The sequence below is a fragment of the Sinohyriopsis cumingii genome, chromosome 19 (genome assembly GCF_028554795.1).
Source record: "Sinohyriopsis cumingii isolate HCF-2022 chromosome 19, ASM2855479v2, whole genome shotgun sequence".
Taxonomy (NCBI): domain Eukaryota; kingdom Metazoa; phylum Mollusca; class Bivalvia; order Unionida; family Unionidae; genus Sinohyriopsis; species Sinohyriopsis cumingii.
Window position 1 is genome coordinate 38,456,486 of NC_142979.1, and position 144,179 is coordinate 38,600,664.

Below are 144,179 nucleotides of genomic sequence, written 5' to 3' on the forward strand. Positions count from 1 at the left end.
CAGTGTTTTTACACATACAGATAAGAAATAATATTAACAGGGCGCTAGAGAAAATGTTTCTACTTATGTAGACAAAGTTGTAATTTACCATAGTTCTGGACAAACTGTTTTTACTTCTGTGGGTAAACCTGTAACCTATCATAACTCTAGACAGTGTTCTTACTTATGTCGATAACGAATGTAATTACCAGAGCTCTTGAGCAAAATGAACCAAAAATTCATAAGTAACTTGTACATGTGTTTTAAGTACAATGAACTGTTTAATTTTAAATACTAAGTCCAAAGTTTTCAGATGATGCCACATTAGCTTAGTTGGTAGAGTGTAGGACATGTAATCCAAATTTAGTGGGTTTGATATCCACCCAGATCAGCTTGGATTGGATGAGTCTGACTTTGGGGAAAGCTACATAGGTCAAATTTCCTAAAAATGATATAGCTAATAACATTTTAAAAACTCTATTACAAACCAACCAACAAATGCATATTAGTCCTGCTCTAAGCACAGCCAGTATTTATTATGGTGCATTTGAACCATATAAAATATTCAATCTGGCCAAGCACAGCAAATGTTTATTATGGTGCATTTGAACCATATAAAATATTCAATATGGCCAAGCACAGCCAGTGTTTATTATGGACCATTTGAACCATATAAAATATTCAATCTGGCCAAGCACAGCCAGTGTCTATTATGGTGCATTTGAACCATATAAAATATTCAATCTGGCCAAGCACAGCCAGTGTTTATTATTTGAACCATATAAAATATTCAATCTGGCCAAGCATAGCCAATGTTAATTATGGTGCATTTGAACCATATAAAATATTCAATCTGACCAAGCACAGCCAATGTTAATTATGGTGCATTTGAACCAAATAAAATATTCAATATGGCCAAGCACAGCTAGTGTTAATTATGGTTCATTTGAACCATATAAAATATTCAATATGGCCAAGCACAGCCAGTGTTTATTATGGTGCATTTGAACCATATAAAATATTCAATCTGGCCAAGCACAGCAAATGTTTATTATGGTGCATTTGAACCATATAAAATATTCAATATGGCCAAGCACAGCCAGTGTTTATTATAGACCATTTGAACCATATAAAATATTCAATCTGGCCAAGCACAGCCAATGTTAATTATGGTGCATTTGAACCAAATAAAATATTCAATCTGGCCAAGCACAGCGAGTGTTAATTATGGTTCATTTGAACCAAATAAAATATTCAATCTGGCCAAGCACAGTGAGTGTTAATTATGGTTCATTTGAACCATATAAAATATTCAATCTGGCTAAGCACAGCAAATGTTTATTATGGTGCATTTGAACCATATAAAATATTCAATATGGCCAAGCACAGCCAGTGTTTATTATGGACCATTTGAACCATATAAAATATTCAATCTGGCCAAGCACAGCCAGTGTCTATTATGGTGCATTTGAACCATATAAAATATTCAATCTGGCCAAGCACAGCCAGTGTTTATTATTTGAACCATATAAAATATTCAATCTGGCCAAGCACAGCGAGTGTTAATTATGGTTCATTTGAACCATATAAAATATTCAATCTGGCCAAGCACAGCCAGTGTTTATTATGGACCATTTGAACCATATAAAATATTCAATCTGGCCAAGCACAGCCGATGTTAATTATGGTGCATTTGAACCATATAAAATATTCAATCTGGCCAAGCACAGCCAGCATTTATTATGGATCATTTGAACCATATAAAATATTCAATCTGGCCAAGCACAGCCAGTGTCTATTATGGTGCATTTGAACCATATAAAATATTCAATCTGGCCAAGCACAGCCAGTGTTTATTATTTGAACCATATAAAATATTCAATCTGGCCAAGCACAGCCAATGTTAATTATAGTGCATTTGAACCAAATAAAATATTCAATCTGGCTAAGCACAGCCAATGTTAATTATGGTGCATTTGAACCAAATAAAATATTCAATTTGGCCAAGCATAGCCAGTGTTAACTATGGTGCATTTGAACCATATAAAATATTCAATCTGGCCAAGCACAGCCAATGTTAATTATGGTGCATTTGAACCAAATAAAATATTCAATCTGGCAAAGCACAGCCAGTGTTAATTATGGTTCATTTGAACCATATAAAATATACAATCTGGCCAAGCACAGCCAGTGTTTATTATGGTACATTTGAACCATATAAAATATTCAATCTGGCCAAGCACAGCCGATGTTAATTATGGTGCATTTGAACCAAACAAAATATTCAATCTGGCCAAGCACAGCCAGTGTTTATTATGGACCATTTGAACCATATAAAATATTCAATCTGGCCAAGCACAGCCAATGTTAATTATAGTGCATCTGAACCATATAAAATATTCAATCTGGCCAAGCACAGCCAATGTTAATTATGGTGCATTTGAACCAAATAAAATATTCAATCTGGCCAAGCACAGCCAGTGTTTATTATGGACCATTTAAACCATATAAAATATTCAATCTGGCCAAGCACAGCCAATGTTAATTATAGTGCATTTGAACCATATAAAATATTCAATCTGGCCAAGCACAGCCAGTGTTTATTATGGACCATTTGAACCATATAAAATATTCAATCTGGCCAAGCACAGCCAGTGTTTATTATGGACCATTTGAACCATATAAAATATTCAATCCGGCCAAGCACAGCAAATGTTTATTATGGTGCATTTGAAACATATAAAATATTCAATATGGCCAAGCACAGCCAGTGTTTATTATGGTGCATCTGAACCAAATAAAATATTCAATCTGGCCAATCACAGCCAGTGTTTATTATGGTGCATTTGAACCATATAAAATATTCAATCTGGCCAAGCACAGCCAATGTTAATTATGGTGCATTTGAACCATATAAAATATTCAATTTGGCCAAGTACAGCCAGTGTTTATTATAGACAATTTGAACCACATAAAATATTCAATTTGGCCAAGCACAGCCAATGTTAATTATGGTGCATTTGAACCATATAAAATATTCAATTTGGCCAAGCACAGCCAGTGATTATTATGGTGCATCTGAACCATATAAAATATTCAATCTGGCCAAGCACAGCCAATGTTTATTATGGTGCATCTGAACCATATAAAATATTCAATCTGGCCAAGCACAGCCAATGTTTATTATGGTGCATTTGAACCATATAAAATATTTAATCTGGCCAAGCACAGCCAGTGTTTATTATGGTGCATTTGAACCATATAAAATATTCAATCTGGCCATGCACAGCCAGTGTTTATTATGGTGCATTTGAACCACATAAAACTTTCAATCTGGCCTAGCACAGCCAGTGATTATTATGGTGCATTTGAACCGTATAAAATATTCAATCCGGCCAAGCACAGCCAGTGTTTATCATTGTGCATTTGAACCAAATAAAATGTTCAATCTGGCCAAGCACAGCCAACGTTAATTATGGTGCATTTGAACCATATAAAATATTCAATATGGCCAAGCACAGCCAATTTTTATTATTGTGCATTTGAACCATATAAAATATTCAATCTGGGCAAGATTGAAATGATTATTACGTTGCTTAAGAACCATTTAAAATGTGTGATCTGGACAAGTTCTAAATGTTAATTATAATGAATCCAAGTTCTAAATGTGTGATCTGGACAAGTTCTAAATGTTAATTATAATGAATCCAAGTTCTAAATGTGTGACCTGGACAAGTTCTAAATGTTAATTATAATGAATCCAAGTTCTAAATGTGTGACCTGGACAAGTTCTGAATGTTAATTATAATGAATCCAAGTTCTAAATGTGTGATCTGGACAAGTTCTAAATGTTAATTATAATGAATCCAAGTTCTAAATGTGTGATCTGGACAAGTTCTAAGTGTTTACTATAGTGCATCTGAACCATGTAAAATAGGCACTCTGGAGAAGTTCTATTTATTATGATATATTCAAACCATATAAAATATGTGACCAGGACAAGTTCTAAATGTTTATAATGCTGTATTTCAACCATATTAAAAGTATGCAATCTGGACAAATTCTAAATATTTGTTACACTGCATTTGAACCATAATATTTTATCTGGAAAAGTTCTAAATGTTTATCATGGTGCATTTAAACCATATAAAATGTGATAGGGACAAGTTCTCAATGTTCCATGTTTATTATGGTGCATTTGATTCATATAAAATTGCTATCTGGACAAGTTCTAAATGTACCATATTTGTTTAAAATTATAGCTTCTGATCGGGTGAGAGCAATCATCATATAAAGCCCTATCTCTGTGCACCCTCTGTTAGTCAATAGTGTACACTCTTTGTTAGTCAATAATGTACACCCTTTGTTAGTCAATACTGTACACTGTTAGTTAATACTGTACATCCTGTTAGTCAATACTGTACACCTTTTGTTAGTCAATACTGTACACCTTTTGTTAGTCAATACTGTACACTCTTTGTTAGTTAATACTGTACACCCTTTGTTAGTTAAAACTGTATACCCTTTGTTAGTCAATACTGTACACCCTTTGTTAGTCAATACTGTACACTCTTTGTTAGTTAATACTGTACATCCTTTGTTAGTTAATAATGTACACCCTTTATTAGTCAATACTGTACACCCTTTATTAGTCAAAAATGCTTAGCTTTTGTTAGTTAACTGTACACCCTTTTTTAGTCAATAGTGCGTACTCTTTTGTTAGTCAATGCTGTATGCCCTTTGTTAGTCAATACTGTTGATTCTTTGTTAGTCAATAGTGCATTCCCCTTAGTTAGTCAATACTGTATACCCTTTTGTTAGTCAATACTGAATACCTTTTGTTAGTCAATACTGAATACCTTTTGTTAGTCAATACTGAATACCCTTTGTTAGTCAATACTGTACACCCTTTGTTAGTCAATAATGTATACCCTTTTGTTAGTCAATTCTGTATACCCTTTGTTAGTCAATACTGTATACCCTTTTGTTAGTCAATACTGTACACCCTTTGTTAGTCAATAATGTACACTCTTTGACACGTTTTAAAATGTGTGGAAAATGTCTTGATAAAAAAATCATAAGTTGTCTTGTTTGATATTCACAAAACACTATATTTATATTTTATCTTTAAAAAAACAACCCAAAACTAAATTAGTTCAAACCCAAGGAGTAAAATATCCAACAATATAAAACTGTATCGACAGTTATGACTTGCTGTTTCCAGTAGCAACCTATATGCTTTTTCGTTCTATCAATGAATAAAGTTCACCATAAAATAACTTAATCTGAGTAAATGACCTGCTGATTACAGAGTTTTACAGCAGATGGAGTTTAGCTTGTTTTTGGTGTGTTATGGCACACCAACATAAATACTAGAAAATGCGCTATAGTAACTTGGCAGTGGACATGCCAATGTAGCCAACCTAGCCAGTATACATAAAGAAAAGCATGGTTAAATTGTCTTGGAGAATTTATAGACATCTTAAAAGATGCAAACCTCCACTTAAACTTTTATTGTACTTGATGATACAAATACATAAACAAAATGCCTTAAAAACTTAAGTAGATTTAATATGAAAACAAGTCAGAATTATTACAGCCGAGTTTCACTTAAAAACTATACTTTTGTAGGTATACATATTTATATACTGATATTAAATGTGAACAAATGTGACTCCTAAAGTTCTCGATTTCATAAAAAAACGTATTCAGATATAATTTCTTAATGTCATAAACTGTTTGAAAAAGTCTAAAAACAGAGAATCCATCTCATCAGCATACTTGTTTGCAATCCATGCATCAATTCTGTACAACCAACGCAGTCCACCAGAAGAAAACACATTCATTAATAATAACACTATCCAATCATACTGTTGTTTGTATTAGCTTATTACAGACATATACATCATCAGAGAAAATGAAGATCCACTGAAATATCCATTCCCTGATTCCAGAACTCTTAATTCTCCAACATTTTGCAGAAAACAATAACAGAAATATTGTTGACCATAGCAATAACCAAAACCATCAATCCTCATGAATTAATCACAATCATCATTTCTCTTCATCTTTGTTGCCCTTTTTCATCTAATTGGTCTACTCAACTGGTTTCTTTCTAGGTGCTTGGTTTTACACTGAGAAACTACATTCTGTGTACCAGTTTATCATAATTATACCGATACACTCATGGTTCCTTCACAAAGAAAACTCTTCTTTAAAAATTGCATCCCAAAGAAAATTGATTTTCTTTAATTCTGTTCTTCTTTGTCACTATTGTGCAATAATGGAGTCAAGCAGTGTCTACTTTACTGTGTAATTACAGTTGAGGTCAGCACATTTTTAATTCTACTGTGTAATTACAGTTGAATTCAGCACATTTTGACTTTTACTGTGTAATTCCAGTTCAGTTCAGCCCATTTTACTGTGTAATGAGTTCAGCACATTGTACTGTGTAATTACTGTTGAGTTCCTCACATTTTACTGTGTAATTACTGTTGAGTTCAGCACATTTTACTGTGTAATGAGTTCAGCATATTTTACTGTGTAATTACTGTTGAGTTCAGCATATTTTGACTCTTTTACTGATGATCATTCATCTTGCGACAGCTGAAGAGTCTCTATAATTCCAGCTTTTGTCAGTTTTTTCTTTGGAGCATCTGGAAGAAAAACAATAGATGCAGTAAAATGCAAGTTATTTATGACTTTCAATTGTAAACTATTCAACATGATATTTCTCATAAAATGTGAATTTAAAAAATGCCCAACATAAATGTTTTCATAGAGATATATACAAAACATATTTTAGAAAATTGTATAGCATGAGCTACTCTCTTCAGGATTATGAATTTTATTTAATTTAGAATAATACTGGCAATCAAAGGATGCATATGTTAATTAAACAATGGACTCGCTTTGAACAGGACATTTAGTAAAAAAATTCACAAATAAAAGACCATCAAATTAATTTTCAAGAATAATTGCCAGGCAACGGCCAAGAGAATTTCAGGTTCCCTACTCAATACATATAATCAAACTTAAATATTACTAATAAATCAATATTGTTACTAATGAAGACAACTGTTGCACATACCTTCATGATAATGTTCAGCAGTTCTTTTCCTGAGTTCCTCCAAGTCATCAGCTGTCTCAGCCCATTCTAACACCAAGCGTCTCCCATACAAGTGAGTGCTGTGACACAGGACTTCAAAGGCTCTCTGAACACAAGATTTAAATATTATTTAGGTTTTAAAAGCAATAGATAACAAACTTTATTTACTGAGACCCAGGAAAAATTGGAGCTAATTCATATACACAATATACGACATTTTCAAATGACGTTTTTGCACAAAAAGCCTCTTGCCTCACATTTGGCAAATGTCAAATTAAATGCCTGTAGAAATAAATACAACCCTTTTCCCTGTAGCATAATTTTCTATTGTAGGCTGCTTTGATATATCACCTTCCGACCCATATAACAGAGAATCTTACACATATCCTAGTGATCTTATATTGTTGTTGTTGTCGTTGTTGTTGTTGTAGGGTTTAACGCCATTTTTCAGCACATGATAGACTATACATGGCAGCCATTATTAATGGTAGAGGAAGAACCCAGGAAAACTCCAGAAAGAACCACCGACCCATGACTGGCAAGCTTTCTCACATACCCACATTGGCCGAATCCGAGACTCGAACCCATGCAGACAGAGGTGAGATGGCAGTAATCCGTAACGAAGAGCGCTTTGTATAATTTATCAAAGATATATAATTTCTCAAACAACTGTGCATAATTTATCAGTATTGTATCATCATGTATCATTTATCAATCAAGTATAATTTATCAATAATGTATAATTTATAAACAATGTATCATTTATCAATCACATGTGTATCATTTATCAATCGTGAAAGCTAGACATGAAGCATCAACTAAATCTTTTCTAAAATTGATTTTGGCCAGATGAGTAGGGTAATTGCTGTCTTATCTTTACGGCCAATGTGGATATTTGAAAAAGCTTCCATTAGCTTCCTGTGGAATGGTGGTTCTTCCTCCAACAGTTGTATTGGCTATCATGTGCTGAAAAATGGTGTTTAGCCCAATAAACAGCAACAATAATCAAAATTGCCAATTTTACTTACTAATTTCAGAATCTACTGTTTCGATTCATTATTTACCCCCCCAAATCTTTGAAGATTTACAAAATATAAAGAACCAGTTTTAAACTTATGTGAAAAACTTGCATTGGGGATATGTTAATATGTTGATAAAATCTTCTGCTGCAGCACTGGACTATAAATCTAGTGCATATGCCCTTTGGACTTATCAAATGTAAGTCATTACATGACCTGTGCACACTGTTTATCTTACCTTGGCATCTTGCTTTGTCATGAAGTCAACAAAGCCAAACCCTCTGTGTGAACCAGTGCCACTCAGTTTCTTGGGAAGTCGGACTGTCTTTAACTCGCCAAACACCCTAAATTAAACAACAAACAAGAAATTAACTTGCCAGAACACAGAGAAGCTTACATGCATGTATTTATTCAGAAAAAATATTTTACATTTATCAATATTCATGCAGATCAGACTTGAGTGATGATAACAAACCAAGTGGTTGTTGTACGTCACAGTTACGTTTCATTCAAATGATGATATGTTCTTCTCAGGATGTATCCTTAAATCCTGTTTAATGGCAGTACATGTGCCAGGATCCATCAAGTCACCTGCACATCAAAAGGTGAGCCATATTCAATTAAGTGTAAAAAGGGTATCATAGGAACCTACTTTTGATATGAAGGTGTAGTACTATTTGGAATGCATACATATAACAAGTATCAAGAGTGTACAAGCAAAATGGCTGAAGAATTTATCTAACATGAAAATTATACATTATCACTGGATTGCAAAATAAAAAATGACCACAAGACCTGCTTTTGGTATAGAGGTGCAGCACTCATGATACACATATCTATTTTAATGACTTTTCAAGTAACAGTGTTCCAGAAACTGACCTAAACATGGACAGTGTGTGTGATCACTTGAGCATTTTAGTAGGTCAAAGTGACTTATTTTTGGTATGATGCTCAAGTATTCCTCAGGATTCGTGAACTGGTCTATTTTCATACATGCAAGTGTCATAGAAACTGACATTCAGAATTTTTTTTTTACATGGTCACTTGAACATGATAAGCAGGTAACAATGATCTACATTTTGATATGGTGATGTAGTACTAAGAATGTATGCACACGTACACTTTTATGATTATAAAAAAATTTATGGTATCTGAGCAACTGACCAAATCATAAATAGTCTATACTTGCTAACATCACTACAGACACTGATACAACATATAGAGTATGCTCGCCCCACACAGTAAAGGCAAGCTAATAAAATCATTAAATAAGGTACAAGAACCAAATATTAGATAACACTTTAATTCACGTTTATTTATTTTTAAACACATTGGTAGCAACTTTTACGGTACTCACAGACTTTAATATCATGTAAAAATGTGTACTTTCAAACAGAAGGATTAATATATTTGATCAGCACCCACCCCCAATTCTTGTCATTCCCAATGTAGCAAGAAAAGATAACTATAATTCCTGACATTTCCCATTATAGCAAGACTAAATAACCAGAGGATTTTGGTACTTTATGAAGTTAAGGTCACTCATTTTAATGTGTGAAAGTAAATGACATGCTATGCTTAAAATTAAATTCATTTTCTGATGGCAATTTGACATGACATTTCCCATTATAGCAAGACTAAATAACCAGAGGATTTTGGTACTTTATGAAGTTAAGGTCACTCATTTTAATGTGTGAAAGTAAATGACATGCTATGCTTAAAATTAAATTCATTTTCTGATGGCAATTTGACATGACATGACAGTTTGACCGAAATGACCTGGCATTTCTCTGGGCATAGTTCACTCAAGAAACAGCCATAAGTTTCCATACATTCCACATGTGATATTATCAAGATAATTCATCCACATCACATACAAAGCAATATTTTTGTACTGACCTTTTGGGTCTCTGCCCATTTGTCATATACATACGTACGTACATACATACATACATACATACATACATATATATGAGACGAATAAATTTATCAGCCTTTATCCAAGAGGTCAAATAAATCTCCTAATTGATTTAGCCAGGCATACATCATCATCATTGGCAGCTCTGTCTTGAGAGACCATGCGAACAGCACCCTTGGAGTGTCATCTGTCATTGGGGTGTTGGCATTGTCTGCTGTGGCTGTGCAGGCCTATGCGTGAGTGACAGTCCCCGTTGCAATTGGTGCAGACATACTGGGAAGTCTGAATTACTGGGTTTGCTGCCACGCTCTTCTTTCTCTCATGTTTCTCTGCTGCCAACTGGCCTCTCCTCGCATCAGCAACTGCTATGCCTTTGCTTAACATCAGTTTCCAGGTGCCTCGGTCCTCAGCCAGCACATCCCAGCCATTGGGTGAAATGTTGCATGCCTTCATGTCCCTCTTGCACACATCCTTGAAATGGAGTGAGGGACAGCCGACTCTTCTGGTACCAGTGCCCAGCTGTCCATACAGAATGTCCTTTGGCAGCCTCCCATCCTCCATGCATTGGACTTGTCCCAGCCATCAAAGGTGGTGTTTGCTCAGCAGGGAGTACATGCTGGGGGGACTAGCACACTGCAGTAATTTGCTGTGTGGGATGTGGTCTTGCCAGCTAATTTTCAAGATGCATTTTAGGCACTGCATATGGAAGGACTTCAGCTGGTGCTCCTGCCTCATGTAAGTGCTCCAGGTCTCATTCCATATAGAAGGGTGCTGAGAACGCAGGCCTGGTAGACTTGGATCTTGGTGTGTTCTGTCAGTGCATTGTTTCCCCACACCCTCTTCGTTAGTTGTGCCATGATGGTGTTTGCCTTTCCAATCCTTCTGTCCAGCTCCACATCAAGCGAGAGAGAATTGCTGATGGTTGACCCCAGGTAAGTAAAGTTGCTGACTGCTTCCAGGGTGACACCATCAATTTTGATGGAAGGGGCAATGGTGGTATCTTGCACGCTGACTTTTGTCTTTTCCAGGCTGATGGTGAGCCCAAACTGCTTGCAGGCATCAGCGAAATGGTCTCCCAGTCTCTGAAGGGCATCCTCGGTGTGGGTCACAAGAGCCATGTCATCTGCAGAAAGCATCTACATGATGAGCACCAACCTCACTTTGGTCTTCGAACGTAGTCATGCCAGGTTGAACAGCCTCCCATTGGACCTGGTGTGTAGATATATGCCATCAGTGGATGAGTCAAAGGTCCTGAAAGGGGTTGGCGCCAGCACGCTGCCCTGCTTCATGCTGCTGTTGATTGGGAAGGAGACTGAGGAGGATCCATCATACATAACTGTTGCCTTCATATCAGCATGGAAAGAGATTATCATGCTGTGGAGTTGGGGGGGGGGGGGCAAACAATCTTACTGAGAACTTCAAAAGCCTTGGTGAGGTCGATGAACATCATGTAGAGTGGCTGACCTTGCTCTCTGCTGTTCTCTTGGAGTTGTCGTAGGGAGATCATGTCTGTCGTTGACCTGCCTGCTCTGAAGCCGCACTGGGATTCTGGGTACACATGGTCCGTCAGCAACTGCAGCCTGTTGAGTATGATGCAGGCATACACTTTGCCAATGATGCTCAGGAGCGAGATCTCTCTGTAATTATTAGTCACTGAGGTCGCCCTTGTTTCTGATAGGGTCACAATCATGGTCTCGTGCATGTCTTGGGGGACTACTCCTTCCTACCAGGAGAGGCAAAGTACCTCATGCAGTGGCTGAAGCAATGTTGGTTTCCCAAATTGATAGCTTTGGGCAGGATGTTGTCACTACCTGGTGCTTTGCTGTTTGGGAGGGAGTCGATTGCTTTGCTGAGCTCCTCTAAGGTGGGCACTTTGTTGAGCTCCTCCATGGTGGGCAGTTTCTTTAAGCTGCTAAGGACTGCATCAGTGACTGAGGTTTCTTGGAAATATAGCTCTGAGTAGCGCTCCATCCATCTGGCCATCTGTTGCTCATGGTCAGTAATTTTCTCTCCCATCAGAGATTTCAGGGGGGTGACCCCATTCACTGTAGGGCTTACAGCCTTCATGATGCCACTGTACATACCTTGGATGTTTCTGGACTTGACACTATGCTAGATTCCTTCACACAATTGTAGCCAGTACTCGTTCGCACACTGTCCAGCAATGCATTGGAGCTGTTTTGGGCACTTCTGAGAGCAGTAAGCGTCTGTTCATTAGGACATTTTTTTGTATGCTATGAAGGCTTTTCGTTTGTCTTTGATTACTGTTTCCATCCTTGATAGATGTGCGTTGAAACCAGTCCTGGCTGGGCCGTTCCTTCTTGTCAAATGTGGACATGGATATGCTGTAGATGACACCCTTCATGGTGTTCCACTTGGCTGAGGCATTGTGCTCTGGCAGGTCCTGGAGAGCCTGGTCCAAGGTGGACACATACTCCTCCACCTTGGAGGGGACCAACATCTGTGCAGTGTTTATGCGAGGGCATCCTTTTGGTTTTGAGCGGTGTAGTGTGTGTGTCTGTAGGTGCATCCTGCTGCTCATGAGGGCATGGTTGAAGTCGCAGTTTGCACTCTGGTAGTTTCTGGTGGAGAGGACACTGTTGAGGGCAGAGCGCCTGGTGATGACCAAATCGAGCTGGTGCCAGTGATGAGACCTGGGGTGTTTCCATGACACTTTGTGTCGTGGCTTACACTTTAAGAAGGTGTTTGTGATGCACATGTCACTGTAGGTACACAGCTCCAGCAGTCTCTGACCGTTTTTTTTGGTCCTTTCAGTGCCATGCTGTCCGAAGCAGGTAGGCCATGACTCGTGGTCTGCACCTACTCTGGCATTAAAGTCACCAAGGAGGAATAGTGGTTTGTCTTTGGGGAATCCTCTGATCTGTTCATCCAGCTGCCTATATAACTGATCCTTTGTGTGTTCTGAAGACATACATAAATACCAATAAGATGGACTAGTGATCAGCCTTTATTCATGAGGTCAACTAGATTTGACCCTTATGAATATTCTATTTTGTTTAACCAATTACAATATGTGCATGACTCAGAGCCGCACAGATGTAGATCTGCCATTACAATCTACACTGGCAGATCAGGGTCTATGTTGAACATTCTCTGAGAGATTTTAGTGGAAGAGCAGTGACCCCTGATATACCCATAATAAAATGACAGATACTGTTTGACAATGTATTTTGATAAATATGATAAAATGCCACATCATTCTGCTCTACCTATACCAACTGGCTACACAATAATGACAATGTATTTTGATAAATATGAAAAAATGCCATGTCATTCTGCTCAACATATACCAAATGGCTACACAATAATGACAATGTATTTTGATAAATACAGTAAAATGCCAGGTCATTCTGCTCAACCTATACCAACTGGCTACACAATAATGACAAAGTATTTTGATAAATACAGTAAAATGCCAGGTTATTCTGCTCAACCTATACCAAGTAGCTATACAATAATGACAATATATTTTGATAAATACAGTAAAATGCCAGGTCATTCTGCTCAACATGTACCAACTGGCTACACAACAATGACAATATATTTTGATAAATACAGTAAAATGCCAGGTCATTCTGCTCAACCTATACCAACTGGCTACACAATAATGACAATGTATTTTGATAAATATAGTAAAATGCCAGGTCATTCTGCTCAACCTATACCAAATAGCTATATAACAATGACAATATATTTTGATAAATACAGTAAAATGCCAGGTCATTCTGCTCAACCTATACCAAATAGCTATACAACAATGACAATGTATTTTGATAAATACAGTAAAATGCCAGGTCATTCTGCTCAACCTATACCAACTGGCTATACAACAATGACAATGAACAATGTATATATACTACTGCTGAATGTGCCTGTAGATCGTACAGCAATGTGGAAAATAATAATGGTTCAAAAGCTATAGTTGCAAAAAGTGTATGAATAAGAATAAAGCAAACATTATTTAGATGAAAATCACATCCTTATTCTATTCTTTCTTTAAGCATAACAAAAGAATGCAAGGTACTTGCATGCAACATGGATCAAACTGTAAAATGCACAGATCCAGTCCAGATCTTTCATCACATAATGTCTGGGCAGACTGGATCTATAGTTGTTTTATAACTACTCAAATAAGCTGCACAGATCCAGATCTTTCATCACATAATGTCCAGGCAGACTGGATCTATAGTTGTTTTATAACTACTCAAATAAGCTGCACAGATCCAGATCTTTCATCACATAATGTCCAGGCAGACTGGATCTATACAGTTGTTTTATAACTACTCAAATAAACAACACAGATCCAGATCTGCCATCACATAATGTCCGGGCAGACTGGATCTATACAGTTGTTTTATAACTACTCAAATAAACAACACACATCCTGATCTGCCATCACATAATGTCCAGGCAGACTGGATCTATACAGTTGTTTTATAACTACTCAAATAAACAACACAGATCCTGATCTGCCATCACATAATGTCTGGGCAGACTGGATCTATACAGTTGTTTTAAAACTACTCAAATAAACAACACACATCCTGATCTGCCTCAGCATCATGCAACTGAAGATCAGGCTCTTGCAGTTGGATCAGAATCATGTCAGTGTATATGGAAATGAGAACTTACTTGAACAAATCTTCCACTTCACTTTTCTTGGCCTCAAAAGGAATATTTCTCACTAATATTTTAGTAGACTTCTGTTTTTTGGATGTCTGCTTTTTCTTTTTCTCTCCAGTTTTTGGTTGCCTGAAAGATGGACATCACGTTATGCATCTCAATATGCACAATAATGCAAATAGAAGTTATGGATTAAATCTGTATAATGTGAAAATGTGTCAAATAATGTAGACAATTCATAGCATGCAATTTGAGAGAACACTTAACATTACCACTACCAATGTTATGCAACTGAGCTATTTTCCTCATTGGATGAGCAACCTCCTCATGTAATGAGCAATAGCCCTCATGTAATAAGCTATTACTCTCATGTGATGAGTCACTTCCTTGTGTGATGAGCTACTGCTCTCATGTGATGAACTATTGCCATCAGAGGTTGAGTTATGGCCCTCATTTAAAGAACCACTTCCTCATTTGAGGAGTGTGTGCATGTCTGATTTGGATTTTTAACATAGCTTTAACAATTTATCAGTCATATCACTATGATGTGTATATTGTGGCAGTTTATAGTGATGTCTAGCACTGAGACACCATGCCACAGACATGTAACATGATGTCCCACCCAGTCACATTATCCTGACACCAGGCCGACCTATCCTAACATTAAGCTCTTAATGCTGACAACGTAGCGAGGTGGCTGTTAGTACCATTTTTATAAGTCCTCATTTGAGGACCTTGTTCCAATACAAATAGTATTCTGTAAAACCCCTTTTCCTTTGATTCACAGTAATCTTGACCTTTTACTTTCAAACGCCAGAGCAAGAAGTCTCTTTAATACCTTAAGTACAAGTCCACTACAACCTTTGATAAAGGTAAGTGGTCTTGAGCTAATGAAATTTATTATGCAATTACCGTTTTTCCGTTTCAATTTCAGTGACCATGACCTTTAATCTTTGATCCCAAAATCAATATACTTATTTCTTACCAAGTATATGTCATTCACATGCCTTGGAGGGTACATGGTTGAGAAATAAATTTCTGTGCAAAAAACATTTATAACTGTTCAGCCACAGTAACAATGAATTTTGACACTCTGAACACCACATCAATAGGCCTCAACCGTGCAAGCCATCCACAAAGTTTAATCAAGGTCTATGACATAGAACTAAAGTTATTGTGCAGAAACCATTTTTGCTTCTTTAAATCATTAACCTTGAATAGGCATATACAGTAAAAACTGCTATGAGTGAACCACCTGTCATTTGCTACCATAATCATTATGCACAGATCGATTTTATTATATACATGCTCTTTATGAGCGACCATCTGCTGAACACAACCAGTGACCACAATTTCTTGGTAAAATATCATTTTGACATTGCTATGAACAACTGCGTCGCAAAAACGAGGATAAACTCCACCGACCTTTATTAAATCCCTGTAAGAATGACCACTCATATTGTTTTAAATATATATAAAAATTAAAAACAATAGGCTGGCTATCGATGTCTGAATTTTTGTAGCTATGCTTATAGTGTTTTACAGTTTCTGTCATAAACCAGACTAATGTATAGGTAGATTATTTTATAGTCTGGTTCCCTGCTTCATATGCTCCCTGCGTTGTTTTGCGCTATTCGTATAGGGTATAGGGGTATGCAACACAGAGAACATACAAAGTAGGGAACCAGACTAATTATTCCCACACTTAGCCTGCTTCCCAGCCTTATCATAGGACCCAGCATCCTTATGAACAACTGTCTCATGAAAACAGACAGACACCACTGACCTACATGTAATCAACTTTTAATGATCACTTGATTAGTAACAATTGTTCTGATAAAAAAAACAAACATGAAAGGAATATTTAAAAAAACAGGATTGTTGCTACCAGGATGGATGCTACAGTTTATAAACCAGGCTAATGTACATGTCACGAATTGCCAGTGTAGTCCCAAAGTTGATGTAGTGGTCACGTATATTGTTTGTCTTTAGAGTTAATCCATATTCCCGGGGCTGAATAAGGTCAATGTATATTAAACCAGCAAGAGAGAATCATTTGCGGGATTTGATTGATAGTGTTCAAGACTTGTGATGTTTGTTGCTTTCCCCCTGATGTTAAGTGATTACATCCCAATCACAAAGCTGTCTTCTGTTCAAGTTGGTGTGACCCGGTTACACACTTTGCTTATAGAGTTAATCCCAGTATGTCATCTTTGAATGAACCTGTTGACTTTTGTTTCTGAGTAAATGGTTCCTTTTCTGGATGAGATAATTGTTTCTTTTTATTTCATTAATTGCTAGATATGCAATGCACATGTATAGATTTTTCATATTTTCCCACAGCCCAGTCAAAACGGTCTTTATGTTTGATATTACAACTGAGCACTAATAATTTTAACACCTAGAACCTTAATAACAATGGATGAACCTCCATTTTAAAAAGAGACAAATTTTAAGGCTGGAGAAAACAATTACTGTAAATGAAAGAAGTGAAAAAGAGCAGACCACTCGCAAAAAAGCGGTTTAAACATTGGTAAAACAAATTTAAATTGTTATAAAGGTAAAGGAGTAATTCAGAAATGATTTCATATGCTAAAATATGTGATCTTCCAATGTAAATGTGATTTCATGTTTAATGATAGGATTATATCTTTATTGCTATATAATTTTGTTTTTAGATGAATGCATACAATATTTTAACAAGTACTATTAATAAAGAATAGAATATACGTACAGTGATTGTGGTTATTTTTCTTGAAATTGTTCTGAAACTGGACCTTGGAAACTGGTCTTTTTGTACAATCCTGCTATGAGAGACCACCTGTCTTGAGAGACCGCTTTTTGTTGGCAGAAGGGGCAGTCTCTCATAACAGGTTTTACTGTACCATATTCCGAGTGAAAACCATCCACAAAGTTTAGTCCAGGACTGTGATGTAGAACTAAGGATATTAAGCAGTTACCTTGAACTTTGACATTTTGACCCAGACTCAATATACATCTACTTATCTGCATCCTCAAAGTATGGTCAAGGCTTGTGATGTATAATTAATGTGACTGTGGGAAAACCACCGGTTACCTTGACTGTAAAACTTTTTGATGCTAAAATCAATAGGTTCTTCCAAATACAAGCTATTTACAAGGCTTGGAACTGTTAGATTGAGGAGCACTCAAGTCATGGTATGGAAATGAAATTAGAAACTGGCAGGCAGATGGACATTACAATATGATAAACTCTTCCAGGACTTGCATGTTGAGCCCATGATCAAAGCACTACTGCATGTGTGACCTTGACACCAAGGTCAAAAGGCTGCATGTGTATGTTATAGAGAATAAACTGTTTAATTTCAAAACATTTCATCCAAATTATGAAGAAAATCCATCAAGTATTCTAACTCATATAAGCAAATAAAATAGCTTCAACCAACTAGACATTGCAAGAAGTGTATTGGTAAAGCACAATGTCGACATGACCGGACAGCTAGGAGAAGTAGCAATAACAAGATTTTCAAGATGACCATTGTGGCAAACATATTTGAAGTCAAATCTGTACCATTTTCATCTTGGACCAACTAGACATCATAAAAAGTCTTTCAGCAAAAACCCCATGCTGATAGGAACATTCAGTCAACTGAAGTAGTGATAACAAGATTTTCAAAATGGCCCTTGTGCTAGCAATACTGGATGTCTGAGCACCAAAATTTTCATTTATGCCAGCTAGACATCAGGTCTTTTGGTAAAAACCCCATGATGATATCACCATCCATTTAGGAGGTATGATAACAAGATTTTAAAATGACTGCTGTAGCTTTCATATTTGATGTGGTAGCAGTACCATTTTCATTTAGGACCAGATAAACATCAGGTCTTTTGGTAAAAAACTCATGATGATCTCACCACCCTATTAGAAGTTGTGATAACAAGATTTTAAAATGACTGCTGTGGCTTTCATATTTGATGTGCGATCAGTACCATTTTCATTTAGGACCAACAAGACAGCATAAAAAGTCTTTCAGTGAAAACCTCATGTTGATATGATCATCCATTCAAGAAGATTTTCAAGATGGTCACTGTGACAGAGATACTGAACATCAGACTGGCTACATTTTCATTTAAGAAAAACCAGACATCATAGGAAGTCTTCTGGTAAAACCCCATGTCAACAAGTCTTTTTATTCAGGAGTAGTGACAACACAGCTGCTGTAGCAGCCATATTAGACATAAAACCTACACAATTTGCATTCAGGACCAAAGATATCATAAAAAAATCATTTTGTGAAAACACGTTGATATGACCATCCATTCAGGAAAGTAGTGATAAGAAGATTTTCAATACTGTCACTGTGACAGCCATACTGGATGTATGAACAGCACTATTTTCTTTGGATGAACTATATCATGTGGTGAATGTGTGTGTAAATTTTGATGGCAATCCTCTGGGTAGTTTACAGTGGGTAACAGTAACAAACTTGTGCTCACTGACGTATAAGTGACAGACATCAGACACCATTCGATAAGCTCTTTAAAAAGACCATCCCACGAGTTCTGTTGGTCAAGAAAACTATTATGTGGTTCAGGAAATATATACAACGACAAACTTTATCCAAAACTAAAACAAACCAATAACACTGCTGCCAACAATTTAAAAGCAACTGCTTTGTCTTGCTTGCCACCGCATGAAAATAAAACATTGACAGGCGTATGCTTATGAACAGACAGCAGTTAAACTTAAAGCTCAGTTCCATTATATAAGATATGATCCAAACCTTAACACAAATATTAATCTGCTTTCTACATGCTTGACAGTGATGCTGATGATGCTGGGGTCAGATCATCAGCTTTCCTGTATGAAGTAATAATAAAACCATACGATCAACTAGACTATTCTGCAAAAGTGTGTATGTGTTTTAAAACCAGTCAAGCTGCCTGTATTCAATAAACACAGCAGAATCTAGATAGTTCAAACACCCAAAGGACCTAGAAAATCTGTTGGAGAGGTCTGCAGTTCAAAGGGCTAATATAAATAAAGACTTTCTCTTGCATCTTAAAAATGTTCAAGCCATCTAGGGTGTTTGATCCAAATATGCTTATACCATAGAAATTATACTGCAATTATTTTTCACATACAAAACAGCTATTACAAAAAGTACAGATATTCCATGTGATATATTTTCTTTACCTTTACAAAGGTCAAGTTTGCACACATGGTACCATTACATCAATCTCTTCATGTTGCTGCTCAATAGCAGTTCTATGAAGTAACAAAAACAAAGCTCTGCCTCTGAAGACGTTTTACCTTTATGCTATTTAATATGTTACGTTTTCAGTAAAATCCATATTTTTAAACAAGTCGCTATTACAACATTGTTATAGACCAGACTTACATTGTGACTCTATTGGATATCTTCAGTTCCAGTGTATGTCCATCCAGAACTGTGTGCTGTAGTTCCTTAAGGGTCCTCTGAGCACTCTCTGTATTCTTGTACTCCACGAAACCATAGCCCATAGACAAAAACTGACCTAGTTAATAGAAACTGGCTTGGTTAGGTACATCATTTATAATATTATGACACATTTTTGGTTAAACAAGTATCAAAATCAAAATAAGTACCCAAAACCAGAAGCTCTAGGGTAGAGGAAAAAATAACACAGCAAAGGTTCTGCATATGATCCTCCTTGGGTAAATTTACCAATTATTTGTCTGCCAAGATTTTTTGGCGATTTTATTCTCAAAATCAGTTATATCAGGATTTTCGTCAGAATATTTCTTTTGCTGTGGTAACCAAACTTGTTTTTGCAGACTACATAATTGCTTCACTTACTGTTAACAATAATAGTTTTTTTTACAAGAAGCATATACCGTTATAATACCGTTGGTGCCCACATTTTTTCTGAAAAGTGTTTGCCAAACCTGAATCAGATGAAGATCTTCTGCAAACTTAAATGATTTGATACAAGCAAATTCAGTAGATAAAAATTTGGTAATGGTCCATTTATTGACACTCTGGTCATCTCGTGTGTTGTATGTTCAAATCGCTCAAAATACTTAGAACACTCTCCGATTCCAATAAAACTTCCATGATAACATGCAAATATATGAACCGAGATAACATCTTTATAATTGTATCTATTATTCCATAATCCACCGTGTCCGTATTTGACACAACTCGATATTATATCATCAAGAAAATCAAACCTCATATGCTTCCACGAATTTTTCTCTCTAGCAAAACGAGCCATGATTGATGGAATTGTAAAGCAACTAAGCATCCTTGATAATAGTGGATTATGACATTGCAAATAGACCGGATTAATAGGCTCTTGTCCAATCAAATATCCAGGAGGCACTTGAGGCATAAATGTATACAGAATATATCCTTGCTGAGCCTGATTTGATTTTTCAAGATCGATTTGATAACTGCCATCAACTGCATCAAATACAAGATTAACTGATTGATATTATATTAACAATTCCTAGTGAAATATGATGGCTGCCACTGTACAGATCATTGTTGTGTTTGAGAATACCTGTTGGCGGGGTTATTTTTCTCCATGACTCGACGATATGTGGAAAATATTCATTGATAATATCATTGACCCGTATTTTTAGTTCGTTGGTATTAAATTCTGATAATATAAAATTTAGTAAATCTGCCTCAGTTATTTTATAAAGATTAGTAAATAGTTTCTTCATTGATATTCTCATTCTTCTCTCCCCATCGTCTATTGACACAGCACTAACATTTATACGCTCAATAATAATTCAAGGTCTGATACAATTTGATTTAGATGTTGTATTGTTTCAATGACTTTCCTTTTTAAATCGCTATTAGGATACTCCAAAATATAATTTTTAAATAAATGTACTAATGTTGTGGACATAGTTATATGTTCATCTTCAGTGATCTAAATTATTCTTCATTAACAACAAATCTATCAGAGTTTACTCGATCACGTTTGTGTAGAATAGGATAATCGTAACAAAAATCAGGATTCCATGGCCACACAGTTCGATACTCTAGAAGTTTTATAAATATTTTCTTATCTGTAAGGAAATCATCTAACTTTGGTTCTGGTGGTCCTTGATAAAAAGGTGGTATCTCAGGCCATCCTAACAGGCTTTGGATTGATGATTGATATATATCTACAGCATAATCTAGAGAGTTTATTTCTATTGCAGCTGATAATGTTGGTTTGTAAACAGTTGCAATTTTAGATTATCCTTCCGTCTTAGATTGAATTCTTTGCTGGAATTCATTGTTGATTTGTTCAATTTGATTACTGCCCATGAAAATTCCAACAACCTGCCAATCAGAAGTTCCATGAGGTTTATTTTTATATGTAAATACCAAAGAATTATTTGCTGGTAATCTACCGAAAAAGTTTGATCTATTAATTGGCCACATCTATCTATTATATTCGTAATTGTGCTAGCGCAATTTCATTCGCACTGTGAAACAGAAAGTCCACTAGATGACTCTAATCCACTGAGCATTTGGATTGTCTCAACAAATATATTTATGGCAAGCACCCAAATGATCCATACTGCAACCTCCTAATATTCTGGTTAGAACTCGATAAATTTAACTCATGATCAGTTCAGTTATGACTCAATTATGTAATTGTTTCAGTTGTCAAGTTGTGGAGAGAAATTCCTGGGTTTTTCCCAACTTTCACAAATATTTGCAAAATTCAAGGACTTTCACAGTCGGGAAAAGTTATCATTTCTCCAGACTTTTTCCCTGATTTCCCAGTAGCGTGGAACCCTGAACTCTGTATAACACAGTCCCTGATAAAACAAGGGTGGTGTAATCAGTCCCATTATAAAATAACTCAGTATAACACAGTTCCTGATAAAACAAGGGTATGGTAATGGGTCCTATCATAAAGTACCTCAGTATAACACTGTCCTTGATAAAACAAGGGTATGGTAATGGGTCCTATATAAAGTACCTCAGTTTAACACAGCCCCTAATACAACAAGGGTATGGTAATTGGTCCCATTATAAAATAACTCTGTATAAAACAGTCCCTGATAAAATAAGGGTATGTTAATGAGACCTATCATAAAGTACCTCAATATAACACTGTCCCTGATATAAGAATGGTATGGTAATGGGTTCCATTATACAATTTTTTCATATAATGTACACCAGTACAAGATGGTCTCATCTATGGTACAATTTTATGCCTTCCCTGAACAGTGTTATGATGACAGACCACTGTATATTTGTCTCAAAAAGCACCCCAAAAAATGATAAAAAATACCCCAACAACTACAATTTTTAAAATACCACATGTACAACAATGAATGAACACATAGCAGATTCATCCACTATATGGTACTGACCATTTCACTGGGGGAGGGGGATTTGATTTTCTTTTGAGCTGAGAAACATCATTCTACCTACATATTATGAAGAATAAGGAGCAACTCTTACAGGTTAACTCCCATTTCAACATTTTTGATGGTAACATCACACCAAGTTAAAACAACTTTGTTTTTCTACTTGAGTGAAGCTTTAAAGGAAGCTCACATTCTGGGGAAAGGTGGGAGGGATTATTTGTAATGTGAACAGTTAAGCATTATTGGAGAAACATAACGTACTAAAAACAGGACCAGAGGTTGTTTTTCTTTTCCATCTAATACAGGAACTGTCAATGACTGGTGTCACATCAATGATTTCACACCACTCTGCACCCATTCCCTGATAGGAAACCTCTTTCTCTTTTTCTCTGAAGACACGAAGTTAGTCCCAATCACAAAAAAGGGATGCTATTCCATGACCTCAGCCACCTTCCAACTTCGTATAAGAGAGGATTTTGGTTGCTACAATATGACTTCTGATTTGCAGTCCAATTCTGACATGTGAACCACATTCTCTCACATTATTCCCAAATAGAATTTGACATGGCCTACTAAAGATATCTGGCTTGTGGTCTATCTGTCTGGTGTGGTATGGTTAGTAATGATGTTGTTGTAGGGCTTAACACCATTTTTCAGCACAAGATAGGCTATACATGGTGGCCAGTATCAATGGTGGAGGAAGAACCTGGAAAGAACCACCGACCCACGAGAAGCTACTGGCAAGCTTTCTCACATACCCACAATGGCCAAGCCTGAGACTCGAACCCACACAGAGGTGAGTTGGCAGTGATCCGTAACAGTGAGCGCTTTAGACCATTCGGTCACTCAGGGCCTGGTCAGTAATGACCATACCATATTGGTCAAATGCAAATCTTCATGTCCTGATTATTTTCTTAACATTTTCATGAACAATTGGGGTAAATGATTGCAAGCACTCATGACTCATGGGTGTGGTCCTATTTAATGTGAGCCCTCATACATGGTTGAGGTCTTATTTGATGTGAGTCCTCATGCCTCATGGGTGTGGTCCTATTTGATGTGAGTCCTCATGCCTCATGGGTGTGGTCCTATCTGATGTGAGCCCTCATGCCTCAATGTGAGGCACAAGGCTTATCCACAGTGGGATAACAATATATAAACACCATTTCTACTCATCAACATATCAACAAGAAATCCTTTTGAGTTATATTTATCTGTGATTCCAAGGTATGATTGAAATTGCCTGTTTTCAACTGTATTCATGGATACAGTATAGTTCTGGCACTGTTTCTGCTTCTGCATGAGGGTGGAGAGGGCATCTTGACATCACCCATGAGACTAATGAAAGATTTGGATGTGAGGTGTATATTTAATATCTAAGATGTACATTTTGCGACCCTTGATATGCTTTTTTCAAAACTGGACCCTGTTTTTTGAGCCAAGGTATGAAGAAAGCAAATTTTTAGTAAATTGTGTTCCTCCGAGAATACTTACCCGATCACATTAACGTTAGGGGATATAAGCCTGCTACCTCTCAAATCCAACCCTACTAAAAGATGAAAATTCGTCTTTTCGGTCTATCTCATATAGACCAAAGGGCAATAACTCTTTGCCCCTTACCTCCCCTTGCCACCGCCAGGTGTCACTAGTTTTTTAAGCTGAGCGATATATATTATACGAGGATGCTCGCATAGCGGGGTGGTTGGGAGGGTTTTTAAGTAATGTGATCGGGTAAGTATTCTCAGAGAAACACAATTTACTAAAAATTTGCTTTCACCTTCAAATACGTTCCCCTATCACATTAATGTTTGGAGAATAAGTAATAGGAGGAGGGAATGCTGAGCATCCTACCTCCACCCCGGGTACCTTCTAGGGAATGATGGCTGGATTCCCCATTTGAATGATAACCCGTTCTCCTAATTTCATCAGCAACACAGCCTAGGGTCCCGTGATATGTGTCCCCTATATACGGTTAAGAAGATAGTTATTGAAATCTTCTTACCTACGAAATTTCACTGGTGAATCCAGCGAAGCTGATAGGCTGTGCTGATTGTTTTAAATGGGTCTGGTGGTCATCTGGGCTGCCAACACCGGACCTACCAGATTCAAGGTTTGCCTCTGCGAAGCCAATTCTCTGAGATAAAAACTGGAGAAGGTTGACTCTGCATGCCAGCCAACAGCTTCTATTATATCTTGGATCGAAACATTGCATTCGAATGCCAGGCTCACCAAGATTGCTCTAATCTCATGAGCCGTAATCTTCATGAGGCGACTCTGATCTTCTGAGACCTCAGAGTATGCTGAGCATATAACCCACTTCAGCCATGAAGCAAGGGCTTGAGGGGTGATATCCCATTTACCAGCTTTGATTGGAAGAAAGAGGCGCTTACGTGTGTCCCGACACACCTCTGTGCGTTTTAAATAGTGCTTGAGTGCACGAACAGGATCTTGCATGGCTGCTGCTCTTGACTTATCTATGGAAGAGAGCGAGCGAATGATGATTCTTTGATTGCCAATGGATGGTAACCTATTTTTGGCTACAAAGCCTGGTTGTGTCAGGAGGACCACCGAACCATCTGATCTGAACTGAAGAAAGTTCGGGTCACTGGAAAGGGCATGTAACTCGCTCACCCTGCATGCTGAAGCTAAGGCTATCAAGAAACATGCTTTGTATGATAATAGCTTTGATGAAGTGTGGGCTAAAGGTTCAAATTTGTCTGAATTGAGCCATGTTAAAACCCAGGACAGATTCCATTTTGGAAACAGGGTGAGGGATTTTGGTCGATTGAAATCAAAATTGGCTAAAAGATCTGATAGATCTTTGTTATGCCCAATATCACATCTACCATGATGGCGGAATGTGTCTGATATCATGGAGCGGTAGCCTTTGATAGTAATTGAGGCCAACTGTTTCTCCTCAAAAAGCCAGAGAAAAAAGTCGGCCAGTTGAGGGATTGAGACCCTCAAAGGGACGATGTTATTGATATGGCACCAGTCCCTGAAAACACGCCACTTTCCCTCGTAAGCCTTCAGAGTGGAGGGCCTTCTTGCTTTTGAGATTCTCACCACAATCGAAGGTTTAAATTGTTTGTCTTGCAAGGCTGCCGGGACAAGAGCCAAGCGTGAAGAAGAAGACGGTCCGGGCAGGGGTGGAACACCTGTGACCGTGGTTGTTTAAGAAGATTTGGGCTGGTTGGAATCTTCCTGGGTAGATCTATCGCTAGATTGAGTAGATCGGTGACCCAGGTCTTGTTCCATCTGAGAGGGGCAATCAGAATCATCCGACAGTTCTGACCCCTTAACCTCTGGATTATTTTCGGTACCAAAACCGTGGGAGGGTAGGCGAATGCCCCCAACCCCTTCCAGCTGATTGATAGAGCATCCATGGCCCAAGCCTCTGGGTCTGGAACCGGAGAGACGAAGGTGGGCAACTTGTGATTCCACCTTGTCGCAAAAAGATCAATCATCGGACGCCCCCAAAGTGTGCAAATCTGAAGAAAGACTGATTGATGGAGTGACCATTCCGTGTGAATGACTTGACCTTTCCTTGATAGAGTGTCAGCCAAGACATTGAGTCTGCCGGGAATGTGTCTGATTTGTACGTTGATGTGGAGGTTGTCACACCAACATAGAAACTGCCAGATCAGAATGCACAGGTCTGGTGATTTGGTGCCACCTTGTTTGAGGAGGTAAGTCACCACCACAGAGTTGTCTGACATAATGAGGACAGCTTTTCCTGAGAGCTGATCCTTCCAGAAATGAAAGGCATTGATGACAGCCCTCATTTCTAAAAGGTTGATGTGGAGAGGCCTCTCCCCTGGCTCCCATGTGCCGCTGACTGTAGTGAAGTCCGGCAACAGGTGGGCACCCCAACCGTAGGTACTGGTGTCGGTACATACCGTTATCTCCACTTGGGGCATCTCCAGAGGAATCCCCGTGGACAGCCAACCGGGGTTGTGCCACTGATGCAGGAACTATCGTATCTCGGGCGTGATCATTACTGTCTGATTGAGGGGACTTGAAAAGGGGCGCCATTGTGCCAGTAACGTCATTTGTAAGGGACGCATAAAAAGACGGCCAAGCGGGATCAAGTCCACCGCCGCATTGAATAATCCGAGGAGTTGCAAGAATTCTCTTGCTGAAATCCATGTCCTGTTGGAAATGAACTCGACGAGTTCGATGATCTGGATTACGCGAGTGCAAGGAAGCCGTACCAGATTCCGTCTATCCCTCCCCTTTGCGGCCTTCTGGACTACATCAGCCCACGTTTGCTCTGTCCAAGTATTACACACGCTGCATGGTATAGATGATGTACACTTGGTACATACAATACAAGAGTCATGGTTGTCTTCTTTTGCTTTGAACTTTTTGCATTTCATGCATTTGGTTGACATTTCTACTGAAACGACACAAGAAAAGAAAACAAAGCACAAATTATCAATTCAGCATGTTATTAATTCGCTAATACCACAACCGTTACTAACAGAGTAAGCAAAATTAGTCAGTGTTGCGTTAACTCTTAACTGACAACACGAGTTCCGTGATAGCGTGTGTAACATGGTCTTCAGTAAATGAAATCCGTAAGGGTGACAAAGTCACTCAATTTTGAAAAAAATTGTTAAAATAATGTATACAACCTGTAGAAGAATGATTGTCCAACACAATAAATTCAAATTTAACTTCGGATGGTCCAATTTAACGCTAAGATGGCTTGGATTGTTTGGAGGTATAATGTACGTGTTATCAGTACAAGCGAAGCTTAAAAACTAGTGACACCTGGCGGTGGCAAGGGGAGGTAAGGGGCAAGAGTTATTGCCCTTCAGTCTATATGAGATAGACCGAAAAGACGAAGTTTTGTATTTTAGTAGGGCTGGATTTTGAGAGGTAGCAGGCTTATATCCCCTAACGTTAATGTGTATTTGAAGGAGAAATGTATGCACTGACATGTATCATGTCCATCATTCACAACCTTAATCATTAACAATTGTTGGATTTTCATCTCTGTAATGAAGAGGAGGAACAAATATGTCTGTACAACACACACACGTGTGTGTGTGTGTGTGTGTGTGTGTGTGTGTGTATATATATATATATATATATATATATATATATATATATATATATATATATATATATATATATATATATATATAAAACTAATACTTGAAATAATGTAAACTGATTATTGAAATGATACCATTCAAAATCACATGTGACAATAATGAATGTTGTGATAATCAGAAAAATTTCAATAAATTCACTGAAATTCATATAAATATTGTACACACGATATAAAACAACATTTTGAACACCAAAACTAAATAATGGATGATTTTAGATTTAAGTACAGCATTTAATGGATTATATTGCGGACATCTTTAGAGCATGACAGTGAAAGTAAAAACTGGTTTAAGCTGAGTATAACAGCAGCCAACTAAAGGGTAGGAAGGAAAGTTAACCTGTAAGGCTTGCTTCCTATTTATCAATATTATAGATAGAAAGAGATTTTTCCATATTTTTGGAAGGGCTGGATTCAGAAGTAGAAAAGAGAATGTTATCCTAATGTAAAGTGATTAGGTAATATATCTGACTGATAAATTTTCTACCCCCAAAAAATAAAATTACTTAAGTGGAGGATTGAAAAATGCATTTTCTTGGAAACTAAAAATCCTACCTGGATTTTTCAGATCTTTTTTTCTTGCAACTGTAACAGATTTTAGTTTTCCACATGTCTTGAATATCTGAAATGACATCAATGAAGATATGTAAAAACAAGAATGTATGTATGGGAAGCTTGTCATTCTAAATGTATGATTCTCTTTCAAATTTAACTTTTCTTAAATGTAACACCTTGAAAATCAAAGCTGAGAAATTATGATGGTTTTCTTAGATGCTTATATAGTTGTGCAGTAAGGTATGGCTGCTTCCAATTAAAGATGACTTGAGATCAATTCCTAGAAGGTACAAATTATGTTTTTCTAATGTGCTATTTTGCATTGAATTGGGAAGGAGAATGATGTAACTATTGATATTTTCCTGGTGAATAATCACAATACACAGCAGAACATAGTTGGTAAACTCCTAACATCATGCAGGATTTGGTAAGATATCTACAACTTCAGTATGTTATACATTTTGCTAAGTTTGAGCATAAAATAAAAAGAAAATTTGGTTTCTACAAGTGAATAACAAAATACATTTCATCTTGTGAGTTAAAAACTTAGGTATTTCAACTACTTGATGACATATATATATATATATATATATATATATATATATATATATATATATTGTTTTAAGCAGATATCCTCACTATCATTCAATAGTAAAAGTAAAGCTAAAAGTTATATTGTTTAATAATTCAATCAGCAACTAATGGTCCTTGATGCATTAAGCATGAAAAATATATCTTCAACCACAGAACGTTTTCTAAATATTTGTCAAGTTATTTCCAGGATACTGTTGTGTGTGTGTGTGTGTGTGATTAGGATTTTTAACACAGCTTCAAACTTTTTTCAGTCATATCGCTATGATGTCTGCAGTGTGGCAGTTTATAGTGATGCCTACCAGTCCTAACACTAACCTCTTAATGTTGAGCGCCTTGCGAGGCAGCTGTAAGTACCATTTTTGTTAGTCTTTGGTATGACTCAGCCGGGGTTCGAACCCACGACCTCCCTCTTCTGAGGCGGATGCTCTAACCGCTAGGCTACTGGAGCAGTCCCCAGGATACTGGAGGATGAGGCCTAATTTCCAAAAATTTTTCATATTATTCCTATTTTAAGGCTTCATTTTGAGGAACCAAGTGCAACAATATACACAGACGCCTATGAATTCAAATATTCTGGCTCAAACAATGAAACCAAATAGATGTCACAAAATATGTTAAAGACTTCATGGGCAATCATCCTTAATTCATGAATGTTTTTTTTTGGGGGGGGGGCAAATTATGTTCCTCTGAAAATACTTACCAGATCACATTAACCTTAGGAAATTGCTCTCTGCTACATCCAAATTCAGCCCTCCCTGACAGATGAAAGAATGTCTTTACATCTATATATCATCCAAATGAAAAGTAACTTATAGATTAACTCCCCTTGTTTCTTGCTTGGTGGCCATCTGTATCCTGGATATTTACCTGTTTAAGCTGTAACAGGATGTTTACATTTGCAGAGAAGGGTGTGAGAAATTGATAATAATGTGAGCTGGTAAGCATTTTTAGATAAATATAATTTACTGCAAAATTTCCTTTCTCCATCATATACATTATGGGGTCACATTAACTTTTAGGAGATTAGGGAAGAGGTGGAGGAAATACTTGAGCCCTAATCTGTACCTATGCCATATGGATCATGATGTCTGATTTATTGAAAGGATGAACTTCTATAGTGCAGTAAGCATAACCAAAGATTATGTATTTATACATGTGTGAAGGCAATCCCTGTAGAATCCATCACCTAGCTACTGCCTTAAATTCAAAAGTTTTCCAGGAAAATCTAGCAAAAGTTGAAAGATCATCTCTGAGGTTGTGCTGTTATAAATGGGGCATGCTAATGGTCTGGGCAGCTACCAAAGGCCTGAGAAGATTTGCCTCTCTCCTCTGCAGGGCCATGTCAAGCAAATAAAACCTGGACATTCAAGTAGAAATAGCATGCAAACGAAATGACTCAACTATGTCTCAGATTGACATATTATGTTCAAAGGACAGACTCATGGAAATCACTCATATTTTGTGAGCTGAAATCTTCATGTGTCATACTTGATCCTGTATCAGTTCTTATTACACTCATTTTATAACCCATTAAGCCAAGAGGCAGCACTTGTGTGGTTATGATTTCCTTTCCTATCATCCCTGACAAGAGCCAGGCACAAAGGACTATTTCTCCTGAAATAGACTGAATACTGGCCACCATGGCTGCTTGTACAGCTTTGGGGATCACTATAATTTTCGCAGATGATACGTCAGTAGCAAGATCATTGCCGATCAATTAGGTGATCCAGGAAAGAGGACATAGCAGAACTATTTCCCATGTCCTGCCCATCATTTTTCTAGATCTGTTTTGGTGTCAGAACCACTGGAAGGTAGGCATATACCTATATTCCCTCCCATCTGATTGAAGAGATATGATGGCCCATGCCTCTATATCCAGGAATGGTGACATTAATAGGGTTAGTTGGTGGTTCGAACTCATCATGGTGAGTTCTGGCACTGGTCAGTCCCTTTGGGTGCAGGCTTAGTGGATGATAATGAGTGGATGGAGAGATTACTCCACATGAAGAAGCAGTTGACCTCTCTTTGATAATACATTGGCCAGGACATTAAGACTGGAATGAATTGGATTTGTGTGGCACACCAGTGAAGGTAATAATAATTCCTTAGTAAAAAGGTCTGGTGATTATGTCCAAAAAATTATTTTAAGACAGTTCACTATGACCAAATTGTCCAACAAAGATGTAGTTCACTATGACCAAATTGTCCACCATTATCAGAACCATCTTCCTTTGGATGTGTTCCACCCAAGCATGGGAGGCCGTGAAAATGGCCTTCATGTCTAGGACATTAATGTGACAAGCTTTTGCTTGCATTGTTCACTTGATGCTCATTGACAAAACGTCCAAAGCTACTGTGCCTCCAACTCTGTAGATTGGCATCTGAATCTAACTGTGTTTCTGGTTGTGGGGCTATGAAAGGATATTCAACCACCCATCAATGACACAGAAAATGTTTGATTTTGGTCAAGACTGTAATCTGGGGATCTAAATGGTCCCAAATCAGGCACCACTGTGCCAAATGAGCCTTCTGAAGAGGATACAGGTAAAGGCAGTCAAGATATAACAGGTCTGCTGCCAGAGCAGGCCAAGGTGCTTAAGAAACTCTCTTGTAAAAAGAAACATCTTGGCAAATATCTTCTCTTCTGAATAAATTATACCCCTGAGGTATTTGCTTAGAAGATAAATCTGATTGATACAGACCAGTCCTGGCAATGTGGGGACCAAGAATTAAGCTTGATGGGCTGCCAAATCAGATTAAAACGGTCGTAGTTTTTTGTCAACTTACTCAATTACAATTTGCATGACAGTGCTTGCTAAATGATTCCAATAAAGCTGTAGTGGAATTGTTTGGCATGGCTTTGACTGGATCTGAAGTAAACATTGACATTAGATCTGTTTAAGGTACCATCAGGTGGTGGGGGTGGGACACTATATTAACATCCTCCATAAAAATGGTCAATGATTCCAAATTCTAATGTACATGTAATACTTCGTTTTCAGACACTGCATATGTGCCACATGGGTGTGTGGAAGAACATTTCTGTAAAGATCAGATATACCTCAGGGTTGTCCTCAATGACTTTAAAGCATCTGCACTTCTTGCCCCTGACATTTATGCAGTGAAAGAGATAAGAAAAATCAAACAAGTGGTTAAATAAAAAATTTACAAGTTTTTTAATTGCCCCAAAAGTGCATAATGAACTGAAATTTAAGATCACAGTGCAATTATACCTGTGAAAACTTAAGTGTCACTAGTTCAACATCACATGGTCAATAACCGTAGTGAAAAAGTGCATAACTAAAGAATCAATTCACTAGAAAAAATGCACGTTTTGACATGCTATACCACTGAAAATAAATGTTTGATAGTCAAAAGTGATTTTAAGTTTACAGCTACAAGCAAAAGTTTAAACTGGTAAACATCTGGGTTACTATCATGTGGAAATAAGCTGGATATTTCTGGTAAGAGTCATTTCCTTTCATCTGCATGAAATATATAGATGGAGAGACCTTTGTTTATCATTAAGAAAGGGCTGCATTATGAGATTGCAGAGAATAATTTCCTAATAATAACATGACTGGGTAAAGTATCTGATGGGGAAATTGAATCATTTACAAAATTCATGTATCAAATGATGGATAACAGTAACCTCTTTAATGTTCTCTTCTGTGGTATCAAAGTTCAGATTCTTTACAAAGATCATACTCCCCGGTTCCGTCTCACTTTCACTTTCAGACTCCTCTACATCCATATCCTTTTCCTTCTTCTTCTGGTCCTGTAAAAAAAAAAAAAATGTACATGCACTTAGAAACCTGCCTTATAGCAGATACCTCTATCTAAAGGGCACCTGTTCATTAAGGACATTAATCTTTATCAATTTAAAAATGAATATCAAGGACAAAATGTATGACCCTTTGAGTACCTCTACTAACAAATATCACCTTAGATTAAATAATTATTGGTTAATACTCTAGGCAGGCTAACTCTTTTGGCTTAATGAACTGAAAAGTTGCATCTTTATGATGTGTCTGCCGTGATAATGGCCAATAAATATCCAACAGTGTGTTCAAATCTGTCATGGCTATCAGGTCAACATCATTATGTTTTAGTCCTTCATAAATCTTTGTGACTTTGATGTAAGAAGATCCCATAAATAACAAACTGTAGCTGCACCACAAACTAAACATCTGCATGCATTAATGATGACATAATGTCATCTAGCAATGTGGGAAAACATCTGCATGCAATAATGATGACATAATGTCATCTAGCAATGTGGGAAAATATCTGCATGCATTAATGATGACATATTGTCATCCAGCAATGTGGGAAAACATCTGCATGCATTAATGATGACACAATGTCATCCAGCAATGTGGGAAAATATCTGCATGCATTAATGATGACATAATGTCATCCAGCAATGTGGGAAAACATCTGCATGCATTAATGATGACATATTGTCATCCAGCAACGTGGGAAAACATCTGCATGCATTAATGATGACATAATGTCATCTAGCAATGTGGGAAAATATCTGCATGCATTAATGATGACATAATGTCATCCAGCAATGTGGGAAAACATCTGCATGCATTAATGATGACATATTGTCATCCAGCAATGTGGGAAAACATCTGCATGCATTAATGATGACATAATGTCATCCAGCAATGTGGGAAAATATCTGCATGCATTAATGATGACATAATGTCATCCAGCAATGTGGGAAAATATCTGAATTCTTACTTTCTATGTTAATCATAATCATATTTGTGTAGGATATTATGTCATCTTTTCTGAGTAGCAAATTTACACATTGTTATAACCATGACAACAAAAGATACATTTGTTTTAGATGTTATCGTAAACTGTGACCCCATGAAATTGTATCCATGTTGTAATATGAAATGATGTGACAAGCAAGGGTATGCTGTAATATGATGGTGATATAACTACATGGGACATGCTGTAATATGATGGTCATATAGCCAACTGGGACATGCTGTAATATGATGGTGATATAACTAGCTGGGACATGCTGTTATTTTGATTGTGATAAACTAGCTGGGACATGCTATAATATGATGGTGATGTGACAATCTGTGTCATGTAATATGACAGTGATGTGACAAGCCTGGAATGTTGTAATATGATGGTGATGTACAAGCTGGGGCATGTTGTAAAATATGATGGCAATATGAAATGAAATATTTTATGGATGCCAGTGTAATATGACATTACAATAAATAGCACAGTCATGTGATGGCAACTAAATGTGACCATGAGGATCAGCCTATGGTAACAGTACAATAAATATCAAAGTCATGTGATAGCACTAAATGTGACCACGAGGATCAGCCCATGGTGACAGTACAATAAATATCAAAGTCATGTGATAGCACTAAATGAGACCATGAAGATCAGTCCATGGTGACAGTACAATAAATATCAAAGTCATGTGATAGCACTAAATGTGACCATGAGGGTCATATAAAGTGATCTGATTGGTTGGAAAATTTAAAATGTGTTGGAAAATTTAAAATGTGTTGAATGTCACTCGTTTTAGTCCAGTAAGATTTCAACCAATGACATATCAGACCAAGATATAAAAAATTAGGCTAGAATTAGTGTCCATCTTAAATCTTGTAAATGACTTGATCTTAAACTATATTCCTTACCTTCACCTTGGAAATATCTTTCTCATCAGTTTCTTCTTTCTCCTGGCTCAGATTTGTCTCCTTTTTTAAGACATCCATTGGTGCCCATTCTAGGTACAGGGGAACATGCTTGAACTGCCGGTAAGGAAGAGTGCAGAAACAAATATTTCAGAATGAACATTAAACAAAAGAAACAAAGAGAAACAAGAATAAGCATACATTTTTTATTCTATTACAACAATGCCAAAAATACCTAAAAAGCATATTTGTAACCACCTTTATTTTAAAAGTCTCAATTTGCATCTCAGCACTCTTTTTGTCCTAAATCAATACCTCTCTTTTAATTTAATTTCATTTAAATTCATCTCAGATTACCTAGACTTTTTAAATTTTTTCAACATCCTTCAGGTCCTAACCTGTTTTTGATTAATCACAAAATTATTAAATTCACTTTAATTTACTGCCTTTTTTTAAATTCTTGCTTCTATTTTGAAGTTATGTGTAATGTGCTTTGTGACACTGTATTTATGTTTTATGCTGTGTCTGTACATATTGAAACTATGCTGCTTTAATATTTTTATTATTTTTATGTCATAAATAAATCTTATCTTAATCTAAAAGACTCTTCTTCTGCTCATTTCCCTTGTAACTAAATACCCAACAACGATCCTAATAATTTCAATTTTCTTCCTTTCCATCATCATATCAATGGATTTCATGAACAAAACATTCAAATATAGATTGTAGTTATATTTCATTGCCCTCTTCACAATGCACCAGAATATACAGACCCAACATAGCTAGCCAGGAGTTTTAAACTTTTATACTGCATGTAGGTTGTCAGAGCAGGTCATGACGGTGATCTAAGGAACTTGGTATGGTCACTTCCTGAAATTTGTTTTGGTTGTTGTTTGACCAATTTTCAACATTACACTTGCATATGGCATGTAATGTTTTAGCATTAACTGTTCTTGCTTTCTATGCATTTTGATCTTTCAAAAGCAAAATCTGTGTCCACTTTTAGTGAGATCCCTTTGTTTATATGACCCTGTACTTTAATAGCAGTTGGTGGAACATATTGTCAAAGAAAAATGCAATAATTTCTGAATGTAGATTGGCTTGATTGCCATATGCTTACTTTGGCAAAAGGGCTGAGTGTTGGTGTGCAAAAAGAACTGTGCGATTACACTGAATGGGCAATTTTAACCAGGGGTTAGACATTTATCCAGAAATAACAGGATGGGTGGGTGGGGGTTTGTTGTTATAAATATGGTGTACAGTACTGGCACAAGTAAAACTTTACATAAAATGATCTGGAAACTGGAAACCAAAAAGAAGTCCACAGAATTTACAGATTTGTAAAAAAAATTCTAGATCAGCATCACATGATTATTTATCTCAAATCAGATTGCAGCAAACCTGGTCAGTTGATAATAATTGGAATTATAAAAGCCTGAAAGCCCTTTATTCCAAGATACTCTTTGCATGGTTTGGAAGAAACTCATCTTGCTGTTTTTAAGAAAGTGATAATAACAACTGATGACAGATGATGAATGATACAAAATGGACAAAGGGCCATACCCTAAGCACACTTGGCCTTAGACCAGGTGAACTAGAAACTATGCAGGCACAGCATCCTCTATATATAATTAAAGTGGATAGTTTGTACACAAAAAAATGTTATGTCCATATTAAACAGGTGTCCCTAAAATGAAGTCAATTAAAGAATAGTTACCAGAGATTTTATGACATTTATGTAAATGTTCCTTCCTGTATAAAAGCACTCATTGTAAAGTCTACGAAATCTTGCTAAAATATGGAACCATGTGCAGCGAAACTCCCCAAAACCAAACCCTCAATATACCAAAATCCCAAAGACTGAAATTTTTGTGGAGTCCAGAATATTTTCCATTATTATCTTCATTTCTTCCCTAGTAAACTTAAACCCAACTCCAAACACCAAAATTAATTTTGATCCCAAATTTTAATTGTATATTAAAAAAACAAACATAAAACCGAAACTTAGTTCAAACTTGGAAATGTATTTAAGCTGCTAAATTCCCGACACATGCTGGAACTAATTAATTATGCTTAGCAAGTATTGTAGTAGGCTTAACTGTGAGACAAAGACCCAGAAAATGTCCCATGAGCATGTGAGGTTAAAACAATAATTGACATGTGCACTGACAAAGATTAAGACTAATCTGAATGTTGTAGTAAAATTAGCCAGCTTTTAAGGTGAATTATTAATACCTAAGTGCTTGTAGGTAAGCAATTTAAGAAAGATTTAAGTTTATCTGCTTATTAATAAATTGTAATTGATGCTGTTCATTTGTGTGTATGATTAATAGAACATTGTTTATTTATTAAAATAAATATCAGAGTTTTATTACCCAGGTATGTGGTCTAGTTTTTAGATCTTTTCCAATGGAGACCAACAAAGCAGTATTCTAAAAGTCTGATTCACTCAAATTTCTATGTGGAGCAACTACATTTATTCTTGTGACAGGATGTGATTTTCTGAAGAAATATATGTTGTTCAGATAAATTTTCATTAAATATATATCTTTAAATTTTTGTACATAAACATTTTTAATCTTGTGCACTTTTACATGCACAGACACTGATGTTCTCTCATAATTATATTCTCTCTATCTCTCTCTCTCTCATCACATAAGAACCTCGAGAAAAAAAAGAAAACCTTTAAAAAAAACCTCAATAAGCCAAAAACCTCTTAAGACCAAATATTATCATGGGTTTCAAGGGATTTTTGGTTTTGAGGAGTTTCACTTTATATGTAATGTATATAACAGTTACCTTAGTGTAAGCTAGCTTAGTGAAGCCAGCTTTTGCCTCTGTTGCTTCCAAATATTCCACAATCGCCGTGATACCAGATGGCGGAAGGATTACTTTACCTAAAGTTCCAAACTTGGCAAAAAGTTCCTGTATTTCCTCACTTTTGGTCCCTGAGGGCAAGTTTTTCACAAGAATTACTGACTTGCTTCTAGGTCCAGCAGGCTGTATTGTAGGCAAAATAGTACATTTTTATTGAAAACAAATGTATTGTGTATTGAATAAATAAAATAATGTGACAAAATCATTCATATATAATTAGACACAGAGTATAAGAAAGAAAAAAATAATAATTTTGATGCGATTTCTCAAAATAATCTCAGTTTTAAGTAATTACTAGCCCAATACTTGGGTACGGTGCAGAACTGGAAACTGGGAAAGCATTTCACTTTCTCATAGTTTGGATTACTAAGAATGGTATAAAATTCAAAACATTGCACTGTTCCATTAAATCATGCATGGAACCTGAGGAAAATACTTCTGAATTTTTATGAACTTGTTTTCTTAAAATGATATGAACTGGCGACAAAATCTGAATATTCTTTCATTTGGTTTTAACAGTTATCTCCAAGTAGAATTTATTCAGTAAATATGTTAAGGCCATATGTGTTATATTTCCTATGGAAAAATTAATTTTCTATATTATGTAAGTGTGACAAAATCATCAAATTTTTGTACTTACTTGTAAACAGCAATTTAAGTCAACAATTTATGTTTTGCCTTGATGTTCATCCAAAAGACATAAAAACTTCAAACAGAAGTTATCTGGGTTACATTTTTGTTAACTATAAACTGTTTGTTTTTGACAAGCATTCTTTACTTAAGCATGGGAGAAAAATGAACCCCATATGTAATAATATATGATGACAAATACCATTCTCTGGGTCAAATCATTCAAGCCTCATTCCTAAATGTGAATTCGAATCCAAAAGGATTTTTTTGTCCCATAATTAACGTACAACTGACTCCATTATCCTTCTATTACAACTTGTAACTATTACTTACATTGCTGAAGCTGTCTAAAACAACACCATTTTCCAGCAGGAAGTCTCTGGTCTCTGATACAATTTGGGTCTCACCAAGAGCAAGTCGGACTCCAAGACTCTTTGTCTTCTCCTGAAACATTAAACATCAAGATGTGAGAGAGGTAGAGATGGAAATGCCAGGTACCACAAATTTTCTGATCCCACAACAGACATTTTATAAAAATCTAAAGTCTTTAAAATAATATTTTTTGACATAAGTGAAACTTATTGAATATTACAAGAAAAATATAAATGAAAATGAAAATGTTTCATTTATAAATGTTCCGGAAAAATGTGCAAACCTATGAAATTTTCCATTCCAAACTTGCATGTGTGTTTGGATATTTAATGTAGCTTTAACAATGTTTCTGTCACATTGCTATGATGTCTGCAGTGTGTCAATATGTAGTGATGCCTAGCACAGAAGCATAATGTTGCAGACACGTAGCATGATGTCCCATCCAGTCACATTATCCTGACACCGAGCTGACCAGTCCTAACACTAATCTCTAAATGCTGAGTGCCTAGCAAGGTAGCTGTTGGTGCCATGTTTATAAGTCTTTGGTATGACTCAGCCTGGGTTCAAACCCGCAAACTTCTGCATTTGAGGCAGATGCTCTAACCAGAAGGCCATCATTTTTTGAGCTTTCTCTTTATTTGCAAAATTACAACCATTGACATCAGAAATATGGTAGGCATTGTGGAGTCTCATGAAGTATAAAACTTTTCACTAAAGTGTTTACAAGATCAACCAATCAGATACAAGATCACATCATTAATATGTACTGTTCTTGCTCATAACCAAGTTCAGTCAGGAACATAGTCTCTAAAGTGGTAAGAAGTTAAGCCAATCAGATGCAAGATCACCCCGTTAATGTGTAACCCTCACTCATTACTGAAATCATAAATACTTGATCATATAGTCCTATATTCCATCTTTGATTGAAATCAGATCAGAAATACTGTTTGTTGATTGGTAAGAAGCTCAGCCAGTCAATTGCAAGATCTCCAAAAGTAATTTGGATCTCACATATTATCAAACTCATCCAAGGTCTTGACGATATAAGCCTATAATCCGAGTCTGATCAAAATCATATCAGAAATATGGCTTCCAGAACAGTAACAAACTAAGGGTGTCAGAAACAATATCACCTCATTAAAATGCATGTAGCTCAATTATTATCAAATCTTTCTTGATCATGATTATACATGCAAATTCTCCAAGTCTGATAAAACATGGATCAGAGATTCAGACTCAAGGACTGTAACAGGCTCAGCAAATCAGGTGCATGGTCACCTCATTAATAAACATGGATCTCACTCATTATCAAAATTTCTCAAGATCTTGATAAATTCCAAGTTTGATGAGAATCGGGTCAGAAACATGGCCTCCTGAATGGAAACATGCTCAGCCAAACAGATGCAAAATGATCTAATTAATATGCATCGTTCTCACTATCAAAATTGTCCAAGATTTTGATGATACATAACCTAATTCCATGTTTTATGACACTCAGATCACAACTATGGATTCCAAAGTGGTAAGAAGGAATTGGAAAATGGATGAAACAAGACAGACACAGTGCCATACCATAAACTCACTTGGCCTTACAGCTATTAATGTATGCAGAGAATACCATATGATGTACAACCACCTGCCAATAGCACAGACCCAGATCTGCTATGGTATAATGTGTCAGCATGTCAAGATCTGAACTGATCATTTAAATTCATTAAGATAACACCAAAGACCCTAATATGTAAGTGCATTAGATTGCATTACAGCATATCTGGGTTTATCCTGTTAGAAATTGGGTGGCTCCTTACATGCAAAAAATTGGCTGACAAGGTAACAAAATTAAATAAAAAGAAATAAGTACATGCAAAGATTTAAAAGATTTTAAATTGTTAATGAGTCTAGATATCCTTCATATAGTATTAACTAACAAAACAATTAATTATTAATACCTATTTGCAATTCATTATCCTCTACACTTTGCCACTGACTAAAACAGCCACAATCCACAAGCAAGCCATATTATCATTTCTGCCACAACAATTTGCTTTGTTTAAGAGACATAACTGTATAACAACTGCACAAACATTAAACATTAAATAAATCTTACTGTATTCATTATCTCACTCTTGCTAGCACCAAAAGTATAAAATGAAATAAGCCTTATTGCATCCAGTATCTCACTCTTGCTTGCACCATATTTTTCACATGAAATAAGCCTTCCTTCATCCAGCATCTCACTCTTGCTATCTCACTCTTGCTAGCACCATATTTTTAACACGAAATAAGCCTTCCTTCATCCAGTATCTCACTCTTGCTAGCACCATATTTTTAACATGAAATAAACCTTACTGCATCCAGTATCTCACTTTTGCTTGCACCATATTTTTAACATGAAATAAGCCTTCCTGCATCCAGTATCTCACTCTTGCTACACCATATTTTTAACATGAAATAAGCCTTACTGCATCCAGTATCTCGCTCTTGCTAGCACCATATTTTTCTGCCATGACATCAGCAACAGTGTTGGCCCCCAGAAATAAGGAGTTCCAATTATGTGAACTGAAATTAGAACAATGATACATTTTATCTAAATACTAATAACACAATCATGTAATTGGTTCTGACAAGCTTATATATCAGGTCCAACTATAAATAACAGAGATCCAGACATGCTGTTCAATAATGCATCAGCATATCTGGGTCTGTGTTGTTTGTTTTATTTCTTGATCCATACAAACTGCATTGATCTAGATCTGCCAGTGCATTATACAAAGGTAACTCAGGGTCAATGATGTTTACAGCTGGATCTAACTTACATATATATATATATATATATATATATATATATATATATATATATATATATATATATATATATATATATATAAGTACTGTAGGATGCCAGTGTTCTGATATTATTTGTTCTCATTTTCATTGGTAAATACCAATTTACAATTTCACATTCGACAAAGAAGGTAGCAAAAAATGGCATATAACTGATGACACATGCTGCATCACATTTCATGAATGGTTTTATGTGCATTGGTGCATTTGGCTTAGTGCTGGTTCGTATTTACTAAGAACCAAACGGTCTTCTGACAAATGCAATATAGCTACAGTGAAACCTCTCAAAATTTAAACAACCCCCACCCCGAGGACCAAATACAAATTCAGTTTTGTGGTGTTTCCAGTTTACTGAGGTTCTTTCTTGTAACCTAAGAACAAAATGTGATTAAGTGTTACCTCACATACCAGAAAATATTTGCATGCTTTGGAAAAACATTAGGAGTCTATCAAATTTTTAAGAGATATCTGTGATAATTAACCAGGATTTATTTGCAGCAGCAGGATTATCTATGCTGGGTTTTATATTACTCTTCATGGCATCAGGCTATTAAAAAAAAACTTTGAACTCATGCTCTGATACAATGTTGGTACCAAAAATTTTCTTTTCTAATTTTTTTTATTTCAGTTCATTGTTTCAGTTTTTGGAATTAAAATTTACTGACAGGAATATTTTGAGTAAATTAAGTTTTTCAGAGAATATGAACCTGATCATATTAAAATTAGGGGAAAAAAGTTTATTACTTCCTGAATCCTGCCCTTTTGAAAAGATAAAAAATCATCTTCCCATCTAGATATGGAGGGAAGTAACTCCTAAAAATTACCTACCCCTGCCTGTGCTAGGTGGTCATCCATATCCAGCATATTTACCAGTTTAAGCTTAAGCAAAACCAAGAACAGCATACATATATTTGCTGGGAATGGTGGGAGGAACTGAATGTAATGTGAACAGGTACATGTTCTCAGAAAATGTAATTCATGAACATATTTCATTTCTCTGCCAATTACATTATGCAAACACATTAAGAGAATCAAAAGGAGGTTCCGCTGTCATGGTAACCATACAGGCATCTGACAATTCTGACAAGGTTCAACTCTTGCATTTACAATGCCATATCACATGGATAAAAGCTGGAGAAAGTAAAATGACCATGCCATGCAAATGACTTCACAATGTAGAGGTTGCATCAGAATGCAAGTTTTATTTAAATTTAAAGTATTTTGTGAGCTGTGAACTTCATGAGGCATACCTAATCCTGAAAGAGATCAGAATATGACAATCAACTAACCTACTTTAGACATACTTGGGAGGTTGTATAGCATTAACACCTTAACAGGCAAGAAGTGCTGTTGATGGGCATTGCAGACATTCTCCTAGAAACTCAAATAGCACCTGATCCTGCAGATGCATCTCTCTTGACAGGAAAGAGTGTATGTGAATGATTATCTTCTGATTACCTGCAATGACAACCTATTCTTGGAGACAGTTGATGTCATCAGGATAATTAAACCATTTGATAGAAGCAATTTGTGTCCATGAACTGGGCACACAGAAGCTCGAGCTATCAGGAAGTAAGTTTTATAAGTGGCATCAAGTTTAGATGGCAGAAAAAAAAATATATAAAGACTGTCCACAACCATGGAAAACAAGAAGTAAATTCACCACAAATGCAGAACTAATGTATCCACAGTATATCAACAATGACTCTGATTCAATCACCAAGAAATATATATAGATGGCAGGAAATACTGAATAGGTGTCAATGGATTTAAGAGGCACACTGAACTGGTAAACATCTATTATAGGTGACATAGTCGAAACATGAGGTAATTTCTAAGAGTTATTTCCCTTCATTAATATAATACTGTGGTTTCACTGTTTTTCATGTTATACCAATTTTTGCGGATTGTGTGGTCGCTCTGTCCGAAAAAAAAATGCTCCAACCCAACAAGATATAAACCACATATGATGCAGAAAGCTCCCACCCCTTTATCCTTGCAGATATAATCCCAATGATCAAAAATGCTCTGTTATTTGGTAATTCAACTTCATTATAACAATATAATATTATTTTTTGCAAATGTTGTTTTAATGTTTGAAATCAAGAATTTTAAAGCAGTTTATATTGTTGCTGTGCACATTTATGTACAGTAGTAGGCGGTTATCTTTTAACCTCAATGCCTTAAATCAATATGTATTGTAATGGTAAGGATTGAGAGACAAGAAAAAACTAGTATTACCAAAAAAAGAAAGAAAGACTAATGAACTGATAAACAACATTAGATTTAATACTTATTTAAATCAATCACTCATTCAAATGAAACTGATCTCAAGGATAACTGCATGAAAAAAAGAACACTTAATGCATTCTAAATATTTTTGGAGATTTAAGACACATGTGGCATTGTGAACCTTCTGAATGAACGATGTATATATAGCATACACTAATACATCCACTTCAACTTACAGGTAGCAAACTTTCCTGCTAAAAATGAAATCCTCCTGAAGACACATCTCATTTTACAACAGCATTTGTAATCCAAAGGAACACCAAGACTGCAAGATACTAAACTATTCCTCCAACCACAGGTGCTAACTGAATAATGTGTGTATACACTAATTACAAACATGTACTAAAGCCCACAATTCACAGACTTTTGAACAAAACTGCTAAATAAACCTCCTGTTAGTCAAGACTCATTACACCCACAAATGTTTCTTGCATAAATAATTCAAAAACCACACAATTACAAAATCTTGCATTAAAAAGCCATGAATAATCAGGACCAATCTCTGATATTTTTTTGGAGACATATTCCTCCACTGCACGTCAATTGTTAGTACAGTTTGCCTACGGCATTGAGCAAAGGGAAATTTGTCACCTGTTGGCTGACATATGCCATAATGACATTTTTGACCTAACATGATCGACAGAACACACAGATAGTGTGACTTTATGAACACAGGTACAAGTTAAAGATCATGTACATATTTTCATTAACCACTTGGCTAAGTGTTGTTGGCTGCTGTGTTGGTTCCATATGATGTTAAGGGCACAGATAAAAATATAGTTTAAGGACTGTTCTTGACATGTGATTGATTTGTGCTGATACTGGTGGCAGTATTGTTTTAACCACATATGGACCATAATTTGTTGTCAACATACTTTTGTTCTTTTATTCTTTATTTTCGGTATTTGCAGATATATCCATGTAAGTAAAATACATTTAAAAATGCTATCTTTTGCCAATCCACAAATTTATGTACCGAAGAAAATTTCCTCTTTTTAAATACAAAAACATGAAAATTGATACTGATAAAAATAAATGAAACCACAGTATATATAGGGAAAGATGACTTTAAAAATTTTCAGAAGGGCTGGATTCTGAAGGTAGTGGATTTTTTTTCCAACGTTAATGTATTAGGGTAAGTAATTGGATAGCAAATCAAGGAAGGAAAAGCATTGGTACATGTTGTGCCATAAAATATTTACTTTGAGTCTAAATAGCAATTTATACAAATAGCTTAACACCAGTTAAATTTAGAATTATGTGATAATATACAAAACACATGGGGCACAAAGAAACATTATTAAGACATACCTTGAAGCCATGGTCTTTTGTTTTGCTTCCTTCTTTTTCTTGTATGAAGAACGTTCTAGAAAATAAAATAAAAGTGTACATTTACTAAACACTGGAGAGCACACATTCTGACTTGTACAAAATAGCAGTGAGATTCATAAATATAATGCCTGCCACATAAAAAAAAATCTTGTTGTAGTTCACCTGGGTAACTTGAAAACTTGGAAGCCATCATTATCTTGTAGAATGGGCAAAAAACAGGCTCCTATTTACTTTCCATGAAAATATCTTAACCAAAATTTGTCAATGAAAGCTCAATATATCATTGTTATACTGTCATATATGGCAGCTAGTGTGCATACTTTTGAAATGTGTGTTATCTTTAATTTGGTTTAAGTGAAATGTGTGTTATCTTTTAATTTGGTTTAAGTGAAATGTGTGTTATCTTTCAATTTGGTTTAAGTGAAATATGTGATATCTTTAATTTGGTTTAAGTGAAATGTGTTATCTTTAATTAGGTTTAAGTGAAATGTGTGTTATCTTTTAATTCAGTTTAAGTGAAATGTGTGTTATCTTTAATTCGGTTTAAGTGAAATGTGTATTATCTTTTAACGTGGTTTCAATCAAACAAACATAAATGTCATATGCTCTCTTCTAATCAACTGCAACAAAAGCCAATTTACTGTAACAGTGATACATAGTGCGCTTCTGTGAGGACCAACTTAAGTGCTTATAGTGCAGCCAAGCTGGCTATAAGACATTTGTCGTGAACTTATTATTCCCTTGACACAATGACACAAGATAATTATGAGATTGTCTCCAGCCAAATAAAATCCATAATATGTGATGACATCCTATTAACATTTGGGTGTGGTTCAGCTTAACTTCTTTTTAAAATCACTCACTGTAGACAACTGCAGAGTTTTTTCCTTTGGATGTGGAATGTGCTTTATAATTTGCAGTGATGTATTTAAAAATAACTTGTTAAAGTTTTAATAAAATGTATATATTTTTTCCTTTTTTTCAGTTGATTTTTTTTCTCCATGTGTAATGCTATTGGAGAATTTGCCCACTGTTCTGCAGTACAAACAATAGAGTCAGTTACTGCCATGTGCTATCAATGAAGAAATGTATTTTAACATAAAAAGTCTCTATACTGAAGAATTAACCACTGCAACCATACTGATTGGTTTGGCGGCTGCTGTTTAGGAGATTTATGATAGCTATGAAGATTTAGTTCATTAAAATGTGGGTTTCTTTTTTACAATGGATACACATGCTTGGATACTGGAAGGGAGGCAACTCAAACTTCACCAATACATGAGTTTGTGAGCACTGCATGTAAACCTGCTTTATATTAAAAGCCTGCCATCAATTTAATAACTTTGAGTGACCTATTACAAGCTAACATACATTAATGCAAACACTGATTATAAAAACATCTGTGTATGACAAGGGAGATCATATTTCTCAAGCATCAATGAAAGCTGCAAGCTCTGCTCTTCCAACCAACTGTTGGAGTCTCCCTCCCTTTCTCATTCCCTTGCTTAAGCATTCATCAATGCACTACTCATAAATTGTCAAAGATGAGGTGTATTCAGGCAACAAGGACAACAAATTGAGATATACAGAATTGTAAACTAAATTACTATTATGCCACAAAATGATAGATAAGTTAAGATTAAAGTGGATTATTAAAATTATGCATTACAATGTGATTTCATAATTTTTTATTGCCTATAGTTAACAGACAATATGTCTGATCACATACAAACTACATGTTGTGAACTAATAGCATTAATAAGTACAAATGTTAGGCACATTATTATAGTTTATCAAAGTTTCAACTGAATATGCAGAACATGTAGAAGTATATTTGACTTCCAAACATTTTAGCACATGAAGTCATAACAGTCATAACTAGAAAAGTGGTGCCTAAGATATTGTCATTCACTGGCCAAAGATTTTTTAAAATACAAATTCCAAGAAAACACTCTAACCTGAAATAATCAATTATTAAAGTAAATTTACCTTATCAATGTATGTGACGAGTCCTTCCACTACCTCACAATTCCAGTCCTCCCAAGTGTTAAAGATGTCTTACTGGTTATACATTATGAAGGATGTAACTTGGGAACAGCTTGGTATGGACCACTCACATTACAACTCGTTTTAAGGACCAGTCCATGTTTATGCTGAAGAAGTACCTTGTGACCAAGAGTTTAGTTCCATGCAATTTTTCTGATATTATACAGCTACAGATCTGTATTGCCACTTAGAACCATGATACTATTAGTTTAAAAGGTGGACTTGTTTAACCTCATCAAAACCCATGGCAGGTTTCATTTCAGGCATAGGAACAAAAACCTCTGTCAAGGTCGGAAAGGTCTTAATCCTAGGCACTATCCTTCTTTCCACAATGACAAAACATGTCAGAAATCCTGGAATGGCAGCCCTTGATCGTATGCAGGTCTTACTTTTCTGTTCAAAAGCTAAAGAATGAAGTTGGCAATTTGTGATACAGAGTTTTTATAGGAGTGATGTTCTCTGCCCCATCTCATCAGTCAACCTGATCTTGATGCTGATACAACAGAGGACTGGGTTGAAGGTTGGATATGGCTGAATGGGTTATTCTGTGCGACTTACTTGACTGTACAGCAAGTCCACAAGGTCACCCAGCCTACCTTAGATGTGGAATTTAATGTAGATTTACTGATGATGACACCACTGAGAAAATACCAAACAAGGGGGCAAAGATCTTGGTATTTATTTCTCTTGCCTCTGGAGATAAGTGAAGACAAAGCAATTGCTGGAAAGAATCAGAAAACCTTTTCTGGACAGTGTCTCTGCTGCAATCAAAAGGCATTCACTAAGGCTTTTATCTCCAAGAGGTTGATGTGCATGGACCAATCTTGAAGGAACCAAACCTCATTTACTTCTTGGACTGAGGACAAGAGATGGGCATCTCAGCCAGGTGTACTGGTGTATGTGCAAATCCTTATTTCCAACAGCTGATCTTCAAGTGGAATAACCACTGTTAAGCCATGAAAGGTCCTATATTTTTGCAGAGATGCACCTTGTGTAACCCAGATCTGTGCTCATTTGGTTGCAAAGTTTCACCACTACAATAGAATAACCATCTACAGGAATCTCATAAGCAGGTGCCCTAAAACAAGAGGATCTGTAGCCTAATTGAGAAAACCCATGGGAGAAACAAATTTTCAGGCTGATATCAACTCTTCAAGAGGATGAAAGACACAGTGAAGATGATCTTCAGGACACATTCTTGACAAAGGCAAATGCAACTGAGAGAAGTTCTGAACTCCACATCCAAATTTGTGAAAAGCTGGGGAATGTGATGGTTTTCATGTTGCTCAAATATGTTTTTGGAGAATGTTGTCCACACAAGTGAATATCTGAGATGTGGCATTGATTCCGAAATGTGCACAACTGGTCCACAACTTTAGTGAACAACACTGGATTGAAAACCTGACTGATAGGGAGGTTCTAGAACTGGTGTACAGTGCCAGTGAAAGCAAATGTTGTGAATCTGTTAAGACTTGAGAATGGGAACATGAAGGTATGTAATTTGGAGATGAAAACTAACAACTGAGTGTGTCCCTCCAGGGCTGATCTCTGGGTTTATATTCTAAGCTAGTGGTTGGAGTAATCCTAGTGCATGTGTCACAAATGATTTTTACTGCCCTTAGCTGGGGAGAGATTATATGGTGACATGTGGAAGTCCTCTTCCCATCAGGATGTCTAAAAGGGACTCACGACCAGGGTGATATTTTCTATAAAGAGTCTAATTGGAGAAGAAACTGGACAGAGTCATCTTTTTTCACCTTTTGCACCATTGTGTCTTGCTCGGGGAAACTTGGTCCCTGCCAAAATAAGGTTTGGAGGATGCTTTCTTTATAGGGAGTGCCATAATGGAGCCTTTCTTTTTAGTTGTCTAATTAATTATAACAAAATAATACTGTTTCGGTGGCCTAAGTGGTTAGAGAGCCAGCCTTGAATGCAGAAGGTTGTAGGTACGAACCTCAGCCAAACCATACCAAAGACTTATAAAAATGGTACTGGTGCTTGGCGCTCAGCATTAAAAGGCTAGTGTTAGGTCTGGTCAGCCTAATGTCAGGATAATGTGACTGGGTAGGACATGATGCCCCAGTGTTAGACATCACTATAAACTGCCACACTGCTGACATTGTAGTGATATGTACCTCCCAGTCATGATGTATAATGCTAATGCCATAGTCACATGTAGAATCTTATGCAGTCTGTTTAATGGCAAACCATGTTTTAAATCAGAACTAAAAATTATGTTGAGATTATGTTCAGCTGCTATTTCTCTGGTCTACTTTGGGAACCTGTGGCAGGGACATGTGGATTAAAAGGCATCTCTTTGAGCTAGATGACATTTGACTGCTGTACAGAAGCCATAAGCCATGCACACAAATGACTCAAAGATCTATCTGTCTATCAGAGGTCTCAATCCAGGCATGTTTAAATGAAGAGGTCTCAATCCAGGCATGTCTAAAAGAAGAGGTCTCAATCCATGCATGTCTAAAAGAAGAGGTCTCAATCCAGGCATGTCTAAAAGAAGAGGTCTCAATCCAGGCATGTCTAAAAGAAGAGGTCTCAATCCAGGCATGTCTAAAAGAAGAGGTCTCAATCCATGCATGTCTAAAAGAAGAGGTCTCAATCCAGGCATGTCTAAAAGAAGAGGTCTCAATCCAGGCATGTCTAAAAGAAGAGGTCTCAATCCAGGCATGTCTAAAAGAAGAGGTCTCAATGGTGGTCTCAATGGAGGGATTCAGGTTATGCTCAGCTTGTTGAAAGATCAGCACTGTGACCAAATGAAGCATTGAACCAAAGCTATGACATTGCAGACATTGTTGAGAGTCTATAGGAAACGAGCAAGAAAGTTTTGTTAAAGGTTGGGCTAAATTTTGAAAGCAGTTGTTGTGAGAAGAAAGGACTTTTGTTGTTGGAGTTGCCTCACAATTTAGTACAAGATGTCAGTGACTTGGGCAGATTGTAATAACTGTTTGAAGGCCAGATGGGTCTTTCTGGTGCACATGTCAATGAATGTGAGAACTCTATAGAAGGCCACTGAGAAAACAGAAGGGGGAGAACATAACTCTGAAGCAGTAGCTGTTAACTTTTTATAAGAAGTCACTGAAGAATGAACCTTCCCCAGACAATGTCAGAGGTGAGGAGTAAGAGAAGAATTATGTGGGGGTAGTTAAGAGTGACAGGGGGAAGCAGTTTGTCAAGGATAATAAACTAAGCTGGGAGTCATTTCATGTCAGGAAATAGTGACAGATCACCAGAACCAGAATATGCATGTGGTATGGAGCTCTCCAGGGCTGGTTTATATGGACTTTTGTACTCTGACAGGGAGTCTGTCCAGTGCTAGAATGATATGAAGACAGTGCTGACAATATGGAGTAAGTGAACACTGGAAATGTGTCTGGGTTCAAGGTAGCAAAGAAAGCCAGACTTTCTTCGTCAGCAACTTCTCAGCCTCAATTGTCTGAGAAATTAAGAAATGTGTTACCAAGGTGGCATCAGCTGCAGGGTTGATAGCACCTGTGCTGGTCTTGTCAGACCATTTTCTGGCTTTCTCTTTGGCCTGTGAAAACTGTCTAGAGTGTGGTCTGTCTGGCACCCTGTATATCCAATGCAGACGAGGTGATCATACTCTGAGAGCTTAAACATTCTGCAAGCCATATATCTAACTCTGTCCATTCTAAACTGTAATTAAAGAGAACAGAACACGGGCATATACAGGCAAAATCAACAGAGCATTGTACTAAGGTAACAGTGAAGTTTATACTAATAAATGGAATAAATGTTATAAACAATTTCTATTTGAGGAAATGGACGACTGAGATATAAAATATTTGTCTATGACAAAGATGGAGCTAAATTCAGTGAGTGAATAGATGGAGCATGCTTTCCGTATAACAAGAAAACTTCTTGCAGCACTAAAAGCTGAGAAGAAATATAAACGAGTGCAGACAAGGCACAAGTGGAAGCAGTAAATAACAAATGATGGGATCTGGCACCAAGATTACATTCTTGTCTGACTTAACTTGGGTAGTCAGATTTTTAGTGCTAAACAAGACAAAATGATAAAGTGTATTCTTGCTTGGGAGATTTGCTGGATTTGTTAGGAAGCAGAAGAACTCACAACATGTTATGATTGGGAAATGCACCTCAAAATGAAAGGGACACACACATGTATGGATTCACCTAGTTTTCTTACCTGTAATTTCTAAGTCATCTTCCTTCTTGGCTTTCCCTGACAAAATATGCATCATTCTTCCCTACAAAATACAAAATAAACTAGTTTGAAACAAGGATTCCCTTGAACAAATTGTGGAAAAGAAATGTATTATATTCTTATGAAAAATCTCTGCAATAATAAAAATACAAAACTTAAAGCTGTATATAAAATTAAAAAAACCAAGAGACTGACTCATTTTGTTAATTATGCATTGTAATATACATCTATATTATGTATTAAACTTTTGTTCATTACTGTAGGTTATATTAGTCATTTATAAATGACATATTATATAGATAACTTTAGAGCTGCCAACCCTCCAGACTCGCAATTAGTGAAAAATTATATCATGACTCTAGGTCCATCCACTTCAATGGTCAGAACTGCATCATATGAAAATCCCAAAATAAAACTAATATGTTATTTACACTGATTACAAGAATAAATTTATTTGCAGCCAAATTTACTGATGTACACCAACTTCAAAATTTGTCATCAATAGGATACTGTGGCAGAATGAACTTCCTCAATTGGGCTATCATAAATTTGCTTTCAAAACAGTTCAGGCTTCTTGTCTGCTGTTTCATCTTTGTGACTAAAATTGTTGCGAATTTTTAGCACCTAAGGAAGCGCTAAAGTTTGTCTTATTTTTCCTTACAATAGTAAATACTCTTTCACTGTCACTGTTGTTGATCTCCAACTGAGAAAGACAGGTTATTATATTCAACAAGAAAACTCACAAACAATGCTTCATCATTGGTGGTTTGCTGGACTTGAGTAGGTGGCATTATTTTCAGTAATATTAATACTGCACATTTTTTCTTTCTTTTCTTTATGCTTACTGATCTCATTACACATATCAATTTAAGGCAGTGAGTGAAAAAGATGACCAGCAGATACTGTATACATGTGCACCGAAATGATGTAAACTACTTCATCATTCTTTTCTTCCCATCAAAATGGGTTCAAGTAAAAGAAATATATGTATAAGATAATATTTTATTACAGTCATGATGTTGAATTATCAAACAGCTGAACTTTGTTGATTGCTCCGAATTTATCAGTAAGAAAATGGGGGTAGGTGGGACATTCTGCATCAGGTGTTCATTTTTTTGTTCAGTCAAAGCAAACATTATATCTACAAAAATTTGTTGAACTGAATATATTTTATGAATATTTTAACATTCTTGCTTTCTTTAGCCAGGAAATGTGACAAAAGTAATCCTTCTTTATGCACAGGTGTTGGACAGGATAAGAATTGTGTGGCAATCCTACACCATCGCTTATAAAGGTCAGGTACGTGTGGCAATCCTACACCAATGCTTATAAAGGTCAGAATTGTGTGGCAATCCTACACCAATGCTTATAAAGGATTCTATTAGTCTTTAGTCTCCATATCCTCTAACAATGGAAAACCAACAAAATTGTTTGAATTGCTCAAAAAAGAAAATGCACGCTGGGAACGATTTTGTTAGTTTAGCAGCTTCTTTGAGGACCAATACAGCTTGTAAAATGTGAGGGTCTGAGTGGAACTCATATTTTATATTAAAAAAATGTGGGGTAATTAAGTCTCCAGTTACCCCAGTAAGAAAAGCTTTATAAAGCTTTTGAGACTGACCTGAAACACTGTTCCATCCAGTTCAGCATATGCCTTTACAGCATGCTCGGGGATCATGTATGTTATGAATGCAAAACCTTTCAATTTCTTAGTAAAAGAGTCGATGGGCAAATGCACTTCTGTCAATGGACCTAGAACAGGAATAAACACAAGTTAATGTAATTCTATTATGATAAGCTTTTTGTACAAAGTGTGATCATTTTAAAAATATCACCAACTTCTGTGATGAATGACATTTTAAAGGATGCTATGACACTTGAGAAGTATGCTGTAAATAATTAAAACTTTAATCAGCTCAAATCTTGATGAGCAAGTAATGGGCAAGAATAATTGCCCTTTGTCTATTGATCTAGATAAGGAAAGACGAGTTTTGTCTTTTAGTAGGGCTGGATTTGCAGGCTAATATTCCTTATGTAATGTGATTGGAGAACATACTCAAAAGAGAAATTTAAAGTTCATTAAAGAAACAACACATCTCTAAAGAAAAAAAATTGTACAAAAATATTTAGTATTAAGGTCTTTGGGGGATTCTTAAATATTACTGGTGCATATTTTCAAGCACCTCATCGAAATGGAATTTTGAACAACAACAAAATATGAATAAACATAAGGAAATTATGTAAATGAATGTCAGGTGATAAGCATGTTAGAAAGTATCAAATAAAACACTGAAGTAAATGGAAATGTTCTGAAAATGTACAGCCATGTAAATGGTAATTAATTTGTCATCAACTTGGGTTTATCTTCTAGGAATTACCATATATTCAAAGTTATCAGAAATTATGTATGGCTCTATCAATCTGTAAATAAGGTTAAATCAATATGAACTTTTTACAAACTGATAAATATCATTTTTACTTCAATAAAATCATAGATACATCAAAGCATCAATCACAATAAAAACTAAGAGCTGATGAAATAATGGTGTAATTAAAAGAATGCATTTAAGATTGCAATTAAAATGTAAGAACATATCTGGCAGTATGAATTGTTTTAACAATTCGAAAATAAACTCCAGAAATAGCTTGCATTGAGCAGCATACTGTATTATTTCATATGATTAATAAAATGTTATTTCTGGCAAAAATTAATTCGAGATTGCATTCACTAAACAAATGCAGTAATTTTACATTACTCAATGATATTACAAATAAGACACTGTTTGGCATCATATCATACTGCCACACAACTAATATAACAAATTCAAATGAAAATGTTACGGGATAAAATTACTTACCATATTTTTCAAACAATTTCGACAATTCTTCTTCAGTGCAGCAGTAGGCCAAGTTTCTAACAAACAGCCTTCCCGACTGTAGATAAACAAGGACTGCACATAATGACAACCATTAAAACCAAGAAATATGCTTTTCTTATAACTTGGCAAAAATTGCTGTATTTAACATTTAAAGGTTATTAGTTTTTCTTGTATCATCCCTTTGTTTTCAGATCACTTCAAAGAAGTAAAACTGATAAATGTAATAGAATATTTACATCTATAAATAATTGCATTAGTGAGATCTTTAAAACTGAAAAAAATACTGGATGAACAAAATTAGAAAAATTCAAAAGAAATGGCATAAAATTTGTGATTTACAATCTTAAAATTGTGAATTTTTAAAAACAATCTTAAATATGTATAAGATGCATAAATCTCAATAGATTTTATAACATTTAAAATTCTGTTGTTTTCTTCAGCCTTTTAACTTAAAAAATTCAAATACTGTACAGAAAAGAATTGTGAGAGTACTGTATTACAATGTTATGCACCACAAGTTATAACATTACTGAATACAGTGCATTGAAATACTCATATTAGTACCAAAATTAATTAGACAACCTTTTGTTTGTAATTTCTACACACAAAGCACAAGATATCATCCATGTGATTAAACTGACCTCAGCAATATCTTCATCTTCAATATTTGATTCTTGAAGCTAGAAAATAGAATAAGACAAATCATTTAGAAATAAAATATTTCCCACCAAGTTCCCTGCTTACTTCAAGTTTCTTACTGAAAGTATTATGTGTTCCTTCATTCTCAGCGTAAACAATTCTTATGCCAGTACCCAATGATCTATCACTCTCAATTAATACAACACTTATATTAATACAATACTTATGCTAGTACCCTATGTTCCTTCATTGTCAATTTATACAATACTTATGCTAGTACCCTTTGGTCCATCACTCTCAATTTATACACTACTTTTGCTAGTACCCTTTGGTCCGTCACTTCAATTTGTTCACTACTTAAGCTATTACCTTATGGTCCATCACTCTCAATTCGTACACTACTTATGCTAGTACCCTATGGTCCATTACTCTCAATTTATACAATACTCATGCTAGTACCCTATGGTCCATCACTCTCATTTTATACAATACTTATGCTAGTACCCTATGGTCCATCACTCTCAATTTATACAATACTTATGCTAGTACCCTATGCTCCATCACTCTCAATGTATACAATTCTCATGCTAATACCCTATGATCCATCATTCTCAATTTGTACAATACCTATGCTAGTACCCTATGGGCCATCACACTCAATTTATACAATTCTCATGCTAATACCCTATGGTCCATCATTCTCAATTTATACAATACTTATGCTAGTACCATATGGTCCATCACTTCAATTTGTTCACTACTTAAGCTATTACTTTATGGTCCATCACTCTCAATTCGTACACTACTTATGCAAGTACCATATGTGACAAAATTAAATTCCCTTTCAACATTATCCTGAACTGCTCCTGTGTCTCCTGTTCTTGCTTTAAATGTTTTTTCTTTCAATTTTCTTTTTTTCTATTAAAAAATAATGAGAAATGCTGTGACAAAACAGTTACCTTTTTTTCCCAAGGCTTTGTGGTGTCCTCAACAGTTGCTTCTGCTGTAGAGTCTTCTATCTCAGATTTTTTCAGGTAGATTCTCTTTCCACCTATGGTTAAAGCATATATATATATATATATATATATATATATATATATACACACACACACACACACACATTCAAACACACATGTAAATTGCAAAGAAGTTAAAGTACATTCTGAACAGATGTGGCCTGCTTGCATTTTTTTCTCCTTTGTCCAGGAATTTGAAGATTATTATTCCCCCCTTGCCAGTGTATCCTCCAGGGTGTAAAATGGAGGGCAAAATAAACCCTTGGTGTCAGAACTGGAGGTCAAATAAAAAATGTGGGGGTCAAAAATGTACTGACAAATTTTCATATGACTCATACTTTTTCAGCTTGAAATATGACATTGCAACTTGCACAACATACTCTCTCTCTCTCTAAACATACAAATAAATCAACATGCACAATTAACAAACAAATGCATTGTCCATTCAAAGAATAATTTTATTAGTTCATTTTTCTTTTAAAGTCGTACTTTTAAGAGTCTCCTTATAATCAATATGAAGCAATAGTATAGCCCAACACATTACATACAAGCCAATACAAAAAGCCAAATAAATCTTTTTAACAAAATGGCAATCAAATTACTGCCTTTCATAAAATGTGTACTATCATCGGTTTCATTTTACTTCGTCCTAAAACATAATTATCCAAATATCAAGGAGGATAATGATTCATCTTCTTTCTAATAAGTTACACTTGAACTTTAAGATCTATTTTTTATTGCAGCAAAGTTAAAAACCAACAAAATCTGCAATGACCCACTGACTTTGTAATCCAAATAACGCATTTGTCTCTGCATTTTTACTTATTTTTTTGTTGTGAAAGAATGTCTTGGGTTATAATGTGTTCTCCAGATATCTTGTGATGAACGAGGGCAGATTTTTTAAAATTCTAAAACCCTGTCAAGAAAGGATTATCCACTTTTGCAGTCTTCGCAATCACGCAATCATAAGTCACACCGGTAATCCTAATTTATGAATACTGTATTCAAGTCAAGGGCATTATTTTCTCCATTTTTCATTAAAGTTAGATCCACAGTTACTCTTTTGTGTTCTGCTTCTTTCATTTTCTTCACTAATGATTTTTAGCGCACGACGTTTTAATCTGGAGATCACTTTCTAGTGCAACATGCACTGAGATTAAACATCTAGATGACAGCTTGCTGAGCTCGATGGAAATCTTGTGAGAGCTCGCAAGATTAGGGGAAGCTACTCTGTCATAACATTGCCTATGCTAGTCTGGTTCATTATTTCGAATGTTCCCTGCGTTGCACTCTGCTATAAGAATAGAGGAGCACAAGGCGATGAACAAACAAAGCGGGGAACCAGTCAATGCATATGCTAGAAGTATATACGATGCCGTCCATTGTCCAATGCATTGGGTATTAAATAAAACCTGATCACATTATGAAAATTCTTTGTGTCAAAAAAAATGCACGACAACAAAATATCTGTGTGTCAATTTTCTCCAGCGTGCGTCCCTGACGCACAAATGTGCGTAAAGGGAAACGCTGCCCCTTGCATATGGTTACTATATGGACAAACAGACTAATCTCTATGTGTATGTGTGTGTGATTTGGATTTTTGAAATAGCTTTAGCAATTTTTCAGTCATATCACTATGATGTCTATATTGTGGCAGTTTATAGTGATGTCTAGCACTGGGGCATCATGCCACAGACACGTAGCAAGATGTCCCACCCAGTCACATTATCCTGACACCAGGCCGACCAGTCCTATCACTAACCTCTTGATGCCGAGCACCCAGCGAGGCAGCTGTTAATACCGTTTTTATAAGTTTTGGTATGACTCAGCCGGGGTTTGAACCCGCAATCTTGCATCCATTGTGGACACTCTAACCACTAGGCCACCAGAGCAGTTGCAGACTATTCTATCATCTAAACTGAGTTACATCCACCAGTTTAGGTGATGATACACTTATGGAAAAATGGATGGGTGAAAGAAGACATGGTGGGGATCACACTGGCTCTGAAGCTCTTTAAAGGGCTGTTCCAGTAAAACATAAATGGGACCCAGGGAAGGCACTTTTAATAAGGGGTATTCATCCATGGATGCAATTTAGAATTTTCTTATCATTTTAATATGAACTCTGTGAAATAAATGTACCACGGCATATGTTTTTTTAAAAACTGCCTTCCCTGTATGTTTAAATGGAACAGCCCTAAAAGGATGGAAATAAAAAGGAGGTGGGCTTATTACTCCTCACACTGATGATGCTCTGAGAACACACCATATCATTTATTAGGATCACAACTGTCTAATTTATCAAAGCCAGTACAAAGTCTTCAAAATTAATTTTTATCTCGTTTTCAAATTACAATTGCCCTTCACTATAAAATATCTTAGTGTACCACTGCTGCTCTTATAATATGGGTACTGCAATGGATTCTGTGAAATTTTGTTTTTCATTTCTACTTAATACATTTGACTGCAGCTTCATTCTTTGTTTATAAGAACCAACAATAATGTAATTTCATTTTGATTTTTTAATTAAATTAATTTTGTGTCACAATACACTATGATGTTGGAACATCTTTCAATATAAGACTCCCTCACTTACAATGTGGGTAACTTCCAAGCCTCCCACGAACAGTGTTATGACGAGGGAATAATCTAATTGAACCAACAGTTTGCATTAAATTGCACAAATCGGATGCATGACTCATTGATAGAAAAAGCACCAGCATATGTACTTACCAATGAAGTTCTTGTTTCTTCTCATTGCCTGATCTAAGTCCTTTTCATTAGCAAACTCTACATAGGCAATCCCTGAAACCAATTTCAAAGCAATATATATGTATGTGTGTGTATATATATATATATATATATATATATATATATATATATATATATATATATATATATATATATGTATGTATATATATATATATATATATATATATATATATATATATATATATATATATATATATATATATATATTTATCAACACTTCTCCAGGTGATGACTATTTTTTTCCATAATTGCCAAAGTGCATTTTATTGTAATATATAATAAATCAAAATATTATTGTGTCACTTAAGTTTTGTGAATTTATGTGATCTAGCATATTAGTAACATAAAATTAATGGTAGTTGTTTATTTGCTATCAGTGTCATACAACTTTCTTGCCAAATGCATACATGCCAACCCTGTGAGTGTAATTATTGCTATCATAAGTGGCAAAAAAGAACAATTTGAACATAAACAGTGTAATTTATATATTACATGCTGGAATTACAGTATGTACAAAAAAGATACATATATTTGTGCTACTAACCGTGATCTGCAGCTGGTCAAAATTCTTGTCACAAAGTGCAAAATCCATATGGATTAGAACCAGAATGAAAACACAAAATATACTAAAAATTATTATGTTCAGCATTCACTTTAACATGCCTATGTTTGTAACTTTCCCTGAATGATTGTGACTCTGCAATGAGCATGATCATGTACTCACAGTGATGCATTACATTATCCTCCATTTCATCTCTCAGAGTTTGTAAAGTGGTGTTGATTCTTTTTCTGAACTTATATGTTTTTAAGTGTAAAAATATCGAACTACTCAAAAAAGTTTCTGTCATACAACATCCATAACTCTCAATGTAAACCATTTTGCTAAAAATCTGGTACTATTTTCTTCAAATGTATAGACTGGTAAGCTAACTAACTAGCTTATCAGTGTGGCAAAGTTCGTATTTGAAAAAACCTGTCTATTTTCTTGGAAATGGGTCAGTCCCTATAAATAGCAAATAAGGAACACATTCTTATGCTTTTCTTACACAGCAGTCATCTGTTTCAGAATATTCTAAAATTTACATGAATGGAATTAAAGAGATGATAATAAAAATGACATAAACAACTTTTTATTACTTTATTCTTTTTCAAATGAACCAAATCAGCGTAATCATATACAGGCAAGTGTAAAACATAATTTGGTGAAAAAAGTGTAATGATTACACCAAAAGCATAATGGTTGGCATGTATGAATGCGTATGAAAGTTTAACTAACCTCCCACACATATTATTCTTTTGAACACAACAGCAGTCAAACCCATCTAACTGTAGGATCAAAGAATGAGCTTTTATTCTGGAAATAAATGCCACTATGTACCAATAATTCACTTCTTTTAAACTGAGTTTCAATAAAAGAGGATGAATGCAAAAGATCTGTTATCTGCATGGATTTATTTTACTCTGACTGTCATAGAAGCTCTTTTTATTTCAAATAAAAATTATCAATAATGAAAAACCAGTCATAATATTTCCAATAAATGAATACGTATTTGTTCTTTATTTAATTATTAGTATTGTCAGAATGACAATGATCACAATCACCTGAAGGCTTAGATGTAGCATGGGCCTAACCTTACCTGGCTATTGCAATAAGGTGTACCATGGTCCTAACCATACCTAGTTATTGCAATTAAGTGTAGCATGAGTCTAACCTTACCTGGCTATTGCAGTTAGGTGTCGCATGGGCCTAACCTTACCGGGCTATTGCAGTTAGGTGTAGCATGGGCCTAACATTTCCTGGCTACTGCAGTTAGGAGTAGCATGGGCCTAACCATATCTGGCTATTGCAGTTAGGTGTAGCAGGGGCCTAACCATATCTGGCTATTGCAATAAGGCATGAGTCTAACCATAGCTGGCTATTGCAACATAGTGAGAAAATTTCAGGCAACTATGTAGGAATTAATGGTCTATTTATTGTATACATTCTGTACTTAAAATATTGTATTGGTCTATGAAAGTTAATTAAGTGGAGTGAAAATGTTTGGTCCAAAATAGCAGTAAATATATTAACACTTGCCTATGGGTTTCTTCTTTACATTCCTTGGAATTCTGATGGATGAAGGCTTCAGCGGTTTGAAAAATTCCTTCACTGCTTTCTGAAAAGTCATTACAATTCCACTTCAATGATTTACAGAATGAATTTAATTCCAAAAATTGGAAACTAAATCATGGAAACAAATTCTACCAAGGGTAAGTCTTAAACATAAACAGAACTCAAAATGTTAACACTTTCTGGCATATGTGGAGAATGACGTAGCAACATTTAACATACAGTATTCACTGTATATGATGGGACATGAAAAAAATAAATTATTTTTTTTACCTACATCATGTGTCCCAAGACTTAGGAAATGAAATAAATTGTGTTCAATTTGTTCCACCCCCCAAACTGGCCACACCGCATGTTACAATAAAATAGATACACAAAATGCTTATTTGATAATATAATGAAAGGAACTAACTTTGTACTGTTATCGTTTATTTACTTTTTTGGTCGACATTAGCATTTTATTAAAGGAAAACTATATCCAAGAACTCAGTATAGGTAACGCATACATCCATAGTGTTATCACTTTCATCAGACAACACAACACAATGGTCATTGATGTGAATACTGAGAAAAAATCGTGTTTGGTTGTCCTCAAAGGTTTGAATGTCTTGAGAATGAAAAATGGATCTGGCAAAATCACATATGAATGAGAGAGTGAGAATTATCAACCCCATTGCTTGAAAGCACCTGCCATTCATGTGTGACACAGTGTAAGGTATAAAATAACCAAGAGTGTGTTATATCCAGGGTAACAATGACAATATCTCGCAAACAACAATCATTATTAGAAATACATTTAATGTGAGTACAAATAACAATCATTTTGATTCCATGGGTTACAAAAAGTATTATTAAAGCACGTTAATGTTGTGTATATTATTTCCATGAAGAACTCGATGCCCATTTGTGCTAATTATGACTAAGATGGCAAACAAATGAAAGCCCAGGTGTTGAATAAACACACCTTGTAAGAGCTATAAACTCATTGTCTGAACTTATCAGTAGAATATCAAATACAAAGTTAATTTATTACAAAGCATGCCGACCCCAGAAGCAGACTTTGGATTCCTTTTAGCGTGGAGATTTTAAAAAAAAAATATACATAGTTGGCCAGCATGGGGAAGCCAACTTTGATTTCTTTCTACTGGTTTTCACTGGGATTTTGAAAATAATTAGAAACAATGGAACACTTTGAAAGGATAACTTCTCAGACATTTACGCAAAAAGTGATCCCTTGCAGTCATTGTTATTGCATACATAGCATATATAAATGGGAATAGAAATAAAACAAAATAAAATACATAGATCTCTGCTGTTATGGATAAGTTTGTAGTGCGATACTCAAGTAGTGAAGAGGCCTTGCCTCGTGCATGGAAAGAAAATGCATTGCCTAATGCTTCACCTAAGAGGCCCATAGGTCGACCAAAAAAGCATGCTAGAGAGGAGGAGTGTGATGTAAAAAAACATGAACCAGCTGCAAAAAAACATAAAATTGGAGACTCCAGTCAGGAGACGATGCCTAGGAAAATGATGATGTCAGGCGAGGGCATTACAAGCGTTTTACATTAAAGCAAAAGGAGAAAGTTGTGAATTTCACAAAATTGCATGGAATTCGAGTAACAGCAAGACATTTCAAAATCCTCAAATCAACCATTGCAAATTGGTCAAAAATAGATTTTTCTCAGCAGCTGAATGGATGGGGACATATAGCAAGGAGTGGGAAACCAGAATCATATGGCAATGAGTTAGATGGAAAAAGTGCAAAGTGGGTTCTCGTCCAGTGCGATCTGCAGACACCTGTTAGTGTGGACACTATATGTGCTTTTGCCAAGGAATTGGTGTCAAGTGAACATCCAGAAACTGAGTTTCAAACCAGTAGCAATTGGGCAACAAGTGACACAACCTCATGATTTGTTCACAAACAATAATGGCCCAGTGTCTCCCAGACGATTTGGGGAGAAAATAAAATTATTCCATGAATTGATAAAGGCAAGAAGAGAAGAAGACGATTTTGAAGACAATATGATTACTGACATGGATGAAACTCCTGTTTACTTTGAGCTTATTCCCGAATGAACTGTCAATACGAAAGATGATAAAAGTGTGAGAATTCATATGACTGGTGCGGATAAAAAGCATCTAACCTTAGTACTTGCAGTTTCCGCAGGAGATGTGTTGCCGCCAATAATAATTTTTCATGGTGTGAGGGAGCTAAAAGATATTCAGGCACCAAAAGGATGGTTCATACGTGTGCTGGAGAAGGGTTGGGTTGATGAGGAGATGCTGCTGCAGTGGATTAAAGAGATATATATCAAGTATACAGGAAAGGAAAGGAACGATTTCTTTTAGTGATGGATTCATTCCAGGCACATATTACATGTGCATGCCAGGCAACAGCATCTTTTGTCACAGCTCACATATTTCTTTCAAAAGTGAAACCTCTGATCTCATGGCTGAAATTGTCATGAGGTACACTTTATCTTTTGAGATCCTTAGAGCATGCCAAGCATATTACCAACTTTAGTCATGAGACAAGGGCTTGGGCAGTTGAATCCTCTTTCCCTGGCTTCACTGACTGAATAAGTTGACGTCAGACTCCATAACACTTCTTTGTGCAAGTCCAATAGCATTTGAGCACATAAAATGGTCCTGCATCACCTGCTCCCTAGACCAATCAACTGGAGGAAAAAGTATGGATGAACACTCTTTGAATGACCACTGATGGCGCTGACAATACCTTTATACACAACACTATGCTGGCCTTGTCAATGAATAGCCTATAATACCCTAGATATAAATTAATTTTATCAGAGTTATGGGATAGGATCACATCACATCCAGAGACAGCTGAAACTGAATAAACAACCACAGATGGAGGTAAAGGCAAGAGTTACTACGCTTTGTGTAAATGGTATATTGATCAGATGAAATTTTCATCTTTCCACAAATCACTGGATTAGAGAGATAGTGGAGTACTCTTCTAATGTAAATGTGATTGGGGGACGTATTCAAAACAGGTATTTCTTTGGGCTGTTTCAGAATCAGAATTTTCATCAACACCATGACTTATCCAGTTTGAAAAACCACTTAAACAGTTTCCCCACTGTCCACGAAGGTTATGACAGAACTGACAGCTGCTCTAAAGCTGCCAGCATATAAACAGGTAGATTAAATTAGTTGTAAATATAACAGATGATTCAGTGACATATATCACATGACTGGTCTCAGAGTTTTAAAGCAATGAAATGTACGAAAAGTGGACACATTCAGTGGATAAGCAATACAATGAAAACTTAAATGCAAATTCTTAATATGTAAGGAAAATTACTAGTGAAACCTTTTTCATATATTTTTTAATCCTGTGATTTCACATGTGAAAATAAAATAATTCCATCATGCATTTTAATGCTTGATTGTGGGTGCCATGAGAAGCTATACATGCGGCAAAAGAACACCCTAGCATTACATTTCAGACATGGGAATTAATTTTTACTGACAATAAGTAACTCGACCCTGTTCACATCTATGAAGTTATTTCCTTTTCTAAACCTGCTGTGATGCATTGCTGAACTAGACTTGCATTGTGGTCAGAGAGTTAAAAATGTGACAGATTAGGTCATCCCAGTCCTACTCCTGACCTCACTCAAGTTGCAGGCATTTATATGATCAGCCTATGAAAGTGAGATGAACTTACAAAAGGGGGGTGGGGTAATGTGATGAAGAGTGAGATTCGTCTTCTGAGCTTTGATTCTGGAGCTTGTTTGGTATACAGTAAAGAGAAGTGTTTCATTTCCTGCATATAATACTTTAATAATGGTGACATTTCATCTTGAAGTATCAAATATATTTTAACTACACAATGAAATATATCCAGTATTAAAACTGGAAAAGAAAATATTCTCTCTCTCTCTCTCTCTCTCTCTCTCTCTCTCTCTCTCTCTCTCTCTCTCTCTCTATATATATATATATATATATATATATATATATATATATATATATATATTCAAAGAATTGTAAAATTCAGATATAAAACTGGCATTTAAGTAAATATGTGTGTGGTTCGTGACAAAAGTACAATCTTAAATATCCAATTTTCTAATCTCCTAATCCCACCCACCCACCAAGAGCCATTGTGGCTCAGTGCTTAGCTTACCAGATATGTGCCAGCAAGGATATGGGTTTGAATCCTACAATCTGATCAGACTGGGTAGGTTGCCATAAAGTATCCTTGAGTATGGCAATTTACTGCAGTTCTCTCAGTACTAAATAAGCTGTGTTTCTGTGCTGCAAGACAATAAACCCCTCCCCATCCTTCCATTTACTCACCTCTCCAGCAATAACAGGTAAACCCTTTAGTTTCAAAGCATACTTCTTTTGCGGGACTGTCTAAAAATGGAGAAAAATGGTTCACTTAAAAAATAAAATGCATATACATGTGATAATTCTTTTCTTTTCTTTAGTAAACCATGTTCCCACACATTGAATGCTGTAGAGAAATTTATGAAATGATTGAAATAAAAAGGCAACCAAACTAAAATTGTTATAAATTCTTTTTTTCTTAGAATGTCACATTGTGAAAATATCATCTTTTTATGATCATAAACAAGATATTCTTCTCAACCTAAATATTCATGAAAGATCTGGAATGTGGTGAAATATTTCCAAATGAAGATGGCAGCAAATATGGGAACCAGCTAGGATTTACAAAACGATTTTTAACTACCATAATTTGGTATGTATAACAAGCAATTATTTTACCCAATTTCTTATTTTCGGAGGAGTGAGGTAATTAAATTGTTTTTCAGAAAAACAAAAAGATTTACTTTTTGCAGGTCAGCCTATTGAAAAGATTGAGGCAGTAAAGCCGACTACACATCATATTTCCTCATGGTAAAAAAACCGTTTACTAGCCTTATTAAAGAATTAAATAAATACAAACCTCCATAGTCATATTTTTGACTGCTTATTGTAATAAACTCATTTTATTTCATATCACTGTTTATCTTTCTGCTCGACAACTGGAGCAGAAATACACGTGCAAATGGCTGGTAATTTGTTGTTCTACTGTCACAGTTACATTAAAGCTGTACAAGGTATCACGCTGAAGTGGAATAAATCATTTACTGTACCTGCAAATTTTCAATATTTGATAACTCTAACAAATTTCGACTTCATTGATTAATTTCTTTTTTTCTCTGTTGAAATGAAAATGAATATTTAGAAATTAAACAGTGTTAATATTCCTATTAGCAGCACATTTATGGGACATCCTTTTCCTTAAAGAACCAGCTTAATGTATCATCCATTCAAGTGATGATATTTGAGCAAAAAGCTTGTGTAAATTTTATCTTGACAACAGTTCACGTCTGCAGTCTTAAGCTCTCTAACTACCACACATGCGCCAAGATGAATTCATTCTTCTAGTTTCCACATAAATTTGACAGACATGTGTTACATGTGTGATTACTTCTTTGCTTCATTTAATGATGTTAATTTATGTTAATATATATGGTAGAATGTAATGCCAGGTGTTAACCCATGCAAGTTTTTCTAACCATTGACACCTTTGTACTGGCCAACAAAAATGTGTCAGATCTTTTAATTTAAAGTGTAACAACTATATTAGAAAGAGCAAAGATCAGACGAAATTCATCCCACCTATACGAAATGCAACATGCACTTACTACCAAGGGTAACCTTCTTTGGTTAGAATGGAGATGCTATTTGACTTGCTGAGAAAACAACACAGCCCTCTAAATGATCATTCTTGGGATTTAACTAAGTGGAGTTTATATGGATAAAAATATTGTCAATAACTAAATATAAATTTGCCTATTGCATAAACGTATTGTCAAAGTGCCACTAGGAGGAAGTTCATTATAAGAGAGGGACTGAGGACATAAAGTGACTTTCTGAGCGTGAGAGTGATGAGGTGGAATCTGATGGATTTGATGCAAAAGACTGAGCTCCATCAACAAAGCAAACCTTAAAATGTCCATTTATAAAGCAAAGTGACTAATCTGGCAATGTCATAATCAAGTGACTGGGCTAATCAGTCAATGTCATAATCAAGTGACTGGGCTAATCAGTCAATGTCAACATGACTGGACTAACTGATAATATCATTATTACTGGGATAATCAGGCAATGCCATAATCAAGTGAAAAAGGCTAATCAGTCAATGCCATAATCAAAGTGAAAAAGGCTAATCAGGCAATGCCATAATCAAGTGACTGGGCTAATCAGTCAATGTCATATTCAAGTGACTGGGCTAATCAATGTCAATATGACTGGACTAATTGACAATATCATTATTACTGGGCTAATCAGGCAATGTCATAATCAAGTGACTGGGCTAATCAGGCAATGTCATAATCAAGTGACTACTCAGACAATGTCTATATGACTGGGCTAAATGGCAATATCATTATTACTGGGTGAATCAGTCAATGTCATAATCAAGTGACTGGGATAATCAGGCAATGTCATAATCAAATGGCTGGGCTAATCAGTCAATGTCTATATGACTAAGCCAACTGGAAATATCATTATTACTGGGCTAATCAGGAAGTGTCATAATCAAGTGACTGGGCTAAACAATCAATGTCTATATTACTGGACTAACTGGCAACATCATTATTACTGGGCTAACTGGCAATGTCATAATCAGGTGATGGGGCTAATCAGTCAATGTCTATATGACTAAGCCAACTGGTAATATCATTATTACTGGGCTAATCAGAAAGTGTCATAATCAAGTGACTGGGCTAATCAGGAAGTGTCATAATCAAGTGACTGGGCTAAACAGTCAATGTCTATATTACTAGGCTAACTGGCACTATCATTATTACTAGGATAATCAGGAAATGTCACCATCAAATGAATGAGCTAATAAAGCAAATTTCATTACAGGAATATAGACATGAAAAGGAAGGTTTTTTTTAGTGGGAAAGGGTTCTTAGTCTGCATTTAACAAAGCTTATTCTAGATATTCAATTTAAAAGAGAATACCCCCACCTTTGAAGGGAGAATTTTATGAACACAGTAGGGATTTAATGACAAAATAAACATAGGGATTTAAATAATGATGCGTTATTTTCACACACTTGGTTGATGTTTTTTATATAGCTTAAATGTCTTGTACCCAGAGATGTACTTAGAACCAATGACTAGATGATTCTGACTGAATATAAATTTTTACATTCCAGTTTATGTGTTTATTATTCTATGAAATGTGTTTATTATTCTATGACTAGCATGGTTTAGAAATAAAAAATTTTTAACTTTATGCCAACTTCATGTTGAAAATTTCATCAAAGGGACATAGCTGCCCAACATAGCTAAATTATCTTCTGTTCTAACAGTGAATAATACTGTCTTACTAAATGCAGCCAAGGAAATGTTAATTGCCCAGTATAAACAATGTGACATTGTAGTAATTTCTTTTATTCTGAATAAAGTACTTTATATTTTAATGTTTGCTTAAAGTTTTATTCAAATTTCATGGTACATTTAATAGGATGGTAACTTGCTACTCTACCATTCCTAACTCTCTGTCATATGACTGTTGTGTTGCCTTCTGGGATATTTCCTGTTCTTCCAAGACCATCTTGCCTGTATCAGAATCAGCTTCAACATCTGAGTCACTCAGTAAAGCAGTCTCTCCCATCTTGGACTTCAGGTACTGAAAAGTGACAAGGGAGATAATATCAGACTTGGTTCTAATTAATTTTTTTAAGACATCTCAGTTCCTGTAAATTTGATTGGTCTTTAGAACTAATAACACCTCCAATGCTAAAGATCACAGGCAATTAATTATTTTATTAACAAAATGACAGATCATGTGTGGTGATATATCAAATATCATATTTAAAAGAATAAAGTTTGCTGATTGACTGAAAATAATGACCATAAAAAAGTAATTTTTTTAAAGACACCTGCATATGCAGGGATGGTCCTGGCTTTTAAAAAGCTGTCGCCAAAAAAATCGCCAACCTCAGTATTTCGTCGCCAATTTTCAAAAAGTGTCGCCAGATCAAGTAGTGTACATTTTTTCAAGTGTTAATTTAGTCTATTAATGTAACAGGCAATGAAAATTACAAAAGATGGGTAGTTAATACTCTAATTACAACAAGCGTTAACAAAATGTTACACAGTGTTACATGAAGATCTGTCGCGATTTTAGGGCTGCCCACTTGTTGAATGCAGTTTCAAAGTCTAATTTTTCACACCTGTACATGTTGATTCTCATTAAATTCTCGAGAGATGAGATGCAGAGTTTATTTCTGATGTCAGTTTTTATGAGGTTCATCTAACTGAATCCACGTTCACAGTCTACAGTGCTGACAGGTGACACCAGTAGTCTCTCAGCAGCCCCCTTCCCCTTATGGCTAGCTTCACAAAGCTTGTAGTGAATTGCTTCCTAATTCCCAAGAATGATCACTGAATGCTGTATAAATTTTCTCGACAAGCAAAATATGATCTCCATTCCCACGAATGAAACTTACAGGAGTCAACACCTGGCAATACTGGACCGTATATATAAGCATAAATTCACACCCAATTTAGGGATTCTTTCACTCCTGTATTTTGAGAAATAAATAATTGTTATTAATTATGCAAAACTGTTTTTTTTGTGCTATTTCTTGTTGCGTAGTTTAAGTCTCTGCAGCCGTAACATCGATTGACGGCAAAAGGAAAAGATCAATGAGTAAAATGCTGCACTGGCGACAGATATAATTGTGACTGAGATTTTTTTCCATTTGCTTTGTATTTATATGCAGTAGTCGGTACTTCAAAGGTTATCAGTTTTCTATGAAGGTTCAGCAAAACTATTATATTGGTATATGTAAAAAAAACAAAAACAACAGAAGGATTAGCCATTCAATTAATTGTATCTGTTCTGTTCGCATCTTCAGAAGTCGGTCAGTTGTAGGTATAGTTCGGTAGCATGACTGACAGTATCACAGCATACAGTACTCAGCCCAGATGTCAGCATAGCAGATTATGATGTAACAATACACTGTAAAGATGGGGTTGTCAATACGAACAAAGGATCATTTGTGTAACAGATTGATTTCAATGCATTGCTTAGTCAAGTTTGTGGCTTCCTTTCGTTCTCCCTTTTAATGTATCCAGTCCAAATCCATGATTGTATGTACAAATTAAATAACCAAAAAGTCTGTCGCCAAAAAAATCGCCAGATGGGATATTTTCGTCGCCAACAAGGAAAAAAAATCGCAATTTGCGACATTGGCGAAGCCCAGGACGATCCCTGATATGGGTAAATTGTTCCCATTAGGAGGCTTTATCACTGTCACATGGATACTGGTTGTAAAACAGAACATCTCACTGGTTTAGATATTTATAGTGCATAACTAACTACAAGGGATTAATACTAAACATGAACCATGCAGCACATCAATTTCATTGTTTTAAAACTTTTGTCCTGGATACATCAATGATGTGATGTAAGCGTGATCGCTAGTCTTACCAAAAAAGTGTAACCACTTGACCAAATACTGACATTACAGTCTATGGGAATTTAATTAATTTCCTGTGCCCTATAACCTCAGTCCAGAAACTGTAAAACCTAATAAAGTCTGCAAATATCATTTATATAGTTAAATTAGGTTATCTAACTATCTACACACAAACACACACACATATATATATACATATATCAGGACTTGTTTGCTTAGGTAAACTATCTTATGTATAAGTATGCTAGCAAAGTTTAACCAAAAAAGTTCTAAAGGCCTAATTCTAAAGTGTCAGAAACACTTGAAATGGTCAAAAGACATAAAGACATTTAAATGCACAAAAATCAAACCAGGTCATCAATATACAAGTTAAAAAAGAAACCCTAGTGAAGTTCATTTGTCTACAAGTGGTTTTTTGAAACATTAACTAGGAATGTACCGAAAATGTAAAAGTATAAAAAGTAAACAAGTAAGGACTAGAAAGAATTTTTAAAAAAATCATTCAAATAACATGCAGATCTAATTAAGTAATCTCCATAGAAACATATCAATCCAATTTCGTTGAGTGGTTTTTACATAATCATGCCAACAAGTTTCTGTGGATAGACAAACAAATGCAGAGGACCAGACTAAGATACCCCTGTTGCACTAAAAAAAAATGTTCTGAACTGCTTTTTGGTATATCAGGTTACATTTCCAAGGTAACAAGTCTCATTTTTATACAGAACTTAATTTTCTGATGAAGAAAAAATTCATCTGAATAAACAGCCATACAAGCCACTTATGTAATTTTGTTTATTTCATTTTATAAACAGTTTATCATGTCAATGTGCTTCAACAAACTACGACTGACGAATTAAAGTTCTGACTCACCTCCAAATCTGATAGATTCTTCTTATTTGCCACTTTATTCGGGTCCTCTTTAAGAGTTTTCTTTTTCCCTAAAATGAGAATTTATGATTCAAAGTTGCTGTATCACAACTAATATACTGATTAATTTTATATATATATATATATATATATATATATATATATATATATATATAATATTACATAGTTTATACAAAAGTTTATATTTTGGACATACATATTTGCTCAAAGACAGAGACTGAAAAACCCAACAAAGACTGATTTAAATACAAATTGGAGAGGACATAATCCATCACAGAAATATTCATGACTATAAAATACAGACAAAAAAAAGAGAGGCTTAACCACACAAAAACAATATGCTTGAAAATAAATGAATTCACAGAAATTAAAGCATATTCAAAAACTTCTAACCTCTAGATATTCTCCCAGATACAAATACAAAATAAATTCCACATTAAAATGTAACACATGAATGACAAAGCATATTTTTTTCTTACTCTGCTTGAAAATCCAGCCGCAAGTTATTACTAATAAAATGTTTCTTATTGGAAATCTTATGAACAAATACCAGTTTTCTGGCAATAACTAATACAGTGGTACATTCCATGTAAACAATATTGATCTAGAACCTCACCCACCTTAGCACAATATTTCTGAAAACAAGGATTTGATCCTTGAAGCACATTAGGGAAGTAGTATTTATTTGTAATCATAGTGTGTCAAATATGTGTACATTGTGTGATGCATGCTTCCTCTATCCTAATACTCATGTGTTTTGCAATGGCTTTTACTTGGGTCATAATTAAATTACATGCACAAGGCCATTTTGGAGTGTTAAAGGCATTATTAGTCCAATCAAAAACAATGCCTTCTCATAAAAAGAATTTTGTCCAACTCGGGTTAGCACTGTAGCATGTACGTCATTATAATGCAGTATACCCTATGACTTCCATGGTAAGTGTTATGAGAGCACTGTAGCACGTACTTCATTATAAGGCAATCTTATTAAAAGGCTGTATTCTCTATGACTGCCAATGGCCAGTGTTATAGGGAGGCCTGCAGTATGTACTTCATTATAAGGCAATCTTACTATAAGGCTGTATTCTCTATGACTGCCAATGGCCAGTGTTATAGGAAGGCCTGTAGTATGTACTTCATTATAAGGCAATCTTACTATAAGGCTGTATTCTCTATGACTGCCAATGGCCAGTGTTATTGGGAGGCCTGTAGCATGTACTTTATTATAAGGCAATCTTACTATAAGGCTGTATTCTCTATGACTGCCAATGGCCAGTGTTATAGGGAGGCCTGTAGTATATACTTCATTATAAGGCAATCTTACTATAAGGCTGTATTCTCTATGACTGCCAATGGCCAGTGTTATAGGGAGGCCTGTAGTATGTACTTCATTATAAGGCAATCTTACTATAAGGCTGTATTCTCTATGACTGCCAATGGCCAGTGTTATAGGGAGGCCTGTAGCACGTATTTCATTATAAGGCAATCTTACTCTAAGGCTGTATTCTCTATGACTGCCAATGGCCAGTGTTATAGGGAGGCCTGTAGCATGTACTTTATTATAAGGCAATCTCACAATAAGGCCATATACTCTGGCTGCAATGGACGATGTAATTATGAGCACAGTATCATGTACTTCATTAAAAGTCAGCCTCACTATAAGGAAATATACTCTGGTTGCAATGACAGTCTTAAAGTGAGGGAATATAGTATCATGTACTTCCTTATAAGGCAATACACTCTATAGCCGCTTTGATGAGTGTTATATTGAGAACTGTATCAAGTACTTCATTATAAAGCAGTCTCACTGTAAGGCAGTATACAGTGGCTGCCATGGATAGTGTAATAATGTGTGAGTACTATATTATGTATTTCATTACAAAAGATAGTATTATAATAGGAGAGTACTGTATCAATCACTTCCTTATAAGACAGTCATGCCATAAAGTGATATAATCTGGCTGCAGAAGATATTTGTTATAAGGAAAGAGTACTGTATCATGTGCTTCCTTATATGGCATTGGTCCATAATTTGTAGAAAAAATGTTTTATTACTCATGAGTTGTTGAATCATGTAACGAAAACTGCCTAAACAGACACCTTCATACAGTAAGCACATGCTCTTGAAGGCAACATCCACAGATCTTTTTTCTTAATTCTATCTATATTTTAACCTCAAGATAAAGGACATCTGTCCATGAAGGACAATCTTGTGTCCCTCGTTTTCATTTATTAATCACAGTACTCACTAAAACAGAAATCTTGGCCTACCCAGTATTTAATATACACTCAATGGTCACCTTTAGAGCTAACTGTGTAGCTCAGATAGAACATACAATCTAATTTAGAATAAAATATGTGTATTATTTTATCTTTTTATTTTCAGATCAAAAGTCGCACTCCTGAAACAAATGAAACTGATTTTGGAATTCAAGAGTTACATTTCAGTACTTTATGGTGAAGATGAGAAAAATACCAAAGATAATGGGGCACCAGTTGACTGAATAGTCTAAGCTGCTCTCATTAACTGACCATTGCTATTTCACCTCTGCTTGTGTGGATTTAAGTCACAGACTCAGCCAATGTGGGAATGTGAGAAAGCTTGCCAGTAGCTTCCTGTGGGCTGGTGATTTTTCCTGCGTTCTTCCACCAGATAAACTGGCCACCATGTATACCATATTGTGTGCTCAAAAATGGCATTAAGCCAACAACAACTAAAGATCCATGTTGTTGCTGGCTAAAATGTTTTCAAAACTTTAATTTTTATTTCTTTTGCATTCAGTAAATAAAATGGCTTGCACACTCAATTTCTTCTTCTGTCTCTGCTCAAGAGGGAATTAAAGGCCTTTTCTAAATTATATCTATTTTTCTAAATATTCTAATCCATATGGACAAAACGCTGAATTTGGGTTTAGCATACCCACCCCTCTGCCATCAAAATGTACAAAATATAAAATTATTCTTTTATATGGCAAAGTAAAAACCTTTGGTAGATAATGATTTCTCCCTTTCCTCCTCATTATCATCTGAAGCATCATCAGATGACTTTTCATCATCCAACTCCATTTTATCCTCTCCTTCACTATTTGCCTTCCCCACTGAAGTGGACTTCCTTGGTAAGCTGCTATCATTGGTCCAAACAGGTTTGTTTCCAACATTAGCATGTGCCTCAAGAAATTCTTGAAATCCAGGGTCATCTTTCAACTGCAATAGGAATTTAAAAAAGTACAAATATCAATAATAGTTTGTCTTGTAAGAGGAATAAAAATGGTAGAGATTTCAAGATAACTAAACTTAATATCTGTCTGTGTATCTTAAGATTTATAAGATTGATATATATATATATATATATATATATATATATATATATATATATATATATATATATATATATATACAAGCTCAAAAATCTGTAATTTGGAATCAAAATCAGTTTGTGTGTGTGTGTGTGTGAGATTAGGATTTTTAAAGTAACTTTAAAAAAATTCAGTCATATTGCTATGATGTCTGCAGTGTGGCAGTTTATAGTGATGTCTAGCCACTGGGGCATCATGCCGCAGACATGTATCATGATGTCCCACCCAGTCACATTATCCTGACACCAGGCCGACCAGTCCTAACACTAACCTCTTAATGCTGAGCGCCTAGCGAGGCAGCTGTTAGTACTGTTTTGTAAGTCTTTGGTATGACTTGGCCGGGGTTCGAATCCATAATCTCCTGCTTCCGAGGCGAACACTCTAACCACTAGGCCACCGGATCGATCAAAATCAGTGATGCTCAAGATAAACAACCAAGGTGTGACCTCTAACCCTTAGGAAAGCAAGACAAAGGAGAATTCACTCTGACATGATGGCCAATTTATTTTACGTAAATCTGATATTCCAGTCAAAAACTACTGACCAGAATATCTTCCTACTTCTATTCCATTATCTTATAATGAACAATACTATACTTGTTTGCATTCAGTCACTGATAAAACTGACATATGAATCACCTCTTACTGGTGCTATATTAAACAGCCATTCTTGGGTGTACCCACTTTCGAACTTTTCACGGACTTCTTGCTCAAGTAGACTGACACTTCCAACTTGTGCATTATTTTTGACTGCATGCACAAATTCAAGAAAGAGGATGATATATAAAAGCTAAATTTAAATTTATTTTTTGTAAGGGTTCCACGAATACAATTATATAGTAGATAGCTACCATATACACTCACTTATAAGTTGAGTCAAATTGCAAACAACATAGCTCATGATCCACCACTGTAAAAGTTAACAGAAGACCAGTCTATGTTGTTTGTTCTACTTATTACTTCTAGCAAACTGTATAGATCTTTTGGCAAATCCATGCATCTGCAGTTTGCAGTTGGACTTGACTCATAAGAGAGTATATATAGGATTTAGTGGTGAATGCACATCTCCTTTTAATGAAAATTAAATATACATATATCCAGATATGGTCTATATTTAGATATTTGCAATTACAAACTATATGTCTCGTTCCTTCTACAGTTGACAATTATATTTCTTACAAAGGTCAAAACATTATTTAAAACAATTAAAAAATTAAATTTATTTAAAAAGCATTTTAAAACTAAACTACCATTTAGTTAAATGAACATTAAATTACCTCCCCTAAAAGCTCATCCATGACTTCTTCCCTGGCTTTGTTCTTCTTCTTTGCTTTAACCTACACAGGAACAGGAAAGAAATTTATAAAAAATGTTAATACTATCTAAATTATTTCTCAGCATTTTATTTAAAGTTAAGCAAAATTAAATCTTTCTCAACTGTTAACTACATCTGGTGTTTGAAAAATTTTCACAGCGATTTCAATTATCCATCCAATAGTGAATTATGTATGTGCTTCAAATTGTCTAATAATGCCATAATAGCATCATTTATTTCATCTTTCAAGAATCAGATTTTTTAAAAGAAAATTTCAGGGTTTTTTCCTTCACGATTTCTTGTCTCTTTTCTTTAATATTACCACACACTTGTATTATTTACTTTTCTCTTTACCTACATATGATATCAGTGTATCCCCTAGAGGTGCAAGACTGAAAGTCAAAAATCACCTTAGTGTCAAAACTGAGTTAAAAACAAACTTTGGTATCAAAACTGGGGGTCAAATTAAAAATGTGGGGATCTCTGAAGTGCAAATGAGGGTAAAGGGAATCACTGCATATGTAACACTGATTCAAGATAAATTAATCAGCTGTACGATACTGTATACAATCTTATTTCATAATGACAAGCAAAGTTGTATTAATTTGTGTCTAATCCCTTGGCTAAATACAACAATGAAACATTTCAAATTAAACAGGGTATAGTCCACATCACTTTAAATAACTCTGTCCAAAACAGGATGAATTAGGTATCTGGCAATAAAGTTTGTTTTGGTCTTCAGCAGTTTATTACTGTTTGGAGAAATGTCTGAAATGGTCGCTAGCACTATTATATGATAAAGTAAAATAGAGTACTGCATGTAAATGTGGAACTATGTACAAGTACATGTGAAATTTAGTACTACATATCAATGTGAAATTTAGTACTACATATCGATGTGAAATTGTAGATGTGATAGAGTCTGTACAAGTGAACTGTGTATAAATTATGTTACATCTAAAATTTGTCGAAAATGTCTTAGTTATTATAAGATGCCCATTTACTTAGTTTCAAACACCTGATTAGCAACAAAATAGCTTCATACAAATGGAATTCCAGACATAACTTACTCAAAATTGACATCTTTTAAATTCTAGCCAACAATTTAACTTAAGACACCAATGGGAACTTTATAATTATATATTTATTAAAAAAATATCAAGGGCAGTATCCACCTGAAGATGTGACTGTGTGATAAGTTTATGATAATGTACCATGTCTTACAATCACCAGACAATTTGATGCTGAGCATTCAGATAAAACATGACCTTCACAAACTGCATTATTTGTAAGGTTCAAGAAATAGTTCATTTTAATAAATTCTATTTCTGAAAGAAGACAGTTTTAAAATATCACTACTTCAAAAGTAATTTAAGCAAACCTCATCCTTATTAGATAGTTTTCCTTTGCCTTCCTTTGAAGCGGAACTTTCTTTGGAATATTTACTCCAGGCTTTGGGCTTACTTTCGTCTCCAAAATCACAGGCAATTTCAACCTGCCAAAAAAGTCAACACTATGTTATATAAAATAACTGAAAGTATACTCATATGAAAGCTGCAGAGTTAAAAGTGCCTTATTTTACAGACAAGCATATTACAAAAGTCATCAAACCTGTACACTTTCATAAAACAGAACTTGTGCACATAGATAAATCAGAATCTGTACACTCTGAAAAATCTAAATATGTACACTTTTATAAATCAGAACTCTTTATATTCCTTTCCAAGAAATCTTTTAGCTCTTACACTGAATAAAACAATCTTAAAACATCTTGTAAACATAACTTTATAGGGGGCACCAAGTGGCCAAGTGGTCTAAAGCTGCTTGACAATTAAATATAAGCAAAATTAAAAATTGCTAATATAGTGCAATATGTTGGGGAAAACTGTGCACCAAGACAGCATATTCAAGGAGCAATAATGATAACTCAGACAAAAAGACAACAAAACATAAGAGGTCTAAATAAGGATATCCAAATAACATACACATGGCAGATATGTTTCTTAAATAAAGATATGCAAATACAGTGTGACCCAGCTATAGCGCGCTCTGTTATAATGCAAAAATTTAGATATAACGCAGGTGTGGCGTCACTCCCGAAATTTCATATACATGTATTTTTCTTGTGCACAAAAAAAACCTTAAAAAGTACAACAAAAAAACTGTATCAAGTTGCTTATCATTTTGGGGAAGAGATCGCGTATGAATAATACAAGACGATCGTGGCGTGGCCCCTGAAATTTCATATGCATTTTTCTCATACATGAAAAAGTATTTTCTTCTTCTTAAAAGAAGAAGAAAAAAACTGCATTAAAAGTTTACTCTGGGATCGCATAGGTCTTCGCCAATGTCGCAAACTTGGATTGTTTTTCCTTATTGGCTGCAAAACATACTATGTGGCTTTTTATTTATTGGCAACATTGTTGGCTGTTTAAACTTTTATATATGACCTATGGTTTGGAGTTCAGAAACTCAGAGGCCCCATGAAAGGAAGCCGCAAACTGGATATAAAATGCACTGAAATTTATTTATTGTTACATAAACAAATTCTTTGTCCATACTGACAAACCATCTAAACAGTGCATTGTTTTATCATAATCCGCTTATCTTGACATCTAGCATGAGTTCTGTATGTTGTGAAATATCCGCTTTTTTGTTGTTGACATTTCTGGTAACGGAGATCAACTGGACGAGGCATTGTCTTGTAATCTATCTTTCATCGGATTTTTGGCCGCTCGTTAGTAGTAATTAATATATTTACAAAGACTGACATTTGTATGTGGATGGTAAGTAAAATTCCTCTTCTTTTCACTCAGAATTACATCCTTCAGAACACTCAGGTTTTCTGTAATAATCCCTGTCATCAGAACACCTGCGTCTCTATCATCCGTTGACCCTTTGTTAATTTTCAAACACATGCATGCAAGGCAGCATCAAGCTGCTACCACAAATGCAACCTAAAAAATAATACATCTTACTTACTGGTTTATTCAGTAGGCATGGAGGGACAGTAACTAGAATAGTCTAAAAGATGGAGAATTCCTTTTTAAAAATGTATCCAGATAAAATAGTTTGCTGAAATTTCAAAGAAAACAGATTATCTTTGAAGCACAGACTGTTATGAAAACATACTCAGCAAATGGAAAAAATACCAGTTTCAATCATGCAATACAATTATTTGATGTTGCCGCCACAATAAGAAATGGGCATTCGTTTGGTTCTCCAAAGCTGTCCTTTATCGGTGACTTCAATAGCGCATGCACCCTTCATCAAAGAAAGCCGACTACAATCTTTCAATAGCAGCAAAGAACTTTTCTTCAAAGGAAGTCAGTACAAAACTTAAATAAAAGTGATGGAATCTGATGGATTTTTGCATTTTCCAATGTGACTGGAACACGTTAACTGTGCTGTGAAAAGTTTCCTTTTTGTAGGAAAAAATTTATGCTTATGAACACTGCCAACGGCGGCTTAAAACGCAAACTAACTTTTACTGACTTGGAACATACTGTAAAGTAAATGTGTTTCGTTATTCATTACATGATTGTGCTATGTTTTTCCACAAAATTCAGACCAATATGACCTGTTACAAAATTACTGAATATTTAAAGCTGTGTGTGTGCATATTTTCGATGGAATCACTTGTATCGTGAATTCAATGTATATGATGAGGTTTGCAGGTGAGTACACGGTGTTGATACTCTATTCATGCTATACATTAGACATTTATATATAAACAGGATTCACGTATATGTACCAATTCATGGTTCTCTAAATAAAGTAAACTATTATATTATGTCTTCTCTGTTTTCACTACAGGTGTATATCTCATTTAATATGCATCAATTTAAGATGGTAACTGTGCCGACGAAACATGTATTTTACCACCCACATTTATTAACCCAACCCCCCAATTTTTGGGGGAGTAATTTTTCTTCAGCTGACTTGGTTGCATATAACACGGTTTGGTATATAACGCGGTCGGGTTTTATGGCTCCCAACTACCGTGTTATAGCGGTGTCACACTGTAACATACACATGGCAGGCAAATTTCCTAAATAAGGATATGCAAATAACATACACATGGCATATATATTTCCTAAATGAGAAAAGTAGTTCCAAAAGCAATATTTACACTGTGGCAATAAAACGTGTTAACACCTTGATGAGATTATCTTGCTCCTATTAATATATTTCAATACCTCATTATGACGTATATAATAAAACAGGTTTCGACTCTAAATTGCTCCTTTCATATCAGTCAACCCTACCTCTATCCTTGATGTATCAATGAAGGTTTTGTTCAGCTGTTTCACTGCTGACTGTGCTGCCTCAATTGTCTTGAAACCAATAAAGGCAAACTTGCGAAATTTCCCAGATTTTGTAAGCTTTAAGCTGCAGTCTGTGATTTGACCAATGCCCCCAAACAGGTTATGCAGACGTTCTTCTTTAATCTACAGAACAAAGTAAACAAGAATGGCAGAGTTAAAACATATACTTTTATCACAACTATTTGCAAACAAAAGCTTCAGCATGAGTATTAGGTCGATAAATCAGCCCCACACCTGTACTGATACTGAAGGCAGTTGTGGGGCTGATTTATTGGCCTATATAAGTATACATAAATGGGTCAATGTTGACAATGAACATGCTATTTTTGACACATAGTTTGTGGTGTGTTAAAATCCAATAACTAATAACTCAAGTCTTATTCACATCATAAGATGAAACAGTGATAGATGGCTGGAACAGCTCCATCATGTGTGTGTGTATGTGATTTGGATTTTTAACCTAGCTTTAACAATTTTTCAGTCATATCACTATCATGTCTGCAGTGTGGCAGTTTATAGTGATGTCTAGCTCTGGGGCATCATGCCGCAGATATGTATCATGATGTCCCACCCAGTCACATTATCCTGACACCAGGCCAACCCGTCCTAACACTAACCTCTTAATGCTGAGCGCCAAGGGAGGCAGCTGTTAGTAATATTTTTATAAGTCTTTGGTATGCCTCGGCTGGGGATCGAACCCATGACCTCCTAGATCCAAGGCAGACACTCTAACCACCCACACCACTGGAGCGGCCTTTTATAGTATGCTCAGGATAAGTGTACACCTCAAAATCCAAAATTATTCAAATTCAGAAATAAACAGTACAAATTGTGCTAGTGTTCTTCCCAGGGCCTTTTACCGCAGCTGTCAGTCTACAATGCATTAGAACCCACCAATGTACCAGTGCTAATATGCTTTAATGCTTCCCAATATCTATTAAAAAGGAACCTGTTAACATAAGCATTCTGTCACCTAATTCGAAACAATATCACTCAAGGTAAATCATTGTAACTATAAGTTGCTAAACTTGTGATTGTTTTATTAACAGTACATACATTTACTGACAGGATTTCAGTTTTTTATATGATAATTTAGGTAAAACATCATTATGATTGTTCAGTTGTAATTGTCATGATATTATTTCATACTGCTCAAGATAAAAGAAATCAATAATGCAACTAGGATCCTTTTATAGGACCTATAACAAGAACCTGTAGGAGCTTACAAACTGAAATTGTGTATTTTTTTGAAAACAAAATTGTTTCTCATCAAACGTTCTGTTAATGACGATTTTGTTTAAGGCAATTACCGGTCATTCAAGAACTTTTTGACAGCAAGACCAGCAAATTAATCTGATGGGCAGTGTTGTGCATGGCCAAATAAAAATATATGCATGGTTCTGGTAACACTGAAAACAAAGTTACGGAAGGTAGGTCCATACAAACTTTACTTTTTACCAGACAGATTTAAATGAAGCATAAGTTTTTAAAAAAAACATCATTTGTATCCTGAATTTAACTTTAATCAAAGTTACATACATTTGTTAATTTATTATTCCCCTGAAATTCTGTGAATTTTTCCCAAATGTTTGCTGGTTTTTTCTATGTAGGAAAATAACAGGAAGTCAGGTAGCCAGATCAAATTTTGTGTGTCTGACCTTATTTTCATTGTAGCATGCATTTTAAGGGTGAGTTAATGCATGATGAAATGTGTAAATTGCATTTTATTTTCTTATTCTGCAAAATACATGCAATACACAAACAATTTTAAGAAAGAGCAACAATTTACCATTTTTTAAAGAAAATTTGGATATTTTTGAAAATTTTAGCTGATGCTCCTTGCCTGAAATTGAGTTTTTAATTAAGTGGGTCAGGCATGTAATCCAAACCGGAAGATGTATTTCTAGCAAGACGGAGATAGTACTTATAGTTAGTAACATCATTCTAAAGGCTCAAAAATATGTTACACAACAAATGTATGCGAACTTTGTGACCAAAATTGGCATACCATAAAACAAAATCATAACTTTTCAAACACAAGATATGTAATTTTAATAGATCTGATCACCAGCTTAAGAAGTACTGTTCATTTGATGATAGACAGCATGGACTAATAAGCATGGATTAGCCCCTTCATATTTTTGAGGAGTGTTGTTTAGTATTGATTTGTGAAGTGTTAAGTACAAGAAGGGTGCAACTTAAGTAATGATTAGTAACACAAATTTATATCCTTTAATTTGTTTGGAATATGCTTCTATTTCATTGTGGATGATTTACTGCCATATTATCCAAGATTAAAAAAGCAACGGGATACATATTTTCACTAGTTTTAAACTGCTTGAAGACATCAAAGGGATTTCATATTTACTTAGTGTAAGGTACTATAAAAAATGTTTCCATTTCTGACATGATTACATATTCCCTTTTCATGATGTGAAAACTGATATCTCCAAATTCTGCAAACTGATGGTCTCCAAATTCTGCAAACTCTGAACATGCAAAATCTTAAAATACCACATTTTTATCAGCTTCTAATGTAATACTTTTAATGTAATATATTTTTCAGTTAAAGGGGGAGACAAATATTAATATGTAATAATGAGACCCCGATAAATCCCCAAAAGTTAATAGTTCTCCCTAAAAACGCCAATATCTAGAAAGCTTGAATATAGCTATTAATTGTACATATTGGATGTTTTGGCTATGATTCGAACGAATTCAGACAAGACATTATCAAATATGTCTATTATTATGTACGTAGTGTGTATTACTTAAAAGCCCCATAAAAACATACTATAAAAAGATATAAATTTACAACAGTTTTGCACTGAGCCAACTAAAATTCAATAAGAAAATGATGCATTTTCAGAACGTTAATGATTTTGTTCCAAAGTTATGGTCGGGCAATCTAGATAAAAATGAGTATAGTCTTTAAGTGTAGAAGTCTATACATTATAAACAAACTAAGTCCTTTGACACGGTTAAAATACAGAATCGATCGATACCTCGAAATAAGGTGAAACATTTGTAAATGCACCCATTGAACAGTAATAGGCTGTTCTTTGCCACTTGTGCTACTTACGCCATTCGGTAGATTCTTAACGATTATTCTTGACATTTTAAATTACACAAATGATCTATCTCGAAAACACCAAAGTCTCATAAAAGAACAAGAAATTAATCCAAAGAAAGATCGTTCACACGTGTGGATTACACCGGAAACGAAGGCAAAGCCACTAAAATTAAAGACGAATGTAGACCTGGGGTTACTAGAAACACCGCAATACATTCAGAAACCGAAATACCCTCAGAAACCGAAATACACATATTTTGTGTCCTGATACTGATAAAGATAATGTATTATGATTTAACAAGATAAAATCTGATATTAGTGATTTTTATAGGAATTATTTACATTTTTCTATTAATTGCTTCATTCGTTTAATGAAGTCACTCGGTCGTATTTGATTGGACAACTTTTCTCTCGTTTTGAATGTCTGTTACGAATTTTTATTTACTTTAAAGCACAGACATATATGATATTTCCACCGAAAATACGCAGATATACATTGTTGATTCTCACAATCATAATCTCACTCACCCAAAAGATGTAAATAATTGTGTATTTTGGTGCATTTCGGATTTTGGTGTATTTTGATGTTTCCAGTAACCGCAGTCCTACATGTAAGACCTCGACGCTGATATTTATTTTGAGGGCGTCAATGACTTACAGCATAACTAACAGCGCTGTGTAGCGTATTTAGATGTCGACTAACGTCTTTACGAAAGTCAAATTTTCAGGAATATTTCACACAACTGACAACTAAAATAACGACGCTTTTCTACAAAGTAAAGTCCTAATGTTTTAGTCAGACTTTACTTACTATGATGTCTTTTCTCTAATAAATTCAAATTCTCACAAAAGACATGGACCCGTTTTCAAGTTTCGTTGGCCTATATTTGACTTTATTTTTGTCAAACACGGACGTGAAGAAAATCATCCCCAACACTCACTTCACATATTATCTAACATCCATACACACGGGAAGAAAATAAAACAAACCCCAAATTATATTATCAAAAACCTAATATCTACTATCCGCACAGGAAGAAGCTAAAACAAACCAAAATATACTATCCACACAAGAGAAGGAGAAAAACAAACCCAAAATATACTGTCAAAAACCCAATTATGCTATCCACACACGGGAAGGAGAAAAGAAAAACAACAACCTAATATAAAATCCACACACGGGAAAAAGAAAAAACTAACCCCCAAATTATGTTATAAATTAACCAATATTACTACCACACATGGGAAGGAGAAAAAACAAAACCAAACTATACTATCCACACACGGAAGAAGAAAGAACTAACTACAAATATACTATCCACACAAGGGAAGGAGCAAACAACACATCACACATATACTATCCACACACGAGAAGGAAACCCCACCCCGAAAATATACTATCAATAACCACACTATACCATCCGCACACGGGAAGGAGAAAAAACAAACACAAATGTACCATCCACACAGAAGGGACGGGAAATAACCACACACTCTACTATCCACACAAACGTACGTGATCTCTCTCTGTGTCTCTCTCTCTCTCTCTCTCTCTCTCTCTCTCTCTCTCTCTCTCTCTCACACACACACACACACACACACACAATCAGAACCAGTAAAAGAGTATTTATAATCACACTACTCCACATTCATACTAATTGGTAATTGATCAGTCTCTCTTTTCTAGAGATCTGGTTAGCCCTGAAAAGGGCTGGTTTTTTTTCTTCAACTTCATAAGCACCTCTTAATGTGCGCACCTTCCAGGTCGGACCCCCACGCACATCTCCTACTCTAGTCCTGCTCCCAGTTCAGGCTGACTCTTGGGAGCGCAGATACTGCTTGATTGGCTTCAGCACCCCAATCTTCCGTTTGTGGGATTCTGGAGAGCTCTTTCTACCTCCTTCTCCTATTCCACAGCCGTGGATGATGTGGTATATTTACGTCCTGCTGAAGCAATTCATCCTCCCAGTTTTAGGTCTGGGGGACCGCGGGTCTCTTTGCTGGTGGCAGTGTTTGTGGATGAGGTAGTGGCTCTGTTGGATGTATTAGTGGTGTTATCAGAGGTTTCACCTCACAAACAGACCTAGTCATCAGGTGAGGTAAGATTCTTTCTTCCTTCTCTATCTTCTTTCTCTTCTCCTCTTCCTTAAGTCTGGCTTCCTCCACTATTGCCTCCAGATAGCTCATCCAGGAGCCCCCTTACGTGCTCCAGGTGCATCTGAAGTGCTATCAATTGTGCAATTCTGTTCATGTTAACGAGTGAACGCGTGTTGGCCAGACTGACGATCGCTTCCTTTATACGTGTCAAGCAAGAACGTTAAAGAAAACATCCCTATCACCAAAAACTTACACTGCCCATATCATTACCCAAACAAACATGGATTGCGCGGACTTAAAAGAAAACTAAGTGCTTATAGACACATTTCTAACAAATTTAAAGAAACGAAGTGCTTATAACCACGCTTTTATTTTTTCTAACTTACTAACATACCATTGGCAATTGAACTAGCATCTCTTTCCGAGAGTATTGGGTAGCCCTGAAAAGGGCTGTTTTTGTGGACGAGGAGCTATGGCAGTCTTTTATTGTCTAAGATTGTGTCCCCCTCTGGCGGCAGGGTTTCCCACAGAATAGGGTCTGCTTCTTCGGAAAGAGAAGAAGAACTCTGGTGTCTACACGACAGCCAACAAAACCTCTGTCTGGTTCCTGCTGCTGCTGTTGCTGCAACTGCTCTCTCTCTCTCTCTCTCTCTCTCTCTCTCTCTCTCTCTCTGCTGTTTCTGAAGTCTGTACTTCTCAGTCCATTCTTCTTTGTTCTTCTTGATTTCCTCTCTGAAGAGCTCCTCTATCAGGTCTTCGGTCACTTTCAACATTCTGATATTCTCTGTCTCTGGATGCTTCGGTATCAGGTTTTGCCTGATACGATGTAAATTCACGTAAGCTCCGTTCAGCTTAATCACATCTTCATATGAGGATGAGTCAACAATGGCTGGTCAGACTGGAGACATCCCCACTTTATAGGGTTCAAGCGCGGACGTGATGTATCTCTAGAGTTATCAATGGAGGAGAGGGAAGATCACGCAAGTCTTTATACCACTGATGCAACACAGCTTCATCTGATATGAGATCCAAGCTTCGGCCAGATACTCGTCCAATTTTTCTTACTGACTCAGCGTCAGACATTTATCGTGTTCAAAATTTGACTGGGGTGATCGTTTTGACATCCATAGCAATCTTTCTTGATCAATTTCTAATTTTTTTCCGCGATGTGTTTGGCAAAACATGAGACTAAATGTTGTTCTTTTCCTGGCCATCTGAACTTCATGACTATATCCATTTCGTCTTTGTCTTGGGCTTCTGCTTCCGCGGTCTTCTCCCATTCCAAAGATTCTCCACTATTGAAAGGGGGATAACAGTCTTCCGTAGCTTCTAATAGTCTAGAATGACTTCTCTCAAACTGTTGATTTCTATGGTATTATCGAATTCGACATACAGGATGACGTTCACCGTGTTGATTAAAGGTTACAGTATTAGCTTTGCAAACTGACGTTCCACACGAATCTGGCCGGATTTTGTATGGTGGAAATGTCACTCGTCGCTGTATTGGTCTGGGGTGAAATCAAAGGCCCAAAAAGTGTAACCTTCTGCATAATCCTCGTACGTAATGCCGTGACTAGGTAACACTTCGACACGTCGCACGTAGAGTCTGGCTTCTTGGATGATGGTTTTGTAATAGACAGTATCACTTATCAAATGGAAAGTGGCACTGCTACGATTCAGCCTCAGGCGTACATCCACGCCTTTCAGCAAATACTTCTCTTGCAACCACATGTCCAAATGCAAACTATCCATCAGTTCTAAATATGTGTTGGGGCCTTTGATTTTCTTTCGTCCGGCGTTGAATCCCACATTGTGGTTGGGTTCTTTATCTGTAATCAAATCGGTATCGTCAAACTTGCCCGCTTTGTCTGTTTCCATTCCACGCAATCGTCCAGATGGTTGATCTTGTCTTCTTTTCCGTACGTCAAAAGATTTTACTGAACAAGGATTATTCACATACAAATCCACTCCACTGAACAAGGAATGCACGAAATTGTTGACGGAGACTAATTTATCTTCGTCCCTTATATCTGGACCGACTGTCGATGTGTCGATCACTTTCACTTTCAAGTGCAAGTAACTGCTATTTAGATCGATGTAATCTTCGGGCTGTCCTTTGATTTCATACTCGATGGGAGCTGACCCTGAGTCCTTGACAGATGAGATGGGATGAAACTGGATATATTGGGATTCTTGCATCGTCATCAAAGTGGGCGGCAAGGCAAACATATCCAGTTCCGACTTGTAACAGGCGCAAGACTCTCGGTGCATCAATTTTGTTTCTATGATTTAATAATCAAAAACGTCTAAATCTCGAGTAGTTCTTCTTTTCTTAGTCTTTCTAGCTTTATGAGTGTGAAGACCTCTGAAGGGGTGTTTTCGTTGTTTCTTTCTGCCTTGTCCTTGCTGTAGGGTCAGGAAAGCAGGAATGCCTGACTAGTTAGCGTCCATGGCATTTATAGGAGTTTCTTGCCGACCCAAATTCTCTTTACCCGTTTGAAGCAAAACATTTTTGCCTGCTCTCAAAAAATCTTCTTTAGGGTTTTCTTTGTCATTGATGACGTTTTGGAGAAATTCTTTACCGTGCTTCAATGCGGCATCTTTCAAGGCGTGCAATCCTCGTGTCACCACCAGTTTCAAAACAGGAGCCACCGAACGAAAGGCCGATTTCAACATATCTCCTAAACCATTTCAACGTTGTCCAGCGACTCCTCTGTACACTGGATACATGACTTACAATTCGTTAGAGAATCGTTTTTGAAAATGGAGTTTCACCGTACCTTTCCCTTTGGAGAATGGAATATTTTGTCCCAGATCTCCTTTTATAGTAATGTTGATAGTGTCGAAATACGACTTACTGGGTAAGTAGTGAGGATGTGCAAATTCGCGGTCAACGTGATAGGTATTTCCACTTTCATGGTCATTGGCCGTGGTACTATCCACTTTGAAAGGAATGACACACAGTAACGGTACGGAGGTGGGTCCCACCATGTTGTACTCCACCACATCGGAGACCCAAATAAGATTTAGTAGGCATCCTCAGCAACAGAGAAGCGGAAGAACCTGAGGCTACAGGAGACGCCGTCACCGTCGCTGAAGGTCGTGGTTTGCGAATGTAAGGTAGCGTCCTGATCGAAGTGCCTATCTTGCGGGTAGAAGCTGTTTTCTGAGGGCTTTTCTTTTTCTTTTTGTGTGTGCTTTTCTTTTTCTGGGGTTGTGATCTGGTCTTGACACCGTTGCTCGTTTTCTTCTTTGAGCTTCGTTTGGCTTTTTTGGGAGTGGCTTTCTTCTTGGAGAGAACTGTGGGGACATTAAAATTCCATTATAAGAGGGAACGAATGATAACACCTCCTAGAGAACCGCTCCCTCCAGGTTTCAAAATGATTTGATGTTTGGTTTGAGTGTCGATGCGTGGATCGGCCAGCTGTGTCAAGGCCAAAAAGCGGTTGGTTTGATGAGGAATATGAATGATGCCTTGAAGTAATTTACGTGCTGTCACCATAAACCATCGAACAACTTATTTGTGAGTGGCTTCTAAGTCACGAGCACGTATTTGTGAATTTTTTTCGCGACTGATGCCGTATAAGGCACGAATCGATTTGACGGAAAGATGAGACTAAAGGGACGTCATGTTGGCGGTGTGTGAGACAGACCCAAAGTGTCCGATATTGTTATAGATTTTATTTGTTAAGACGACGACATGGACGTGTTCAGGACAGGTCCTCCGTCTTGACACCGGTGGTGAAACAATTGGGTACGAAATCGCAAATAATCGTGGGTGGGGGTGGGTTTTGTATACACGAGTAAATAAGTGAGTTGGGTTTGAGTGGCATCGTCGTACGCATGATTCAGCCAATGCGTTCCTAACTGTTTGCTAAGACTTGCACTTGCAATTTATCTCAAGGGCTTTTAAACAAGACCACGTAATGAGCAGCGAGACTGATGGTGCGATGGGCTTTACTTTGTTCAAACATATTTTGAGTGATGTAAATGACACTGGCATTATGATGATGCCCTTTGCGCGTTAACCTCTGTTTAATTTCTTCTTCGTCTTCTCCTAACATGTCGAAAATGACCAGATGGATTTGACTGGAGTCAGACACGATTCCGTCGTCTTCGCTAGGAATGCCTTCCAAAACACGATGGGATCGCCTTGACTTTCTCGCAAGAGGCTGTACGCCGATTGCCACTCGTTGTAACACCACACGATCCGTTGAGGTGGACGATCGATCAAATGATGTTCATATTCGATCAAATGTTTAACAAATTCGGTTTTGCCTGAACCGCTAGGTCCAGCAATTAACATGTTAAAGGGATGCGGAGATACAACGCCTCCCAAAATGGCACGATCTAAGTGTTCGTCTATGACTTTGAAAGTGGAGGAAGAGGGAGCAGAGACAGCAGAGGTAGCCATATTGCAAGGAACGTCACTTTTGACACAAAGACAGACAAGACAAGAGTTTTTATACTTTTGCAGGTCACGATTATAGCAAGTTAAAATGGAACAACACGAAAGACCAAAATACATAAAAGCCAAATCGTTAAGTACAACGATAAAATGCACATCAAAACCATCAAATTGGAATATAAAGAAGTCACTTTACAACATGTTTTTAGTAACCAAGGTGTCCTAGGGACAGTGTGTAATGTTCTTAGAGTCTCTACATTGGGTAATGTCACACATGTGTCCTCCCGGAAAGGTCTTTCGGGAATGTTCATGACAGTCCTGTCCTGAAGGGAGTTGTTGTCCTCGGTGACGGATTCTTCTAGCACTGTCACTAACACAGGCTTAAAAGTTACTTTTTGCTTGGACGTTTGAATTGAGGATCACAAATCTTGGGCAGAATTGGCCACTTCTCTGGTCCAAGCCTCAAAATCCCAATTTTGCAAGTCACAATAAGAGTGTAAGTCAAAAGCTACACACACATCGTCATACACATCTTAGGTAGTAAAAGTTGACGAATCATATTTTCCCGTAAAGGCCGACAAGTATCGAAATGAAAGTACAAGGATTTGAACAAAATGAGTATCTTGTGGACATTTAAATGTGTCACTTTCATGCTTTATTTGGTGGTAATTACTGTTCGTAAAGAGTCCACAAGGAATCGGCTGGTAAACGAAACTCCAGAAAGCAAATCACTGAGACACACACCACATGACGATCCCAGTTCAATGAACACAATTCTTGTAATAAGTGTTGTTAATCCTCCACCGTCTAAATAGTGTCACTGATATCCTTCCACGGAATTTGTTGAATCACGAGTGATAAAGGTTGTGGCATGGTAGCCCGTTTTATACCCTCTTTTGAAGGAGGTAATAAGTGTACTTTCTACACAGAGATGATCGTATGCTCAGAGATGATCCAGTGACGAATATAAAGGATTTAGTCATTAACTTGCAAGTCACATTTCCTCCTAAAGTTTCCTCTTGAACTAAATTTACGTTGTGTGAAAGATTTTGGTAACCCTCTAGCTGTTCTTCTGAAATTCTTTACAGTAAGTCTACCTTTTAGCAAACAGAGCCAGCAGTGGCAAACCAGTCATTTGTGCCAGTGGGTAGTTGATCAATGTCTGACCACTGAAACACTTTCTCCTGAATCAGTCCTCTTATAGCATTCAGGTACCAGTGGTTTAAACACCGGGACGTAATGGATGTAATTGTTCTTTGCGTTTCACTTGTATTTTGACCAGCTCTCGGTAAATGTGTTCTCTTAACTCCACAGGCAAAGCACTAATGTTCTCTTGTAAAGTAACCATGATCATGTCACTCAGTATTATTTTTTATTTAAAATTATCTTCTAGAGCGAAAGTAATGAACATAGCAAGCAATTTCTGACAACTGCCATTTAAGCTATTTGTCAAGAATGTCAATAAAATCTTCTGATGTAAACGGTCTAAAGCGAAATAATAGGATGAACGCACACAAAGGTACTACAGTCACCCATTGAGATTTTGCTCTGGCAAGACCCTGCCAAATTTCTTTGTAGATTTTCTCTTGCAGATCGTTTGGTAATCCTTGAATATTATTTTTAAATGGGGCTTAAGTATTTGTCTAGGTGTTGTCCATCGTTTAATTTCTAGCCAAGCTGGTTTCTTAAACGACACGGTACGCCAATTCACTGACTCGGTCTCACTAAAGGTAGGTAGTGACAATCCGGAGACCATCGGGCATGTTCCAGGTAAGCCGAATCTTTCTGCTCCCACTGGTGTAGTGACACGCCGCAGCTGAAACACCTGACTTTATCCCCTTCGCCCAAGTAGAAAAATCCGGATCTGGCTAATCTTTCGGTGGTAGGTCCTCCCAGATATTTGGGCCATCTTCCTTGGAAGGTTTGGAATCGAAATTCAAAGTTGCTGTATTCAGGCAAACGCACATGGAACGAATATTCGTCTTCCACAGGTTCATTTCGATGAGGGTAGGGCGAAATCCGCAGGAGTTTTCTCAGTGTTGGATGAGATCCGTAGGGTGGTAGACGCATGGTCTCGCGGAAAGGTTGCCATCCACAAAAAACCAGTAAAGAGTCCACGATAACGAGTGGCATCGCTTTCGCATCCGTCAGATTTGACATGGACAGCATCCCTTTCCATGGTAGGTATAGTGGTAGTAGTAGTAGTTATAGCAAAGATCCTATGATACTTTCCTGCATCGCTGTCATGACAGCGTACGACATCACTCTCATCGCAAGGCACAGCATCGCACTCCAACTGAGAATCACCGAACTTGAATGATGTCTTTTTAAAAGGATTCATCTTTCTCGCTTGGTCTTGGTAGTTACAATGAACGTTGTCCCTTTTTATATGCTGACCAACATCGACGTGACCGTACGGTAAAGTTAAGTGGTTGGGAAGCCGCACTTGCTTCTGGTACACGATTTGATACAACATTTCAAAGGGTCGACTGACGATATGGTGAGTGGGTAAACGTACAATCTTGTGAGATTCGTAGGTGGTTACTTTAAAGTTTCCATCCTCTCCAGACTGCTATGCTTATTTCAATACGCCAAAGTTCACCACTCGACTGGTGCGATAATTGAGAGTCAATCCTTTCACTTTACACTCTTTGTGCACTTCCTTTTGTTCGTTCCGGTATTCGTAGCTGTAATATAAAAGAAACCGAGTGGGTTTTGGACTAAATGAATAACGCAAACACAATGTGATGGACGATAGAAATTTATAAAATGAATTAATAAAGAAAGAAAAAATATATGGTGTATAAATACAGTGATTCTCTCACACTCTCAACATACGATTGATCCAATCACTCAACACAAACATTCACAAATTGAAAAACGAAAATAAAATTCATGAAATCTTAAGTATGGAAAGTGAGATTCAAATAATCTCAAGGAATTCAAATATGTTTCAAATAATATTATGCGCTGTAAGTGAGATTCACATAATCTCCTATATTATACAATGTAAGTGAGATTTCACATAATCTCCTATATTACAAATAAGATTCAAAATAATCTCATGCATTGAAAATGTACTCAGTTGAAACATCTGTTGGAACAAACATATGACTCTTGCCACTTGTACAGTCGTGTGATTCATAAACTGATGAACCACAAAGTTTCAACGAATCCTTGGGTTGGCCTACAATTTTATCGGCCGCTCGCACCCTTCACGGATCCACCACATGTACAAACATACGTATACACATACGTACAGACAGCATACAGCACCCTTGTATTGGCTACGTCTACATTCGTGGCTCCACCACGTGTACAGACACACGTATACACTTACGTATAGATAGCACGCAGCACTAAACAGCTACAGTCAGACCTAAACAGCTACCGTCAGCCCTACACATCTTCAATCAGCTCTAAACAACTCTGAACAACATCAGTCAGTTCTAAACAGCCCTGAACAACATCAGTCAGCTCTAAACAACCCTGATCAGCTTCAGTCAGCTCTAAACAGCCCTAAACACTACAATAAAACCAAACTGGTCATGATAATGGGTTCTGAAAAATCTTTAGATATATGCTAATAAATTAAACTCTAATAGCAACTTGTAATTCAAAGTTCACGGCGTTTCAAATCTGCGTAGTAGTAAACGCATCATTACACGATATGACTTAAAACCTGAATAAGCTTCACCTATCAAATAGAATATAAATTTAACACTTACCCCTATGGCTGGAGAACACAATGGAGAACGTTCACTCCTTGACAAGATCCAAAACGAGCAGTGTCGGTTAGAAGCGGAATCTACCTTAAATCCATAGGTGAGTGAGTAATAGTCAGAGTAAAATACCCGTGCATATCGTGCTTTTAATGTCTCTCGTCGCAAGTAATTTTCAGCGAGATACATTCTAGTACAGTCGCTTACCTAGAAAAACAATTATTCACCCTAGGTAACGTTGTACGCATGTACAACGAAAAATGGTAAAATCGTTCTAAGGCAAAACCAAGTTATTTCTTGTCTTATTCTGTGACAGTAGCCGTAATTTTTAGAACCGCAACTAGTGAAACTTAAAATCTTATCGTCGGGGTTTTCGTCTGTCCAGACTCCTAAACGGTCTCCTTCGATGTCAGGGTGACATTGACCCGTGCGATAGGTGTAGATGCAGCTGTCCGTGTCAAAGTACAGGACGCTATCACCTAACAGTTCTAATCCTTCGTACAATTTTAAGCGAGCATGGACTGTCACGTAAGCCGCAATGATGACATTTCCAAATTCGTCGGCATCTACAAAGTCCTGTTCTTCTTCGTAATTGACTAAGATCAAATCCTCACGAACGACGTGCACGTGTTTCATATATTTGGTTTTGTCGTCAATCATCTGGAAGTACCTGGAAAGTTCTGTCAAATACTCCGTCTTAGGTAAACACGGTCGTTGTGCCATTTTACCTCACAAGCAATTTAACATCACTTTGGCAAACGATTTCCTGCCTTCGTTTTTTCTCTACGTAGTCGAAATTGATGCCTTCCTGCTCCCAGTATTTTTCTTTATATTTTATTTGGTCTTCGTGAATGTGGCACCAGGAAGGTTAGCCGCTGACTTCTTGTTTCAGTTTCAAAAAGTCATCGGCGTATTCTGCGAAAATGCCTTTCTGAGGTTGGTTACCCTTGTGGTACTGATCTGTCTTGGGAAAGTGGTAAATTTCGTACACTTCTAACAGTTGGTATCCCATGTCCAGAGCTTTAAACAATTCCACGCTGACCCACGTTCCCGTCAAGGCTCGTTCTTCCTGAGTGTGCTGACAAGGCTGGTCTTGGTTGCACGTTTCGGCACGAGTACGGCACAAGGGAAACATCAGTTTTCCTTGATAATTGTAAGTAAAACGGGATAGTACAAGTCAGTGGGAGGCAAGACTTTGCACTTGATCAAGCCTTCGTATTGTCGAATGCCGTCTAAGTCGATGTGTTCCGTCAGCAATTGCAGGTGCACTGCGTGAAAGTGACAATATTTGCACAGGTAAGAATACAGCAAACACACGTCCAAGCATTTGATTTCTTCTCCTTTCTCTTCGTCTGCGTGGTACAGCAAACAGGTGACATTCATCCGTCATCCGTACAAACTATTCCGCGGGTTCAGTGGGTTCGCCAGCTTGTAACTTTCCACGATGCGTTTAAACTCGTGATACGTTTTCAAACGGTGATCGTATTCATGTTCCCACATTTCCACCACTTGGTATCCTTGCTGTTCTAAATTCAAACGTCGCTGACAAGTGGCCTGGTTCAAGTCTTCCATTTTTAGTGCCACGTTGATGATAACAGAGGTGACATCCGTGAAATAATCATCCGTTAAACTCGTACACGATGTTGGGGTTTTCTAAGTCCCAACTATCCACTGAATAAGTTTCGATGTTCTTTTCGCCTCCTCCGTTGAGGTCATGTTGGATCCATTTGTCTTCCTTGTCGCACAAGTAATGTAGCCAGCGCAGGGCTTTGACCGAGTATTGACGTTTGACAAAGTTGGTCGTTTGAGGGCTGATGACAGCCAGTGTGTTTTCATGCATGAATCTTTGGCGGTACACTAAGGAACACGCTTTGGCAATGGTGCAGACTTCTTTCAAAGGATCGATCCCTCCGTGTTCCATGAACAGTTCTCGATATTTTCCATAGCAACGTCGTAAAATGTCCACTTCGGAACGACAATACTTTAACATTTCTTCCTGAAAGTCGAAGGGGTCCGATGCGTGAGCCTGGTACCAAGCGTGGAAAGCTTCTCGTTGTTCGGTACGCATTTTGTCGGGGTCGTAGTCGTGTGCCTCAGACAAATGGGGTAGAACAGCGTGTTTATTGGCTTCGGTATTGAAGAAGTGCGGACAATAACCTTTGGCCATTTCTGTGATTCCAAACGTTCTAGGCATTCGACTCAAAGGCATGGCCAAATAACTCATCGAATCTTTAAATTGCACTTATCCCACTTGCATGGAAATGATTTTGGCTCCGTTGAAAGTCTCTTTCGGACGTTCGGTACTTTGTTCTGTATATTATGAGAAGAAATTGCCCATCTTATCCAGAGAAATTGAGCTATCACCGTGGCATGGCAACGACAATCTCCATAACGTTCGATGTCCTCTTGGCTCCACGTCTCGTCGATGGGGTCTAAGATCCATTGGGCGAAATCGGCTTGCGTGTTCGGTCCCCGAAAGATTTTTTCACGTTCTCCAGGAATCTTCCTGCATTGAGGGCAATGACTAAAGATTGTCATTCGTGCCTTAACACTTGATAAGTCAAGCTGTTTTATGTTCGTCCAGATTTAGACTAAGTATTTTATTTTCTTCGAATAATTTTTAAGAAAAGTGATTCTTTTCCCTGTAAATACTAATGCTCTAAATTAATTCTTGGACAAGGACATTTATCGGAATCTATACAGGATTCAAAAACTGGAATAATATTTTCTGTGATTCAACAAGAGACTATTACTGACACTGCAGCACTTCACATGTTACAACTGACGTCATCGTCTTCCATTTTGGATTTCATCGGGACTCGAACTCAGATTCATTTAGGACTTTTTAATAATAGGACTTCGATTTTTTAATTCTTGGATCTTGGATTATTTTGGATTTGATTCGTAAAACCATAAGTTCTTTTTCTCATTTTACCATGTTTTTCTAGGTGATTAAATTATTTGTTAACTTTTAAAAAGCTTGTTGTCTTCCCTTTTTTCTTGTTATTTTCTGTAAGAGCCTAAACACGTAACAAAAGGCTATCTTGCTAATTGCCCTGAAGAATCGTACTTTCAGGATTGTATTGATTTAATCATTCCGTGTGCTTACAGTCCAAAGTATTATAATGAATATTTGTTAACTAAGGTTTTCAATAAACAAAAATCAGAGAAAAAGATGTTGGATAAAGATATAAGACCACTTGTTATTTTGTATCCAGGAAACCAGTCTACTAGTCGGAGAATGTATATTTTTCTGTTCTGGATTTCACAAACTTCAGTCAATGTGCTACATAATAATTCCTTTCATATTGATATCCTGTTATCAATTTCCTACCTATGAAGTCTTTAAAAACGTATTTTAAACATGTTACAAAACACATGGTTTTGAAGTCTTGAAAACGTTCTATAACTCTAATAGATTGCAAACAGTAACCTAAAGTGCAAGGACTCTTGAAGTGAGGCGATGAAATGCTATTACTAGAGAGAGAGAGAAAGCTCTGTGTTATATAACTGCTTTCTGTAGCATGATGCGGCAAATAGAGGGTGGGTGAAACAGTGTGACAGGTGCTTTGGAGGCGGACATGGACAGCATTATAAATAGACTCTTGAAACAATGGCACTTTAAATTCTCAAACGGTATCAATCCTGAAAGCAATGGAAACTATCTTCACTGAAAATATAATAGCACTACATATATTGAACAAATAGAGATAATGGTATCTTGCAATACAACTAGTGACACAGAAGTGCTTTATTTTATCTCATGACATTGTGTTTGCGTTCTCAACAAAGACGCTTATCGTCACATAGAGACATTGCTATTTTGTTAATGTTTATGCTATACATCAAAATATTTATGAACTTAGTAAAACATTTACTGTTACTTTTTTTGCTAGGAAAAAGGCAATATTTTCATATCTCGAATTTGTATTTGTACATTTCTTTATTTCTTTTCTAGATTTATACTGGCCTTTGTCAGTTTGAACTATCGTTTCGATATTCAGACACGAATATCTTTGAAAGAAATCTGCTGGAAATGTAATTTTCATTTGTAGAATGGCACTGATGTTATCTTCTTAAAAATCAGTTGTAGCATATAGATTGCCGTTTTCTTTAGTTCATTGTAAACGTATTTTGTCTCAACAAGAATGCACAAAAATCTCTATTAGTATTTTAGTCCCATTTTATCGCCATGTTTGTAGATTGCAGCCGTAAAATTTGTACATTAACCACTTGCTAAGTTGTTACATAGTAAATACACGATATATCTGCTTATCCTCAGATATTCCAAGCAACTTGCCTTCCATGCATTTAATTTGTTCACCAGTTGGCCGATGTGATAGTTTTGTCGTGGTTGTGTTTGTTATTTTAACCACGTATATTGGTCTATGGTCCACTTTTAAAGATGTGTGAGAAAAAAGTAATGTAATATAGGATGCGGGTTTTGTCTCATCGAATCCTCCATCATTTCATATCTTGTCATCTTTGTGCACATAAAATATTCGTGGTCGGTAATATCACGGTTATACGGAGACATACTAAATCATATTAAACTTTTCAAAAGTATGAATGCATTTTTATGCGTAAATGTATTTCCTCGAAATGGTGGATTTTCTAGCACCATCGCCGCATCGTCATGCCAATAAATTGTTTCAGTGTGTTTACGTGTATTATTCACTACTCACATCTCTACCGAGCAGCGTCAAAGCTATTTGCAACTTTGATTGAACTTTTAAAGTTATTTCGTTGCCATTCTTATTGAACGTATCAACTATGAAATCAGTGGTAGCTAATATGCATTATATTATTTGTTATCTTTAGTACCTATTCGTATCTGGTATTTTACAATGATGAATACGTGGATGTAACAATCCTAGACGTTATGAATAAACAGTGCTGCATATTTTGGATATTTGTTAAGTTAAATTACATTCGTTATGAACAAAACTCGCATTCATTCCAGTTAAGTTATCTTGGTCGAACGTGTTGTGCTTAAATGTCTTTTCTTACAGACGTGGCCGCCGTTGACTTAATTCTTCTAACGCTAGATTTGCGATCATATCCAGCCACATACAAAGCACGTCGATACAATCAGTCACTCTTGCACCTCGATAAATCAGTCACTCTTTAAAAGCGCGATCTTTAAAATGTGTGCATCCACATGAGATACAAACAACCTCGATGGAAGGTGCTCATCCATTTGTGTAGTCTATCATATAGTCAATTGTTATGTTGCACTATTCCAATGTTTGAGTTGCGCAGCAGAAAAACAGGAAAACATAACAAAGATACTTTAATCTGTGTGGCATCATTATGGATTTGGGAATGTACCCGTGAAAATAAGGCCTTGGCCAGTATTGTAGTGCAAATCATATCAGATGTAAAATTAGTATGACTTAGCATAGCTACGATGAAACAAATCATGAACAATACTTGGACAACTATACCAAGAACAAATTATTTTTAGTACAAATGGTCAACGTCTAAGTCATTTATTTTGTACCTGGATGATATCGTTATAGCAAAATTCTCCATGACTACCTTAGGGGTCGTCCATTAATTATGTCAACAAAATGGGGGGGGGGGGGGGGGAGGGGGTTTGAAGAAGTTTGACAATTGTTGACATGGGAGAGGGGGGAGTTCAAGATAAATTGACGTCAGCAATGTTATTTTTTTTTTAAATCAGCCACTACGCCCATTATAACATTTGAGGAACATTTGGCTTCCCTATGGGAAGATGATAGAAGCTAGAATATAAACTCTCGATTTTTTCATGAATTCAAGGTGTTATAGTCAATTTGAAATCTGTTAAACAAGTAAAAAAATGTATTAAATTTATTTGTAGACCTTTTAATTTCCATAATTCTATTTTTAGCATATTTTTAGCATAAAAGCCAGCCGTATAAAATATTGTTAGTTTGGGGGGGGGTAAAATTTTATTAGGGAGGTCACTGAAAGTTTGACAGTTGTTGACAAGGGGGGAGGGGGTGTAAAAAATTGCCTAAAAATTGTTGACATAATTAATGGAAGTCCCCTTACGTGCAAATATAGGCCATTTCATAAAAGATGGATACCTAACGAACACATAAATTGTATAGATGTAAATCTGTAGGAGATAAAGACTATATTGATATTTATTGCATTTTTAAAGTTGGATTTGCATATTCAGTTGCATGTGCGTGATATTTTTTAAAGGAATTCGCATTATATCTATAGAAATTAATTTCAGACCTAAACAACTTGTTAGAAAGTTAAACGTAAATTGATAAGATACAACAAGAATTCAACACCAATATGAGCAAAATTGACAAGTATGTTTATAAACAAATAAACAAATTTTGTATTGTAAATTTTTTCAACCAAAATGTTACTCGTCACCATATAACCATGATTTTGCTGATGTACCGTTAAAGTACATACATAGATACATACATGGATATATACATACATAGATACATAGATACATACATGCAAACATAGATACATAGATATATACATGCATAGATAGATACATAGATACATAGATAGATAAATAGATACAGACATACATAGATAGATACACAGATACATACATACATACATACATACATACATACATACATACATGATACATACATACATGCATGCATGCATGCATGCATACATACATACATACATATATACATATTCTCTCACACACACACACACATGCACACATACAACTTGAGCATGATAAGTTTCTTTTCAAACGAGTTATGGGAATATAGGGCAAGATCACATGAATTCCAGAGATAATTTACAATGAGAATTTGTTATCTCGACTATTGACGTTACTGACCTCGGGGCAAGTTAATGTGTCTTAGATACTTGCACCCTGTCACTATCACCTACACGACATGACTTGTGATGCGAGGACAATGTAATCTATCTAGCTGGCACGGAGACAATGTATGTATGTATGTATGTATGCATTTAAAGTCAAATCAACTTAATCCACACTATATAGTATTGTGTAGTAAGTACACCACAATGGTTTACAAAACAAATACATACAATGCTTTCAATAGATTTTTTTTATTTGTTTAAATCTAACACTTAAAACAGTCACAGAGCTTTCAGCATGAACATAAACAAGAGACGCATCAATGATAAAAGGGCTATTCCATTAGTCACGTCTGATGACATGTACGGTGATGCATGGGGCGAGTAGAGGTGTACTTTGTGTTTTAAAAAGTTGTGCTAACCAACGAACAAAACTTTTAACTCTGAGACTTGCGTTTACTTCTCTCGGTGCCAATACTTGCACGGATTAATTTTCTCACCCATTTATTTTTCATTCAATTCAATTAATTTTGGCGTACGTTTATTTCACTTCCCAAAAGAGTGCGGTTAGTACAGTTGGTATCATTATTTTATGATATGGACATTTAGCTGTCATGCTTGGGCTGTCAGTACAATGAGTGCACGTGCTTCTCTACAGGAAACCAATACTAGCAAAAGCAACCCGAGACAGCTGACCCGAGACAGCTGACCCGAGATAAAAACAAAAAGAAATAAAATAGGGAGGATCGCAAAATGGTTGAGAAAAATGTTGCATGCTTTACGTATAGCGAAATGTGCAATTATCACAAATTTTGTTTTCCTAAAAACTGATTCAGTGTGTATTCTCATGCAAATGCAACTAACCTACTATCTTATTTACTGTGAAATAATTCGACTTTACCAACTAACATACTGTCTTTTTTGCTGTGAAATAATTCGACTTTACCAACTAACATACTGTTTTATTTACTGTGAAATAATTCGAATTTACCAACTAACATACTGTCTTATTTGCTGTGAAATAATTTGACTTTGCCAAATGACTTTAAAATGATTTGATCCGACTATGTTACCTAGTCAAACACAATGTCAACATTGGGGATCTGAAAATTGGACATTTCCGTTCCTTTGAGATCCTTAATATGTGTGAAAATGCACTGCAATTTATAATTCCCTGAGATATGGATCTCTCTCTCTCTCTCTCTCGCTGTCTCTCTCTCTCTCTCTCTCTCTCTCTCTCTCTCTCTCTCTATATATATATATATATATATATATATATATATATATATATATATATATATATATATATATATATATATATATATATATATATATAATTTTTATTTCTTGTGTAAAGGTTGTGTTGATAAAAAAACAAACTAATGATACATTTATAAGAATGTATTGGCAAAAATGTGTTTGGACGGAATTTGTTCAATAATTGTGACAATTTTCAACTTCAAACTTTTCTGAGGTAGAATCCAGTATCGTTTGTACATGCAAAACTCTTTGATTAAAAAAAATATATTTCATTTGTTTTTTCCATCTGTTTCTGGAAATATAGTTACCTGTACTTGATAGTCCTAACATTAGCTCTCTTTAATGCAAGAACATCGGTCATTTGCGGAAAAATTACACATCAAGACCAAACTGTGTACGGCGAAAATTATTAGCAATAATTTTACTTGAAAAGAAAGCCCCACTTTATGCTCAAGCATTACTAAATAGAAGAAGTACAAACAATTTACTCTGCAAAGCAACCAAGGTAGCGATACTTAAGTTTGTATTTGAGGACCTGTTGGTGCTAATAACCTGAGAGACTCACGATCTGAGATTTTTTAAAACCCCAGCGTTGTAGGTTCTACTCCACATAGTGATTGTTTGCATATTACAGATAATTGGAAAATCGAGTTATGAGATCAACAAGAAGAAATTAGAAGGGGAACCCTGTTTCTCATAGACACATATATCTGTAGGTAAATAATTATGCTATCTAGTTTCACGTTGATTTCGTCTGACTATGTCCCGCGCAGTCTCGATGTAATATATAACAGAGCACGTGAAATGTAATTCAAATAATGTTGACTCTTTTCAAACACAATTTATGAAAATAATCGTTCTAAGAAATCAACATTTAATGAATGTTGATCATGACAGATTAACATGATATCATGCTTATTGAAAAATGGAGAAATTTATGAGAGGAATATAATTTTTCCTAGAAAATATAATTTAGAAAGCTGTAGTGTGTTTTCTGTAATGAAGCTATATCATTAAAACTATTATTCTTACATGCATATCTTTTTTTTTTCTTCAAGAAAACTGACCGTAATATTTATTCTGACATTTAAAGAAAACACTGGGTTGAGTTTTTTTCTTATTGATTTTCAACCAATAATTAGTTGGTATAAATAGTTTCTTATGACGACATAGAATCTCGGTATTACTTACCAGTAAATAGGTAATAACGTCTTTGTGTCATTATGCCATGTCAGAGTTTTGTAAGAAATTAATTGATTATAAATGGTATATGCGTATTAATAATCAAATGCATAAAATACGAAGATTTTATCAGGCTATCTTCTTTGAAAAATAATTATTGAAACCATAAGTAATGGGGAGGAGTTTAAAGATGGCGAACAATTTTTTCTTCAAGGGAGATAAATCTAACTTGGACTGAAACCTAACTAACGGTATAGCACATTCTCTCTCTCTCTCTCTCTCTCTCTCTTTCAGACATTTCCGTTGAGATCTTTCCTTATTTTGCATACTCAACGAAACATTATGTGATACATTGATTGCATGGAATGTATGAGGTGTTAAACAGCAAACTACAATGCATAAGTAATACTTTTTTACTGTATAAACCTAATGTATTTTAGATTTAGTTTTCCACATAAACTTGTTCGACATCATTTTTGTTGGTGCGCACTTTTCATACACACTATCCCACATACCCCCAGTTATATGTGGTTACTCTCTCATTTCCTATCCTGCTGTTTCAAGTGATACAATTGAATCATATTCCATATAGACCTCATTTCGTGGGTTGCAATCTCTGCTACAGACAGAATATTGCAGGTTGCTTTACTACTAAAGCAATTTATGGCATCTTTGTAATTAAAAGTATAATTAGATGCTAAACTATAATAATCTATCCTTCCAGCCTTCAAGGGAAGTAATCCATACAGGTAAACATCATCCACCCAAAAGAATGGAGTTAAGTGCGCTATTCCAAACAAGGCTGGAATTAGATCTGTGCTTATAATCGCAGTGAATCCACTGCAATATTGAGGATAAATATTTTTATCTAATAATCCAATTTGCTTCAATTCAGAATCCTTCACATACCACTTGTGTTTCTCATCTCGCACTATTGGGGCCTTCCCATCCATGAAAATATTGCAAAGAATATATCGGGTCTTAGTTTCGTAAATTGGATATACTATTTCCAGCAGTCTATACGTATCTAGAACAGCATCATCATCCACTTTTACAACCATTTTTGCCTGCATGCAATTCTCCGTGATCCATCTCAATCCCATGACGCCTTTGTTTGTCAGATTTCTGTATGTGTCCAGGAAATCTCCTTGTAATATGTCCAAGTGTTCAGCGAATTCGTTGGAGATATTTTCTTGAATCGTTTCATTCTGAACTTTGCCCATCAAAAATAGGACTTTTATAACTACCAAATGTCCTAGATGAGTGTAATTACTCCATGTCTCTCTAATAATATTTCTTCTCTCAAAATTCAATGGGTCGGTTTTCACCACAATAAGCACGGACATATTGTCAGCCATATTACACAAATCCGGGTTATTGAGGAGGTATTTATTCCAAAGCATTATGGGATACGTGGGTTCCCCGACATTTAAAATGCTGTCAGAAATCTCTTTAATTGACTTTTCTTTAAGTGATAATAATTCCAATGATGATTCCAACACTTGAGAGGCATTGGTCGTGCTTTCTTCGCAGGCAAGTTTCAACTGATATCTTGGTGTAACACGTATAAATTCTAGGCTCGTGGTTACCATAGTAACGTAAATAAAACAAGCAAATGTGATAATCAACAGTCCTAGGTTGTACTCCTTTCTTCTCATGACAATACAGCAAAGCGACATAGTAATTTTCTTCTAATTGTACTCAAAGCAGTTAAAACTATAGGTTTCCCGTGTTTTCATCAGTATGGGTTATCAATTTTCGACATGCCATACATCGCACAATTTCTTTCTTTGAAGAATTGTTGTTTTGTTTTTTTACATCATAATCACCACAGTAAATGTTAAAAAGCACAGCATTACAACACTTATTATGTGACAGTTGAGTTGTCCTCGCTGATTTACAACTGTTTCCATTGGTACAGCATAAACACTCCCAAACAATCAAATGATTTACAGTTCCGTGTTACTTTTTGATATCCTGGAATAAATCTTGTTACTTTTTGAATATTAGCTTGCGTCAACCATTCACTTTCTTTTCCAGTGGGTTTCAAATAATTTTTCACTTCTTGATTAGAAACGCATGCACATTACCGGTAGTAATGTGTGTTCGAAACACAAACGTATCTCCAATTTTCGGGCGAATAGTGCAAATATTTTGTCTCTTACTGTATTTCCTGTCAATACGTAGTCAGATTTTATCAAGATCAAATTTCGACTGTAAAAATAGAAGAGAAAAACAACAAAAATAAAGGAATATCTCAACATGAAATATTTAATTAAAATTACCAATATTTAAAAAATGTCTACGACATAATTCCTTGTATCACTAACGATCAACACAGATAAACCACAATGCATATTTTTTTTATTATGTAATTAACCCAGATAAACCCAGATGTACATTTATTTGATTTGATTAGCCCAGATAAACCACAATGGACATTTATTTGATGTAAATAACACAGATAAACCACACTGTACATTTATTTGATGTAATTAACCCAGACAAACCACACTGTACATTTATTTGATGTAATTAACCCAGACAAACCACAATGTACATTTATTTGATGTAATTAACCCAGATAAACCACACTGTGCATTTATTTGATGGAATTAACACAGATAAACCACACTGTACATTTATTTGATGTAATTAACTCAGATAAACCACAATGTACATTTATTTGATGTAATTAACCCAGATAAACCACACTGTGCATTTATCTGATGTAATTAACACAGATAAACCACACTGTACATTTATTTGATGTAATTAACCCAGACAAACCACACTGTACATTTATTTGATGTAATTAGCCCAGACAAACCACAATATACATTTATTTGATTTAATTAGCCCAGATAAACCACAATGAGCTAACATGAAATCATTGTGTAATTTCCTCGCCCAACTGACTAGGAATCGTTTTATAATTTCCTCGCCCAGCTGTTTAGGAATCGTTTTATAATTTCCTAGCACAACTGACCAGGAATCTTTTATAATATCCCTGCACAGCTGACCAGGAATCATTGTTGAAGGTGTGAAATATCATGTAAGTAGCAGAATTTGTACGTAGAAGAAAGAGCACACATTCAAATTTGAAGACAATTTTTTCCACATGATGCTTGCTGTGGTAGTAGGCCATATTCCGGCATAAGTAAAACAAAAAATGGGAACCAAAAAGGAAAGAACGTTCTCACTGAAATACGGTTGTTGTCACTTAAATATAGCAGTTGTCACTTAAATATAGTAGTTGTCACTTAAATACGGTAGTTGTCACTTAAATACCCTAGTTGTCACTTAAATACAATAGTTGTCACTTAAATACGGTAGTTTATGTTTAAATAATTAGTTTTCACCTAAATACAGTAGATTTCGCTTAAATAGTTTATACTTTAATACAGTAGTTTTCAAATATGTGTTTATATGCAATGCGTTTTGTTTCTATTATATTGCTTGATTTTTGTTTCTAATACCATGACCTTGACTAAAGTTATTTGGTTGGTTGGTTGGTTGAACACAAAATGTTAAAATATTAAGGATTCCGTACTTTTCAATTTCTAAAAATATCGAACCAATATAAGTTGTGCTTATCGACAGGAATGTGAAAGACTGAGAAGCAAAACTATCTTGGTTGGATAAGCGCTGATTGTATACTTTCACATATTTCAAGTGTTTACTACCAATTGACAAGCTAGAGATTCTTGCACCGAAAATAACGGGTTTACGGTAAATTTTTTTGGCATATTGTTCGTACAACACACGATGTAAAGTACAACACCAAGCCTCCACGTAGCCTTCTTGGGATCTGCACCAGATATATCCGTGTTTAAATATATTTTTTACACATTATGTTACTGGTATCTTCGTGACGTAACACACATTACACAGAAAAAGTATAGTAACCAACACCTATATTTATTATCTTTTAATACAGAGCGTACTTCTTTTCATTTTATTAAACGTATGGAACAATTTGTAAATGTTTGCGACGGTAGGTAGGTACGCATATATCTTAATGGAAGTGGTCAGTCTTTCTATTATTCTATGACACTAGGCTTGGCCAAAATGTAATTCTCTATACAAAATTACATAATATTATGTTAGCGGCGAGCAATTACCTTTGTATCGTTTCAAAGGTTAACAGCTACCAATACAATAAAATAACATAACAATTCTATAGCAATAATGACAAATGTAACATAACGAACGATGGCCTTTAAACATGTAGCTGAACTATTTTTGTTGCTCAAGACGTGCTAGTATTACGTCCATTTCCTACAGCATTAGTACAAAGATATCAGTTTTATTGGAGTAAAAAAAGATACATGCTTGATAGTATCAGTTTTGGAAAATGTAACTCCTGATGTTAATGATAAAACAATATTTTTCAAACAGACAGTTATATGTACATACCTGTCTCGTAAGAGATTCATCCTTAAGTTCACCTGTGCTAACCTGACGTTGAAAGCAACATTATCTGTATTACTCCGCGTATCAGACCGTATGAGTGGGCGTAGTTTTAACATGGCTTCACCGAAATACTGCATTTAACTCAACAAGAATATCAGCTGAAGCTCACAACCACAACGCTGTATAAACACGTCTTATCTTTCTATCTTGGTGTAACCTTAAAGCCATTTACAAGAAATGTTATGATTGTGGGGGACCATTTTTCACCTTCTGTTTATACGTATATATCGTTTACTCTATGTTGAGATAATTTGGCCCGTTCATGTCTCCTGTAAAACATACAAATCGTTTCCGAAAATTATTTTATGCAGAAAATCATGTTACAGGGACCGTTAGTTAGTACACGAGGCCCCTGTTATACAAAATAAATAAATAAATAAATAAATAAATAAATACAAACCTACATGAATATTATAACCACCTTCTCATAAAGACCACATCTGAATTGTCTGCTTCGGTGTTACTATAAAGAGGTTTTCTAGGCTTAAACGGTATGCTAATTTGTTTTATTTTTTTTCTGCTTTTATTTGTTTGTTGTTGTTGCCTGAAACCATATCCTTATGTGTTGCACCTTTTTCTTCCATGATCCAAACCATACCCAGTTTACGGCGTTGCAAAACCGGTTTTATCTCCTTTACAAAATGCCAGCCAATCGATCAAAAATTCCCTGGCTACCACTGACCGGTACGGACCGGTATCTGTGTACATTTGTTTCAAGGGAGTTAGAGAAGGTAGAAAGACATTTTTCTAACTTGACGCAACAACTAGACGACAAGACTGATATTATTTGTTTAGGTCAAGATTCGCGTATACGGATGTCAGGGACAATATTTCTAGTCATTAATGCCTCTACGTCATAGAGATGGCGGATAATGTACATTCCTAGGACTAATAGTAAACCTATAAAAACATAATGATATTAAAATTCAATTAATTAACTTTTTGAAATCCTAAACCTATGACTCGTTATAGACCCATCCTTGATAAAACCTTCTGTATGGAGTAAGTTATGTCCAGCGGCATTTTTGTTTTCGATTCCGCGCATAAAGAACATGGTGATATATATATATATATATATATATATATATATATATATATATATATATATATATATATATATATACTCTCTCTCTTATTATTTATTTTTACGGGGCCCCGAGTGGCCGAGTGGTCTAAAGCGCTGTCCGTTACGGATCACTGCCATCTTACCTCTGTCTGCATGGGTTCGAGTCTCGGATTCAGCCAATGTGGGTATGTGAAAAAGCTTGCCAGTAGCTTCTCGTGGGTCGGTGGTTCTTTCCGGGGTTTTCCCGGGTTCTTCCTCCACCATTAATACTGACCGCCATGTATAGCTTATCGTGTGCTTAAACCCTACAACAACAACATTTTTCAGTTACAAATAAGTTTTCTCGGTAACTGATCTGTGGTTATCCCAATATAGGATTTTGAACGCTGAACCTTTCGGTTTTATAAAGGAACAAGGAAAATATTCTTGGATTGACTTAATTATATACTTGATATTGTTCTGAATTTATCAAGTTGTACTTGATGTGTTTGTTGAATAGGGTGCTTCAAGGTGATATTTATGTGACTGAAAAATGCCAGTTGGAGATGATGTAATTAATTCAGTCGTGTTTGAAAAAGCAAAGATTTCACGAAAAAGTTAATTTTTATCGTGAACGAATTTGTTTTTCTCTTGAATATTTTATACCATTTTTTGTAAAGAAATTGTTTTCTTTCCAAAACTTCATTTAATCAATAACTTTTAAAATCGCCCAGAAAAGATATCACCCAAGTTTCAAACCTGTCCTAACGTGTCAAGATTAAAGGAGTTTCCTTCTCTAACCTGAGCAAACTGACGAGAAAAAAAGGGTTTCCTTCACTATACGGGTCTAACTTGTCAAAACTTAGGGGGTTTCCTTCACCAAAGGTTCTAAATGAAAAAAACATTGTTTGTAAAACTGTACACGTATTTTCAAGCAACAAATGACATGTTTTCTTTATGAAGCTGCACATTTTTTACGAAATAAGTAAATTTATGTGAAGGGAGCAGCTTTCTTTGACAAATCAAATTTGTATTTACCTCCTGAATACAGTTTATTCATGTTTGTAATTTGTCGCGTGTTTTTCCACACATCAGGTACATGAATACAGTCATTGCATGTACTTTAGCTATCACGGATATCGGTAGGTTTGGTAGATGGCGGATGTGACATAGGTTGTTAGAAGATAGCATTTGTCTATAGCTACTTCGAAATGCGATTGGATGACTTTTTTTTATCGACGCCACTCCTGTTGATATCGACAAACACATCGATAGGAATATAGGTAGATAGGTCACCGATCCCAAACTGTTCTCTTATCTTATTCAGCCAGTACGGGTGCTATTAATAACATCTTTAGTCAGTGATATAATATTCGTATCCCATGATTTCTTGCGGGAACAGTGCTATTTTCGTGTCAATTATAAATGTCTCATGAAGAAATTACTTTCTGTATTACCATTTGTTGTGTTTGTTGAATAGGGTGCTTCAAGGTGATATTTCTGTGAGTATCATGCTGGCGATCATCCCGGGTGGTCTAAGTGGATTCAGGAAGTCGCGGGTTAGAACCCTGCCCGAGTCATACTAAACACTTGGTACTAACAGCCACATCGCTAGGCGCTAAGCATTTAGAGGTTAGTGTTAGGAATGGTCTGCCTGGTGTCGGATAATATGACTGGGTGGGATAAGATGCCACATGTCGGCGGCATGATTCCCCAGTGATAGAACTATAAACTGCCACAAAGCAGACATCATAGCGTTATGACTGAAGATTGTTAAAGCTATGTTAAAAATCCACATACACACACCATAGGTTACGCAGGACATGAAAAATGTGCAGTCGTTACGAAACAATACATGAATGCAAGATTGTCACGAAAATGTTACTACGTGTGTGTGTGTATGTGTGTGTGTGATTTGGATTTTTAACGTAGCTTTAATTTCTTTTTAGTCTTGTCGCTACGATGTCTGCAGTGTGGCAGTTTATAGTGATACCTAGCACTGGGGCATCATGTCGCATACATGTAGCATGATGTCCCACCCAGTCACATTATCCTGACACCAGGTCGAACAGTCCTAACACTAACCTCTTAATGCTGAGCGCCAAGCGAGGCAGCAGTCTGTATCATTTTTGAAAGTCCTTGGTATGACTTGGCCGGGGATCAAAGCCACGACCTCCCGCTCCGAGGCGGACGCTCTAATCACTCGGCAATCGGAGCGGTCATGGAACTGCCATCATGTACAAGTGCAGTCATTACAAAGAAGTGAAAAATGTACAATCTTCAAGATAAAGGTCACTTTTGTTGTTGTTGATTTGCTTTGGATTTTTCATGAAAAAGATGTTAATACATGTCGAAGTAATACTTTAATGAAAAAGATTACCTTATGTAAAAATGATTAATATTCCTGAAGGATATACTTTTCTTCACCAAAATTGCCTTTCTTCGACCATGTTTATCTTTTACAATAAAAGGTTACAATCATGAATATTGGCTCAGGATAAAATATGTATAATTTGGATTTTTATCGCAGCTTTAGCAATGTTTCCGTCATATCGCTACGATGTCTGCAGTGTGATTATTTATAGCGATTTCAAGTGCTGGGGCATCATGCCGCATATACGTAACATGATGTCCCACCCAGCCACATTATCCTGACACCAGGCCAACTAGTCCAAACCACTCCAAATACTAACCTCTTAATGCTGAGCGCCAAGTGAGACAATTGCTTGAACCATTTTTATAAGTCTTTGGTATGACTCGAACGGGGTTGTAACCCACGACCTGCCGCATCTGAGGCGGATGCTCTAACCACTTTTGGCCACCGGGGCGGTGCTGCTCAGGATACAAGCTTGTATTGGCCATACAAACCTTCTGTGACAAAAAGGTAATTTCGTTATCAAGGCATGAAGTTTTCTGTGAAAAGACGCATCTATCGCGTAAAGGTAACCTTTTGTGTTTAAGACGTTTTTGAATGGCCAATAATGTCATGTTATTGATTCTTCAGGAAAATAAAAAAGTTTTATTTTATTCGCGATAAAGTGTTCCTGTTTAAATTAATGTCACTTTCTTTGTGAAGAAACGCAAATTTCTCTCGCCATCTTTGTCAGATTCGTTACGAGAAAGTGTTCATTTCAGCATAAAAGCCCAGGCTGATCTTGCCAAACCATGAATAGATCCTTTAATGTAGAATCTTGTTCTAAGGACATATCCTTCATTCACGAAGAAATTAGTAACCTCAGAAAGATAGTATTAATTGTGACGAAGTATTTTGCTTTCTTCGTGAATAATGCATACGTTTAACAAAGACTACACATTCTTAACGAAAACGTAAATGTTTTCCCTACACATTTAATCACAACGTTTAAGGGTACATTTTTTACGAAGATTTCTCCTTTTTAACGAAATTACTGAACAGTTGACAGTGATGTGTACAAGCGCCTCTTTTGTTTAGACAGTGACATTTATCAGGAAATTTCCCCATTTTTATCAGAACAATAACTTTTCCGTCACTAAGAGATGTCTTTCTTTAAAAAATGCATTAATGTGCAGAAGAACCTTTTGTGTACCAACATTCTTTTCAGACACCCTCGTCTCTCTACGTAAATTCTTCTTTTCCATATCGCTGTGCCTGTCATCCTTTTAGTGACCCATATTGCCTTTACATACATGGGCAAATCCGGGTTAATGATCATGCCCGATACGAAGGTTGATGACCTTTACGCTTGCACATATCTTGCTTGAGTTGTCAAGAATATGTGTCAGTATAAAGAGGCCGCTGGTTGTTGTTGTTGTTGTTGTTGTTGAGCTTAATTATAGTGGCGTGCGCACAATTGTGCGTGTGCCACTTTTTCTGACTGCACCGCAGCCTACTAGTTGTTCCTGGGGAAGGGAATGGTGCCACCTCCCCCAGGCTTTTATTGGTTCAAGGAACCCTGATAGTTTGGCCTCATTCTGTTTGTCCATAAAGGTCCCTTACAGTTAATGGTTGGCTGTCATCAGTGGGAAGGAGAGCTTGGGAACGGTCCTGGTTGCTTCACATCGCTGGTTTCTTGTTGTATCTGCCTCGTGTATTTTTTTTCTTCTTCAAAATGTAAAAAGGGGGGTGTTCTATGCTGTTTATAGATGTTGTTAGTAGAAATCATGTATGAAGAGAGATTTTCAAGGTTATTATGGTATTACTAGTCGAGGTGTTTAGAGTCTGCTTCCTACGTTATGTTATTTAGAAGTTTTTAGATATTGCCTCTTTAAATTATTTATTTATTAATGTTTTTAGAGATTGAATGTTATTTATACTTTATTTAGCAAGATACCGGAGTCCTAGCCGATTACACGGTTCGTTAAAGACATCTAGGACCGGAATCCTAGCTGATTACTCGGTTCGTTAACGACATCTAGGACATCCGATTTTGCGGTTTCCTTAGTTTTTTAAAGGTGCTTCGTAAGTGAATTATTTATTAATACTTTTATAAAATTGAATGATATGTTATGGGTTTTTATGTGGTGGCTTCTAACTTTATTTAGCTAGTTACTGGGTCTTTTGGTTTTGTGGGGATAGTAATTATATTTTGTTCCTAAGTCCTGCTGAGTCTATGAATTGATTTATATTTTTATATGCTGATTGTTTATTTTTATTAAAGTCCATAAGTAACTTTGGGTATGTGTGTGGTGATCCAATCTCTTTTTGGTTTTTGATAAATATTTTCCGAGCGGGTTGATATTTTGGGCATATATTGAATACGTGGTGTAGATCTTCGGTGGTGTCGCAGTTAAAGCAGTTAATGGTTGCTGGTTTGGGTCCTATAAACCTTCCAAAACTGCTTGCTAGTTTAGTTTTTCCAGTTATTATCCTGTTTATGTTTTTCTGTTCTAAATAGGTACCCTTTGGTAGCTGTATGTTCCTATCTACGGTTTTGGGGGTTTCATGGTGCTTTTTACCGTTTCTGGAGGAGTTCCAAAAATCTTTTCATTTTCGGTCTATATATGGTTGTGCGAAGCTTAATGCTTCTGTAGAGCTATAGTTAAGCTTGATAGAGTTTTGATCTCCTAGTTTGGTTTGTGCAACTTTATCTGCTGTTTCGTTGCCAGAGATTCCAATGTACGACGGTATCCACATGAGCTCGACTAATTGATGTTCTGTGGTGATATCGTAGATTAATTGGCATGCTCTGTCGAGGAATTGTTCCCTAGAGTGTGTATTGTGATTTTGGATGGATTTGATAACGCTTAGGGAATCGCTTATAATGACTGCTTTAGGTATTTGGCTGTCTTTGATCCAATGTAGTGATTCAAGTATAGCCCAGAATTCAGTGGTGTAAATGGACCAATAGTCAGGTAATCTGGATCCCGTTTGTATATTGAATTCAGGGATGACTATTGCAGCTGCTGTTCTTGGTGGGTTGTTTGTTTTTGACCCAACGGTATATATTTTAACATAGTCCGGGTATTTTTGGTTGATTTCGTTTACCAGTACAGGTTTTAGTAAGTTTTCTTGTCCTTCTTTATTGCCTAATTTGGTCGCTTCAATGTTAATCCTTGTTTTTTGTATAACCATTGTGATTTGTTCTGGTCTGTATTGTTTGTTACCTGTTTTTTTTTAGTAGAGGTATCTTTTCTCTTAGTTCAAGGGTTACTTTGCCACTTGGCGTGGTGGGTATGATTATGGGAGTGAAGACAACTTTACACTTGTTTATAGCTATTTTGGTGTGATGGTTGTCTGGGTGGGTTTGTAATCGATTGGAGTATCGGAGGAGCAGTTCTTGCCTATGTAATTTTAAGGGTAGTTCTCCTGTTAGTGTTTGTAGTTCTTCTAGTGATGTTGAGGGGAGTGTTCCTGTGCATAATATTAAGGCTTTTCTCTGGATAGTGTCAAGTGTTTGTAGTACAGGTTGCTTAGCCGAGTTATATGCTTGGCAACCGTAATCCAGTTTTGATCTAATTAGGGTTTTATATATCGTGAGTAGGGTTTCCTGGTTGAATCCCCAGTCAGTCCTTGTGATGTTCCTGAGTAAATTGAGATCTTTGTTACAATTCTCGGTGAGTTGTTCAATGTGCTCTTTCCATGTGAGGTGGATGTCAAGGAACATTCCTAGGAATTTTACTACTGTTACGTATTTGATTAATTGATTTTGTATATAGAATCTTGGATATACTAGGTTGTTATTTCATTTGGAGGTGAACATGATTGAAACAGTTTTTTCATGAGATATTTTGAAACCCCATTTGTCCGCCCATCTCCCTATGTTGTCTAGGCTCTGCTGGATTTCTTTAACTACTGTTTTATTGGCAGGATTTCCATTCCTCCATATGCCACTATCATCTGCAAATTGTGACAAGCTTATTTTTGTGGAGGCTGCATTGAGGTCAAGGTCGTTTACCATTAGGTTAAATAGTAAGGGACTTATTACACTGCCTTGCGGTGTTCCATTTTCAAGTGAAAATTCTTCCGAATGGGTGTTGCCTATTCTTGTGGCAATTTTCCGGCCTGTGAGGAAATCGCCAATCCAGTTGAACAAGCGTCCAGTTATTCCAAATTGGTTTAATTTGGCCATTAGTCCATTGGTCCATACTAGGTCGAACCCTTTTTCTAGGCCTAGAAATACCGCTATGAGGTTGCGATCGGTTTTCCTATGTGCGTTAAAAGCGAGTTTGATGTCTGTTTCCAATCTGAGAAGTTGGTCAGTGGTGGACCGTTTGTTCCGAAAGCCACATTGATTTATGGAGAGTAGATTATTGGTTTCTAGGTGGTGTTTTAACCTATTTGCGAGTGTTGTCTTCATTATTTTGCAAATATTGTTTGTAAGGGAGATGGGTCGGCACGAATTTATGTTGTCGGGATCTTTACCTAGCTTGGGGATTGGTATTACTATAGCCTGTTTCCATTTAGTGGGTAGTTGGCCTTTATCCCATATCCTATTAAAGAGTTTAATTATGGCTATTGTTATATTGATAGAAAGTTATATATATATATATATATATATATATATATATATATATATATATATATATATATATATATATATATATATAGAGAGAGAGAGAGAGAGAGAGAGAGAGAGAGAGAGATTATGTAACCTAATTGATGCTTACCTAAGGATGTTTCGTTTTTGGATCGTATGGCTATCTCCCATTCATGTACTGTGATGTCGCTATTTAGGTGAGATTCTTTTGGTCCTTGGTCTTGAAACATTTGAGGTTTGGTTTCCTCCATTAGTTTTTGGTGTTCTTGAAAGTTTATGGTGTGGTTATTGTTGCTACTCATGTTTGAAAAATGCTTCGCTATGAGGTCTGTCTTATCTTTATTTGTATGACATTTTAATTTTGGGGCTGAGGTAGTTGCTTTCCCTTTTATGTCTTTTCTCTTGTCCCATATTTGTTTTGAGTTTGATTTAGACTCATTTTAGGGCAAAGGTTTGCCATAGATTAATTTTAGCAGATTTTATAGCTTGTGTTAGTGCTTTTCTTTATCTTTAATATTGCTGGAAGTAGATATAATTTTCGGTGCGTTTATATTTATTTAAGGCCCTTTTCTGTCTTTATGTGCTATAGTGCACTGATTAGTCCACCATGGTACAGGGTTTTTATTTTGGATATTAGTTGTCTTTGGGTTGCATTGGTTAGCTGCTTCTATAATTGTATCTGTTATATTATCATAATACATGTCAATATTTGGGCTTTCTAAGTTATCTGGATTTACTCTGGCTTGTACTAATTGGAATTGGTCCCAGTGTGCCTGTTGGTACCTCCATTTAGGTGGGGTTTCGTTTCGAATGTCTTGAGTTTTTGTTTAAATATTGATTGCGATGGGGAAATGGTCACTTCCTAACGTATCTTCTTGATCCACCCACCAAGTTGTGATTTGAGCCAATTTTGGGGTAGTGATGGCTGAGAGAGTGCCATCCTCATGGTTTAATATAGTGTTCGACCCGTCATTTAAGAGGACCAGATTGTTCTCAGTTATCCATTTTTCAACCATTTTCCCTCTTTGATCTTTCTTTTTACCTCCCCATAATTCACTGTGTGCGTTTAAGTCGCCACAGATAATTAGATTGTTGTTGTTGTTATTAGTGATTGCCCTTAGTGAGATTAGGTTGGTAGGGCAGAAGTTACTCCCTGGGTCGTATGCATTTATTATTTAAATGTTTGTGGTTCCTATATTTATCATTACTGACATTATTTCGATGCTATTATTGATGTTTAGGTTAGGAGGTACTTCTATTATTTCATAGTAGATTAGTGTATCTATCAAACAAATTGCTAGTCCACCCCATTTCTGCCCCTTGGGTCTGTTTTTAAAGATTCCCTGGGTATAGCCTTGTAGTTTGGGCAGGCGTTTGTGTTCTTGTGTTATGAGGGTTTCCTGTAGGCAGATTACGTCTGATTATATGGCCGTATTATTCAGTTTGTTCTGCAGTTCTGATAGGTTTTTAAAGATTCCTCTGCAGTTCCATTGCCAGATGGTGATTTTATTATTTTTTGTACTATCCATTTTTGACGTTGTCTTTATCTGTTAGTCTTGTGGTCCAATCAACTAGTATGGTGAAAATGGTTTTGAGGGTTCTCATTATGCTATTGAGATATTGTATTAGGGTTCCTGTTGTTAGGTTCATTACTTCCTGTATTAATTCTGTGTTGGGGTGTGTGTTAGGTTTGGGGATGTTTGGGGTGACAGTTTTGTTTGTATCTGGAGTGTTATCAGGGTTATCAGGGTGGTCTTGGTTTGTTATAATGTGGGTTGTAATTTTTGTTTCTTTTCTTTCCTGATTCGAGGGTATGTTTTGTGATGCAATGTTTTCCCTTCTGATTCTGTGTGGAGAGTTTTGGTGCTCATTGATTGTTTCAGAGGTAGATTTTGTGTGTTGTGGTTGTTTTTACAGATAATGGTTTCGGCAGAATGGTAGGTGAGGTGTTTTTCGTTCATTAAGTCCACTATTTGTTTCTCTTTTATTGCAAATCCGCATTCTGCCGATCTAGGATGATGGTTTTCTTTACAGTTAGCACGTTTTTGCTTAGTTGTGTGGCATTCTTCTTTGTGTGGACCTCCGCAGTACTTACATCTTGGTTTGAATCTACACCTGAGGGCATAGTGTCCCCAGTGCAGGCATTTGGTGAAAAACTTTTATGTAGTTTTCCAGCTTATGGTACACTCATGACTGTCCTAGTTTTATTATTGAGGGTATTGGCTAGGTAGCCTCTATAACTGCTTTGTTTGTTTCTTGTCCTTTGTGATTTTTAAGACGATATGCTTTGGTGGTCTGTGTTCCATTTGCTGTGAGTTTATGAAGTATGAGTTCATTGCTTATGTCCTTGTTGTATCCGTTTAGTGCTATTACTTTTTTTAAGATAGTGGTTTTAGTGGTACAGCCAGATTAGTTGTGGTTTCACTGTGTTTGGAGTTCGAAGTGACTCTGTTTTCCTTTGAGTGCTATGGTGTCTCTCTACTTTGATCTTTATTGGGCCTATAGTTTCAATTTGGATGAATTTGTCCACCTGTTGAATTGTGCTGCATTGGACAATCAGGTAGTTTTCGCCTTGGTCTTATCAGTTTGAATTGTCCAGTGTGAATTTTGGCCAGTGCTGTCATAATACTATTGGTACTTAGACTAGTAATTATGTTGCACCTGTTGCTTATGTATATGGTGTGTTCGATGGAATGATAATTGTGAATATTGTTTTGGGGGTTCTGTTGTTGTTTTATTTCCTGTTTTGAGTTAACCTTACTTGTTGGGAGGAGTTTGGTTGTTTTGGGGTTTTAGCGGGCGCTTGCCTTTACCTAGGTATATGTCTTGGGGGTTTTGGTTTGTTTGGGGTCTTTGGGTTGTTTTATTAGTGATGCTGCTGGGTAGTTTGGTAGTGTATAATTCATTGGATTTGTTCCCATAGGTTGGTGGTTCCCTTGGTGTTATTATCCCAGATGGTCCAGGAGTTTGGCTTGAGTGTATAGTTTCTTTCCTAATGTTTTGATTTCTAGTTTTTGCTTGATTTCCTGTTGTTGGTTTGTTTGCATGTTTCTAGAATTGGTCATTTCATTTTTGGTAAATTTTCAGGTGCTGGTTATGGTTATGTGGTCCAGTTGTGGGGAGTTTAAGGTAAGTAGGTTGCTGTCAAATTCATTTGTTAGGTTTGGAATAGTGGTGTCTATATCTTCATTTGTGCGTGGTTTTTCCCTCTTCCTTGAAGAGGATTGGCGATAGTATTGGCATTGTATTTATATTGTTCCCTGGAGTGTAGGTTTGTATTTCTAGTAGTTTCTGTTGGTGGGGGTGTTAGTTATGTCTACTGGTTTGTGGTTTGCTTGGTCTGTGTTTGTGATCAGAATTTGGGGTCCCGGTGTCATATTGGTTGAATTGGAGTTTGCTGTGGTTGGTACGACTTGGGTTAATCTTGCTTGTTTTACATGCTTTACTGGTGCTGTTTGGAGTTGTGATACATCCATTATTTTTACTGATTTGTTGATAGGGTTGTTTGGTGGCTTGTGTGTTTGGTGTTTGGATTGAATAGAGCCATTTGTTTGGACCTAGTTTGCATTCTTCTACTTAAATTGCATCTAGCATTGAATGATGACTTATCTTTTGTTTTTGTCCTAACGCCCAGTCTGCTCCTCCGCTCAAAGTCTTTAATTTGTTCCTTTGTTTTCTGTTACGTGTTCCTATCGTAGCTGGTGCTACGTACTTTCACTATTGCTCGACCACGTCGTCAATGCGGCAGCGGAGTCATGTCATGTAATCGTCTTTGTCGATCATCCATTCGTGAGCATTATCGAGCTCGAATGGAAAGATTTTTGTAAACACCTGTGATTAAGCAAAACACTTGTGATTGCACAAACACCAGACGCTTTTTGATAGAAGCACAGAAATACATCAAAATTATAGCTAGGATTGAAGCAATTGCAAATTCTAGTATACGTAGAGTAAAACGAATTAAACAAGTTGCTGACGCACTTTCAATTGTATACGCTTTCCCCTTATATAAGCACGCCAACTGTACATAAGCTAAAACAAATCACACAACAGCGTGGAATAGAAATACCAAACCGTGTGCGAAAGTTGATATACCCGATTTTTTTAGATCAACTTTGTCCCAGACAATCCACCACCTGCTTGAATAGTTACAACAACTGAAGCAGCTGACACGTAAGCGTAATACATGAATACCAAGAGGTGCAAGAAAAGCTGACACACTTGCATTATTTGGTGTGTTTGAGGATGAACACGGTCATCGTCGTATTGCTAATGGAGGATGAACAAAATCGTCATCGCATTTCATCTGATATTTGTGCTAAGCTGGCGAGCACGTTCGTAAAACGCACAGCAATTACAAGTATACGTAGCTCTGGTACATCAGAAATTAAAGCGGATATTGTTCAAAATATGCATTTACGTATTCCTCTTAATCGTGACAAGGATGGATTTAAGATCACAATACCGTCTATATTCATAGATGTGCTAGTACAATCATGAGTCGTAAATCACCAAAGCTCTCAGTGATGAAATCGACAAAGGAATTAAAAGGACTCTCAATACGTTGAAAAAATACGCGAATACTACTAGATCAGGGTGAACTCTTGACTGATGCCCATAAGTAGAGCTGAACATTTCCCACATCAACCGCATCATGGGTCCACTTTTATTCCAACGTGGCCAGTGTTAAATAACAAACATGCTGGTAACAAATGTTTTAAATGGACGATTGTGTCCGCGTTATATCCGCCTATTGAGAATCGAGACCAGCTTCGAAAATATCGACAGAACCTTGGTCAGCTTAATTTTGGTGATATAGAAATTCCTGTGCAGGATACGAAGGCCAAACTGAGCAAATTTGAAATAAATAATTCACACATGTATCACTGTTTTTAAAAGGTGTATTTGGGATACAGGTTTTTATCAGCTTGCAGTACCCTCACATGGACAAAGTGAACGAACCAAGATTGATTTGCGGTTGTTGAGTTATAGGATTTGTTTAAAACTGCTTTTACATTAAGTATGGATACCGAATCTTTCCCGGTTGTTCAACTGACACAGCAAGCACGAGAATAATAAATGCCTATGCAGAAGTTGCAGCAACTTCCCACTGACTGTAAATTTTACTTAGCGGGATCAGTGACAACTTGAAACAGACAATAATGCCAGAACCTGACAAAATATTCTCACATTTGCTGAACTACAACGAAAGACGGAGGTCCAATATATCATCCACCCGGATGTCCCAGCATTCCAGTGGAAGAGAGTTTGCATCCGGTTCTACTTCAAATGACCATAAAATAAATAAAAAACATGTTGCTGACCAGGATCCACGCGGGTTTTGTCATGCAGCAATTTAGTGTAACGAACAAATTGAAAATCCGTTGTTAGTTCGATGCTTGGACCCGGTTAAGGCTTTCTTAAATTGCTAGTCGATCAGTCAACAGGTCTATTCTACCGCATACATGATTGCGAGCAGTAATGATATTAATGAGTTTTTCAGCCACAATTCCCTGTATCTATGATAATCCTTTTGATTGAACTGAAAGTGGAACTGATTCTTCTCGAGTATGTAATCACCATTCACCATCACATTGCCGGTTCATGCAGAGGAGCTGTACACAGCGACGTAATTTACAATTGCGAATTTACCCAAACGAAACAAAACTCCATTTAGTACTTTATAACCTGTGTGTGCATGATGGCCATTTAATTGTGCAAGCAGTCATATCCGTGACAAAGATATCAATAAATTTTATTCCAAACAACATGGCAAAATACATGATGATTAAACTTAGACAATTACAGTTTATCGACTACCTATAGTTTATGAATTCGTTACTGAACAAGCTGGTGAGCACTCTAGTGGTGTAAAACCATTGATGATTATCATAATATTGTATCTGCGCACATATGTCTTATTACTCGCTGATATATTTTTAATTCGTGACACTGCTATTGATGTGCATAAGTTGTTAGACCCCGCACACATTACTTCTCATCACGAGAATTGGCATGGGATGCATTTTTGTCACAAAACAAAATCGAGTTGGAATCGCTCACCAAATTTGACAACAATCTATTTATTGAGCGCTCCCTTCTGGACGGGATTTCTGTGGCAAGTCAACATCCAAACGTAGCCAAGAGTTAAAATATATCGTTTTTTGTACCACAGGATGAAATATATCCGGTATTGGTGTAGGAAAAGAAATTTTTCTTTTTGTATCATGCCAAACAAGCTCCAGAATCGAAATTTATAAGATTAAAGTCTCTCTTCGGCACAACATACAACCCCTGCCCCTTTCGTAAATTCTCCTGTCACCAACTGATCGTATCATACATGGTACAAAGCACAAACTGGTCGTATCAGACATGGTACAAAGCAAAACTGGTCGTGTCATACATGATACAAAGCACACAATGGTCGTATCATACATGATACAAATAACAAAGTGGTCGTATCATATATGGTACAAAGCACACACTGGTCGTATCATACATGGTACAAATCACAAACTGATCGTATCAGACGTGGTTCAAAGCACAAACTGGTCGTATCATACATGGTACAAAGCACACACTGGTCCTATCATACATGGTACAAAGCGGTTTGACCTAATTAGTAGGAGTAAATAACGTTTTTCGTCCTTTGTTAACTATTTGACCCTATCTGAACCGAAGCTCCTCCGATTCAGCAAAGCATCGCAGCTGGTGTATCGTTGTTGTCAGGGAAGCAATTTAAGGGACATGTGAACGGCGTCTTGCCAAATTTTTTTATCAGAGATTAATTTCCATCTCGGTAATGTAAGGAAATTTCTATTTATATTTTTTTTATTCTAGCTCACAATGTACTGGTTTTTTGTTGCTACAGGTACAATGTTTGTGGGCACACACACAATCAAGCGTCAAATGGCTTGACGGGAAAATTTTCACATGGGAAAATATAAGGATATATTTTTCAATTGTCAAAAAAAAGATATCTTTTTCGCATTTGAAAATTCAGGAATGAAAATATTTGAAAATTATTTTGCAAATAAGTAGCTATACTTTACACTTAGCTATACTAGTATAATAAAAGGTAATATTTCACTCGAGGAGTGAAAATATTTTGTGCTGCCATTCGTGGCTTCCCCACTTATGGCAATGCAATGTTTCCAGTTCACTCTTGACATATCTCCTTAAATCTACTTTGAATAACGAAGATATTCTCTCGTTATGAGTCAGGTTATCTATGGTATAAAATCCTCACATACGTTTTTAATTTGGAAACAAGATTCATATTGATTGATTATTATGTAAGGAATCTTTTATTTCCTCGAATTGCATGGAATGATTGTTCAGTATAGAACCGTAAAGGAATCAATCTAACGTATCAAATATTTATGTATTTTAAGTCTCGTCTACACAAAGATTTTGTTTCGAACCATCACGAAAGACTGAGAACATAGAGTAATCAAAATGTATGTACGGATGGACGGACGGACGGATGGATAAATCAATGGATAGATGGATCGATGGATTAATGGGTAGTTGGATGGATGAATGGGTTATTAGATTAGGATTTACAGTTTATATTATTTTTGGTTTAATTTATCCGTCAAAAAATGAAAGAGAAAGTTTAGAGACACGTTTCGCTGTCTATATATGTATATTTCAGTGAAGAAAAGCACTGTATGCATTGCAAGATCATATATCAACTGAGTCAACCACTTAAGCCTTAAGGCATAGTATTTTATTGCAATTCTCGACAGGTATAAAAATGCACATAAGAGATTCATATGCACTTTTCTTGCAATAATGAAATCATTGTCAGGTTTTACGAGGCGATACGAAAACATTATATGTTAGCTTAGCAGAGGATGCATGAAATGATATTACCATCCTGAGCCACATATACTTTCGGCTCTGTGTATAGCGTTCACGATGATAATAATATTGCATACATCATGTATACTGACATACAGAGTATCGGAGTTCTAATAGATAGAGGGGACTATAGTTTCCATTAATATTTGGTAAGTTTTCCACAAACTTACCGACTTTCAACGAGATGGTAGTTTGGCATATGGGAGAATTTACCATTCGGCAAGATCTCTCGAGGGCGATTTTGTCTTTCTGCAAGTTGTCGCATCGGTGAGTTATTCATTTGACTGTCCGTCGAGCACACGAAAAGATTATACAAGTCTCATCCTTATATAAACATAACACGGTCGAAGATTGTTATCAGGATTAAAGTCAAGTGGTACAGAAGTAAACGAACGGAATGAATCCCCTTTAGAAAAATCGGAGACTGCAAACAGCTACATCTGATTGTGCTAGTGAAATATATGTAATCGTACATGCAAGCAAATAACGTATGGGAACGAACGTGCTCACAGTTTGATGGAATTTTCCATTAGAAATGATTCACATATAGAGGATTCCATAATAACTCTATTGCGTCTTAGGTCAATTGCAATCTGTATAAATATGGTTTGGTAAACAATTATTCATTCCTGTTTTATATCAGTCTTTGGGAATCTGTGGACATAGTTTATAATTGTGTTCAGATATAATTTGAGATGAATTATTTAAACTATTTATTGGACTTACAGAGTGACCATTGGCTTTTGGGATTTAATAAAACGCATTCAAAGATATACTGAATTATGATATTGTGTTAAACCAACACATTCAAGACTATTGATATATCATTTCATTTGAGACTATCGGTACATCACCACAACGAAGACTCTCTGAAATGTATCATTTTGTTAAATCAGGGATGTCAAGACTCTTGCAGTTTCCCTTTGTAACTTAGATAAAAACATTATTTGTTGATTTGTTAAATTTGTAGATTTCGTTTCTTTCTGTAACATGGTTTAAGACCTATAGTTGTAACATTATGTAAGCTCATTACCTCTCGATTTTGCAAATGCGCTGTTATCCGAACTAAATTATCGTGTAATTATTGTGTGTACAATTATCATGTAATTATTGTGTGTACAATTATCATGTAATTATTGTGTGTACAATTATCATGTAATTATTGTGTGTACATGTCGAGTAATAAATTCATTTTGATTCCAGTTAGCGTGTGAATTTGTTGTGTCTGGGGGAAGGATTAAACAAATTTTGAAGTCTAATTCAGTACGTGAGTATGTTATCTATGTAAACATCACCTTCCAAACAATCAGCGTTTTTGCTATGATGCCAACAGCCATGCATATCCAAGTAAATATTTCATTTCGGCAAATGAACAAACTGTTTGTTAACCTGATGCCTAAATTTAATAAGATTAAAATTAGTTAAACTAGTTTATCTACATGTTATTATTTGTTAACAGTACTGATTGTCAAGCAAATAAACCGAATAAGAACTATATCTGTTTTAAACAATTTTCATTTGAACTGATTTGATTCTTTACACTCCCATTGGAGTTCTCCACTGCATACTTATCAAAGTAGTATATCTTTGATATAAAGAAAGGACGAGTGAAGGAAATGTACGATATCCATTCAAAATGGTCGACATCTAAAGTAATGAAGTATCAGCATAATTCAATCAGATATTCAACGGACAGGGCCTGGGTAGATGGTTGATTTTCAAGTTTTGAATTTTAGCCTGCACATAATAGTATGTCCTGTGGGCTAATTTTGTTCGTTTATAACAGTGTAGAAGATCAAGTTTGAAGATTAGACATTTGGAGTGGGCGGAGTGGGGCGAAGCGGGGGGGGGGGGGAGCTGACGGGAGGGCACATTCCATATATGTGATATATATGCGAGATTTCATGCTTTGTGGATTTAGTACGAAAATAGTCGCCATCTTAAATACATTTTCAAAGGAGTTTACGTTTGAACACGAACGGTTGAAATTGGTACATACATTTTGCAGTACGTTGCAACGTTATCAGTGTTAACACGTCTATGGAGTTGCTAGTACTGATCTGTGTGTGTGTGTGTGTGTGTGTTTTATTTTTAAAAGTGTGATTTGGATTTTTAACGTAGCTTTAACAGTTTTGCAGTCATATCGCTACGATGTCTGCAGTCTGGCAGTTGATAGTGATGTCCAGCAATGGGGCAGTAGTCTTATAAAGAGGGTGTTCTGGCCCAAAACCCTATTTGAACTTGACGACAACATAATTCTCCCTCCTCCATAGCTCTCTCAAATTAATCAAAACAACTACGAAAACAAAAATTTGATGGAGCAATAGCGTCTATTTTATAATCGATTACCAACACGAGGACATGCCACTGAATAGTCGCCGTTGTCAAACAAAATAGGGTTTGACCCAGAAACACCCCCTTTATAAGACTACTCATATATTTCACGTAAAATTGCTAGCAATTTTACATCTGATATTTCACACAAAACTGCTGTAGATTTCTCGAGATATTTTTATTATCTCAGCTTTTGCAATAATAGAACTGGATTTTACAAGATGGCCGCTATCGCTTAACCGGCTTGAAGCAGCTGTTCCATTTTTTAGTGCCGTTTTCATGATATTTGTGTTTGTTGCCAGTTTTCATCTCCGTTATTGTGTTCATTATGTATTGGCTGTTAAATTCGTATGTGTTTCTTCATCTCCTTGTTTTGGAAACGAGAACACTTAGACGTTTTCTCAGCTGTCTTGCTCCACTGTTTTTGAACAAACCGCCATCACGTGATACTCGCCAGTCAACCGGTTTATGCTACGATGGACCCTCATTAATTTCTTTAAATGATTACTCCTTGGCTCTCCACACTACATTGTGTTCTAGACTAAACGAACTGGGACTACATTCATCATTACCTAAATGTAAACAGAAGTGAAGAAGAAACGTTCGTTCAATGCTGGCCGACGTAGAACAGGAAAAAGAATCCCAGTTATCTCCCTTATTTCGGCACAACCATTAAAAAAATGCGACCGTTAATTTAGATAACCTAATTCAAATCCCTATTAATTCGTCAACCTTTGTGTCATCTATCCAAGAAATACTTCTGTGCATTGCATTATTCAATGCCCAGTCAGTAGAACCACCGGAAAAGCGCACAGAAATAGTTAATTTTATCAACGACCAAAATGTTGACATATTTTTCCTGACAGAAACATGGCTAAAAACATCAGGCGATGAGCCCAAGTGTGCGGATCTAACACCCACTGGTTACTCCATCAAGTAGTTCCCCTGTAATTCTCGCGGAGGTGGAATTGCTGTCATCACAAAGAACTCCATAATAAAACGTCTTAACTACACCACAACATTCAATTTTGACCACACATCGTTTGAACTAGTCCAAACCACACTCACACTGGAACAAAGGTCAGTCCATTTTTTCTACCTATACCGCCCTCCTCCTAGTAGAAAAAACAAGCTGGCTGACTCTCTCTCTCTTTTTGGAGCAGTTTCCGAATCTCCTGGACTATGGAAATTCGATAGGTGGCAACCTGATTATTCTTGGAGATTTCAACTTTCACTTTGACTGTCCCGGAAACTCAAATACATCAAAACTCATAGATTCCATTAATGTTTTCAACCTCAAACAGTCAGTTAACCAACCCACCCATAAACATGGTCACTGGATTCTTCATAGACCTGATGATAACATTTTACGGTCCTCCCTGGTATCCCATGACCTTCATTTTTCAAAACTGCCATTGTAAAGCCTCTGCTGAAGAAACCAACACTAGACCATAACGATTTAAAGAAGTACCGCCCAGTTTCTAATCTCCCATTCATATATCCCAGCTTGTTCTATCCCAGCTTGTATCTCATCTAAATTCAAACAGTCTTTTTAGCAATGTACAATCTGCATATCGCCCTTGCCACAGTACTGAAACTACTCTTCTAAAAGTAGTTAATGACATTGTACTGTGATTTATATTTGACACAATTTGCACTATCCTTATTTTTGCTAGCGATTTTACATAAAATTTACTGAGTACTGTTTTTCGCATTCCTTAACTTTGTTCCTAGCATGATAAACATTTCACCACTGAGATAAACTCGAGGTATTCCCAGAACTATTAACAATAATGGGCTTGCGGTTCCGCCAGCTGTAGCAATTCCAACCTTGTTAGTAATATTGAAATATGATTCAGAGCACTTATTATTCTGTTGTAATATTTTCTGACGCGTCAGAGACAATAGAGTTTTCTGTGGTAATATTCGTAGCATTTGACGAGCTCATTCTTATTATTGCCTGACAGACCTGATAAAATATGATTGAAGTCTATTCTTTCTTTTCTCGTCATTATGAAACTGTTTCTGTAATTATTCCAACTGCTGCAGTAAATATTTTCGGAGGAAATCTGATCGATAACTTTTTATTGACTTGATCAGCAAGAAACTCTCTGTACTTATCATACACTTCAGATGAGATATCGTCATATCGGATATCTGTTAAATCTGAGGATGGAAATGGAGGGTCAAGATTTGTCGGTATTTCAATAATATTACTGACTGTATCACGATAAATATCTTCTGTTTCGTCGATTTAACTAACAGTATAAGATAACTGACCCAGCTTAAAACTTGTAAGTACTTGACGCTGTCTGAGAATTGCATATGCTGTTGCAAAACTTTAAAGACTGTGGATATCAGCTTCCCCTGTATCTATGGCGGGTATATGTTGTTATTCAGCAATCAGCTCTTTGATATTGCTGTATTTCGCTTCTGTCAATAACTTTCCGGTTTCTTTTGTATAGTTTTTCAAAGCAGTGTTTTAAGCACTATTATGTATTTCAGTCTAAATCAATTCCAGGTTTGACAGATGTTATATAGTCAAGTTCTTGATAAAATACATCTCTTTCGACATTATCATGTAAATCAATTCTAGACTAAATATCTGACACTGCATTTAGTGCAGCATTAGTGTGATATACGTTATACATTTCGGTATCGCCGGTAAGAGAGTCTATCAAAACTATTTATGCTGTTGTTAGCAGGTTAGTGTCAGCACTATTATCTCATATTTCTAACAGTGTCTTTTTTCATAATAGTCCATGCATAGCACACGAAATACTAGACGTTTAGCAAATGTGTACTTGAGCTTACGATTTATAAGTAACTTGTGTTTCCTTGTTTCAGCTAGTTTGTCAACCTCGCCGTGAATCTTCTTTAGTCACTCTTGCTCCAGTTTCTTACCACCACGAACTTTTGTTTTTATAAGTTTAGACTTATCGATCGTCAGAACATTTTCTTTATTTAGCTCAAGCAGTGTATTTATAAAATATTTTTCAACCTTTAACCGCCTTTCCTCACAGTTACTTACATGACAGTATTTGTTAACTATATCAAAGTCTCTAACCGCGTATTTCAGCTGAGGGTCTCTCATTCCTGAAACCCTGGCAAAGTTATCGCTGTTCTCAGTTACATCGGGCGAACGTAAAATTAATTTTTTCATTCGAGCAATTATATTTACAGCTCTTGCTTCCTCAGTACTTTCTGGGTCCAGCTTAACAACATCAGCTATTTCGATCTCCGTTTTCGGGTTCAGTATAAAATGGTAAAATTCTTTTGCGAATCTGATCGATGGAGGATCAATAGACATTATAGACTACAAACATTAAATCGTCTAGTGTATATATCTGAAACATCGACAAACCTGGGTAAGGACCTTCAGCATCCTCAACATAACTCCGGAAATACCAGTCTTGTTTTTGGTAAATAAAGGATTAAGTGTGTGTTGCCGAGAAGTAGTAACAGGAGAATATACTGCATAAGACAGCGTCGTCCATGTTGTGTCATCATTCCATCCTTCTATCTTCCTCTATAAATGGTTCCGACATTAGCATTTATTCAACCTCGTAGTTGTAATTTCCAAGTCACACCTTCCTCTGGACACTGTATTTCGATCCAAAAATTACTTGTTTCTCAGTTTGTGGCCCACTCTAACACGTCAGAAAAAGAGCCGTTAAAAGCAAACGCATAATCTGGCTTATTCTCCGAATAATAACTTGATGCTGTTATAACAAAACTTTAACGATTATTTTAGCATCAGTGAGATTTGGAATGTGACCAACACTATTTTAGCTCGTTTTACACTGCCACAAATCGCTTATGATTGTTTAACACTATCCACGTACTGTTTAATGGTAAGCTCGGATGTAGAAATGGGTACATACGTGGAAGTTATCTTTTTGGCAGCCATATTAATCGCACCTGTTACCGTATCTCCTAATTTTTTAAGATCTGCGCCAGTAATTGTACGAGCCGATGCTGCACTTAACTCAGCGTCAACGTACAATTTATTTGTTAGATCGAATGGGGTGATTGTATTATAGGCCATTGTTGTTTTTTTCGAGCACATGCTTAACATACCTGTCATAGCATCACCGGATTTTGCTACTCGTGATGCAATATTCATTGATATGTTATAGTCAGTGTAATTCTTATTTGTTAAATCTGATACTGCTGTTGGAATTGTCGTAATTGTTATATTGTTCAATACAATATCTAGATTTCCCACTATAGTATCACTGGATTTATCTCATCTCTGTCTGCGTGGGTTCGAGTCTAGGATTCGGCCAATGTGGGTATGTGAGAAAGCTTGCCAGTAGCTTCTCGTAGATCGGTGGTTCTTTCCGGGGTTTTCCCGGGTTCTTCCTCCACCATTAATACTGGTCGCCATTCATAGCCTATCATGTGTTGAAAAATGGCGTTAAACCCCACAACAACAGCAATAATCACTGGATTTGATTACAAAGTTATCCTTGCCAACATTACATTTATTAGAGAATCGTTATCGGTCAAAGTGTATCATAAAGTTGAGTATTATATATTATTTCCCCACCCATATCGATATTTCTAGCTATCGTCCCACCAGATGATGAAAACTTATTATTATCTACCGAGCTAACTGTATATAGCTTACCGCTTGTGAGTTATTTAGGTTAGTAGTGGGTTATTCAGTTTAAATATTTAAAATATTTTTTTTACTCATGTTGATATTTCGGGTCATCTTTCCACCAGTTGTTGAAAACTTACTAATGCTGACAGCATTACGTTAGGCAAAACTTACTGCTTGCGATTTATCTACGTCGATAGGTGGATATGGAGGCTCAAGGTCTAGCACTCGCTGACCTGGCATACATAAGTTACCGGTAATCTTTCCACCAGTTATTAACAACTTACTATTACTAACAACATTAGGTTGTGAAAAGCTTACGGCTAGTGTGTTGTTCACGTTGACAGGAGGATACGTTGGTTCTAGATCTAGCACACGTTGTCCAGATATAATTAGGTTGCAGGGCATCGTGTCACCGGATCGCTTAACATAATTTGTCAGATCAACATCTGTTGCTATAGTTGCTGTTGTTTAAGCAGATTGTAATTAGTCTATGCTTATAAAATATGTAACAAAAACGAGTGACAAGTGAAGACAACAAGCTTTGTAAAATTTAACAAATCATTTATTTCTTTAGAATACAAAGTAAAAAATGAGAAAAAAGAACTTACGGTTTTACGAATTAAATCAAAAACACATCTAAGAGTTAAAACACAAGTCCTAGTAATAAAAAGTCTTGAATGAAACTGAGTTCATGTCCCGATGAGATCCAAATTTGAAGGCGATGACCTCTGTTATAGTGAGAGAAGTGCTAATGTGTCAACAGTCTCATGTTGAAACACATAAATATTATTCCAGATTTGAATTAAGTATAAATTGCAGTGAATGATTTTATCCAAGAGTGTTGTCAGAGCACTTTTGTATTTCCGGAGAAAATAATCACTTAAATTCAGTAATTTGAAGAAAATAAAATTCAGCCCAAACTGGTCACAGCATAACACAACTTTAAGTGCTAGGAGTTACAGCACAAATGGTAGAATTCTGGCAGTCACAAAATAATATAGTTCTCTGTTTCACCTCAGGTCGCAAATTAATATTTTCTACAAACAACCATTACCTAATGGAAAATAACTTTCTAGCATGATTTAATGAGTGTTGTTTATTTAAAGCAGAATAGCCTATAAAATTCACTTTCGTTTCTCCAAAACCCTGACCCAAATCAACATGTTTTATATAAATGAAATAAAAAGAAGTCAATCAGATCAAACATAACTGAAATCAATTTTGGACAAGATCAAGTCCAGTAAACAATGTTACATTACAACAACATGTAATGGAAATAAAAAAGAAATTTAATGCTAACAGACAAACAATTAAAATGAACATAACTCTGATTAACGTACCAAATTTTGTGTAGTAACTCATGTTATTGTAATTGCTGCTGACAAGATTTTGTGCTCATGTTATTTGACGAGCATAATTAACTTTGACACAGAACGAGTAATAAAAAATAAACACAGTTTTGGGTTACCAAATTGTCATTACCTGATGGCGGGACGTACTGGATCTGGCAAAACAAACTTGCTAATGAACTTCCTCCTCAACGACATATTCAACTACGATCAAGTTTATATTTACACGATTAATCCTTAGCAGGAAAAATATAAATTGCTGAACGAGTACAACGAAAAACTGGAAATGAACTTGGTGCTGACGAAGATATATTTGTGACAAGAACACCTAAAGATCTTGTTCCTGTGGTGGACATGGACTCGGACGAATATAAGATTGTTGTATTTTATGACATCCCCTTGAGCAATGCTGAAATGGACAAGATCAAATATTACTTTTCATTTTCAAGAAATCGAAGATGTAATGCAATTTATCTTGCCTAAGGTTTTCATAATGGTGATCGTTTTATCAAAAGTAATGCTAGTTGTTTTATAATGTTTAACATACTGGACAATATTGATGTACAAAACATAGCATGAAAACAATGCGGTGATGTTTCCAGGGACAAATTTGTGGAGCTGTATCATGAGGCGGCTCATGGGTGTAAGAGTTTTTACTTTTTCATTAAACTTGCCAAAAATACCAGCACATGTTTCGCCGAGGAATTGACAGGTTCTTAGATTGTAAAGAAGTAGAAAATTAATGTGTTATTCACAATAATGGACAAGGCGCGGATAAATCTACTAAAGATATGTGTTGCTACAAGAACTGCGTTTAAGACAAAAGTTGAACAAGAACGTGCTTGACAACAACAAACCGCAGAAGAAACCGCAAGACTCTTCAAGCCAATCATCGAGTCTGTACTGTACAACGCGGCATCGACAAAGTAGCACCAGAAGGTATCGAAAAATTAAAAGAAAATGGTTTGCGAGGACTACTTGAAGAAGGACGATGAAAAATTGCTGAATACATTGTTGAGCGAATTGGTCATCCTAAAGAAATAGCAAGAAGAATTGATGAAATAAGATTATGTAAAGAAGAAATTGTTAAAGAAAATAAAGATATTTACGAAGCTTACATTTTAGAACTGGACATAGAAAATATAAAAACATTTCCTTAAAAAATTAATAGAAAAAATATCAGATGAAGAACGTGCAAATTTTGCAATATATACTGTTGATGAGAACATCGAAATCTTAACAATGTTCGCTCGTGGGAACGTGGAGAATATGAAACATTAAAAGATAAAATGCAAAAACAAATTGATGAAAATGGTAATAAAAAAAGCCGAAAATGCTTTTTCAAATGTAAAAGACGAAGAAAAAAATTGGGGGATTTTTCGCAGCAATGCGTGAAGGAAGTATTGCTAATCTTATGATTATAACAGTTGAAGCTTTTAGAACAGGAGCGTTGATATTGGCGATGGTGTAAATATTACATTAGTTAAGAACGGCTGGAGTTTGTTCAAAAGTGCCAGATATCCATGCACTTGCCGTTTGCAAGCACTAATCTTATCCTGGTGTCGTTCAGCGATGATTACTCATGGTCTGTTGCAACTAATATGACGTGGAGCAAGGATGCATCACTAGAAAATACTGCTGATTTGGATCTTATACAAACTGGTGAAACACCAATTGATGACGCTAACGATGATGGAAGTTGTACTAACGTGAACAACGTTTTATTAAGGCAGCATAATCAATATGGACCGTTTGCAGCAGGTGATAATGCAATAGCAAATGTGAGAAATGCTGTGATAGCTCTTTGTAATGCAGTTGGAATAACCCCACCAGACGCTTCAGCTGATAGAGCTGCGTTGTTAACAACAGCTCAGAGTATTATTCCTGTGATCAATCTTCTAGAATACAATGATGGTTTTGTTAAACGAAGAAATTATACAGCTCAATCACATCAAATTGTAATGATGCTTCCGTTAAACACATCATTTGGATTTTGGAGGGACTATAATAATGTTTTTCGTGGGATAAAAAAAAATTCTCCATTACTTGACCAATCTGATAATAACGATTGTCTGATTACAGCTACTGGTACTGACAGTTTGTGATTTCATGATTGGCGGTATGGATTCCTCGACTCGTTTTATCTGTCTTAAAACTAATAGGACTTGAGACAATGTTAGCCGCTTACAGCAGAAAAATATATTTTGAACAGAACTATGTTTATCAAATAGTTGTACCAAATTCAACTGATAACACATGGCGGATAACAACAGCGGCTAGCGAACAGTTGTAAATCATATATTTGTTGTGTTTGAGCGACAACATAATAGTAAGCAATAATCAACTTCAAAACAACTCGAATTTTGATAACGCTGACATAAGACGAATATTTGTTACAATAAATTCTTAGCAATATCCTGAACGAGCAATCGAATGCAGCTTCGGAAATAATGTTTATAGAATAATATATTGAGCTTATAAGTATATGATGGCGGCAATGCAGAACTATCAGGACGCTGATACTTGATCTCAAATATCTGTCGAAGAGTTTCGATCTCTTTACCAGATATTTCATTTTGATGTTAGTAAGCACAGCGAACGAGCTATTGGATCAACAGCTGACATCGAAGTAACATGGACGTCAGGAGTAGCTCCCGCTGGTCCCGATAACAAATACTACGCTTATGCTCTTGTAACATCTGATATATACATAACACTTGACGCCGTCGAAGGTAGAATGATTGTTCGGGTGTAGCGTTAAAATATTTTATCTGACATAACTAATAATGAAATATATTCAGCATGATTTCGATTTGTCACGAGGACAAATACAAAAACTAGCACGAGCTACAGCTAAACGAAACGCAGTTTCATTAAAAATAGATTTCAAAATGCGCAGCGTTCAAACAAAATTACTTCTTACACAACGATAGACAAAGAAAATTCTGAAATACAAACTTTTGATACACGATCTATCAGTAGCACAAATAACATCATTTGCCAGCTCGAAAGCGATCCTTGGCGGATCAATCGGACAGCTACTTTAGCACGAATATTACTACTAAAGATAGTACCTGTTCTTGGAACGTTAGGTATAGCTGCAGCGTCAGGTGGAATATCAGGAGTAACAAAAAAGATGTAACCGCAGACGGAATCAAACAATTGCTGTAACAGGGTCGCTTTAAAATCTAAATTTTATCTGATCGATTATTATAACAATGTCGGCAACACGAACACGAAAATCTCATAAGACAAAAAAAAAAAACGAAGAACCCCGAGAACGTACGTCAACGCAGTCAGGGGCCGATTTATAAGCCCGCTGCTATCAGGGATAACTGGAAGTCTATTCACAAATCTGTTATGGATAGAACGCGGAATGCAGGTATGCCCAATGCGAAGACGGGCTCGTGGAAGTCGTGGCCGAGGGCTGATGCCACCGGGAACCAGAAGATGAAATCGTCCTCGTTAAACAACTTTGAAATTGCTGATAAACTTAAAGATATAAGCGGATTTATCGGATTATTTTCAAAGATGAGTTAGCAAATAGATCACCAGAAACTAGACAAAGCATCAATATACAAGATTTCAAAAACGGATCTGGAACGCATTGGGTAACTCTTTACAAGAACAACTACTTTGACTCGTTTGGTACGAGTGATGTTATTAAACAGTACATCTTTAAAAATATAAAAAAGAAACTCGGACTTTAATCAGCTTCAAGCAATTGGAACTTTAGCTTGTTGTTATTATTGTGTTATGTTTATCAAACAAATATCTGTGTCCGAAAGCGGATGTAAACACAACAATTTCTTGAAGTTTATTTTGCAATTTGACCCGTTTCCCAGTGTCAGTAATGATCGCAAAGCGGTACTTGGATCGTAAACGATCTTAAATATAATTTTCTTTGCCATCAAGTATAAAAATGACAACGTACTGTCTCAGATGCTGAATCAAAACCAGTAACATCAATGAAACAACAGAAACAACCGCTAATAACAAAACAATGCTGAAAAGTGTCTGCCATGTCTGTGGTAAGAGAAAGAGTATCTTCCTTAAAGGGGACAAAAACCCCGACCTGCGCAATTGTATTGTAAATAGAAGGGTATTTAGTAGTTTGTGTATATAATCTATCCCGACAATTTTTTCTTTGCATCTATTGTATTTGCACAAACATTTCAAAAATATTGTCGTGTATTCCGAGATCAAACGGAAAGAACCTGCCCCGAATTTGTTAGCTCCCTTCCATACAAACAGGATGTGACGTCATTTGAGACGATTAACGTATAAGAGTTGTATTCACTTTGTGCATCGAAGTGTCAAGTAGAAACAAGATGGTTCAATGCGCAACTCTAAATTGCGTGAATAATAGCAGTTCTGGAACAATCCTCAATTATTTTACTGTTTTTATTTTCTCCATCTTTGAAAAGTAAGAAATTATCTACCAAATGAAATAACATTAAAGAAATGTTTTCGGTTTTTCATTCAATGTTTCCAACATCAGTTTTTTATGCACGTATGTAACTGCATCGGATCAATATGCATTTTTCTTCCACACTTACGTTCAAGACTGTTTTCCACTCGTTGTATAATAAACCCCTCCTTCCCATTCTGCATTCATCTTGTTTGAGTAATGTCGATAATAGAAAAATAAATCACTTATAATTGAAAGTCTGTGTATAAACTCGTTAGATTTCTTATAACTACACGCACCGGAACACCACGATACAATTTTGTAAACAAATGTTACTGTTAACTTTCTTGATTGATAAATCTATTATGCTAACATTATTCATTAATGTGGTAATTACTCTCAAACTCGGACCAGGCTGATTCGGTACAAATCGCTGACTGATTCGGCCCATCTACCTGGCTGATTCTCCAAACTTCCAAGCTGTTTCGGACCATGTGAAATGTTATTCAGTTTAGTCCAGGATTTAAATGTGACATTTAAATTTGTTTTTAAAGATGATCTTCTTATTATGTCCCAAGTACGTTGAGCAGTTCAAATATGCATTTAAAGTAACAAAATCCCGTTAGTACGCGTGATCATGGTATTGTTATATAAAATAAAATAACGTAATCATGTTTATTGTGCATCGGCAATTTAGTAGTGAAATATTTTTTAAACTTCTCGTTCAACTTTAAATAGTTTGATATTATTGAGAAATAATAAAATTACGAACACTGGCAAAAAAGAAGAAATAAACTAAATGATGGGCGTAGTACATGTGAGCTTTCAGAAACCGTCCGAATTCTGTGCATTAGCTATGATGTTGAACTCAGTAGCGACCGGATTTCCTGAGTAGGCGTCAATGATGCTTTTTATCGAGTTCAAGTATCATCTGACAATGGTTAGCAAATCTCAATGAAAAATCAGATTAAATTGTTCAGTTAGAGAGATGATACTTTAACCCTTTGGATTATTGACGGTCAGCAAGAATTCTGTCAATTATTTCGGGTTATAGAGGTCCATGCCATAAAGTCGTCTCAGGATGACGTTAGTTATTAGGTTGAAGCCCTTTCATGTATAAAACTGCAGATATCACATCATGCTTACACCCGCTCTATTTTTCCAATTAAAATGCATTTAATGATTTGAAGAGCAGAGCAAAAGGGATAGATACCACTTCTTTTTCATTAAGTACAGAAGCGGAGTTGATCAAATGGAAAAGTTCAAAAGTAGCAAATTTTATACATTTAATAAGTTATTAAGTTGAAGAAAAACAATAATAAATAAAGCCTTAACAACCACGAGGCGACATCTCACAATTAGTATATATGATCCTTGGGGCGACTTCTCCAGGCGCAGTGGGGCGACTTCTCCGACCACCATGGGGCGACTTCTTCTAACACTTGGGATGAGTTTTCCAGGGTGAGTTCTCCATAATTCATTATCAACAATGCCAGTGTGTACACAGTGTCTCAAATGACGCCACACCCGCTATTTTTACAGGGGAAAGGCGTTGTTCTATTCAAGACGGATAGGGAGAAATGATCGGTTTTACATAAATTTTTTCGTAACGAGTAAGAATAAAAGGTACAAATTTTCAGAAAATGAACCTTATACATATAGCAAATTATATATGAAGTTTGCGCGAATTTCAGTTTTGCATGTTTGTCCCCTTTAAACAAGATAAATCCGGGGAAACAATCACTGGTGGCTGTGCGATGCAAACCCAGAATTCTAGCACTCCGACAATAACGTCCGACGAAAAAGTTATTTTAGCAAGCTACTAAAAAGAAAAGAAATGTAACTGCGAAGATGTGAACAAAGATCTGTGCCTGGAACAAAATAAGATAGTTGCTTATTGTCAGCGTTGCAATCACAAAGCTGTCATCGGATCAGGACTGGCTATACATACAATTATTGGCAAATCACTAAAACCTAAGGAAGGTTGGGCATTGCCACGACACAAATATATCGGTCCATGGAATCCACTTGATCAGCAACTCAATGAAAATGACAATCCGTTACCGGGACAAGAACCTTACAATGCAGTTAAAGCAATTGCGATGCGTCATGATACTTGTTACCGTGATCACATCGACGACAAACTAGGTTGCGATCGGGTTATGCTTGATGAACTTTGAGAGATGAAAACGGGTAATATGCGAGAACGATTTGACAGAAAACAAGTACAAGGTATCATTGGAGAAAAATATAAATTTGGCGTTGATGTACCTGGTAAACTTGCGTCAGATATCAGTGGAACGCAGAGGATTGTGGCACATGAGCTTTATAGACCTAAAAAAAGGTTTCTTCGACGGGAGGTCGTCGCAAACGCAGTTGACGATATCTGGGCGATAGATCTCGTAAATATGCAAAATATTGCACAGTACAACGATAACGAAGGAGCAAATACGCGTTTAATGTTCCTGTTGCCAATAAAACTGGATCGATGGTAACAGATGTGTTGAGAGACATTATTGTTAAGATCGAGCGAAAACCAAATAAGATTTGGACCGACCATGGATCAAAGCTTTTTAAAAAGAAAGATCTGCATGCAGCTGACAGCAAAAACACTAACAGATATATTGATGATCTACCAGCGATATTATCAGATTAGAGCAACACTAAACATAGTACCACCGGTATGTCACCGAACGATGCTATACAAAAATCCGGTTCTTGCAACTGAGAACATGGATAGCAGAAACAAGTTTAACGCAGGTGATCGAATTATAATTTCATTAACGAAAAAGACATTTGAGAAAGGTTTTGCCCCCAACTGGTCTGAAGAAGTGTTTATCATCGACAAGATTTTAACAACAATACCGGTAACATAAAATAGCACTGTGCCACTGTTTAATACGGTTAAACCATATTAACATGACTACATCTACCGACAGCGATGGATTTAAGTGTCAAAACACTAGCAAAGCACAAAGTTGAAATATTGCTTGTTTTATAAAAGTGTAGCTGATTCTTATCACATTAAAAGGTTTATACAATACTGTCCAGTACTATAAACACAATGAAAAGGTTTATAAAATATTGTCCAGTACCATAAACACAATGAAAAGGTTTATACAGTACTGTCAAGTACCATAAATACAATGAAAAGGTTTATACAAAAATGTCGAGTACCATAAATACAATGAAAAAGGTTTATACAATACTGTCCAGTACCATAAATATGATGAAAAGGTTTATAGAATACTGTCCAGTACCATAAATACAATGACAAGGTCTATACAATACTGTCCAGTACCATAAACACAATGAAAAGGTTTATACAATACTGTACAGTACCATAAATACAATGAAAAGGTTTAGACAATACTGTCCAGTACCATAAATACAATGAGAAGGTTTAGTCAATACTGTCCAGTACCTGAAATACAATGAAAAGGTTTATACAATACTGTCCAGTACCATAAATACAATGAAAAGGTTTAGTTGATACTGTCCAGTACCATAAATACAATGAAAAGGTTTATACTATAACGTCCAGTACCATAAATACAATGAAAAGGTTTATACAATACTGTCCAGTACCTGAAATACAATGAAAAGGTTTAGTCAATACTGTCCAGTACCTAAAATACAATGAAAAGGTTTAGTCAGTACTGTCCAGTACCATGAATACAATGAAAAGGTTAAGACAATACTGTCCAGTACCATAAATACAATGAAAAGGTTTATACAATACTGTCCAGTACCATAAATACAATGAAAAGGTTTAGTCAATACTATCCAGTATCATAAATACAATGCAAAGGTTTAGTCAGTACTGTCCAGTACCATAACTACAATGAAAAGGTTAAGACAATACTGTCCAGTACCTGAAATACAATGAAAAGGTTTATACAATACTGTCCAGTACCATACATACAATGAAAAGTTGTATACTATAACGTCCAGTACCATAAATACAATGAAAAGGTTTAGTCAATACTGTCCAGTACTATACATGCAATGAAAATGTTTAGTCAATACTGTCCAGTACCTGAAATACAATGAAAAGGTTTAGTCAGTACTGTCCAGTACCATAAATACAATGAAAAGGTTTATACAATACTGTCCAGTACCATAAATACAAATGAAAAGGTTTAGTTAATACTGTCCAGTACCATAAATACAATGAAAAGGTTTAGACAATACTGTCGAGTAACATACATACAATGAAAAGGTTCAGTCAATACTGTCCAGTACCATACATACAATAAAAAGGTTTATACTATAACGTCCAGTACCATAAATACAATGAAAAGGTTTATATTATAGCGTCCAGTACCATAAATACAATGAAAAGGTTTAGTCAATACTGTCCAGTACTATACATGCAATGAAAAGGTTTAGTCAATACTGTCCAGTACCTGAAATACAATGAAAAGGTTTAGTCAGTACTGTCCAGTACCATGAATACAATGAAAAGGTTTAGTCAATACTGTCCAGTACCTGAAATACAATGAAAAGGTTTATACCATACTGTCCAGTACCATAAATACAATGAAAAGGTTTAGACAATACTGTCGAGTAACATACATACAATGAAAAGGTTCAGTCAGTACTGTCCAGGACCATACATACAATGAAAAGGTTTATACTATAACGTCCAGTACCATAAATACAATGAAAAGGTTTATACAATACTGTCCAGTACCATAAATACGATGAAAACGTTTTACAATACTGTCCAGTACCAAACATACAATGAAAAGGTTTATACAATACTGTCGAGTTCCATACATACAATCAAAAGGTTTATAAAATACTGTCCAGTACCATAAATACAATGAAAAGGTTTAGACAATACCGTTCAGTACCGTAAATGCAATGAAAAGGTCTATACAATACTGTCCAGTACCTGAAATACAATGAAAAGGTTTATAAAATACTGTCCAGTACCATAAATACAATGAAAAGGTTTAGACAATACCGTTCAGTACCATAAATACAATGAAAAATTTAAGACAATACTGTCCAGTACCATACATAAAATGAAAAGGTTTAGACAATACCGTTCAGTACCATAGATACAATGAAAAGGTTTATACAATACTGTCCAGAGCCATAAATACAATGAAAAGGTTTAGACAATAGTGTCCAGTACCATAAGTACAATGAAAAGGTTTAGACAATACTGTCCAGTACCATAAATACAATGAAAAGGTTTATACAATACTGTCCAGTACCATACATAAAATCAAAAGGTTTAGACAATACCGTTCAGTACCATAAATACAATGAAAAATTTAAGATAATACTGTCCAGTACCATGAATACAAAGAAAAGGTTTATGCAGTACTGTCCAGAACCATAAATACAATGAAAAGGTTTTCGACAATAATGTCCTGTACCATAAATACAATGAAAAAGTTTAGACAATACCGTTCAGTACCGTAAATACAATGAAAAATATAAGACAATACTGTCCAGTACCATAAATAAAACAAAAAGGTTTAGACAATACTGTCCAGTATCATACATACAATGAAAAAGTTTAGACAGTATGGTACAGTACCATCAGTACAATGAAAAGGTTTATACAATACTGTCCAATACCATAATTACAATGAAAAAGTTTAGACAGTACTGTTCACTACCATAAATACAATGCAAAGATTTAGACAATAATTTCCAGTACCATCAATAAAATGAAAAGGTTTAGACAATAATGTCATGTACCATAAATACAATAAAAAATTTAAGACAATACTGTCCAGTACCATAAATACAATGAAAAGGTTTAGACAATACTGTTCAGTACCATAAATGCAATGAAAATGTTTATAAAATATTGTCCAGTACCATTAATAAAATGAAAAGGTTAAGACAATACTGTCCAGTACCATAAATACAATGAAAAGGTTTATACAATACTGTCCAGTACCATAAATACAATGAAAAGGTTAAGACAATACTGTCCAGTACCATAAATACAATGAAAAGGTTAAGGCAATATTGTCCAGTTCCATAAATACAATGAAAAGGTTAAGGCAATGCTGTCCAGTACCATAAATACAATGAAAAGGTTAAGGCAATACTGTCCAGTTCCATAAATACAATGAAAAGGTTAAGGCAATACTGTCCAGTACCATAAATACAATGAAAAGGTTAAGGCAATACTGTCCAGTACCATAAATACAATGAAAAGGTTAAGGCAATACTGTCCAGTTCCATAAATACAATGAAAAGGTTAAGGCAATACTGTCCAGTACCATAAATACAATGAAAAGGTTAAGGCAATACTGTCCAGTACCATAAATACAATGAAAAGGTTAAGGCAATACTGTCCAGTTCCATAAATACAATGAAAAGGTTAAGGCAATACTGTCCAGTACCATAAATACAATGAAAAAGGTTAAGGCAATACTGTCCAGTACCATAAATACAATGAAAAGGTTAAGGCAATACTGTCCAGTACCATAAATAAAACGAAAAAGTTTAGACAATACTGTCCAGTACCATAAATACAATGAAAAGGTTAAGGCAATACTGTCCAGTACCATAAATACAGTGAAAAGATTTTGTCAATACTGTTCAGTACCATTAATCAAATGAAAAGGTTTAGACAATAATGTCTAGTCCCTTACATACAATGAAACGGTTAAGACAATATTGTCCAGTACCATAGATACAATGAAAAGGTTAAGACAATACTGTCCAGTACCATCAATAAAATGAAAAGGTTAAGACAGTACTGTCCAGTACCATAAATACAATGAAAAGGTTAAGGCAATACTGTCCAGTACCATAAATAAAACGAAAAAGTTTAGACAATACTGTTCAGTACCATAAATACAATGAAAAGATTAAGACAATACAGTCCAGTACCATAAATATAATGAAAAGATTTAGACAATACTGTCCAGTACCATAAATACAATGAAAAGTTTTATACAATGCTGTCTAGTACCATAAATACAACGAAAATGTTAAACAATACTGTCCAGTACCATGAATACAATGAAAAGGTTTTGACAATGCTGTCCAGTACTATTAATACAATAAAATAAGACTACAACAACAAGGTCAGACAATATTGTCCAGTATCATAAATACAGTGTAATGATAATAGAACGAGAAGGTTACACAATACTGTCCAATACCATAAATACAATGAAATAAGAATAGAACAATAAGGATAGACAATACTGTCCATTACAATATATATAATGACAAGGTTAGGCAATATTGGCCAGTATAATAAAAACAAAGAAATAATTATAGAACGACAATGTTAGACAATAATGTTCACTACTTGCTATACCATAAAGCTGAGCACTTTAAACGATTCAACGTTTTGGTTGTGGTATTTACTATATTGAGCAGACGGCATTTGATCATGTTGTGACACGTTGAAGTGTCCCTCGTGTACCTCGTGTGTGGTCAATAAAAAATACTTTCACTGTCATTCATCGTAGTCAGACACGTCAAGCTAGTTACACGACAGGTGTCCAATAAGGCATGATAATCTGGTTTATGCAAACAAATCGTTATTTGTATTGGCTGATATTAAAATGCAATGCCAAACGCAAGCCATATGTTTTATCACTTCCCGGTTTAATACTTATCACGCAAACTCCTAGCCTCCAAATCCCATGATGCAACAGTAGTATCGGTACCCATTACGGTCTTAAGATCATACTACTTTGAGTTCGGGGTTAAAATTCAGGTTTCAGTATAATGCTATCGAAAACTATCTTTCAGAAGTAATATCATTTAAAATTGCCTGAAACAACAACCCCCAAAGCACAAACTAGTTCAAGACAACCAAAATTTCCGGTTAGTCTTCTTTCTCAAACCCTTTTCTTTCAATAACTGTGTGGAAAACACACATACTCAAGATCTACATTCGATCCCATTAGGCTATAATTGCGCTTACACTTCATATACGAAAATGTGATAGAGTGAACGTCGTCATATGAGCTACACAGAACGTATGCAGTTTATGTTTCCTTTCAATGATGATAATACGTTCTTTGCTATAGTCATCGTAATGAACATAAACGGAACATGTAAACCATTAGACACATGTCTGTTAATTAGTTTTAAGTTTCTTCACTGTCACATTTTAAAATAAATTGTCTTTATGTTTAGTATGAATATCCGTTACCTCAGATGGTATTGATACTAATAAAGTAAAGTAAGTGTGAACTTCAAAGATTGTCAGATGTAATACGTGCACGAGGGATGTCATATTTTCGAG

General features: G+C 36.0%; 2 protein-coding genes and 1 long non-coding RNA gene across 5 annotated transcripts; 1 reads left to right on the plus strand and 2 right to left on the minus strand.

Moving 5' to 3' along the window:
• Positions 1–5,477: 5,477 nt before the first annotated feature.
• Positions 5,478–83,566, minus strand: LOC149775523 (putative RNA-binding protein 19). The gene is made up of 27 exons (XM_089943033.1): positions 83,428–83,566; positions 80,286–80,468; positions 77,399–77,512; positions 75,980–76,039; positions 74,332–74,551; positions 71,330–71,397; positions 68,515–68,658; positions 65,301–65,360; positions 60,942–61,020; positions 58,826–58,897; positions 56,036–56,127; positions 55,079–55,117; positions 54,417–54,492; positions 53,180–53,310; positions 51,541–51,601; positions 45,288–45,342; positions 41,303–41,399; positions 38,802–38,912; positions 37,761–37,961; positions 34,965–35,078; positions 32,933–33,058; positions 28,687–28,753; positions 20,050–20,185; positions 14,678–14,797; positions 8,345–8,450; positions 7,070–7,193; positions 5,478–6,635 (listed from the first exon to the last, which is right to left on the minus strand). The coding sequence occupies exons 1-27, from the start codon at positions 83,461–83,463 to the stop codon at positions 6,568–6,570; spliced, it is 2,760 nt and encodes a 919-aa protein (XP_089799159.1). The 5' UTR covers positions 83,464–83,566; the 3' UTR covers positions 5,478–6,567.
• On the plus strand, positions 30,142–74,187 carry LOC149775524 (uncharacterized). The gene is made up of 3 exons (XR_016416445.1): positions 30,142–30,217; positions 52,801–52,857; positions 73,734–74,187. It is a non-coding gene; the product is annotated as an uncharacterized LOC149775524 (long non-coding RNA).
• Positions 83,567–100,682: 17,116 nt separating the features above from the next.
• On the minus strand, positions 100,683–107,926 carry LOC149775525 (beta-1,3-galactosyltransferase 1-like). 3 transcript variants are annotated; one of them, XM_089943222.1, is made up of 2 exons: positions 107,769–107,926; positions 100,683–105,102 (listed from the first exon to the last, which is right to left on the minus strand). In XM_089943222.1, the coding sequence occupies exon 2, from the start codon at positions 104,565–104,567 to the stop codon at positions 103,428–103,430; it is 1,140 nt and encodes a 379-aa protein (XP_089799348.1). In that variant the 5' UTR covers positions 104,568–105,102; positions 107,769–107,926; the 3' UTR covers positions 100,683–103,427. The 3 variants fall into 3 exon arrangements, with proteins under 3 accessions (XP_089799348.1, XP_089799350.1, XP_089799349.1); XM_089943224.1 differs by having other exon boundaries at positions 107,765–107,918; XM_089943223.1 differs by lacking the exon at positions 107,769–107,926 and adding an exon at positions 107,308–107,606.
• Positions 107,927–144,179: the final 36,253 nt, after the last annotated feature.

What these genes read in the sequence shown, in the direction of transcription:
- LOC149775525 (XM_089943222.1), bottom strand. Translation starts at nt 104,567, where the DNA reads ATGTCGCTTTGCTGTATTGTCATGAGAAGAAAGGAGTACAACCTAGGA.
- LOC149775523 (XM_089943033.1), bottom strand. Translation starts at nt 83,463, where the DNA reads ATGTCAAGAATAATCGTTAAGAATCTACCGAATGGC. An exon ending in TGGATGGAACAGTGTTTCAG is followed by an intron (nt 51,602 to 53,179) that starts GTCAGTCTCAAA and finishes TGTATTTTGTAG; the next exon opens with GGAAGAATGATGCATATTTT. An exon ending in ATATCCAATAGAGTCACAAT is followed by an intron (nt 14,798 to 20,049) that starts GTAAGTCTGGTC and finishes TCCATCTTTCAG; the next exon opens with GCAACCAAAAACTGGAGAGA.